Source organism: Ipomoea nil, unplaced genomic scaffold (genome assembly GCF_001879475.1).
Source record: "Ipomoea nil cultivar Tokyo-kokei standard unplaced genomic scaffold, Asagao_1.1 scaffold2975, whole genome shotgun sequence".
NCBI classification, from domain to species: Eukaryota; Viridiplantae; Streptophyta; class Magnoliopsida; order Solanales; family Convolvulaceae; genus Ipomoea; species Ipomoea nil.
Window position 1 is genome coordinate 1,982,885 of NW_017619403.1, and position 144,179 is coordinate 2,127,063.

The 144,179-nt window shown below is 34.7% G+C and overlaps 9 protein-coding genes and 2 long non-coding RNA genes across 23 annotated transcripts in view; 6 read left to right on the plus strand and 5 right to left on the minus strand.

Annotated features, from left to right (window-relative positions):
* Nucleotides 1-5,540: 5,540 nt before the first annotated feature.
* Nucleotides 5,541-17,227, plus strand: LOC109163111 (stromal processing peptidase, chloroplastic). 2 transcript variants are annotated; one of them, XM_019311836.1, is made up of 25 exons: nt 5,541-5,946; nt 6,534-6,725; nt 7,159-7,400; nt 8,065-8,263; nt 8,358-8,408; nt 8,605-8,712; nt 8,830-9,018; nt 9,132-9,443; nt 9,575-9,676; nt 10,075-10,209; nt 10,414-10,638; nt 10,986-11,189; nt 11,487-11,657; nt 12,047-12,196; nt 12,406-12,543; nt 12,915-13,142; nt 13,255-13,404; nt 13,564-13,690; nt 13,872-14,004; nt 14,243-14,363; nt 14,446-14,526; nt 14,813-14,914; nt 15,098-15,248; nt 15,735-15,864; nt 16,747-17,227. In XM_019311836.1, the coding sequence occupies exons 1-24, from the start codon at nt 5,740-5,742 to the stop codon at nt 15,824-15,826; spliced, it is 3,810 nt and encodes a 1,269-aa protein (XP_019167381.1). In that variant the 5' UTR covers nt 5,541-5,739; the 3' UTR covers nt 15,827-15,864; nt 16,747-17,227. The 2 variants fall into 2 exon arrangements, with proteins under 2 accessions (XP_019167381.1, XP_019167382.1); XM_019311837.1 differs by having other exon boundaries at nt 16,757-17,227.
* A 7,591-nt stretch (nt 17,228-24,818) lies between these two features.
* On the minus strand, nt 24,819-27,634 carry LOC109163112 (glutamine synthetase cytosolic isozyme). The gene is made up of 12 exons (XM_019311838.1): nt 27,484-27,634; nt 27,291-27,330; nt 26,922-27,025; nt 26,769-26,817; nt 26,552-26,658; nt 26,358-26,445; nt 26,081-26,209; nt 25,920-25,994; nt 25,775-25,828; nt 25,641-25,678; nt 25,335-25,494; nt 24,819-25,170 (listed from the first exon to the last, which is right to left on the minus strand). The coding sequence occupies exons 1-12, from the start codon at nt 27,555-27,557 to the stop codon at nt 25,018-25,020; spliced, it is 1,071 nt and encodes a 356-aa protein (XP_019167383.1). The 5' UTR covers nt 27,558-27,634; the 3' UTR covers nt 24,819-25,017.
* A 14,379-nt stretch (nt 27,635-42,013) lies between these two features.
* LOC109163149 (auxin response factor 2-like) lies at nt 42,014-47,024 on the minus strand. Of its 2 annotated transcripts, none has more exons than XM_019311893.1 (15): nt 46,708-47,024; nt 46,456-46,571; nt 46,151-46,246; nt 45,961-46,017; nt 45,716-45,871; nt 45,538-45,622; nt 45,098-45,188; nt 44,840-45,004; nt 44,616-44,735; nt 44,438-44,513; nt 44,184-44,352; nt 43,149-44,101; nt 42,851-43,041; nt 42,490-42,697; nt 42,014-42,296 (listed from the first exon to the last, which is right to left on the minus strand). In XM_019311893.1, the coding sequence occupies exons 1-14, from the start codon at nt 46,808-46,810 to the stop codon at nt 42,520-42,522; spliced, it is 2,556 nt and encodes an 851-aa protein (XP_019167438.1). In that variant the 5' UTR covers nt 46,811-47,024; the 3' UTR covers nt 42,014-42,296; nt 42,490-42,519. The 2 variants fall into 2 exon arrangements, with proteins under 2 accessions (XP_019167438.1, XP_019167437.1); XM_019311892.1 differs by having other exon boundaries at nt 46,702-47,024.
* A 21,473-nt stretch (nt 47,025-68,497) lies between these two features.
* On the plus strand, nt 68,498-72,688 carry LOC109163124 (putative pentatricopeptide repeat-containing protein At2g02150). 2 transcript variants are annotated; one of them, XM_019311862.1, is made up of 5 exons: nt 68,498-70,944; nt 70,997-71,148; nt 71,259-71,520; nt 72,279-72,382; nt 72,456-72,688. In XM_019311862.1, exons 1-2 carry the CDS (start codon nt 68,751-68,753, stop codon nt 71,047-71,049), a joined length of 2,247 nt encoding a protein of 748 aa, XP_019167407.1. In that variant the 5' UTR covers nt 68,498-68,750; the 3' UTR covers nt 71,050-71,148; nt 71,259-71,520; nt 72,279-72,382; nt 72,456-72,688. The 2 variants fall into 2 exon arrangements, with proteins under 2 accessions (XP_019167407.1, XP_019167406.1); XM_019311861.1 differs by having other exon boundaries at nt 68,498-71,148.
* A 368-nt stretch (nt 72,689-73,056) lies between these two features.
* LOC109163123 lies at nt 73,057-78,357 on the minus strand. 5 transcript variants are annotated; one of them, XM_019311860.1, is made up of 17 exons: nt 78,044-78,357; nt 77,876-77,926; nt 77,504-77,740; nt 77,236-77,334; nt 77,070-77,128; nt 76,679-76,790; nt 76,379-76,537; nt 75,868-76,128; nt 75,568-75,774; nt 75,271-75,474; nt 75,061-75,186; nt 74,626-74,934; nt 74,424-74,522; nt 74,001-74,348; nt 73,903-73,955; nt 73,760-73,792; nt 73,057-73,361 (listed from the first exon to the last, which is right to left on the minus strand). In XM_019311860.1, coding segments are annotated over exons 1-17 (2,460 nt in total). In that variant the 5' UTR covers nt 78,146-78,357; the 3' UTR covers nt 73,057-73,360. The 5 variants fall into 5 exon arrangements, with proteins under 5 accessions (XP_019167405.1, XP_019167404.1, XP_019167403.1 ...); XM_019311859.1 differs by having other exon boundaries at nt 73,903-74,348; nt 77,070-77,125; nt 77,504-77,734; XM_019311858.1 differs by having other exon boundaries at nt 73,903-74,348; nt 77,504-77,734.
* Nucleotides 78,358-87,811: 9,454 nt separating this feature from the next.
* On the plus strand, nt 87,812-90,672 carry LOC109163198 (magnesium protoporphyrin IX methyltransferase, chloroplastic-like). Its single transcript, XM_019311956.1, has 2 exons — nt 87,812-88,514; nt 89,891-90,672. Exons 1-2 carry the CDS (start codon nt 87,954-87,956, stop codon nt 90,296-90,298), a joined length of 969 nt encoding a protein of 322 aa, XP_019167501.1. The 5' UTR covers nt 87,812-87,953; the 3' UTR covers nt 90,299-90,672.
* Nucleotides 90,673-94,160: 3,488 nt separating this feature from the next.
* Nucleotides 94,161-97,641, plus strand: LOC109163183 (centromere protein S). Of its 2 annotated transcripts, XM_019311942.1 has the most exons (5): nt 94,161-94,375; nt 94,522-94,593; nt 95,892-95,972; nt 96,491-96,683; nt 97,474-97,641. In XM_019311942.1, the coding sequence occupies exons 1-4, from the start codon at nt 94,249-94,251 to the stop codon at nt 96,637-96,639; spliced, it is 429 nt and encodes a 142-aa protein (XP_019167487.1). In that variant the 5' UTR covers nt 94,161-94,248; the 3' UTR covers nt 96,640-96,683; nt 97,474-97,641. The 2 variants fall into 2 exon arrangements, with proteins under 2 accessions (XP_019167487.1, XP_019167486.1); XM_019311941.1 differs by lacking the exon at nt 97,474-97,641 and having other exon boundaries at nt 96,491-97,056.
* A 1,815-nt stretch (nt 97,642-99,456) lies between these two features.
* Nucleotides 99,457-105,701, plus strand: LOC109163182 (protein BONZAI 1-like). Its single transcript, XM_019311940.1, has 16 exons — nt 99,457-99,895; nt 101,140-101,187; nt 101,648-101,796; nt 101,872-101,920; nt 102,169-102,225; nt 102,714-102,902; nt 102,998-103,132; nt 103,501-103,562; nt 103,648-103,750; nt 103,834-103,948; nt 104,119-104,195; nt 104,276-104,413; nt 104,525-104,689; nt 104,865-104,978; nt 105,089-105,185; nt 105,403-105,701. Exons 1-16 carry the CDS (start codon nt 99,746-99,748, stop codon nt 105,486-105,488), a joined length of 1,734 nt encoding a protein of 577 aa, XP_019167485.1. The 5' UTR covers nt 99,457-99,745; the 3' UTR covers nt 105,489-105,701.
* Nucleotides 105,702-108,159: 2,458 nt separating this feature from the next.
* LOC109163203 (E3 ubiquitin-protein ligase ORTHRUS 2-like) lies at nt 108,160-113,125 on the minus strand. 5 transcript variants are annotated; one of them, XM_019311962.1, is made up of 10 exons: nt 112,533-113,125; nt 111,041-111,573; nt 110,484-110,609; nt 110,270-110,369; nt 110,135-110,196; nt 109,949-110,051; nt 109,534-109,681; nt 109,142-109,359; nt 108,681-109,056; nt 108,160-108,587 (listed from the first exon to the last, which is right to left on the minus strand). In XM_019311962.1, the coding sequence occupies exons 1-10, from the start codon at nt 112,965-112,967 to the stop codon at nt 108,394-108,396; spliced, it is 2,295 nt and encodes a 764-aa protein (XP_019167507.1). In that variant the 5' UTR covers nt 112,968-113,125; the 3' UTR covers nt 108,160-108,393. The 5 variants fall into 5 exon arrangements, with proteins under 5 accessions (XP_019167507.1, XP_019167506.1, XP_019167505.1 ...); XM_019311961.1 differs by having other exon boundaries at nt 108,160-108,831; nt 108,868-109,056; nt 112,533-113,124; XM_019311960.1 differs by having other exon boundaries at nt 108,160-109,056; nt 112,533-113,123.
* Nucleotides 113,126-125,793: 12,668 nt separating this feature from the next.
* On the minus strand, nt 125,794-131,153 carry LOC109162980. Its single transcript, XR_002051181.1, has 2 exons — nt 130,905-131,153; nt 125,794-125,923 (listed from the first exon to the last, which is right to left on the minus strand). It is a non-coding gene; the product is annotated as an uncharacterized LOC109162980 (long non-coding RNA).
* Nucleotides 131,154-140,698: 9,545 nt separating this feature from the next.
* LOC109162979 overlaps nt 140,699-144,179 on the plus strand; it is a 9,746-nt gene continuing 6,265 nt past the window's right edge. The window contains exons 1-2 of the long non-coding RNA XR_002051180.1: nt 140,699-140,710; nt 142,902-142,909. This is a non-coding gene — a long non-coding RNA (uncharacterized LOC109162979). The remainder of the gene's footprint in view (nt 140,711-142,901; nt 142,910-144,179) is intronic.

Here is a 144,179-nt window from a genome sequence, read left to right on the forward strand (position 1 = left end):
AATTACACAACTCATATATAAGTAAAAAAAAGAAACACAAAAGGCTCAGGAATCCGGAAAAAAAAAAAGAAAAAAAGAAGGGAGAAAACCGACCTGGAGTAGCGGTCGACCGCCGTGGGCGCTTAGGGTTCCGACCTTCGGTGCCGGCCATCTCAGAGGAAGCTTCGATCACAGGGACGACGTTGGGGACTTCGATCGGGCAAGATGACGTTGGGTAAGTTTTTTGAAAACAACCTACGAGCCTACGAAGCAATTGAAGGAGTAGGCGGAGAGCTTTAGCGTTCGGAGCGAAAATTCAGCACAAATATAGGCAATTACCTACACGCTGCACCTGCACTGACCATACTACCCCTAGCTGCCCAAATCACACCCAATCTACTGTAAAAAATAAACTTTAATAATAAAAAAAACATACACCTTAGATTGGTTTAAATGAACAACTTAGATTAGTTCTCATGTTCCTATCTAACAATGAGTTCCTATACGATTGTTAATATATATATATATATATATATATATATATATATATATATATATATATGTGTGTTTCTAATCAGGTGTGAACAAAGTGTTAGATGTGGTTGTGTGGTCTTATTTACACCGTTAGATCATTAGCACTGCACGGCTGGGGTTGTATCTGTGCAATCCATTTTTTACGGGATTTTCACGCTTGCTTAGGAAAGAAATTTTTTGTTCCGGGTTAATTGTGTAATATTATTCAATCAACGTTAATTGCAAAGATCCCTCCATGGGCGTTTTTATTTCAGACCATTGTCTACTGTACATAAACCCTTGAATCCTCGATGCCCGCGCTTTGCCCTCCGGTGGCTCCGACGGCTGGTCTGCGAAAGCCAGTGTCGGGAAATCAATTCCGTCGGTTGTGTGGTATGAGCGGCATCTCCTGCGATTCGAAGAATCCCCAGCGAAGCCAACCCCAACTGTGTGTGCCCCGGGTCTACCAGACGCAATGTCGGCCATCAGCCGTAAGCAGACTCCGAGCACCCGAACCGCCGGCAGTTCCACCGTCCCAGGTATGTTGTTTCCCAAAATTTTTTGACGCGTGTGTGCGACTCGGATTGGAGCAATCTGACTGTGAATGTCTTGCATGTGAAAGAGGAATTAATTTGCATAAGAATGTAGTGAGATATCAGTTTCTTAATTTCGGCACCACTTTATACTAAGTAAATTGGGATCGGATTACAAGGGGGTGTTTCTCTTGGAGGGTTCATGTGATCATGCTCTCATATATAAAGTGTTGATGACTAATCTATCTACCTACCTAGATAGATCAGTTATTGAGGGTTATTGAAAAACAATTAAAAAAAAGAGTTTTTTTTTTTTTTTTTTGGTAATAAATATTTAAAACTTTTTGCTTTTGACATACTGCTACACACAGTTTTTTTAAACCTCACACACATAGCATACTGTTCCTATCCCCTGCTGTTTTTACTATTACTGGTTATAAACTCTCACATTTTCCCCTTTGGTTATTTTGTTATAGGGTCTAAACGGCTGCGCGACGGCGTTGCGGGTGATGAGTGGCGTTGCGGGTGATGAGTGCATTACTACACGCTCCGGACGTAGTGTACACAATATAACAAGGACTACAGATGTTAATCCAGAGCGTCAGGCCAAGGGTAGGAGGGATAACGCTCCCGAACCTGAACTATCCCCGTTAGAGGAGTTTAAGTTCCCTTCATTCAACACCCGATGCACGCCCAAGGACCTAATTCATGCTTTTAACGAATTCAACGCTCAGCAAAGACATGCAGTAAACGACATGGGAATGGGAGCTATTTTGCGTTTAGAAGTTAATGAGATTCCATTGCAACTGGGCTGTTGGCTGGTCAGTGTGCTCAACCCCACCAACCTCACACTTAATGTCCAGCGCGAGACTGCTCTCCAGATCACAAGAGAAGATGTTAGTGCTGTTCTTGGGCTCCCACTCGGGTCAACAGAGATGGTATGCCGGCTAAGTCAAAAAGTGGAGCAGGAATTACGGGATTAGCAGTCTCAAATAGGAAAGCGATACAACACAATTACATTGAAGAAGGTATGTTAGGTGATGTTGTCCTGCAAGGACGGTGGAGTTTGGTTCAAGCGTCACTTCTGTGTGGCTGTTTTAATCGAAAGCACACAGAATGGTTACATCAACAAGCGGTTCCTACACCATCTTGATGATGTGAACAAGATAAACGACTTGGATTGGTGTGGTTATCTGCTTAAACGGCTGGTCAAAATGCACCATGACTGGGCCGAGGACAAGATGCAACGTTTTACGGGGCCACTCCAATTTCTAATGGTGGGAGACTCTTTGTTCAGTTTGAGTTGTTAAACGGCGTACCAATATCGAGTAGTTGTATATAGGTGCCTTATTATTTTCAATTTTTCCCTGATTTGTTTTTGCAGTTGTTCTATGTGGACAGAGTGGCGTTTGGCCCCCGGGTAATTCCTAAGAGTCTTCCTGGTGGTGATAATGAACCAAAATCGATTTAATATCGTAAAATAATATTTATATATACACACACAAGTATATAAAATATTATTTGATATTTATCCAAAATATATATATACACACAAATATATATAAAACGGATCCAACGGTTATATATATATATATATATATATATATATATATATATGTATGTATGTATGTATATCTACGAAAAAGATATACCAATATATATCAACCAAAAATTGGAACAAATAATCCTCAGATTATGAGTCCAATCCAACGGCAAAACAAATATGGAGAACGGATTTTGCTTAGAAGCATAATCCAAAACCGAAAGAAGGAAAAAATGGCTCGAGTTTGGGTAAGGGTTTTTAGCGTGAGTCAAGAGACCACTCTTTCCTTAAAACCTTATTTGCCACCTCCCAAAAGTGCTAGGAGCGTCGGGTCCTAGGTTTCCCAAGATAAAGCGCGCTACGGTTCGACGTTTGAGCACCCAAACGAACGGATCTGGCAAACGGAGCAAAGCCTTGAACACAGTTAGGCTTAAGAAAGGAGTAGAAGCAGAGTTTTTGAGGAGAGAAAACACTTCCTGTGTTGTGTGTTCTTGTCACTATGTGCTTAGAAAATCTGCTGCACTCTACCCCTTCTTATATAGGGATGTAGGTGCTTAATAGCATTAAACAAGGCCATTTAAACTTGGCTTTGTAACATCTGAAACAACATGCCATTACCCAGGATTTAAATTCAGAATTGAAATTGGAGTTAATTGAAAAATTAAATCCGTAACTGAATAATTTAATCCCACATTTATCTATTGGTATTCAGCCACCCCAGACTGGCTAAGTTTCGGCCCCAGGCCGAAACCATACTGCTTCAGTTTCGGCCTGGCCGAGGCCGAAACTACAAGCCAAGTCTCGGCCTCTCTGGCCGAAACTAACCAAGTTTCGGCCTGGCCGAAACTTCTACTTCAGCCAGTTCGGCCGAACCCAAGTGGCTACTCCCAACGCCCTATAATCGGACAAATCGGTTTGAGGACCTTTGAAACAGGCACCTTACTTCCAACGCCCTATAACCGGGCAAATCGGTCCGAGGACCTTTGAAACAGGCACCTTACTCCTGAAATGGGCACCTTACTTCCAATGCCGGTTTTTAACCGATCAAAATTGCCTACTTCATAGGACTTATGTTGAGATGTGATCCCGAACTTAGAGTGGCGGTGGTGGCAATACTAATCTAACCGGGCTTAGTACATTTAATTTTGCTATTACAATTTTCTAAGTATAATGCTATAACCTATACAATTACAATTTAAAATTAAATTACAAATTTTACAAATTCAACTTCACACAATATATTTGTGCAAGGAAGTCCAAGCTTATGCGGCCACCCCTTCACTTTTTCGTTTTTCTTCCTCTACAATATGAAGGAATTAAAGATTTAAGAAGTTGGACTCCAATAACAGGTTATGATCCAATGTCATGGCGTCAAGCTCCAAGTTTGTTATGTGGCTCTGTCATTCAAACTAAGTTGTAGCAAAAAACACCATATGGTGATACCACGGGTAGCATTGATAGACTTCACTTGAATGAAAGACCTATTGTGTATTTTTTTGAAAACAAAAGAAAAGAGGAAAACTTTGGAAGCTTACTAAACAGAACCCTTAAGAGTTGCGTATCAGGAAGACTTGAAAATGAGCATCCTTGATTTAGTTGATCTGAATAATCTAACTATTTTTTAAGTGGTACTCAGCAAACAAGCTTATCAAAGAATGATTTTTCTGCTCCAACCTTTCGTGTATGCTTTTTAGTGTACGGTGATCGGGTCAGGGTTAAATGTTCGAGTCAAAGTCAAAGAGCAATGTTTGGACCTATATAACGGCCATTCACTCACAAGCTAAGGGGGGACAGTTTCTCTTCCTTTCCTCTCCACTACTCCCTCTCTAGAAGGAGCAAATACCAATTTTGATCCCACGAGTATTAGCAAAATGACGGTTTTGGTCTACATGTTTAATTTCTACCAATTTTCATCCACGACTATTGTTTTAATACCAATTTTAATCCACGACTATTATTTTAGTACCAAAATTCATCACGTCGGTCACCCATCTATTTAAGACATCCCTAAATCTAAAAATTTTAAGGACATTTTCATCTTTTTCAACTTATGATTTCAATTTGAGCATAAATAAATGAATTTAAGCCCTAAGATCGATCTCAATTCGTAGTTCTCCTCCCCATCCTACATGAATTTGAAGAAGAAAACTGCGAATTGGGATAGATTTTAGGGCTTAAATCCCTTTATTCATGCTCAAATAGGGATCCTAATTTGAAAATCACGAAACTACCCTTAATAATTTCATATTTCGGCATGTCTTAAACGAAGGGGTGACCGACGTGATGAATTTTGGCACTAAAACAATAGTTGTGGATGAAAATTGGTACTAAAATAATAGTGGTGGACAAAAATTGGTAGGAATTAAACATGTGGACCAAAAATATCATTTCGTTAATACTCGTGGAACCAAAATTGGTATTTGCTCTCTCTAGAAGTGTCTCTCTACTCTCTTTTTGGACAATATATTCAATATTAGAGGCTCTTTGAAGCCAATTTCTAATATTTCCTCTTATTTTCCTATATCTTCATACAATTTCTATACACATAAAACAAACCAACTACAATTTGTTCCATCATCAACTATTAACTAACTAGCCCCTAAAGTTGACTAAACCCGTTAATAATATTAACTAAATAATGAATTTATTGAATATAATAAATGAATTAAGCTTGCTACAACTACTAAACACAATATTACAATACATCAACTTAGTGAAATTCAAACACGTAATTTTGAGTTAACTACTATATGATGACAATCCTATTACATGGTTCACGTAATTTTAAATTTTATTAATTATTTATTGGTTGCCGGGCAAATTAAACTCAAAAATAAAAAGGTTAGCAACACAAATACGGAAACCGTTGTCAAATTACATCAAATGAAATGATGGATATTTTCCTTTTGGTTTTTCTGCTCAGAAAGAAAACGAAAAATAAAAATAAAAATCTGAGCTAAGTGCCAAGTTGGCCAAACCGTCACCACTTACACGGGTCACGACGCCCCCCTAACACAAGAAGAAGAAGAAACAGACTTGAAACGAGTCGACAGGCCAATCCTTCTCTTCCCTCTTTTTCAGCAGCCGACGAAACACTCCCCTCCACTTTCGTCGCTCCCGCGGCCGTCCTCCGCCGTCTCATAAACCCTAGCGGCTCCCTGAAATTAGGATATGCAGGCCTCGTCAGTTATATTCAACACCAAGCCTGTTTTGGCTCCTGTCCAAGTCAAGTCTCTACACAGCGATCCATCTTTACCGTCATGCTGCTCTTCTTCTAGGCTGCTTTCACCTCCTCCTAATTGGACTCAGCTGAGGAGGAGTGTAGCTCTTCGCTCGAATCGGCATCTGCACCATCGAGCTTATCTTCTTAAAAATAAGGTAGGATTTCGTCATTTTTTATTATGTTCACATATTAATGGAATTTTTTTAATTTTTAAATTAGTATCGTTTTTGCAGTAAGTTTGGTACTGCTGTGAATTCTGAACTATAGTCTGCTGCAGTTTTCTGCTTACTTGGGGAGAAATGATTTCTCAGCACTTTGCGGATTTAACACGCTGATTGTGTTGTCTAAGTTATGATATTGTGCTTCTTTTAAAATTATCTGTATTTGAAATGAGTTTTACTGAACTGTAATGGTGTGGCTAAGAGTTTGACTAGCTGGTAATTTATGCGGAGTTATGATGGGTAGGGGATTAATGGATTAGAGGGGATAGAAGCATGTATTTATCTTGTATATATTATATAATATAGCCTCAACAGTTGTACTAGAAAGAAGTTATTTCAGTTATTTGAACATTTCTCTTCCAATATTACATAATCCTGCCGCTGCAGATAGCTTACAAATTTGTGTCATTATGGCTTTATATGAGTCCAGATGTCTACTACTTGCTTTCATTTGGTTATATTTTTTTAGCTCTCTTCTCTCTCTTTCCTCACTACTTATTGTTCTTTTTGCCCAATTGCAGAATTCAGTGAGAAGATATCTATCTCAGTCTGAGGAACTGTCACCACAAGCAAATTCGCAAAATAGATGTCCACACGTGTCATGTTTCCGTCACCTGCAAAGAAAGCATACTGGCATCAACAGATTGGCAACTAGAGCCTTTCTTGATAAATCGACGTGTCATTTGTCAAAGCTGAAGCCTAATAATGTATCTGTAAGTAAACTGCTTGCAATTTTAATTGGAGGTCAAATTCTAATTGTAGCTACTATCTTAGGTCTACTTAGGAAGTCTAACACACACACACACGGATATTGATTTTTTTTTTCTTTTCCAAATACATCTGTTTCATCACCGAAAGACATATTTGTATGTGATATTTTTCGCTTTAGAACTGAATGGACTAAACTATACATGTTGCAAAGAATAACTGAAAATTTCATATAGATGTGTTTACATTTATTTTAATTATTTATCATTCTTCATCTCAACCTCTGTACCTCATAGTATAAACAGTTCACTCATTTAGCCTTTATTTGCATTTTTTGTTGATTATAAATAAAAGAACTTAAAGGCAAGTTTGAAAGAACAACTGTGTTATTCCCCAAGAGTGGAACTATCTGGTAAACTAATCTATGTATACTTACAGGTGAAACAACCTCATGTTCCACGTGCATCTGTTGGCCCAGATGAGCCACATGCTGCAAGTACTGCCTGGCCGGATGGTGTACTAGAAAAACAGTCTTTGGAATTGTTGGATCCTGAGGCAGAAAGAGCTGAGTTTGAGCGCTTTTTATGTTCTGAACTTCCTTCTCACCCGAAATTATATCGAGGACAATTGAAAAATGGACTTCGATACCTCATTCTACCTAATAAGGTTCCTCCAAATAGGTATCATCTTATTCATAATGTTGATATGAACACAGGGATTCCATTATCACTAATTTTAGTGTGTAATTGCTTATGCTAATTGGATATGGGGTAGGGAAAACCTTTAGACATTTGAAAAAGAGACCATCACATGGGGATAGTGACAAGGAGTTGTAATATTAATCTTTTTAAAATTCAAAATACTAAAGTGAAAGTTAATATATCACTCTTAGGATGCATTTTTTTTTCCCCTAGTGTCTACCCATGTATCAAAGTGCCCAACTGCCACTTCTTGTCATTAGGATACTAGCATTAGTCCTGGAAATGTAACATCTGAAAGCAGAGGTAAGGTTGCATACACTTGTTTTTTCTAGAGCTTGCAAGATCTGGGTCTTGTGCATTTGATCCATCCTTTTATCCATTTTTGCATCATACATAACTCATTATATGAAGATGACAGTTTTCTGCTCGAATAGTTATTAGATGAGCTGTCTCAACCTAGCTGTTGGCTTTTGGATGCATCATGCAGAATATAATAAACCATGTTTTGTAATGACTAAATTGATGTGCCATATTATCATGGCAATTGTGTCTCAGTTCTCTTTACTTCTAACGTTCCTGATAACCTCACTGCCAAAGGTGATAAATATTTTCTGAGTCTTTCCTTTGAATCTAATTCTCATAGATTTGAAGCACACATGGAAGTTCATGTTGGATCCATTGATGAGGAAGATGATGAGCAAGGAATTGCTCATATGATTGAACATGTTGCATTTCTTGGAAGCAAGAAACGAGAGAAACTTCTTGGAACAGGGGCACGCTCAAATGCCTATACAGATTTTCATCATACAGTGTTCCATATCCATTCACCTACAAGTACAAAGGTATGTCTTCTCATGACAATGGGGAAAGTTTGTTTAAAATATTGCAATTGTTCCCTCCCTATATGGTTGTAATGAATTGGAATTCTTTCTCTAGGATTCTTCTGAAGGTGATTTACTACCAGTTGTCCTAGATGCTCTGAATGAGGTAGAATACTATTTCTTTGTAGTTATTGGTGGATGCATTGATTCTCTGAATTTGGTTAAGCATCTTGCTTCCATTAATTAACTGCACAACTATTGTGTTTTCCACTTTTTATGATTTGTGAGTAAATCATACAATGAGAGCTGATAAGGTTTGTTTGTTCTTTTTGTTTTTAATTAATTAATTCATTAACTTGTAGATAGCTTTCCACCCTAAATTTCTTGCTTCGCGAGTTGAGAAAGAAAGACGAGCAATATTATCAGAGCTGCAAATGATGAATACAATTGAGTATCGTGTTGATTGCCAGGTATTTTATCAGAGGATATTTTCACAACCTACTTTCTGCTCCTTTGTCAAATCATTGAATAATTTAAATCTATTTCTTATTATTATTATTATTGTTTTTTTTTTTTTTAAACTGCAGTTGTTACAACACTTGCATTCGGAGAACAAGCTGAGTGAAAGGTTCCCAATTGGATTGGAAGAGCAGATTAAGAAATGGGATGCTGATAAAATCAGAAAATTCCATGAGCGTTGGTATTTTCCTGCAAATGCCACATTGTACATTGTGGGAGATATAGATAACATTCCCAAGACAGTTGACCATATTGAAGTACGTATTGTTCTTCACAGATGCATGCAGATTAGGAATTTGTTCACCTCATACATCTCATGCTTTTACCATATAACTGTTTACTTAGTAGTTACACCGCAAGTATTCTGCAGGCTGTTTTTGGGCATAGTGGTGGGCAGAGTAACATGGAAAATGGGGCAGGTGCTGCACCTACACCAAGTGCATTTGGTGCAATGGCAAGTTTCCTTGTCCCGAAATTGTCAGTAGGTTTGGCTGGAAATACATCTCATGAAAGGTCCTCTGTCTCCATTGAGCAATCTAAAACTTTTAGGAAGGAGAGACATGCTGTTCGGCCTCCTGTACAACATAATTGGTGCCTTCCCGGTAGCAATGAATATGTAAAGCCTCCACAGATATTTCAGCATGAATTGCTTCAGAATTTCTCTATCAATATGTTCTGTAAGGTACAAAACAGGCAGGGTAATTTGCTTATTTGTTTAGTCTTTTAAATTAAAGAATCTATATATATACAAATATTTATTTATGCACAAAAGAAGCATGAGTTGTCTAAACTGTTGCACTGTCTTCCTTCCAGATTCCAGTGAACAAGGTCCGAACATATGCTGATCTGCGGAATGTGTTGATGAAGAGAATATTTCTTTCTGCTTTGCATTTTCGCATTAACACAAGATACAAGGTGCAGTGGGTTTATTTGAACACTTTTGCTCTTGATCTGCTGTTGTTATTAAGATCTAATATTGCAATTATTGCACCGAAGCAAACTTGTTTCCATGGGTCATCATTGAATAATGTTGAAATTACTATCTTGTTAAATATCATGACTTCTAACAAGTTTAAGTGACCTAATTTGATAAAAAGAAAGACAATCCACTATTTGTTGTGTTACTTGTTGAAGGGCGTCCTTTTGTCTTTTCCCTTAAATCATAATTTTTGTTTTACAAAATTGTAAAGGAAGTATTATTTTAAAGAGTTAATATATCTTTGGTTTAGAGAGTATCTGGTTCTGGTTTGTACTTTTAATCTTACTGGATATGTGCTTGTCTTTGTCTTCTGCTAATTGGAGGAACTTTTCAGAGTTCAAATCCCCCATTCACATCAGTAGAACTGGATCATAGTGATTCTGGAAGGGAAGGATGCACTGTGACCACTCTTACAGTGACTTCTGAACCCAAAAATTGGCGGAGTGCAATTAAAGTTGCTGTTCAGGAGGTTTGTGCTGTTCTTTTAGTTTGGTACTAGCATTTTCTTGAAAATCAGACCAATGCACCTGTTTGGTCAACAGTATTTTTTCCATTTTATTTTAAGTATTTTAAAACGAAGACGTATCTTTCTGTATAATGCTTAAATTGTTTGTCAGTATTGTAAAACTTGCCTCCATTTGTTCTGCTATTCACATCATTTTTCTGCAACAAGGTCCGGAGGCTCAAAGAATTTGGTGTCACAAAAGGTGAATTAGCTCGCTATTTGGAAGCACTAATTAAAGATAGTGAACAGTTAGCGGCTATGATTGATAATGTTTCATCTGTGGATAATCTGGATTTCATTATGGAGAGTGATGCACTTGGCCATACTGTGATGGATCAAAGGCAAGGCCATGAGAGTCTACTTGAGATTGCTGGAACAGTTACTCTTGAGGAGGTAATTTTAATTTGTAGGACAATCAACTATACAATTGCTGTAATTTTATTTTATCTAAATTAAATTAATGTTTAGTATTTAATTGTATGATTTTTTAAGTAAAAAGCCACTGACATACATATAGTAGTTAATATTTTTCTCAATAAAAAGTTAGAGGCAGAAACTGTTTTTGTTACTTTGGGCACAAGGGTCGTTTTTTTTTGTTACTTTAGTACTTTAGTGGCCTCATAATGAATAGGGACCATTTTCACCACTTTGTGTGTGTGTGTTGTAGGCTGGTTTTACTTTGTGAAGATATTGTTATTGATGTTTTCGAAGAAATCTTAATCCTTGAACATTTGTCTCAGGTTAATTCTGCTGGTGCAAAGGTATTGGAATTCATATCTGATTTTGGAAAACCATCTGCACCCCCTCCTGCTGCAATTGTTGCTTGTGTCCCAAAGAAGGTGCACATTGATGGAGCAGGAGAAATGGAATTCGAGATAACAGCAGATGAGATAATAGCTGCAATTGAAGACGGTCTGAAGGAACACATAGACCCAGAACCAGAGGTGCCTATTCTTAAGAGCTTTTTTCTTGTAATATACATGCAATAGTGCTACTTATAAATATATATATATATATATATATATATATATATATATATATATATATATGTGTGTGTGTGTGTGTGTGTGTGTGTGTGTGTGTGCGTGCACGCGCGCATATATACACATGCACTTGTGCCCTACTGCAAGAGTGGTAGAGACTAGGGAAGGGGGGAGGATTTGGAAATAAACCCCAAACAAATGGATTCTTTTATTTGCACTTGCTTTATTGACTTCAGTTTTATTTCTTGACTTGTGCAGCTTGAGGTACCAAAGGAATTGATTGCCTCAACACAGCTGCAAGAACTAAGGTTGAATTCAAAACCATCATTTGTAACCATCAGTCCAGATGTAGATGATACAAAACTGTATGACAAGGAAACAGGTATCGTTCAGCGGCGCCTTTCAAATGGAATTCCTGTAAATTACAAGGTATGTTTTCTTTGAATTTATTTTTGTTTCCTGCTCAATACTGCTATGTAACTTTTTCTGTTCTGGTATCAATGAGAACTTATATTTGGTTTCACTATTTCATTGTTATCATAGGGGATTGTTTCCAGAGCGCATCTAAAGTAATTTCAAACAATGTGCAGTTTATGGAATATTAGTTGAATGCCATTCAATTATGTGGATGTGGATGCATTGCTAGGCACTAGTTAAAAAAGTTTGCACATTGCATCTTAACATTTGTACATGGTTGTCTTGGCTGTTAGCTGCAATTTCTTATGGAAGCTCTCAATTATCTACTTTTTGAATATCACTGCACTACTGCAGTATGGACTGTATCATTTTTTAATAAAAAATTGCATTTTGATTGATAGATATCCAAAAATGAAGCCAATTGCGGAGTTATGCGGCTCATCGTTGGTGGCGGCCGTGCAGCTGAAACTCCTGATGCAAAGGGAGCTGTTATTGTGGGTGTGCGGACTCTAAGTGAGGGTGGTCGTGTTGGAAACTTCTCAAGGGAACAGGTGATGGTGAAATTATTCCTTTTTCCTTGCCTTTGTATTTATGCCCTGCTATTTTCTGTTTGATGGGAGTGTCTTTCTGTGGGGTTGGGGAATTATGAGTAGAGCAATTGTGTTATTATCATTGCATTCCTGTGTTATTTATGCCCTTGTGAACTGCACTTGAATTTCCTCAATGCATTATTTTCCTGATGTTTAATATATGTCTCCAGGTGGAACTTTTCTGTGTAAATCACCTGATAAATTGTTCACTGGAGTCAACAGAAGAATTTATCTGCATGGAGTTCCGATTCACTTTGAGAGATGATGGGATGCGTGCTGCCTTCCAGTTACTTCATATGGTACTTGAGGTAATTGCACTGGAGTCTTTTCTAGAACTCTGAGGCACCAGTATAACACATCATTAATATGCATAGGTGATTATGTTGTTTGATCATCCTCCCTTTCTATCATACATCACATCCTGCCCCTTGAGTCAATTTTGGGTTTAATAGGAGTTGCAAAAGGCTATTCAGTTAACCTTATACAGTTATACCAATCCTTCATGTTGTGAATCTGTTCCATCTTATGCTTGTACAGATAAAAAATGTCATTATTTCACTTCCCATAGTTGGATTTTTGTGGGCTATAATTGCTATTGCTGGTGTTTTTATCTGCCATGAGGCCACATTTTTATATTATAGTCACATCCTAATCGTTTTCAAACATTAATTATTTGCAGCATAGCGTTTGGCTAGATGATGCATTTGATAGAGCACGACAGTTATATTTGTCATATTATCGGTCTATTCCAAAAAGTCTAGAACGTGCAACTGCGCATAAGCTCATGCTAGCTATGTTGAATGGAGATGAGCGCTTTGTTGAGCCAACACCACATTCATTACAAAACTTGACTTTGGAAAGTGTAAAAGATGCTGTGATGAATCAGTTTGTCTGCGACAATATGGAGGTTTGTTGTTTTTGTATGTTCTTGAAGAAAAGTGAAAGCTATTGGTTGCTTTATTGTGAAGATCCATATGCCAGTGATTTCTCGTCTTGATGTTACTAAATTTATTCATTAGGTGTCTATTGTTGGGGACTTCTCAGAGGAGGATATTGAGTCATGTATCCTTGACTATCTGGGAACAGTTAGAGCGACAAGAGGTTTTGAGAGAGCACAGAAATACAACCCAATCATATTTAGACCATCTCCTGATTTGCAGCATCAACAAGTGAGAAAACATTTCTTTGGATGGGATGGCGTTGCTCCTGTTCTTTTAGCTTTCTAAGTGTCCCTTGGTTGTATAATTTGATGTATTGCGCATTAACTGATTCCTTTCCGCACTAAATATTACGTAGTACTTCAGACATATTGACTTATTGCTTTTCAGGTATTCTTGAAGGACACAGATGAGAGAGCCTGTGCTTATATTGCAGGTCCTGCCCCAAACCGTTGGGGATTTACTTTTGAGGGGAAGGATCTTTTTGAGTCTGTTAGTAATGCTTCCACTTATAATGGTGAGTTTTATAGTTTTTAACACTTCTTCTAAGTGGCATCTAGGCTACCAAATTAGCTCTCAGAGAAGGAGTACCTGTTGTGTCTTTATTCGTTTAGGTTTTTTGACCAAGTGTTAGAGCCTTAGAGCCTGTAGATGAGAGGATTGTGAGGTTTTACAGATGGTAATAAATTGTTTTTCAGGTGAGCAACTAAAATCTGGGGAACAATCCAACAAACTGGAGAATGTGGAAAATGGCCTCCAAGGAAGATTTCACACTCATCCATTGTTCTTTGCCATCACTATGGGTTTATTGGCTGAAGTAATAAACTCCAGGTAATCTTCTTTCCATGGTTGGAATAATTAGATCAATTTGGGCTTGCTTATTTCGTGTTTATGTTTGTGTGTGGGTGTTGTGTTATGCACTGATTAGCTTGCCAGTAAGCATAACATATTGTACCATGGCTATTCAGAAGATGCCTGCAGTAAAAAGCTCAATTTACATTCCCAAACATTTTCTTGTATTCCTCTGCATTGGAAGCAACTACCTGCATTTTCCATGCTCTTCATGCAGACTTTTTACAACAGTCAGGGATTCTCTTGGATTAACATATGATGTTTCATTTGAACTAAACCTGTTTGATCGCCTGAAGCTTGGGTGGTATGTGATTTCAGTGACATCAACCCCCAGTAAGGTATGAACTTAGCATTTATTTTATCATATATTGTTTTGCCCATTTATTTTCTAACTTGTTTAGGATGGTGATGTACATACAGGTCCATAAAGCTGTTGACGCTTGCAAAAATGTCCTAAGAGGTTTGCATAGCAACAGGATTACACCGAGGGAGCTGGATCGGGTTAGTTTCCTCACAAAATTTCTCTAGAATTTAGGGTGTGCTTCTTAGCCAAGGTTGCTTCTTCTTTTGGTATTTTTGGTGATAAATTTGTGAAGCTGTTTGAATTTTCATCACATTTTAAGCAGTCAAATGCAGAGAATAATCGTATTCAATTTGCTTCTTGTAGTAGGATATACTTTTTGCTCTTTAACTAGCTCAATGCTTCTTAATATATGATTTTATATTTAAAAAGAAAAAATTATTGTGACTGGCATTCCTTAAAGTTATGATTCTTTTTTCCCTGTAGGCAAGGCGAACATTGCTCATGAGACATGAAGCTGAGATAAAATCAAATGCTTATTGGCTTGGGTTGTTAGCTCATTTGCAAGCTGCATCAGTACTCAGGAAGGTGAAGTAACACATCTTTGTTTCTACTTCTTCTTCTTCTTTTTTTTTTTTTTTTTTTTTTTTTTTTTTTTTTTTTTTTTTTTTTGGTGTAATGGGAGAAATTAGGTAATTACATGTTATCACCTGAATAGTGAACTTGTTGTCTGTACTTCAGGTTTTTAATACTTTTTCTTTCTCTTCTCAGGACATCTCATGTATTAAAGAGCTGACTTCACTATATGAAGCTGCCACTATTGAAGACATATATGTTGCCTATGAACAGTTGAAGATAGATGAAAATTCCCTGTTCTCTTGCATTGGAATTGCTGGGGTAAATGCTGGAGAAGACATATCAGGTAAACTGGTTCGATGATGTACTCCACCATAACTAAAAGTCTACCCTACTATATAGGGAAGACATTTATTACTCCATACAGTCATACAGTACACACTATCCTTGACAGCGTTCTATAATATGTATTTAAATTGCTTAAAGTCTCCCTCATTCTGTCTGCCATTGTGGGATAGTAAATCTAATTAGTTTGGGAAATATGTTGATAGTTTCTAATTTTAATCCTAAAAAGAGGGAAATAAAAGAAAAAGGAAAACTTGTTTTTGAGAAGCATAATGGCATAGGAATTAGGGGTGATTTTCTCATTTTTACTTTTATTTTGTAAACTTGGTCTGAGTAATTTATTTGGGTCCGTGGTAACTATTTCTTACTCATCAGGATTGCAATACACTTTTACTCATTTTAATCATCTAAAACTTGAATGATTTTAATATCTGCTATTAATCTTCTCCATTGTGTTGACTTCTATTTTGACTTTTGGATTTTATAGTACCTATAGAAGAGGAAGATTCAATCGATGGCCTTCCTAATGTTATTCCCATGGGACGTGGTTCATCTACAATGACACGGCCAACAACTTGAGGGGTGGTAGAAATTCTTTGAAAGACAGATTGTATGAGGTATGTTTCTTTTGGTCATATATCTTATACCAGTGTAATTATATTCCTTGGTACTAAAATAAATGGAGGATGCTAATAGGATAAAGGTCTTGATGTATATAGGCAAAATGATAAAAACACTAATCCATTTGGTTCGTGGAAAAGAATTGAGGGGGAGTTGAATTTAAATTCCATGGTAAAGAAATTACTCGGAATATTGATTTCATTGTTTGGTTGGTGGGAATAAGTTGTTGGAATAATTAGTATAAAGACTCAAATGCCCCCACATAATATAGATATGTGGGTAATATAGGAATTTCAAGTTGCATCTTTTATCCCAAAAAGTATGGAAAATAAAATACCGAAGGAGACTAAGGAATTCATTTTCCCCAAATTTGAGGATTTCATTTTCCATGGAATAAATCCTCCCATCAACCAAACAAGGTAAAATATGTTTTTCAAATTTGAGGAATAAATTCTCCCAAGAACTTATTTTCATGTAAACAGTTAAACACTAAATACTTTCTAATGCAAGCCACCTATTCTTAAACACCATTCCCTACTGGCTGGTTAACTTCGCCTTTTTGTGCAATAAACTAACTTCAATTGTCTTGTTTTTGAAATCTCTATGCACTCTGTTGCAATTAAAATTACATGTCAAGCCTTTAGTTACAACTAACAAAAGGTTGTAATGTTTAAAAGTTGAGATTGAGGTGTTCTATTTAATAACACTCTAGGCATTAATATTGACTAGCACGGATTATACTATAATTGATGTCTCGATTAGGCAGTGTGGTAACATATCATTATCTCTCTAGATTACTACTGGCACTGATATATATATGATCTCAAATTGTGAAATATGTAATGAGACTTAATTAGAGGTTTTATATATTAATCCAGTGACCTATAGGACACTTGTCAGTGCTTTTGCTGGGTAGAAGCCGTATGTCCACTGGCAGAATGTGTTATATATGCCCTTGACAGGGTTGTGCAGTCATTTCCAACCATAGAGAAGGTGCAGGACAGCAAGCTGCCACTCGCTACGGTATACAGATTAAGTCTTGGTGCTGACTCGACGCTAGGGCTTCATGAGATTACTAGGTCCCCATTGGTTATGGCATTGAATGGACAGAAGTATAGTCTAACTTTAGTGAAACTACAATTTCATATGTACCCAAGTAATGTTCTTTACTCACTTCAATAGGATTTATATACGGAGTACTAATTTTTTCATCATGAAGCCAATATTAAATTCAGTAGTACAGCAGCCAAATTGTATGTATGGATTCATAATTCTTTCCTGGCTTTTTCTTGTGCTAAAGTTGTATTATGCACACAACTTTCACTGCTTACAAAACATATATAAATATATTTTCCTCCACTCTTCTGTTGGTGAATTGCTGTGTGTATACCTAAGGTTGAAAGAATCTTTGATATGTCACATCTTTAATTCCTTTTTTATGCATCAGCCAGGGAAGATGATGGTTGAACACTTGGAACTCTTCTTAATGTAGGTGATCAGATTTTGTACGATAGCTTTGCATCATGAAAACATTTTTTTTTATATACTTTGGTTGTGTGGATTCTTCAATATTGCTTGGTGACGCATATTTTTGTTTGATTATTCAAAAGCCCCTTTTAATTTGTTTGACCAGATGGGAGAGATTTAGCATTCACGGGAGCAGAAAGGATAGCATGGCTTCAAAAGTTGGCAATAACTTTGGCGGTGGTTATCGTGACTTGTCATATATAAAGCAATTGCCAATTGGAGTGTCATTTGTGGGTGCTTTTAGTAATTAGTGCTCCTTGTCATGCTTGCATTTGTATGCATTATCGGATGCGTGGGTGTACAGCAACCAATCTCTTGTGCTTCCCAATCCATCAAAAGCCCGAATACCGAATTTGATAATTGATTAATATGGGACCTTTTTAACCAATCATCTCTTCACGCGTCACAAGATTCGCACCTATTATTTTCCTGCTTTTATCCTTTTCTAGGTCTAGTCATGCACTGCTAGAGCCACCAATGTTTGCACGCCAAACATGCCATATTTCAGTGTTAGAGCAAAGTTCAATAGTTGTAGAATTTTTTTTTTTAGGTTTTTGAAGGAAAAAAAAAAAAAGAAAAAGAAGTAAGGTGGTTGCTAGTTAGGGCATCCTCAATAGTGAGGATGTTGATATAGTTTTTGAGTATTTTTTGGAAGTGTGATTAGGAAAGAGAAATGAGTGAAAATGAAAAAAAAGAAAAGGAAAAATAAAAAATAAAATAAAAAATTGATTTTTTTTTAAATGTAATTACGTGCCCAGGCGGGCGCGTGGACTGCACGTGCCCGCCTGGGCGCGAGAGTTCGTGAGGCGCAACTCTCCTTCCTCAGTGAGTCCCACCAACCCTTGCAAAACCCCCAAATTTGCACGACCAACCCACCTCTCTCTCCTCTCTCCTCCACATACCCATTTTTTCTTAATTCTTGTGCAAAATCTCCTTGTTGGGGTTGCTCTTATTATGCCCCGATGTGCTTGTGGCTGGTTTTTTATTTTTATTTTTATTTTTAAAATCGTGCCATGTATGATTGTAATAGAAAAATTGGTTCCATATTTCTCTCGTTTCTCCTCTATCTAAGCTAAAATTCTTCAAACAATGGAGAGAAACTCTCATTGGAGTTGTTCTTACAAGAAATTTTTCATTACACGCCTTGAGTCTTTGTTCATAGGTCCAAACTAAAACTAATTTTATAAGGTTATGCTATAATTTCTTGTAAGGTTATTTATCCTTAATTGTTTGAAATGTTAAAAAATGAACATAACTTATTATGGAGAATGTATACATTATGTATTTTAATTGAAAAATTATTAGAGAATTAACTCTTAATCACTAGTTTACATTTAAATAATACAAATTCACAACATTTCATTTTGGATTGTCCTAAAATTAAACCAGTATACAAGGACATAACAAGCGAGGGAAATGGACATTTTCCCAAAAAAAAAAAAAAAAAACAATATTGTGGAGTAGGTACTATTTGTGTGACTTCATAAAGTAATGTAAAACTTAATTGATGATATTAAAATTTTTACAGTATTTTAATGATTGTTGACAAAAGACTATTTAATTAATTACTCTAAATTTTACACTTTTGCAAGAATTCTTTATACAACTATACTTTTTAAGTGATTGATTTTTTTTAAATATACAATATCCAGTATCCTCACCACTATAAAATTAATCTAAATTTGGTACAAGTTGCACCCGAAAAATTTATTTCTTACTTGGAGGAAAGTCTAGTCTAAAACTTTTTAATATGACCTAACTTTTACAAGAATCAAACTCTCAACATTTCAGTTGTATTAAAAATGTGCTTAACAATTGTTCCAAACTACGGAGGGCATAAAAAAATTACACATTTCCTCAATTTTCATAAATATTCTTAGAAGACCTTGATTCCTATAGTGCTAGTTGGGCAAGCTCATGACCCCCATCAATCATATACTTGGTAAAATATAAAGCTTAACAAGTTGTTAATAACAACATTTTAGTTTTTTACTAAAATCTTGTTTACTCTCTAACATAAAATTATCTATAAATTTAGAAAAGAAAAAAGGAACAATTTGTTCTAACATCATTGTTGTTTTTCATAAGGAAGGTCTCATATTCAAGTCTCATCACAATCAATGGTCTACACAATTTGCTGAGCAGATACTATAATTAGGTTAGAGTGTACTAAAAAAAAGACTCCATTATAAATTGAAAAATAATAATGTACGTAATAATTAAGCACAAAAAATAATGCTAAATAGTGGAATCCAATGCTGACTGCCCTCCACAAAGGGTTCAAAGTTGAAATAATGGCAATAAGAGCATCCACAACGGTAGAATTATTTTGTGATTTTTGAAGAGTTTTTGTAAGTGTGATTAGAAAAGAGAATATGAGAGGGGAGAGAAAAAAAAAACAAAACAAAACTAATTTAAAAAAAAAAAAAAAACACATTGTTAGATGCCCCCGTGTGGACACTTGTTGTGCGCGAAACGTGCACAACCTCAACCTTTCCTCTCCCTTCGTTACTGTTCCAAAAACCTTTCCTAACAGATGAATCCAATCTCTCTCTCCAATTTATCAGAAATAACTACCGATATTGATGCTATAGCACTATAATTGTGCACGTGATTTATTACAAAGGTATCTTTTTTGGTTTCTTTAGTTGTTGCCAAAAGATTGGAAGTTCCCAGCTCTGAAATACACTCATTAATTAATACTACAAAATTATATTAGTGCTCCTTCTCATGCTCCCACTGTAGCCTTTTTATTTTTTAAAATTTCTTTTTTTTTTCTTGAACTTTTATTTATTTAGTAAATAGAGAAAGTGCAAACCTTAATTTAATAGAAGAATAAAACACTAGTGACATGGCAAGTGCAACCCTTAATTTCATTCGAAAGTGAGTTTTCATCTCCATAATTTCATCGCTTGTAAAATGACATGGCTAGATGTTATGTCATTTAAAAAATAATAATTATGTGACTTGCAAACATTGCAATACTGACAAAGGCAGTCAAAGTCACGATAGTGGGTCTACTATTTCCCTTTTTATTTGTTATTATTAATATTAATATTATTATTATTGTTGTTGTTGTTGAATTGAAATTGCATGGATGTAAATAAAATAGTGAGTAAATTGAAAATATGATGATATGGTGTAGTGTCTATTTTTGAAAGTAAGATCTATTTCTTAAAGTGAGAGACTACTGCAAGACGCTATGATGTTCAATCCAGTATGATTCTAATTAAATTGTTGGGACAAAAAAAAAAAAGTAATATGATTGTAGTTTGTTTGAGTATGAGTTTTGATTCATATGGTTGAGTACAAACCAACCAAACCTACCATTCATACCTCATTCTTCTCGTTTTCTTTCTCTTATTGGGTGTAATAATTGACATTTCCTACATGCCATGACTTTATATATACTCCATATTGATGGCACATGGAATAATACTTATCCATCCAATAGTGTGTGTGTGTATTTTATATATATATATATATATATATATATATATATATATATATATATATATACTGGTTCAATTGCCAGTGCAGATTGCACCATTAAGTATGCATAAATGCAATGTATGGTGTTCGAAAAAAAAAACACTAGAATGAAATACACAAATGCACCACACACAAAAAAATCACCACACCTGATGGTGCATTTTTGAACACTTTGTGATGCATTTATACGTAGCTAATGGTGCGTGACCGTATGACCGCACGGGAACGTGATATATATATATATATATATATATATATATATATATATATATATATATATATGTGTGTGTGTGTGTGTGTGTGTGTGTGTGTGTGTTTCTTTACAAAGAAATTGCATTGAACTTGAAAGGAAAACAAATTTAATAGGATTTGCAACAACATAATAAACTAAATATTTGTTGTTGATAAAATGAAGATAAATCCTAATAGTAAAGTACTAAAGTGTGATACTCAACCCTCTAAATTTTTTTAATAAAATATTACTTTTACGTGAAATAATTTTTTTAATGCAGGACAACCATAATTTATCTAATGAATAATAGAAGAAATGGTATTCAAACTTAGTTCATATCTACTATTTGAACAACTCTAAACCTAATAGGGAGTTAGTATACTAAGAAAAATAGAAAATGAACCAAAATACAGTTACAATTGAATCTTTCGACCCCACTGACTAATGTTATTATTATAGGTGGCAAGATATTTTACAAGACAATCATTAATCGTATGACTAATGGAGAAAATTGTTCCTATAGACAACTCAGTTGGTCACAAAATGAAATTTGAAAATAATGATCTGAGATCGAGTCTCACCAGCAGCAGCATGAAGCAATCTCGCACCATTGTGCTAATTTACATTTTCCAGATGCTTTGTCGGATCGGGGCCTGGAGAGCCATTGGAATTGGAAATTTAACATTTTGGAAATAAAGTAATGGAGGAAATAAGACTTAACTCTAATGAGGACAATCATAATGAGTTTGGTAATCACAAGATTTCAATTTTACTTTCCGGAGCATTTGTCTATTGACCTTCTTGATTTGAACCTGTTATGGACAACTTATATTAATTTATCTTATTGTATTTTACTTATTATACATATTTAAATAGTGATTGTGAATTTTCTCATAAATCAAAATTAAGTAGGTTACACTGGAATCATTTGACCCCACTTGGCCATTTTTTTAAAATCATAGGTCGCAAGGTATTTTGCATACTTCTTTGTTTTAAATTTTGACCAACCTATTGCCCTATCCACTTTCTGTTTTAAATTTGTAGTACCAGTGTACCACCCACCATGCATCCAATTTTTAAAATGATATTTTTTATACATTCATATATTCATTACGGTAAAATTAATTTGGATTTGATCAGGGTGCTTGAAAAAAAGTATGAGTCAATTGTATTAGTAATTTGCTTACCAATTATCTCTCTAAAAAAAAGTTATATTTGTCTAGAAAGGGGTAGGTAGCATAATTCTCGTACTTGGATGTCATAAGTTCGATTCTTGCCAACTTCCTCTTGACCAAACTCGTCTCACAGGGTATTCTAAGTGTTGTTTATCTTTCATGTGTGGTTTGCGCACTATTACACAATAATAATGTTTATCTAGTGCACACTCTTGAGTAATGATCTTCCTAGCCAGATTTACATTTCCTGTGTGGTTTATGACTATTACACAAGAATGTAGTTTATCAAGTAGTGCACACTTTCATATAATGGTTGCGAATTTCTCTCACCGCTAAAATGGATGTCACAAGTTCGATTCTTGCCAACTCCCTCTTGGCCAAACCCGTCTGGCAGGATCTTCTAAGGGTGTGTTTGGTTCGCACATAGGAATCGGAATCGGAATCGAAATGGGTATCAAATACTTGGTAATGGTAATGGTAATGGTTTTGGTGAAAGTATTTAACATGTTTGGTAGTAGGGTGGAATGAGAATGGTTACTATTGTATTTGGGTATAGGTTTTTCAATTGATGGGGTATTCGAAACTCATAGTAGTGTTCTAAAAATCCATCAACCAAACAACAACAATCACTTTCATACCCATTCGGTCATTCCTGTGTGCAAAACCCACCAACCAAACACACCCTAAGTGTGTTTACCTCTCATGTGTGATTTGCCACTTTTACACAATAACAATGTTTATCTAGTGCATACTCTCGAGTAATAATCTTCTAGTCAGATTTACATTTCCTGTGTGGTTTATGACTATCACACAAGAATGTAGTTTATGAAATGCACACTTCCATATAATGGTTGCTAGTTTCTCCCATCACTAAATAATGTCATATTTCAACTAAAAGTTTATTGAATATGTGCTAGTTTTTTTTTTTTTTTTCCCCCTAATGTACCATGCCCACAGTTAGTACACAAAAAAATTTCTTTTAAAATCCCACAAACTTTAAAATATCTCAATGTACTTGTACATCGATATATACGTCGAGAATTTTAACTCATAAAAAACACAGATATTTGTTTGCTTTTTTTTTTTTTAACTGACATGCGACACTTTATATTATTCTACTTATTTATGTTTTCACTGTAACATTAGGTTATATCATTTTATTTGTTTTTTTCGGATATAACATTAAAAAACAATTTTAAATATTAATAACACTTCAGAAATTTGTTAAAAATTTATCCGAATCATAGTATGTCCTTGATGGATTAAATTACCCAGGTAACTCGAGTAGTCCGAATCAATTAACTCAATAATTGAAAGGAATAAATGAATATGATAAAATAACGAATGTAAAGACAAGAATATTGATCGTGGAGAGCGTTGGGCTCGACCTTAGTGACCTGAGGCTGAGGCCGAGGCTGAGCATTGGGCTTGGCCTTGGGGCTCAAAGGCCACTCGGACCCACCTTGTTCTGCTCCATAGGGTCAGTTCATTCCAGATCCAACTCTAATATATCCATCAGTCCAAAAAGTTTTTTGTTTGTTTTATTTTGGGAAAATGGCACTTTTTCCCCCTAAGTTATATACTTATAGTACTTTTTCCCCTCAATTATTTATGTAAGCACATTAGTCCCCTCAATTATTTTAAAAGTGGTGGTTTTCCCCCCTGATATATTAAATTGACATTTCTACCCTTAAAGTAAACATTTTATTTATTTTACTTCTCCAACAAATTATTGTGTATATGTAGCAATGACCACGGTTCGGTTCGAACTGGACCGGACACTATAGCAATCGAATTAAAAGTTTTCGGTTATGATTCAGATCTAGAATCCAATATTTAGATTTCAATTTATTAAATTTATGAACCAAAAAAAACTGGATCATGAACCGTGAACCGGCGGTTCCGGATCCGGTTCGCGATTTTGAACTGTCTTTATTTTAAATTTTATTTTATTTTTTATTTTAAAATAGTCTAAATTCAACAATAAATGTATTTTATTTTTTCAGTTCGGAACATGAACCGGCCATTTCGATTTGCGATTTTAATAAACTCTAAATATCGCGTTTTGATTCTAAATTGTAATTGAAATATTTTGGTTTGGTTGCTATAGTATTTGTTTGGTTTGAACCAAATTACAGTAATAATTTGTTGGAGAAGAAAAATAAATAAAATATTTATTTTAAGGGTAAATATGTCCATTTAACATTTTAGGGGGGAAACGAGCCACTTAAATAATTCATGGGAAAAAAATGCTATAAGTATATAACTCAAGAGGGGTAAAAGTGCCATTTTCCCTTTTATTTTTTATTTTTTGTTGTTATTGTTGAGTCTGCCATTTACTAGTACTTTAATTGAATGGTCCAAACTCCCCTTCATGGAAGACACCAAGGATGAGTACAAAGTCAATGGTTAAAGGGAATTAGGCTAACCTTGTTTTTGTTTTTTGTTTTTTTGTTTTTATAACTCAGGATTCTCCACTTTTAATAGACTTCATGAACCTACCTCAATTTCATAAGTAGATAAATAGAGTCAATCTAGTTTCAAGACCTAATATTGTTGTTTATAAACAAAAGATACAATGAACAACAATTCTTGAACCCTTACAAACCATAATTCCATTTAAGAAAAATAACATGCCAAATCAATGTGAAACAATAGCATTTTAGAATAGAAATGCAAGGTAGGGTATGTAGTAGTAAAATACAACTTCAAGTTCAATCCTTTCATGGCTTCCAGATAATAGTTGTTTCTGCGACCATAGAAGTAACCACGTAAGGATCCATATTCGACGCAGGTCTCCTATCCTCAAAATAGCCCTTGCCCTCTTTCTCCGTGTCTCTGCCAACCCTAACCGAGGCTCCACGATTTGCCACACCCTACAACATCAACCACAACCAATGTTTAACACACACACCACATGAATCTGATATGTTCGGCATATCTAGCTTATAAGCTAGTTAAAAGCTGAAAAACTTTAAAGTAATCAGGTACTTATTTTGAAACGCTACTAACAAAGTAATTAAAGAGAAAGAAATATTACCCATGAGAATTTATGGATATTAGCAGTTTCATGCCTTCCGGTGAGGCGACGTTCATTGCCTTCGCCATAAGCAGCAATGTGTTCCTTGTGCTTCAGCTCCAGTTTTGAGATTGCCTTCTTTATCACTTCAAAACCTCCATCATTCCTCATCGACTTTGTGCTGTTAATAGTTAATTAACACAATTTCAACCCCGTTAATTCTACGTTTTACGCCATTTTTCTTCAAATCAAATATATCTAAAAGTCATCTTAAAACTAGAACCAATTAACTAAGAGTATCATTTCAGATCATTTAGTGTATAATACCTGTAATTTGTATGTGCACCAGCTCCATTCCAATCGCCCTATCACAAACCGATTCATAAATAAATTTCAACTAAATTATAAAACATACCGTCCAAGACAGCGAAATAGCTAATAATTATATACAAAAGACTAACCGGAATGGGTTTGGGATCAAAGGAGAGAACCACTCCAGCTATCTCAGTAATCCTCTGTTAAACCAGATAATGCCGTGTTTATTAGATGATCAATCAGCAATATCATTCACAATTATATGTTATATATATTGCGATCTAATAATACCTCTAGAATGTAACGTGCCACCCAGACTTCATCACCAGCACTGATTCCGACAGATGGACCGACTTGAAACTCCCACTGAACAAAGAAACATCGAAGAGTTGAAGAAATTGACAGTCATAAAAAAGAATCATCATATCATTATTCTTTTCCCCGCTAATTACCTGTCCGGGCATAACTTCACCATTGATGCCACTGATGTTAATACCAGCATACAAACAGGCCTTATAGTGAGAGTCCACAATGTCCCTCCCAAAAGCCTTGTCTGCACCAATTCCACAATAGTACGGTCCCTATCCTCACACAATTAGGTATAACGGGGTTATATACAGATACTACATTGTAACAGAGTTAATAGTAACCAATTTGTTCATGAAATGGCGGGGAATTAGTGAAATAAAATAATGGAAATACTTACTAATGAAGAAATAAAATAATTACCTGAGGCCCTGGAAATCCTCCCACAGGCCAACCAAGTGGCCATTTCACATCTTTCTGCAACAGAGTATACTCTTGCTCTATTCCATACCTTTTATAATGTTTATTTAAAAGAAAAAAATCAACATTTATTTAAGGAAACAATAATTATTTTAGGCTGCTAAAATTAAATTAAAAATGATGTAAATATAATATACCATGGCTCTTCAGCAACAACATCTGGATGGTTAAATATTTTTGCTGCATTATATCTCTTGTTTGTTGGGAGAGGCTCACCTGCTGGAGTATAAGCATCACACATCACCTGTAATGATTTTTTTTTAAAAAAAGGGAATTTTTTTTAATTCATATAACAATAAGCAAACTTAGATAAATTTAAATTTTTTTAAATAGAAATCCCAAACTCCAACTTACAAGAATATTGTTGCCTCTTCTAAAAGGGTCCCTGAATATTGCCTGAGGACTATAACCAAAAGAATAGAATTTGTAATTTAAAAAAAAATCCAAAAACAAGTTTTAAAACAATCATAAATAAAAAAAATGGATTATAAAGTATAAGGATCATACTATAGGATGACTTCACTGTCCTCTCCCGGAGCTTGGCCAGTGCTAGAACCATCATAGTTCCACTTTGGAAGCTCAGAAGGGTCTTTTACAGCCTTAGGAATGGTCTATAATTCAATAAACAAACAAATCATTAATTCCCAAAATTCCTTTAAAAATACCAAAAAATTCCTTTTTTTTATGATATAAAAGAAACCCGCAACCAGAGTTCGTTCATGTGATCAATCAGCCTAAATTGGTCATAGCTGATCCGCTCAAATTAAAAATATCAATAGAACATTGAGAATCGAACCAGTAACCTTGTGGATACTAAGTTAACAGTCAGATCTAAATCTCTCTCACACACAGAGAATTATGTGTATAGCAAATTACCCTGGCTTTGCTCCTCAGGCCCAAACCAGTTCCATCAATCCTGTTCAATCATCAGAAAAAATATTACGAATTCACACACATCAAGCAAAACAAGCAGTGCATGCATGTATATACAATAAAGCACAGGAAAACAAGTATGAAAATGAAAAGAAAAAAAAAAAAAAAAAAAAAAAAAAAAAAACACCAAACGAACCATATGTATTCAACAATGATTTTGTCGGTGGTTTCGGAGAGATCAAGGTTGATCAAATCAGAAAGCAAAGCCATGATCTTTCTCTACTCTACTCGATCAATAAGAACACGGCACAGAGGTTGAAACAAGTCTAGGATTTATGGACTCCTGCTGGCCTTCATCATATAAATAGAGACAGACGGATTAAGGTTGGAAATTACTTTTTTTTTTCCTTTTTAAAAAAAAATTATTATAAGGTAATTAAGAAATGGTTATTTATTTAAATTTAAAAATTAGTCTTTTTAATTCTTTAATTTTTATTCTATCAATGGAATGTAATTTGGAGATTAATAAGATTAATTATATCAATGCTATGAATTTACAGTATTTTTAGTATATATTATTATTGCAATGAAAATAAAATAAATTCTGAGAAAAAGATAATGATGACATAATTAAGAGTTTAAACTCAAATGGAATCTTTTTTTGAAATAACCTCAAATGGAATCTATTTAATGCGGAATCCTTTTTGACCGTTTACAATTGGTATATCCCGTTTTGGTAGGAATATGGGATCTGAATCTTGGAGTATAGCACGTGTTTCACCAACCCCTTATGCGGTCTGTCATCAGGTTTATCATTTAACCATGGTTAATTTTATTTATCTACAGGTGCATTTGGTGAAGGGAGTGTTTGGCAATTTGAGGGTATTAGCTTATTTTTATTTGTGGGTAATATAAAAAACTATAAAGTAAAATACTGGATAAATTATTTATTTAAGGCTCTGTTTGGCCTTATTTAAGAGCATATAATATAATTTCTTTTAAACTATTAATAAGATATATAAGTTTTGTTTGGTAATGTTTCAAAAATAATGAATAGATTATCTTGAAACGTTATTCTAGGTAACATATCAAAAATAAATTAGTAGTTTCTAAATTCTTCTCTTCCAATTAAAAAGACTCCTTCGCCGTCAAGCATTCTCCATCATCTTCATTTAAACGACTCGGACCACTTTGGAAATACTTATTCCACCCCTTAACAGACGGTGGAGATGTACTCTAAAATACTCACTAAAATTCTATACAATCATATAAGTTAAATAATATTTGATAAGATTCTATAAATCTCTACACTTCTGCCAAAAATTAATGTAGACAATTTTGGCATCATATTTCAGTAAAAAAGCTCACATTATTTAAATAAATAAAAAAAAACGGCAACAACGTTGCAACGAGAGGAATCTGCCATCAACAATGTTTTCACATAGGTTTTTATGCATTTAGTACATTCTAATAAAAAAAAAATTTCATTGGTTCTAGAAGGAGAAAATTACGAAAAATGACAACAATAAAGATGGAATAATCCATGGAGATAACTTAGCTGCCCATCAACTATTCGATAGAATTTAGGAAAATATACCAAAACACTCACCTCATTATTAACTAAATATTTTTTTAAAAGGTTATTTGCATTGATATTTAACAAAATGTTGTACTAATTGCAAGGTTGCAATGTGTGTATATATATATATATATATATATATATATATATATATATATATATAATTGCAGAATTCATATTAATATTAATGAAATAAGGATTATAGAAATAATATATTACTAAATATAACTATGGTAACATTTCATTAAGATCTAAATAAAATCAAACTTACCAATTGAAGAATATAAGAAAAAGATATTGTGTATGCAAGTGCATGATAATAATAATGTGAAAGATAAGAAGTTATAATGACAGAGATATTTTTGTCCGAATAATTATGTAGTACAACATTTATAGTATAAGGTACAAAAAAAATTTAACAAAAAAACGGACATTGTAGTATCTGTTCATATGCTTTTTCAACCTACTGAAACATAAAGAACCAATAACGCCTCCATTGAGGCTCAAACTCATAATCTTCCAAATGAAAGTCCAACCCGGGTGCCATTAGACCACATAGTCCTGATAAGTAATTTATTTCTTATTTTGTTTAATTTATAACAATTTTTATGTCAGCAATGACAAGTGTGAAGTATCTTATTTAAAATCTTGTTTGACATTATTTAAAAAAATCACATCTATATCTACATCTACATCTACATCTACATCTACATCTACATCTACATCTACAATGCTAATAAGAGCCAATAATGTTAGGCCCTTAAGTGGAACAAAAAAATGTCGGTCCTATTGTTTCTTAAAATGAATGATTCATATTATACTATTGTTTCTTAAAATGAATGATTCATATTATTTTTATTTGGCACAAGTGTCAGATGGGCCTATTTGACATTTGTGCCTTTTTATTTTAGTATTTTTTTATTGATTTCCTTATTTACCCTCTATTATATTATTTTCTTCCCTTAAATAACCTAAATTCCGTTAGCATACACTTTAGTAACGGAATATTCCGTTAAGTATTTATTATTTTAACTTACACATTAATTTGTATAAGAAAAGTCTTAGTTTCGAACCACATCCCAATTAGAGTTGGCATAATTGTTAAACATATACTACGAATATGTTAAAATATATTTAAAATATATATAATATAAAATTTAACATAAACTTTGTTCAAATAATTAGTCTGACTAAATACATAACATTCAAAGTTAAGTATCAAAGATTATAAATCAAGAACTTTAAAAATCATTTGATCAGAAAAAAACTTAATATTCTTTTGATTATTTAGATCAGAAAAAAAACTTAATATTTCAATTATACTTTTACATTAATATTTTTTGTATGTATTTTTTTTAAAAAAAATCAATGATTGCATTATTGTTGATGAAAAGTATATACGCCACTTTATTACTCTTATTAAACTAAATAAAGTAGTAGCTACAACAAAAAATAATACATATGCATTTAATTAATTTAGAATTAGATGTCTATAATGTCTTTATTTAAAAAAAAAATATTCATTATAAAAAATTTAAAAATAGATATAATTTCATTAGTTATATTATCTTTATTTTCTACAATTCAAAGATTCATTACCTTCAAATTTATCAATTTATTATATTCACTGCATTGTCCATTGTATTCTTTTTACATTATCTTGTAATTAAATATCAAAGTTATAATACAAAATACATTATATATATTTATTTACCAAGTATTTTATACAAATATAATAAATATTAATATTTTGTTAAATACTTTCACATGATAACCTACGACACACATCTCACAATGCATGAAACATGTAGGGGAAAACTACCACTACCAAATATCGATTAGAAAATTCAATAAATATTATATTGCATCTATATATTTTGAATTACCGATTTAAATAAACAAATTCAATATTTATTTACATATGCATGAACATCTCCGATACGCACGTCCACCTTGCAAGGTGGACACGGTTCCATAGCATAATTTGCCCACTTTATTGCTCTTAAACTAAATAAAGTAGTAGCTACAACAAAAAACAATACATATGCATTTAATTAATTTAGAATTAAATGTCTATAATGCCTTTATTTAAAATAAAATAAAATTATTCATTATAAAAAATTTAAAAATAGATATAATTTCATTAGTTATATTATCTTTATTTTCTACAATTCAAAGATTCACTACCTTCAAATTTATTAATTTATTATATTCACTGCATTGTCCATTGTCTTCTTTTTACACTATCTTGTAATTAAATATCAAAATTATAATACAAAATACATTATATATATTTATTTACCAAGTATTTTATACAAATATAATAAATATTAATATTTTGCTCAATATTTTCACATGATAACCTACGACACACATCTCACAATGCATGAAACATGTAGGGGAAAACTACCACTACTAAATGTTGATTAGAAAATTCAATAAATATTATCTTGCATTTATATATTTTGAATTACCGATTTAAATAAACAAATTCAATATTTATTTACATATGCATGAACATCTCCGATATAATATTGCGTTGATATACTTTAAAATACTTATTTAAAAATAATCATTGGGCATTATCTCATTCGCGCAAAGCGTGTAAAAAAACTAGTTGTATAATGTGTGTCAATATATGGAGAATATATGTCAATAGATAGGTGAAAGATATATTTATAATATGTTTTATATTTAAATCATTTTGATTTATAAAATTGTCTTTTACTTTTTTATTTCATTGAATAAATTTCTTAATTCGATTCTATCATGAAAATTAGAAGTTATATTTTTATAATAGAATGTAGCATAATTCTAAGATTATACACGGTACAATACTACAATGTTTACTTCAATTCACAATAATCATATATAAATTATTATTATTATTATTATTATTATTATTATTATTATTATTATTATTTTCACTAAAAATATTGTCTGGGGGGTCTTCTTGTTGGTGAGAACTTAACATTGCTTTTTCATTTATTTAAAAATAATATTCCTCGGAAGTTTAAAGCACTACAATGCTTCATTGATTTTATCACCATATTTGTTTTACATATGTCACCCCCTGCCAAAAAGAAAATAATACTCCGTAATAAATAAAATAAAAAGTAGAAATGTTTGTTTTATACAAAGACAAGGAATCCTTTGAATTTCTCCCGAAAAGTCAAATTCTTAATTCTAAATATTCCCCACACTTTGATTCCACAGAACATGTGAGAGGCTGTAAATCATCACGGTAATTCATCAGTAATTAAGTAGACAGATTCATGAGTCTTGACCAGTTTGCACTACAAAATACCCACAAAAAATGGTGATGATATGAAATTATGAATAAGAAGAATTTGAATAGACATGAAATATAAATATATAATGGAAGTAAAATAGAATGCATGTATCATTGTACATTGATCAACATGAAGTACAACATTTGATTGCTTTGTTATTATTATTATTTTGAGTACTACTGACTCTATTACATTGTAATATCTATTTATCTATATTTTCTCAACCTTTTTTGAAGCACAAAGAGTCAATACCGTCTTCACTGAAGCTCGATCTCATGACCTCCCATATGAAAGAGTCAGTACATGTTATCTGAGCATAAGTTGATTGACTCGCTTTGTTAAATAATACTACTTGGAGTAGACTATTTTAAGATATACATATTTTGTGAGTTGGTATATATCATTACTTCCCAACGCAAAGCAGCATGCAGCAGGTAGTTTTCGCTGCCAAAAGCATACCATCTTGCCTTCAAATAAAGAATATATTTCATACAGACATACAGTAAAGTATCATAAAAAATAATTATGCTAGACTCTCCACCATTTCTTATCATTTGTAACTATTCAATCTTTTTAATTTAATAAACCCTTTTAACTTAGTAATACCAATGTTCTGTTTGGCACGCTTAGCTGAAAAGCTAGTAGCTAATAAGAGTATCCACACTAGTGAATTTTTATTGATTTTTTATGGAGCGGCAATGAGGGCTCGGCTGCGCAAAGAACTAAACTTCCATATATATAATACACTAACACGACATCGTATTATATAGGGTAAAAAAAAACCCTAGGCTCACTTCGAATATCCAGACGGGTTTGGATGGCATTTATGGCCCCCAACCCGAACCCTCTTATCCGCCAACTTTGCCAACCACGGGTCGGATAACAAGAGTTCGGATACGGTCCACGCGTAGTCTTCATCTGTCAGGTATCGGATCGTGCGGGTGGGTCGGATATTTCGGATTCTGCCCCTAGTGGAGCCCATGGTGAGTTGGATGTGAGAGAAGGAGAGAAAAACAAATGTTAACTCCTGCAAGAGATGATTTTTTGTGGGCCCCAAAGAAAGAGAAGAAAGTGAGGAATGGCTAGGTTTCTTTCGCGTTCCGCGCACAGAGCACGCCATCTGGGCGCGTAAATTCCAGTAATAAAGCTGTCTACAATGTTGTTTCCTTCTTCTTCTTCTTTTTTTCCCCCCTTTTTCTTCTATTTTGTCTTTTCCTCCTCTCTCTTATTCGGCTTCTAAAAAATTGTGTAAAAAACCAAATTGATGTGGATGTTCTAAGCTAACTAATTAAAGTTAAAGAGGGTGTTTGGTAAATAGTCGTTAGCTGATTGGGTTAGTAGATTTGACTAATTGATAACATTAACTGATTATAGAAAGATGTTTGGTAAATTAGTTGTTAGTTGATTACATACAAAATGATTTTCTCATGTTTTACCAAATCAAATTTATAGTTTATTTGTAGATTAAAATAAATTATAAGCTCTATCAAACAGAGCTCAAACAGTGATGTTAGATGGTGAAAATAAATGTGGGGAAATAATTATTTAACAAAATAAAATATAAAAATCCACATAAAGATAGCCTTAAGCCTAGCATATTACTACTTTGTATTGAGTCCTTAATTTGTGTTGTGCTTAACTTCCTACGGCCAAACTCGTGTGTCCCAAATCAAAATATTTTCTTATTATGATTGGGTTGGGCAGCATAAATATTGGGCTTCTACGGCAAACCCTATTGGGTTTTTTTGCTCAATAGTTATGCTGTGCAAATGGTGCACACGGTTGCAAAACGACGTCGTTTTGATTAAAAATACGTGTCTCATTTTTTAAAAAAATTCAGTTTCGATTCCCTTTAACAGCATTATTGTGGATATATAGTTATGAATTATTGTGAATATATAGTTATGAATTATTGTGAATATATAATTATGAATTTGTGGATATATAGTTATGCATTTATTGATATTTAGTTTATTCATTGTGGATATTTAGTTCATTCATTGTGGATGTTTAGTTCATTCATTGTGAATATTTAGTTCATCCATTCTGGATTGTGTTATTCATTCACTGTGGATATATAGTTATGAACTTGTGGATATATAATTCAAATTATGCAAAAAAAAATAAATAAATAAAAATGCTATTGCCGGGAATTGAACCTGAATTTTTTTTAAGTGGAACGCGCGTTTTTAGTCAAAACGACGTCGTTTTTGCAACCGTGTGCACCATACATGGTGCACACGGTTGCACAATATAATTTGCGGTTTTTCTCTCAGTATTTTACAGGTTCAGGAAAAGAAAGAAAAAAAGTTAACGGTCGCCCTTCTTCTCCCAAAAGGTTAAATTCCTAACCCTAAGGATCAATCACACATCGATTTGACAGAACATTTAAAAAGATGTAAATTACGATAACTCAACAGCTTAACAAAAAATGCCAAATGTCGGTGCAAAGGTTAGCGGTCAATCTAACACACCCACTAGGCGTTGATGATGCGCATTTCAACTTTGGTGGTTTTTTATATTTTTAATAATGGCATGGTCAACAAAAACTCATTTCTTCTCTCTTCTCCGCTCTTGGCATTTATACTGTACACCATGGTGCACATAGCAATGTGCACCCAAGCACAAAACGACGTGTTTCATGCTGACATCATTTCGTCCGTCCGAACAGACCAAATCCCATTATGTGTATTCAATTAAAAATTTATGTATATTGTGTTATGAGTTTATGTATTTTCTGTTAAGAATTTATGTGTATTATGTTAACCAAATCTCATTACGTGTATTCAGTTAAAAGTTTATGTGATTATGTATTATATTAAATTATGTATATTCTGTTATGAGTTTATGTGCATTCGAAAGAGATGATTTTTTTTTTAACAACTTAACAAAACGACGTCGTTTTGGGATGCGCGAGGCGCATAGTGCTATGTGCGCCGTGGCGCCTCCATCTCTCTAAAAAAAACCCACAAATATAGCTATTGGGGTTTCTCTAATTAAAATTAATTATTAATATTTGAATTGTTTTAAACCGGCCTATCTAAATTTTGACCCTGGTTTTCAATGCGACACTTCTCAATTTTTTTGAATGCTACTGGCTCTATGAAACACAAAGAACCAATAACACCTCTACTGAGGCTCGAACTCATAATCTTCCAAATGAAAGTCCAACCTGGGTACCATTAGACCACATAGCCCTAGTCAACACTTCTCAATTTAATTTATAGTAACATAACAAAACAAAACTTATGAGTTTGGTTCATGAAAACATTGGACTCTAATTCTGCCTTCACCAAATTAAGGGGGTAAATGAGCCGATCGGCTCGGTCAAAGCTCAAATCGAGCTCGGCCAAAATCGAGCTCGAGCCGAACTCGAGTGGCTCGTTTAATAATCGAGTTCGAGCCGAACCTAATTATTCTAGGCTCGTGGCTCGTCAAGCCGCTCGCGAGCCTTATATATAATTATATATAATACAATAATAATTAAATTTCTACCCTTCTAATCTTCTATCGCTTCCCCAACTCCCCACGCCCTAGCTCAGGCACTCAGCCGACAGAAGACGAGACACGAAGACAGTCGAGTAGTATCCGGTCTCTGTCAATTTACTTAGCCGACAACTACCAATTATGTATGGATAAAACAAAGTAGTTTATTTTTAATTGGGACATGAATTTAAAATCAAACAGGTAAAATTTGATGTCAAAATCAAGCCGGAACTTGAACCCAAAATCGAGCTAGAACTCGAGCTCAAGATCGAGCTCGAACAATCGAGTTGCTCAAGCCGAGCTCGAGCTCGAGCATCAGTTGTTGAGCTCGATCGAGCTCGAGCCGAGCCTTCCTTAATGAGCTCAAGCTCAAGCCAACCCAAGCTCGAGCTCGGCTCGACTCGTTTACACCCCTACACCAAATTGACCGTCGGAGCCGCTATTCAATTTGATAAAAATTATTTTTAATTTAATTTGTTATAATATTAAGTTTAGTGGACAAAGTATTGAGTGTCAGAACCAAGGACCTTGTGATCTAGTGGCACCAAGTTGCCTCCCAAGAGGTTGTGGATTCCAGCCTCTGTGGACAAAATATTTAACTCTTTGTACTTTAGTAATTATGAACAGATACTGCATTGTAACAGAGTGAACAATACTCAACAAAAAAAAAAAAAAAAAAAAAGTTTAGTATTAGTATATCTAAAATTTATATATTTTTAAAATTATATTAAAAATAATATTAAATGTAAAAAATTTAAATTTAAAAATACTAAAGAAAATAAAGGAAAAAAAAAATTGGTTTACCAGTAAATAGTAAAATGTGGCAAATGGAGTAGTGGTTAATATTTGAAAAATGTAATGGTTCAAAATTAATGTTTTCAACCATGGCTTTTCTATATATATATATAGAGAGAGAGAGAGAGAGGGTACATATGATAGTGGGAAGGAGTATAGAATTGCCAGCCTTTGAGGAGGGGTAGCCATGTAAGTTGTAACCTGCAGGTCATAACAGGCCAAAATGGAATGGACATTTTGGTTAAGGTTAATTCGTCAGACTAATTCGAACCACCATCAAATCATTACCTGAGAACATGCCCAAATGCATTTGCATATTCCCAAATCTAAAAATTCTTGACATCTATGTTAACTTGTTATTTCCTAGTAGTAAAAGTTGGATGAACATTCCTTGTACATGCTCGCCTTTTGTTAATTTTACACTTCATTTATGCCATTTTTTGCTGATTTATTTTTGGGTTCAACTACTACTTAAAATTTTTTCAACTATGAGGCCTTTTGATATTTATCATATTATACTTTTTTTTATCGTCCCTGTTGAAACCCTAGGCCTATTAGGAGTGGGCCCATTAGGTTATAATTTATTCATGTATAAATAGTTGGTACCTGTACAGCTCTTCGAAAACAATATAATGAATCTTTTCATTTTTCAACATTATTCAACATGGTATCAGAGCCTAAACCTTAAAATTTTGTGCCACCGCCGCCACCGGAGTGCCGTACTGCCGCGACTGTTTCTTCCGTTCCGACGTTTGCCTAGTGGTTCTTCTCCTAAACCAACAGCACAGCCCTAACCGGAACCTCGTCGCGAGCCTGAGGCTGAAGTCCGGTCGCTATCCGTCACCGCCGTCGCCGAAAGTCTCCACTGTTTTCTGGCCAGAGCTCCCTCCTCAGATCTCCGATCAAGACGTTGCTACCACCATTGGATTCCTCAGTACGAGACGCTTCTGACTGTGTTTTCAGTTTCTCCTTCGCCGGATACCGGCCACCGCCATCGCCGACCAGTCAGTTTGATTTCTTTTGTTGTTTATCGTTATGGCATCATCTTCCACAAATTTTACCTCTTTTCTAGCTATTACCATGGAAAAATTAGTTAGGAGTGAAAATTATGCATCTTGGGCTGCTTCTGTGAAACTTTCGTTCAAAGGCCAAGATATGTCTGACCTTCTAGACACAAATGTTGAGGACGTTCATGGTACAAAGAAAGAAGAATGGAAGAAGGTAGATGCATTATTATGCAATATGTTGTGGCAGTCAATAATTGATCCTAAACTCCACAACATCTACAAGGCGTATGATACGTGTTATGATGTTTGGAATAAAGCCAAGTCCCTTTATAATAATGATGTCCAAAGGCTTTATTCTCTAATCTCTAATATTAACTTCCGTGAGACTATTGATATGGGTATACCAGAGTTCTTGGGCCGAATCGAAGCTTTACAACAGGAGTATAATAACCTGATGTCGTATGAGAAGACTGCAGAAGGTCATGTGAAGCAATGTGATAAGTTTTTTTATGGTGTTCACCTTGGATACCCTTCGTCCTGATCTCGTTCATGTTCGAGATCATATTCTAGCTAGTCCTGATGTGCCCACCTTAACTGAAGCTGCTGCCAAAATGTTTCGGATTACCTCTGCTCCCTCAATTGAACTTATTGGGGATTCATCAGTACTAGCTTCTTGGGCTACAGATAGAGAACCTTCTAGACCATCCGGTGTTGGTGGCACTCGTCGTGGCAATCGTCCTTGTTGTGACTACTGCCACAAGGTAGGCCATACCAAAGAGCGTTGTTTCAAGTTGCATGGGAGACCTCCACGCTCTGTTAATGTGGTACAAGCTACTGGATCTGAGATTCAAACTCATGGTTCGAGTTCTAGTCCAGTTGAGATGACCCCTATGGAGTATGAAGAGTACCTCCAGTTTAAAGCATCCCGTCTGGACTCTTCCATACCTTCTCCAAATGATGGTGCCTCTTCTTTGGTTTCTCTCCCAAACCAATACTCCAAGTACTTTGATATTGGACTCAGGTGCCTCATATTATATTTCTGGTAATCTATCCATTATGCATAATGTATCTAAGTCTAAGACTTTACCCATAGTTACTTTAGCTAATGGTCATTAAACACTAGCAGTTGGTATTGGTCAGGCTTCTCCTATGTCATCATTTACCTTAGAATTTGTTTTATATGTCCCTAATAGTCCTTTCAACCTTATCTCTATGAGTAAAATTACCCGTATCTTCAATTGTTCCATAACCTTTTGTGCTGATTCAGTTGTTATGTAAGATCGCAATACGGGGAAGGTGATTGGAACCGGGCTTGAGTCACAAGGCCTCTATTACCTGCGTGGTGGTGATCTTGCTGCTTGTGCATCTACAGATTCTCCTATGCTTATTCATAGTCGTTTGGGCCATCCTAGTCTCTCCAAACTTCGACGGATGGTCCCAGGTCTTTCTATTGAGTCGTTTGAGTGAGTGTCATGCCACCTTAGAAAGCAATCACGTAAGTCTTTTCCAAGAAGAGACAATAATCGGGCTATGTCCCTCTTTGATTTAGTTCATACAGATATCTGGGGTCCATGTCATGTCAATTCTACTTTGGGTTTTCGTTATTTTGTAACTTTTATTGATGATTATTCAAGATGCACTTGGGTTTTCCTTATGAAAGATCGTTCTGAATTATTCCAGATTTCCAAAATTTTTGTGCTGAAATACAAACCCAATTTGGTAAACCCATTTGTGTTTTGCGTAGTGACAATGCTAAGGAATATCTATATAATCTTTTTCAGTCTTATATGACATCTCCTGGTATGTTACATCAAAGGTCTTGTGTTTACACACCTAAACAAAATGGGGTGGCTGAGCGTAAAAACAAGCATTTAGTAGAGATCGCTGGCACTATGTTGTTACACTCTCATGTTCATTCACATTTTGGGCTGCTACTATTCTTACTGCTTGTTACCTGATCAATTGCACGTCATCTTCTGTACTTAACAATGACACCCCATTTTCCATTGTGTATCCTTCCATTGATATTTTCCCTATTCCTCCTTGGGTTTTTGGGTGTGTTTGTTTTGTCCATGAATCATGACATGACTCTTGGGCGTTCGAAATTGGACCCTAAAGCAGTCAAATATGTTTTCTTGGGTTATTCCCGTCTTCAAAAGGGGTATCAGTGTTACTCTCCAGAGCTCAAGCGTCATTTTGTGTCTGCAGATGTCACCTTTATTGAATCTACTCCATTTTCCAGCCTTCCCCAGGTGACATAGTCTCTATTTCGGATGTTCTCCACATTCCTTATCTTGGTCCACTTCCTATTGCCCAAAAACCTAACCCTCCAGCTGCCCCGGCTCCTCCAACTACTCCTAACTGGCCTATTCAAGTCTATCATCGCCCTGCGTCTACTAAGGCTCCTGTTGACTCACATGTGTTACCCGATCCTCCGGTTGCGGTTCCACCACTTCTACTGCATTCTCTCATTGAACTCACTAAGGCACCTATTGCTATCCGGAAAGATACACGTTCTACTCATAACCTCATCGTATTTATACTTTTTTGAGTTTTCATCGTGTATATTCTCCTTACTTCTCCTTTCTCTCTTACCTTTCTTCTGTGTCTATACCTAAATCCACTCGTGAGGCTCTCTCGGATCCTGGTTGGCGCCAAGCCATGTTAACAGAAATGGAGGTGCTTCAATCTACTGGCACATGTGAGTTGGTCACCCTCCCTCTTGGAAAAATTGTTGTTGGTTGTAAGTGGGTTTATACTATGAAGGTGGGCCTTGATGGCAAGATTGATCGCCTTAAGGCACGACTGGTGGCAAAAGGCTACAGTCAAATCTTTGGTTTGGATTATACTGATAAATCATTGGGACATACACCAGTTGGATATCAATAATGTTTTTCTACATAGTGATCTTCAAGAGGATGTTTATATGGAGCAACCACCTGGGTTTTGGGGGGGGGGGGTATCTAGTTTGGTATGTAGACTTCATCATTCCTTATATGGTTTGAAGTAGTCTCCACGGGCTTGGTTTGAGAGATTTAGCTCTGTGCTGTGTAAGTTTGGTGTGACTAGAAGTGAAGTTGATCATTCTGTTTTCTATCGTCATTCTAATGGGAAATGCATATACCTTGTAGTATATGTGGATGACATTGTTATTACAGGGAGTGATCAAGAGGGCATATCTAAGTTGAAAGAGTATATCTTCAGTCGATTTCAAACCAAGGATTTGGGCAAGCTAAAATATTTTCTTGGAATTGAAGTGGCCCAATCTAGCAGTGATATTGTCATTTCTCAAAGAAAGTATGCCTTGGATATTTTAAAAGAAACTGGCATGTTGGATGGTAGACCGGTGGATAATCCAATGGATCCAAATGTTAAACTCCTACCAGGACAGGGGGAGTCATTGCATAACCGAGAACGATATAGGAGATTAATTGAAAAATTGAATTATCTCACAATCACACGACAAGATATCTCTTTTGCAGTTAGTGTGTTGAGTCAGTTTCTTGAAAATCCTTGTGATACTCATTGGGATGCTGTTGTTCGGGTTCTAAGGTATATCAAGAGAGCACCAAGACAAGGTTTACTATATGAAGATAGAGGACATGCTCAGGTTGTTGGGTATTCTGATGCAGATTGGGTTGGTTGTCCATTTGACAGGCTCTCTACTTCAGGTTATTGTGTACTCATCGGTGGTAATCTTATATCTTGGAAAAGTAAGAAGCAGGATGTTGTTGCCAGGTCCAGTGCTGAAGCTGAATACCGGGCCATATGTGACAACCAATCAGCTCTACACATCGCCTCAAATCCAGTTTATCATGAGAGAACTAAGCACATCGAGGTTGATTGTCACTTCATCAAGGAGAAAATTGTGTCAGGGTGCATCAAAACCAACTTTGTCAATTCTGCATATCAATTAGCTTATATCTTGGCAAAATCTACTAGAGCTCCTAGAGTTGGATATATTTGTAATAAGCTTGGAGCATATGATTTATACTCTCCAACTTGGGAAGGAGTGTTGAAACCCTAGGCTTATTAAGAATGAACCCATTAAGTTATAACTTATTCTTGTATAAATAGTTGATACATGTACAGCTCTTCAAAAACAAAACAATACAATAAATCTTTTCATTCTTCTACATTATTCAACAGTCCCATTTACAAAGCAGGGCTAGGCCACAATTATTCAACAGTCCCATTTACAAAGCAGGGCTAGGCCACAATAAGGCACAGAGAAAATGGAAGTAGGTAAATTTAGCTTGTAGTGGGGTGTTTATAATAATATTCAACCTAATTGATTGATTTTAGATGTTTAGGTGTACCAGTTCTTACTCTTTTAATCTCTGTGACTTGAAGCTTTATCCTCACAGTCATTAAAAAAAATGTAACAGAGAGTAGAAAGTAACATTATATATATTATTACTCAAAATGATATTTGGAGACATGAAAGCCGTATAATTTGCTCCCCCTGAGATTGGCTCACCAGTCACCATACCAATTTTGCTTCGTCAGTAATTACAAAATCTCTAAGTTAGCTTGCAAACACGCCTACATTCATAGTTCTTGGACTTGGACATCAATTGTACATAAAATCAACAATAAGCAGAGTAGTCATCACATTACTTCTTACTTACATCCACAGCTGAAAACCTCAGTGGGATGGGCTGGCTGGCTATATACAACATCCAATATTTAAAGCAAGATCGTCGCCACAGATAATATATACGTACAGGGATCCCAAAATATCTATATATCTATATATAGAGAGAGAGTTGAAAAGAACCCATGCATCCCCAAAGACACCAGTTGGATCAGTAAACCTTTGCTCTTCTCCCTCTAATGCACTACGAACCTGCGAAATACCATTGACAAATATAGTCAGATTCAGTGGCAACCAATATGTGTGTGTATATATTTGGGTTCAGGCCATCTTCAAATTTGGGTTCCGATATATATTTCTTTAACCCCCAAATGTTCCAATAAGACCGACACATGCATAGTAAAGGTACAATAATTAGCCAAATATACTCTTGCAGGCACTTTACCTATAAGAAACCTAGGATTTAAGGAAATTTTTAACATTCCTCAGCGCTGGATGCTGAAGGCAACTCTGAACTCTTCACTTCGTTAGCGTCCAATCCTTCTGCAACAGATAACATATCATCGCCTTTTGAATTTAGAGCCCTTGGATTCATCTGCTGTACCTCATCTTTCGTGTAGATGCAGATTTTGCGAACCATACCACAAAATTCTCTGTTTCGGGGGAGAGGGAAGAGATTAGGAGTAGGTATTTGACACAAGATTCACCACTACAAATAAAATTGAAATGACAACAGACAAGGAGAAAAAGGAAATTATCATTCTTCATTTATGATTTATTTACACAAAAAATGAGAAAGTTCTTACTGCCATGGATCATCTCCCACCAGCATCATATCACCCTCGTCATCAGTATACACAACGATCCAATTCTTGTTCTGAGACTTAAGTTCACCATTAAAGTCAAACAGCTGGTCCAGTTTAGTAATCAATTCATCATAGTTCTTGAACTTGGAAAGATCCACAGACCTGCCAAGGGCCGTGCCCTGTTTTTGAACCTGAGCTCATAAAACATTACACAAGCAAAGTTGTAAGAAATCTTAGAAAACGGTCAATAAAATAAAAAATAAAAATAAAACAACACTCCAAAAAGATGTTTTGAAACCTTGGTGCAACTCCTTGTTGAACCACTGTAGATTTTCCCCTCCTTGTCTCTAACACCACTGCGGAGAGTTTGAAATTGTTTCTCCTGTTCATTGCCAGTAGGCCTACTATCTAGCCCTTTAGAAACCTTTGTTTGTTCAGACCTCTGATTTAATTCAATTGCAGTGGTTTGATGAGAGTTTGTACCAACATGCATGTGACCTGACTCAATCATTGCATTTATGGGTAACATAGCAGGCTGGGTTGTAGCAGAGTCGTTAGTTATGAGGGGTATGCCAAATAGTTTGCAGTTCCCATCCTTTGGCTTCATGACCTCATGTTGTTGCATTGGTGTGGATTTAAGCATTGGCTCTCTTGAATGAGTAGGCATTTGCACATAAGACATTGGTTGATGCTGCACCAACCAGTTCCCTTGATGATTTTCATGTTTGTTACCAGGTAGTGCAGAATACTCACAACCAGCATACCTAGAGTCTCCTAGTGGTTGATAGGTGGCATCAAAACCTTCTCTGTGGTTTTTCATGCTTGAATCCATCAAATTAAGCGAAAGACCAGAAGGCACAACAGACCATTGCTTCCCAAGTAAGCTAAATTCCCCTTCTTGGTGCTGTGTTTTCTGCTTTACCAAACTAGGAGCTACTGCTGATTGATCCCCAGACTGTAAACAGAAGCCACGTGGAGAATTTATTTGTGTGCCAATACCTGATAATAGATCTGTAAACGAAGATTCAAGCCTCCCTAACGGCAACCACTTATCTGAACCATGTCGGTGTGACATAGATAGGTTGTCAATCTTTTCATCATCCAAAGGTGGTTCCCATGCCATTGGCTTCTCAGATGAATCTGACTCATTACTTTCTGCAAAAGTACCTCTCAAGGTTGGTAATTCTTGTCCTTGCAAGACCCTCGGAAGCCCAGTGGAAGGTGAAGGGTCTGCAGATATTTTGGATGAACCTATAATACAAGCATACATGAGGTTCAGTAAGCTTGAAACCAACAGAATAAAGGTGAAAAGGAGGTAAAGGACGTGATCTACCTTCTCTTGTAAGGACAGATGAATCAGGAGAAGGAAAAATGTTGGATCGATGCCTTTTTGGTCTTGGTACTGGAAGTGGATTTAGTGCAGAAGGAGAAAGAGCTGGCTCTATTTTCCAAGGTGAAACCCGGTCAGGCCTTGGAATCGTTGAAGTTTCATCCCACCGCACCTAAAGATAGCAATACAGATCACTTTAGGCATCACAAATAAAAATGTATCACCAAACGCCTCCCCTTCAAACACAAGGGTATTACCTTTAGACATCTCCATTTTGATTCTGGCCACTTGTGGGGATCACGATCTTCAATGCCAACAATAGTTCCAGTAAACCTAAAAGGACACCACATAACACTCATAATATTAGTTACTGGTCTAGAATTGATACGAAGAAAAGACACATCACCTTCAACAATGCTAACACATGTGACATACCTCTGCTCAGGAGCTTCTTCCCCTTCAAACCTCATTTTAAATCTCATTCCTATGGAGTAATTGTTTTTTAGAGACTCCATATACTGGTCATATGGAATGATAAATTCAGTTGGGCTTGTCCTGTAATATATGTATTTACTAGTTAGTGAGTATGCTTTCAGTGAGAGAGCTAAAAGGCTTTTTTTTTCATGCAATTCTTCAGAGAGCTTGACTAGGTCACAGACCTTGGTTTGTAATATACAGTGAACATAGTTTTAGTCTGAATGGCATGCCATGCTGTAGCCAGCACTCCAAGGTGCATGCTGTGACTGGAAATAACAGATGACGGAGCATTCCCCTGCTGTCTCATGGCACGTCTAACACCAACACGGAGATCCCCATTATCACCTCTGAAATAACAAATAAATAACTTAGTACTCATTTTTGTCCTTAAAACATTAAAAAATCTGAAACATAAAATAAAAATAATAAAGGTCACCAACCTTAAAAAAATGAATGCATCCCCAGCAACAAGCCTTTTTGAACTAACAAAGACACTCCAACCACTTTGAAGGAGGTGCCTCTTTGGTTGCCCTGAACAAAGTTAGCACTATTAAACTAAGCAGCATAAAAATTAACTACATCAAAAGGGCAGGCGCACAACGTTTAATGAGAAAAGGGCAAAATTGCATAAATTGTCTACTACCTCATGAACAATGTAAAATTTCAATAAATTACAATTAAAACACATATAGGTGTAAGATGAAGTTGAAATTTATTCTGGAGAAAGAAGAGGTATATATGATATATGGGCATCTTTCAGACCAAATTGATTGTAATTACCCTTTCAATCCACACAAGCTGCATTATGATTACCCTTTTCTTGATTTAATTTAATTGTCACAAACATTATAGATCATTAAGAATAATTAAGCAAGTATACCCCGGAATATGTGCTTGAAACGCCATTCACTTCCAAGCAAATCCTTGGCCACCAACTCTTGAGTTGGAGGCTGCTGAGACATATCCTGTCATAGACCAAAAATTGACTATATTTAACAAATAATCTCTTATACACAGAGAGACGCATATTGAGACTGTAGAAAATAAATCTTTCTGACCAGTGGGGGCAGGCATTCATCCGCATGTCGTCTAAGCACAGAAAACCCACCATGTGTGCTGGTGTCTGAGGCTGTAAGTGTTTTACAAAAGGAATGTACATGAAACCGTGGCTGTGGAGGGAGCATGGATTCCCTCGTCACAGCATTCTCATCTTGCTGCCAACAAATCACATGAATTATCATAAATCCTAGCCCAACACTCAAATTCAAAACTGAAGTATCTGACTTCATATGAATAAACTTACATTTGACTCAGGCATCAAAGTCACTTGGGCATATACCTCATCTGTATCTGGTTCAGCCTGAAAATTCACAAATACATGACTTTAAAATATGAAGTTCAACAGACATATCCGCAATAAGTGGGCATTTTGATAAAGTTGAATAATAAAATCCTTAAGAACAAAGCATCAGATCGATATTAACAAACATTGCCTTCAAAAGGACGTTGAAAACGCGGCATAGTATCTTCGGAGGAAGACCATACACTGGCATTTGCTGGTCAGCCACTTGATTAGTCGATGCTTCAACCTACCAAACAAACTCATTAGAATTTCGGTATTCATAAATTCAACCCAAAACAGAACAATATCAAGCTCAAAATATGGAAACATAAAATAAATTTTAAAAAACAAACAACAAATACGGGTAGATGCAAAATTAGAACAAGTATTAAGAGAACTAAAGAGAAATTTAACGAATCTGACTGACATAAATGCTTTAAAGACATGAACACAAACCTGCTCTATATGGCCTTGAGGAAAATAAAACACCAGGTCCTGTTCACGTGGCACTGTCACCAGCGGCCCAGCACAAGCCCGCCATAACTCCATGTACAACGCTGCCTCAGCGTCACCTAAACCGCACAAATTTTCCCCGACAAGTCGTAAAACAAACAAACAAATTCAGCTCAGAAATTGCAAACAGTAAACGCCATTGTTTTCGTACACGTATGGAAATATTACAGACAACAAAAAAGGCCTTACAATTACCGTTTCCGGCGCCGGCGGCACTCCGAACTCCACTACAAGCGCCGGCACGCGGTCCATCACTCGTCTCCGCGTAACCTCTGATCGAAACCTCCGAACTCACCATTTCCGTACGCTCACGAAAACTACAGATCTCTCATCTCCCGAACGCCCTCCTCCGGCGACAGAATCACGTCAATCCACCGAGAATTATCCAGATTCAACAACTTTCTCGCTCTTATTTCTCTCTCTACACAAGCTGCTGCTGCTGTGTCTGTAATCTGTATGTATATCTTTCACAGGAGAGGATGGGCTCGCAGGGACAGGACAATAGAGCGAGAGAAGTGAGAAAAGCATTTCATTTCGTTATTTCAATACGCTGCGGGGTCAAAATGGGAATAGTGGAAATTTTCAACCCCAGTCAAATTCTAACCCGTGTTGGAACCGGGAGCAGCCGGTAGCCGGTGGCGAACTCGTGAAGACTGTGTCAGGGGGGACAGGAGATTTTGACGGCGTTGGCGGTTCGACGTTTGTAGGTGTCGAAATCGCGGCATTGGTTCTGCATATGACGGCGCTTGTACTTACCGTTAGTGAGAAAGCTGTTCGGATTATACGGGTAAGTGGCCCTGTCGTGCTATTGACCGGCAGTGTAGGTTGCAATTGGCCAAACTTTACCAAGTCTACCCCAAGTCAGAAAAAAATTCTAGCCATTTTATAAATTATTCTTCAATTTAGTATTAATAAATAAAATTTATACGTTTTAATTTTACATAAAAAATTCAATCTAATATAAAATTTTAAATTTAAACATTATTACTTGTATAAGATATTAAATATAATAAGCGGACAATATTTTTGATTTGACTATTGAATAATAAATAATATATATTGTTAAGTTCTGGACTCCATGAGTACTAATAATTAATACTCATGGTTTGGCAAACTAATTGATTATACTTTTCAAACTCAACAGATTAAAACAGTTGCCGAGTAAGGAATTTGTTGTATTAAAACTTAAAATTTTACAAGTGTGGAATGTGAATACAATTTTGCAAAATTTTGGAATGTTTGAATAAGATTGTTTTTCTATTGAGTTTAAAAATTTATTGTTTATACATTAACCAACAAATTGTTGTCATCTAACTTTGACCGATAGAAAAAAAAAAGCTAGTGGTAGTTGGGTACGACTAGTGCGGGCTATATTTCTATTCTACTTCCTCTCAGTTGAGCACTTAAGCTCCCGTGTTGGTCGTTTGATGATTCAACACGTGTCCCAAGAGGCATTATTTCATCTAACTCTTCACAAATCTATTTGCTAAAAAATTAGGTCGGTGTCATTTACTCAATGAATTAGTTAATAATATTTCGATCATTGGACTTTCTCAAATATTACAACACAAAAACATATAAAAATAAAATGATAAGTGTACTATTGTATTTTCAATGAGTAAAACTCTCTTACACATTTAAATTCTAACGAAATGTCAAAATGAAAGAACAATTGTGACCCATTTTTTATTCAATTAGAGCATATCATATATTAGCATAATATAAAAAATAGAGAAAAAGTGACAATAAAAGCAAATTACTTCATATAAAATACAATAAAAAAAGTAATCAATTTATTTAAGGTAAAATAATCAATTAACTCGACATAAGCATATTTATTGCGTTTTTTGTGCATACTTCATAATATGAGACTAATCCAAGCTCGGTTCAGATTATGCACATAGAATTTGACTCTTACTTGACAAAAGATTTGGCCAATATCTCTTTATTCGGAGACACATTTTTTTAAAAAAATTACAGAATTACATCCACCAAGGTGGACATAATAATTATATTTTATTTCTAAATGTATACTTATTTTTTATTTTTACATTATTTTAAAATAAAAATAATCCAGAATACAATTTTGGTCTACCTAAAAATAGTGGACGGAAATGTTTATTTGAAATGATTTTAGAAAAAAGAAAAATAGTCACTTTTTCATTGACTTTTAGAAAAAAGTGGTATATTTTAGATGTGCATTGTGCAGTTTTTGGTAGGCGAGAATGGGCAATGGGAAATTGTGTCTTTTTCATGTGGAATGCCATATGCTTTGAAACAAATGTGCATATCATTTGATCAATATGAAAAAAGATGAAAAGTGGGAGAGAAATGTTCCATAAATATCGATAATATTTTTTTTTAGAACGATAATATCAATAACATTATGCTTTTGTTATAATTTCTTTGTTCATTTTCTTCCTTAGATGTATAACAAATATTTAATTAAAAAAAGCATCACTTATGAGTTTGAACAAAGCTTATGATAGGGTGGAGTGGTTTTTCTTTGAAATGGTTATGCTTCGGAGGGAGTTTGGGGAAAGATGGGTGCGGGTGGGGATGGAGTGTGTTATAGCGATCAGTATCAAGTTTTATTTGAATGGGGGAAGCATGGTCTGGTTTATCCTGCTAGAGGACTTCGTCAAAGGGACCCCTTATCACCTCATTTGTTCCTGGTGGTGGAAGGTCTAAGTGCTCCTTTGAGGGATAATAATAATAATAATAATAGTAATTATATTTTGTATAGCAATATTGATGTCTTTTAAAAACATATTTCATTTATATTCTTTAAACTAACTAAACATTGTAATAGCATCCCTAAAATCTATTCTTTCAGCGAACCAAACAATAGAATGCAATTAATATTATATTCTTTACCTATTTCATTTCCTATGAAATAATATTACTATTCCCTTCAAATGCATTCCGTGCAGTGAACCAAACATGTTGTTAAATTTCTTAGATTATCCTAAAAATTAACTTGAATTTGATAAAATTTACTCCATATAATAAAAGATCAAATGTGATAATGTCAACAACATTATGAAATTAAATATGATTACATTTAAAATTAAAACTAAACGTAACAATATATAATAATAATAATAATAGCTTTCAAAAAAAATATAATAATAATAATAATAATAATAATTCGTTTTCATATATAATTAATGAAGTGCACGTTAATTCCACGGAAGGTAGTTATGTCTAACTAATTAATTAACTATGCACTATAGCCCTCGTGTCATGAAATAATTGGAATAATTATCTTTTCTATATCAATATGGAAATTCGTTATTGACACTTAATGCCAAATCGTGGAAACCGGTGAATAGATAATTTAAAAACTTATAGGCAAATGTAAAATAGACTCATGTACTAACATTGATTGTTCACCTAGCATTATGAATTAAAATATAGTATATTTAGACATTATACACTTAATTATTTTTTATCTAGCATTTTTAGCAAGTTTCTAACAAGTAACTCATCTAATTTGCTTACATGAAAAAGTAAAATAAAAACAAAATGCGAACATGTTATTTTTTCATCTAACTTGTTGTTTTTGTCACTTTTTTTTTATGTAAAAAAATTCTTTTTTTTTTTTTTTACGTATTTTTGGATTATGTTAATTTTTTATATGGCTTGAAAGATTCCAACTCCTCATATGTTGCGAGTGTTGAGTGTGAAAACACGTGGGTGTATTCTAACTTCTAAGCGGAATGCATCCATGCTGTTGTTACCATAAATTTGCCCTGCAAAATGTATATTTTTATCATGGAGGGGTACCCTATTGCCTTCAAAAACATGGCCGCTTCCCTCGGAGACATATAGCAGTCTCATTTCTTCGTTGTCTATCTCTTTCGCTTCCCTACAGTAAGTTAGATGAAAAAATAACATGTCAGTATTCTTTTTTTTTTTTCATGTAAGCAAATTAGATGGGTTACTTGTTAGAAACTTGCTAAAAATGCTAGATGAAAAATAATTGAGAGTATAATGGCCTGAATGAACCATATTTTAATTCAATGTGCTAGATGAACAATCAATGTTAGTACACGGGTCTATTTGATTCATCGGCCAAACTTATATTAACTCTATGTAGTTGACTATAGATTGCAAAATATGTCATTAATCACCATTAAAACATTTATTCTCTGTATGAAAAAGTTTGCAGTTGTTATTTGAAAGTGCGTTATAGGTGAAGTCCGCTTTATTATCTTAGCCGGCAAACAAGTAGGTAATAAATCAGATTATTCATAGCTACTGGCTCAAATAAAAAAAAATAATAAATAATTCTCATAAAGTTAATTTTGAAACATTGTGATTACTAAGTTAAATTGTTAAAACATTGCAAACTTTATTTACCAAAGATAAACAATTTCCATTGGTGATCAATGAAATTGATTGGATTCTTAAGACTCAAAGGACTTGGATTTTTAAACCCCAACGAGTCTCTAAAATACTTTGTTATATATTGTTCAGAATATTCCTTATTGACGAGACAAATTCGTAATTACTATTAAAAAAATACATATACGTTGTGTAAATCACACAAAACTTGTTTTATATGTCATTAAGTCATTTATTATCTAACACAGGCACAGCCACGCATCCAACGAAATTAAAATTTACTAATAATACGTGTATTTACATATTACTTCATTCGTTTCAAAAATATTACCCACATTTTCTTTGTATAATTGCTTAAAATGTTCTTTTACTTTATCTTTGAGAATTTTTAAATACATTTATTCGTGATTGTGTTTTTTTGCAAAAATAGAAAAGTAACAAGAGTGTATTTTTATCACACAACTCTATTCTTCTTCTCTTTTTTTTTTTTTTTTTTTTTTTTTTAATTCCATTATCAAGTGATATTACTAATCAATTCTTGTCATATATATAATCATTGAGATTTGGTGTCAAAATACAAAATGTGCACTTTTTCAATGTACTTGCATTTTATGCAAACCGTCCATAAGTTACTGATACACATAAAATAAAAAATAATAATAATTGGGTGCTTAATTAGTAAAAAGTTGGAAAGGAAATAATTAATTGGGGGTATGTAATTAGTGTATATTTTTATTGTTAATTAGTATGCAGGAGAATTAAGAATTGTTATATTTGATAAGTCTTTTAGAATATTATATATTATATATTAGCTTCATTGTATCATAAATATCGATCGACAAATATATTTTTGTTTATGTTACTTTTTGTTATTTTTATTATTATTTAAGCTCTCACACGTTTAAAATGTGATCATTTATCATTTATATGCAACTTGAATACAGATATATCGTCAACAACTTGCTGGAAAGGTTTCAAATATATTACTATCCTATTAGGACCATAACAACTATCCAAATGAAGTAGTTGGTTAAATAGTTTAGCCTTACACAGTGACAACTTCATAGGAGAGTGGTTGGTTGGCCCGCCAACTTGTGTTGGGGATTTGCTCTTTGATCCATTGATTGATAGTTTATTTGGTTAATTAAAAAAAAAACGAGTATTTTTTTAAAATTGTACTTTTAAAAATAAAAATCACTACATAAAGGTATGCTCTAGATAAATTCTGCTCATGTGTTACTTGTTGGGTGTCGACCGGGTTGGCCGAGTTCAGCCCCTGCTCGATTCAAGACGTGACGTTGTGGCTTATCATGGATAGATGTAGTTAAATGGTTAATGTCCACCTACTTATCACTAGTTGGTTTTATGTAGGATATGACAACCAGATAACCAAAAAACTTTGTGATTCAGCGTATTTGACGGGTGACCCACTGGGAAGTAAGCATAGTGCAGCGCTGAGATCCATCAATTGGTATCATAGTCGAGGTCACTGGTTCGGGTTCGAATCGATGGCGAAGAGAAAGCCGAGTCCAGTCTCGGATGGGATGTGGGCGTAGGTCGGACCAAGCCCAGTCCTAGGAGGGGATGATGGGTGCGTAGACTAAGGACCGAGTCAGACATGCTGCGCAACTGGACTTGGTTTTCAAAGGTTGCGGCATGTGCTGGGAGGGGGATTGTATGCGGCATGTGCTAGGAGGGGATTGTTAGGTGTTGGCCGAGTTCAGCCCATGCTTGATTCGAGACGTGGCGTTATGACTTACCATGGAGGGATGCGGTTAAATGGTTAATGTTCACCTACTTATCACCAATTGATTTTAAGTTGGATATGGCAACTAGAGCCCATGCTTGATTCAAGACGTGACGTTGTGGCTTATCATGGAGGGATGTGGTTAAATGATTAATGTCCACCTACTTATCACCAATTGGTTTTAAGTAGGATATGACAACCAAATAGTCAAAGAACTGTGTGGTTGGGAAGTAAGCATAGTGCAACGCTGAGATCCAACATTACTGTGTAACAATTTACAAATTACATAGGAGAGACAAACTGCATTAGGAAGACCCTATGTGGCGAGTTCAACTGAAAAGTATACAAAAATTAAATTCGTGACATTTACAGGACGTTTGGTTGGAAGGAAGGAATTATGGGGGGAAATGAATTGTAATTCGGTGGGAAAAGAATAAGATGTGAATAAAGTAAAAAATTCAAATTACATTGTTTGGTAGGGATGAATATAATTATTGGGAATGAGAAGGGAAGAAGTGGTATGAAGACTAAAATGTCTTTGTGTAATAATAATCAAAGATTAAAAAAAAAAAATCATTTTCCCCTCTTTTCCCTTTCCTTTCCCCATTGAATTGCAATTCATATGGGGAAGGGTATGAATTGTAATTCAACAAAATGAAGAATTACAATTCGGTGGAATTGTAATTCTCTCCAACCAAAGACTGTAATTCGAGTAGTCAAAGAATTAGACTGTAATTGAATTGCAACTACATTCAACCAAACAACCCATTAAGTACAATAATCATATTTCATTCCTCCACTATTGATTTTCGAAGCACGAAAAAATTTTTTCACGCCGATTAATTGCACTAAAAACTAATTGACAAATGGATGGTATCCGGCCATTGTACTAGAAAGTACTATAACGTTGTGGTCAAAATTTACCAGCCATTAGAATAGCATAGCAGTACTTGATTAATTCACTATAGTTCTAGCTAACTTTTTTCTATGTTCATAAAATTTAGGTAACAAATACAGTTTAATTTCTCATTGATAATTATATAGTACGCTTGTCCTTCGTTAATTAATCTTTACATTTATTTTGCCCCAAATTCGAAAAGCTTAGGCTTATAGCAGATATTGTCCCTCCCTCAATCAGCCTCCATTATAGGAATTAGCGAGTTACAAATGGGGCATTTTAATAAAGTGTACTCTTTGGCCTTACTAATAGAGTAATAGTCCTTTGACATTTAGATGATTAAAGTCTTAAACATATATATATTTTAAAAATAATCCTGACTCTATTACATTGTAATATCTGTTCAAACATACTTTCTCAACCTAATTAAGGTACAAAGAGTCAACAATGCCTCCACTGAGGTTTGATCACATAATTTCCCACATAAAAGAAGTCACTACATGTCATCTGAGCACAAGGTGCTTGGCAGTCTAAACATATATTTAATTATATTTAAGTTTTAATATTCGCGATAATTATACAATGATCATTCATATTGTCACGGAGTATTAACAACTTTGTTATAAACTATTTGTAGTATGTTTGATTCATGGAATACATTAGGAATAAAATAGTATTCAAGCTAGGATAGACTTATCCCTGTTTGTTTTTGCTTTCTATTCCCATGAATAATATTTTTGAGAATGAGTTATTCCACTTGCAAATAGGGTTAATAGTTGTCAGTTTGATTTGACTAATTGATAACATTAGCTGATTGTATAAAGATATTTGGTAAATTAGTTATTAGTTGATTACATATAAAATGACTTTCTCAAAAATCTGATCGAAAAAACTAATTTGAGCATCTTTTTGAATTTTAGCGTTTTAGAACAATAAACTGTTACAAAAAGCTAATTAAACAAACACTTTTATTGATTATTTAACTAAGTTAAACAACTAATAGTGGTCAAACAAGTTAAAATTGACTGATAAACTAACTATGTTACCAAACATGGTCAATATGATATTCCAAAGTTTTTAGGAATAGCTTTTTAATTGTAATAGCATAACCTTTTAATTGATAGACAAGCTTATATATATATATACACACGTACACATACACACAACATTCAATGTATATGATAGTTTTTTGTCTTTTAAATATGTATTCCATCTCCAACCCTAAAACTAATCAACAACCAAATACAATTTTTGAAATCTATTTATTTAACAAACCAAACAGTGAAATATAATTCATATTATATTCTCTGTCTATTTCATTTATTTATGAAATTATTTTTTTAACCTCTTAAAATTCATACGGTTAACTAAATATGTTACTCAACTTTCCATGCTCTGGTGGCGCTATTCTCCTATGCAGTCGTGCGGACATATCAAAATCGTAGGATGAACTAATCAAATATCCTGCACCATGTATATTTTAGTGATGCACTACGTGCTACTGTGTGGTGCACTTTGATGGATCTCAGCGATGCGTTACATTTACTTCCCAGGGGTTACCCATCTTGTAAGTCAAACACACTTCATCACAGAGTTCTTTGGTTATCTAGTTGCTATATATATATATATATATATATATATATAGGATCATATGAGATCACATGTTTCGGTGAGATTGTGAGATCAAATTTTGTGCATCAATTTAATTAATTTTAATGATCTAGATTAAGTGTGTGTGAATGCGATTAAATGTGTGCAAACTCGATTAAGTATGTGTAAATGCGATTGATCTAAATTGGTCTAGGTGACATTGTGATATCAAATCTTGTGAATCAATCTAATAAATTTAATGGTCTATATTGATCTAGATTAAGTGTGTGCGAATGGGGTTAAATGTGTGGGAACGTGTTTGATCTAGATCATTAAAATTTATTAGATTGATGCACAAGATTTGATCTCACAATCTCACCTAAATAGGTGTTCTCATATGAACCCTCTTCTCTCTCTCTCTCTTTCTCTCTCTCTCTCTCTCTCTCTCTATATATATATATATATATATATATATATATATATATATATAATTTGTGGTGCTGTGCATAATGGTCCAAAAGCAACAAATGGTGGAATCTTTCATCTTTGTCCAGAAATGATTTGTATATTAGCCGAGAAAGTAAAACTTGACGGAAAATGCTTTTTATTTTTATTTTTTATTTCTTTTGGTATTTTTCCTTCCGTTTTGAGAAAAATCATTTCTTTTGGGTCAAAATATTGTAAAACTTGCCAAAATATAAATGGTACCCTAGAAATCGTATAATAATATCGTTGCCGTCGTTTGTCATAGATCATTATCGTACCCTAGACCTCCCGAAAGTAACCGGATACCAATGAACCACAAGCCACTTGGTTAAATTGTGGCATGAATAATTTTTAAATATCTATTTTGTTCCTAGTATTATTGTGGCATGATCATTTTTTGTCTTTTATCAATAAAATTGTTTAATTGCACTTAAATACAAGGGCATTTCGATTTTCAAATCGGAATTTTTTCAAAAAATAAAAAATATATCGGATCAACCCATTTTGTAAAAAAAAAATATCAAAATATCCTTGTATTTAACGTCATTTCAACGATTTTGTTGACATAGGACCGTACCATAAATGAGTTGACTCGCTACGCTATTAGTCATTACAACAATTTTGTAAGTATTACTCGCTTCACATGAATCAATCTAATGTAAGACTAGTTGTTGTTGTTATTATTTCGCACCACAACCATAGATTTATTATTTATTTATTTCCCCAATTAATTTGATACAAGACATGGTGGATTAGTGGTTGGAGGTTTGGTGGTAGGGCATACCCTAATTTAAGAACTAAATAATGCACGCAGTTGTGCTAATTTTTGAAGGTTTTGTTGCAATTCTTCTTTATAGTAGTAACAACTAGTATTGTCTTAAATGATTTATTTAGTAGTTGTTATTAGTTGTTTGAATGGGTATAGTATATTTATTGATTGTATTGAAAATTATAATTATTCATTAATAAATTGATATTTTATTATTTCTTACTTACAAAATGTGAAATGTGAAATCTCTCTGACATGATGATAGACGGATAAATTACGATGATTCAACAATTTATTAGGTGTTAGGACTAATGATTAGTTGGCCAGAGCATATGCTATGTTGAACTTATACTATGAATATGTTAGAGTGTGTTAAAAAAGTACAATATAAAATTTAACATTAACTTTGTTCAATTAATCAAGAATTCAGTTCTGGCAGAAGTGGTAACATGAGGAAGCATGGATCACGCCAAACTGGAAAAATTAATAGGGTTTTGTGTTAGTAAAAATTATGATTGGTTACTATGCATTAAGGGTGCTTCATATTTCTACCACATGTCATATTTATGGATTCTTGAAATAGCAGTTTTGGATACTTCCTCTAAAATTGCTATTGCACCAGTTAATCCAACATTTCTGCCATATAAGTCATATGTATGAATTTTTGAAATATTTACTTTTATAAAAAAAAAATTGATAATCTTGCATTGATATACATTAGGATACCGAATTATACTTTAATAAATTCTAAAACACTAATTTAAAATTACACATTAGTTATGAGACTATTCACGCAATGCACGTGTGATAACTAGTTTTCTAATGTAAATCAAAATGTACACAAATTATTAATTATACCAAAGTTAATGTCACTAAAATTATCAACTGTACTTTAATATAAAATTTGCAATTTTTCTTAAAATTTGTATACTATTTTTAAAATATATATATTTAGAAAATGTCAAGCAATATCAGTTATTCCCACAATCCCACATCATTAAGAAAATTATTTTCCTTTTCTTTTTAAGTTGTGTTTGAATCCCGGAAAATGATTTTTGTCGGGTTTCAAGTATTTGGCAAGGGGAGGAAAATGAGAGTAACGGAAATTGATTTCCGGTGAAAAGGAAAACAAAGTCAATTTTTCGAAAAATAAATTTCCCTTTTTTAGGGAAAGTAATTTTCCAGGATTCCTATTTCATCTCTTGCGTTGCGTCTTCATTTTCTTCCTACCAAAGAGAAACTGCAACTTCTTCACCTTCTTGCCCACTGCCGGAAATTGATTTTCAGTGACCAATGCTAGAGCCGAAGTTGAAAACTAGAGTCGGAATTCCAGTTTCTGACGAAAATAAAAACTTTGGTTTCAAACCGAAAACTAGAGCCAGAGCTCTAGTTTCTGACGGAAACCAAGCTCTAATTTTCGAAACGTAGCTATGGTTTCGAACAAAAATCATATGAAATTTGGATTTCGTCATAAACGAGAGACTAGAGATATGCATATTCTTTTTTTTTTTTAATAACACTCATTTTATGGATGACACTCACTTTTTTTTTTTAATAAATAACATTCATTTATATATATATATATATATATATATAAATACACACATAAATTATACAATTTTACTCATTTTTCTGAGAATGAACCAAACACACAAAGACTATTTTCTGAAATGCAACCAAACATTAGAAATGAAAATATTTTTTGAAAAATGATTCATTTTCTAGAAATTATTTTTCTTGTTTCTAAACACATCCTTAAATAAATAAATAAAAATAAAAAAACAAAACAAAAAAAACAAAAAAAAAAAAACAAAAAAAAAAATAAAGAAAGAAACATGTTAACATTACATGTGACAAAAAAGAATATTATTATTGTCATTTGTTCATACACTTGAGTGCCAATATATATCTTACATGGCAAACTATCGATTGAAGGGTAATCTCATATAAATTAATTACATTGTTAGCTTTATAACAATAAAGTTATAAATTTTGACTCGATCTTAATAACTTTTTAAAAGTATTATTCAATAATTAAGGGTAAATCACGGACTCATGAAAAAGAATCAAATTTATAATCCTTTTATATGAAAAACTCCACTTACTCAATCACATATTTCGAAATATCCTCTAATCTTCCTAATTATTCATAATATAGTCATGATTTGTTTTTAGAAGGAAATTTTTTTAAAAAATATATTATGATTATATTATGAAACTAAAAATAAAAATAGATAGTCACGTTTTTAAAATAAAATAATAGTTTTATGCTTGAAAGTTGAAACCTTCAGATTTGGTTTTGACCGTAGGATGAAGAAGTACGATCCGACGGCGATATCACATGGCTTGTCCCCTGCGGAGCCAACATGAGACGAAATTATGCGGGGGCCACCTTTAGCCTGCTTCCATATCCTAAATCACTCCGACACCTCCTTAACCTTCCCTTATTGACCCCTAACCTGCAGACCAAATGCTTTTTTATTGGCTTTTATAATTTAATTAATAATTAATAATATTAATATAATAATGTTTATTATCTTATATATATATATATATATATATATATATATATATATATATATATATATATATATATATAGAGTAAATACCCAAAATGGTCCCTTGACTATAGCTAAATTCACAAATTGTTCATCGACTTCTAATTTCAACCAATTAAGTCCTTAACTTTGCAATTTTAACACAATTTGGTCCTTTGTCTATTTGACCGTTTGTTGACTGCGCTTTTTTAGGATATATATGTAATTTCATGGTCCATCGTCGGTTTTTAAGGTTCCGGTTGCATTTCTAGACAGCACTGTTACATTTGAATCCACTGTCGGCGCTGCACCTCATGCCGGAGAGATTATAGCTTTTGATAGATAGATCGCCGAAATCCCTGGAGTGGCTCTTCGAGAAAGTCGTGACTCCAAGCAATGTAGGCAAGCTGAACCGGCTCGGGATCCCCAAGCAGCAAGCGAAGAAGCACTTCCCCCCCTCCGAAATGGCGCTGTCACCTCCAAGAACGTTCTCTAAGTTGAACCGGCTCGTGATCCCCAAGCAGCAAGCGAAGAAGCACTTCCCCCTCCGAAACAATGATGTCACCTCCAAGAGCGTTCTCTTGAACTTTGCATGTGAAACTACATATAGACAGAGGACCAAATCGTGTCAAAATTACAAAGTTAAGGACTTAATTGGTTGAAATTGAAAGTCGAGGACCAATTTGTGAATTTAGCTATAGTCGAGGGACCATTTTGGGTATTTACTCATATATATATATATATATATATATATATATATATATATATATATATATATATATATATATATATATATGCTAATGATTTTGTGGTCTAGCGATACAAAGTGACTCTCAAATGGAATGTCATGAGTTTGATCCATAGTGGGGCGGTATTGACAAACATAGATGAAGGGCCAAAGAGCAAAGCATAGGCGAGGGACGATGGACTCTTGGGGTTGGCAGCAACTAGCGATCCCCGCAAGTCAACTTCGGGCCCTGACCAGTGTGCCTTGACTTGATCTCAAGGCCAATACCACCTCTTTTTTAGAAGTTTGTTATTAAGCGCAAATTATGCTCGGAAAACATGTTCACCATGAATGATGAACACGGGCCAAACGGCATCGTTTTTACGGAAAAAATAAATAAATTTAGTTAATGTGTTGTTAACGGTGTTTTGCATTTTATGTTCAGATTATGAATTTACATTTATTAAATTATAAATTTTCTGTTATGAGACTATGAATTTACAGTATGTAATTATGAATTTTCTGTAAATTCATAATCTCATAACAAAAAATTCATAATCTCATAACAGAGATTATGAATTTTCTGTTATGAGATTATGAATTTACATTTATTAAATTATGAATTTTCTGTTATGAGATTATGAATTTACAGTTATGTAATTATGAATTTTCTGTAAATTCATAATCTCATAACACAAAATTCATAATATCATAAAAGAATATTCATAATTTCATAAATGCACATTCATAAATCTATGCCTGCACATTCATAATTTATGAGTGTTGAAGAAGCTTGCACGAAGAGGAAGTGAAACCGCGAAATGTGAAAATGAAGAAGAAAAATCATGCTGTTAATTTAAAAAAAAAAAAAAAGAAAAAAAAAAGAAGATAACGGTGTCGTTACCGTTGGAACTGTGTTCACCATGATTCCATGGCATAACAATTGGTTATTAAGGGCTTTGGCCTTGTATATTTAATAATTATCATTGTCATAATCTAGACATAATCATGTTCTCTCCATTACACAACCCGTATTACACAAACATCATGTCCTTTTACCACACAATCTTGTAATACTCCAACATTAATCCAAATAATATTCTTACAAGTTGTCTTTATTATTTCACCACCTTATATTCACTACATGTTTTTATATATCAAATTATTATAAATCATTTTTGAATTAGATAATAATAATTGAAAATGTTGTATATACACATTTTGTAAAATTTTTGATATAATTTTTAATCAATCAAACTTTGTGATATATATATATATATATATATATATATATATATATATATATATATATATATAGGGAAGGGTTCATGTGCGGGTATAGCTTCTCGTGCGGTTGTGCGGTTAGATTTGAGTCGTTGATCAAATCTAGATCAGTGACTCAAATCAATGAAAATTAAAAAAAAAAAAAAAAAAAAAAAAAACGCGTGTCCGGAAGAAAGCAACGCACCTTTAAGTGTTAGATCTTCCCAAACTCATGTACATTAAGTACAAAACTCATGCACATTAAGTACAAAACTCACGCACATTAAGCACAAAATCCACGCATTTAAGTATTAACTCACAGACCTTAAGTTTCGACAACTACTGACATTAAGCACAAACTCACGCATATTAAGTAAACTCACGCACATTAAGCACAATCTCACGCACATTAAGCACAAAACCCACGCACTTTAAGTATTAACTCACAGACTTTAAGTTTCAACAATTACTGACATTAATCCCTAACCTCACACACATTAAGCACAAACCCTACGCAAATTAAGCACAAACTCCACTCACATTAAGAACAAATCTCACGCACGTTAAACACAAAAGCCCACACTTTAAGTTTTACCAACTACTCACATTAAGCACAATTTCACGCACATTAAGCACAAAACTCACGCACCTTATGCACAAGACTCACGCATCTTATATACAAAACTCACGCACATTAATCACAAAACCGCTCACATTAATTTTGACCTAGATTCAAAAATTACAAAATTGCCACCGCGCTTTTTTTAAAAATTTTGGTAATCCTGGACGTTGATTTAAGCGAGATGAATGACCCAGATTAAACCACACAACCGCACCTGAGCACTCTAACCGCACCAGAACCTAATTATATATATATATATATATATATATATATATATATATATGAACAAATATTAGTGTAAAAGAATTCAGAGTTGAAAGTATAAATATAGATGAATTAAATAGATATTTTATGTAGAGTCAGTAGCATTCAAAAAAATAGATATTTTATGCGGGATGCACCAACGTTCAAAAGTTCATGTAGCATGTTAATTACTTTAACGCGCATTCCTCACAATAAAATTAATTAATTAATTAATATTCACGGGCTTAGTTTAATAATTTAATAGGCGATATTTGGTAGAAGAGACCAAAGAACCTCGTCGGCAATCTGTGATTAGTCTTTAAAACTCTATGAAAGTCATGATTGAATACACCCCCCTTAGTTGGATGACTGATTTTAAAATTTAAAGCATTTTCTTTCAAAAAAAATAAAATTAAAGCATTTTAGTTATAGTAGTTAAGTTACGTGAAAATTGACTAAGGGTGTGTTCGGTTCGCACATGGGAATCAGAATCGGAATCGGAATGAGATTCAAATACTTGGTAATGATAATGAGTTTTGGTGTAAGTATTTTGTATGTTTGGTAGTAGGGTGGAATTGTAATCATTACCAATATTGTTGTTTGGTTATGTATGATCCTATAATGGGAATAAATGTTTTAAAAATACAAGAACAAAAAATCAAAACAATTTATTCCAATACAAAGACATCCAAAGCACCAATATGGAAAAAAAATAAAAAACAAAAATCTAAAAGCATTAATCCAAACTTAAAAATCAAATTACCAATTAGGAGGGGAATAATGGCATGAAACCTTATTTTAGTAGAAAATGGGGGTGTGTTTGGTTGACCGGTTTATGATTCAGGAATGGGTATGAAAGTCATTGTTATTGTTTGGTTGACAGGTTTTTAGAACACTACTATGGGTTTGGAATACTCCATTAATGAAAAAAACAATTCCCTTATTTTATAAGGGTTTCATTCCAGGTTGTTAGATCATACATAATCAAACAACAATATTGAAAATCATTCTCATTCCACCATATTACCAAACATGCAAAATATTTTCACCAAAACTCATTACCATTACCAAGTATTTGATACTAATTTCAATTCGGATTCCCATATTCGAACCAAACACACCTTGGGTTTTCTAATTAAGGGGATAATCAATCCCAGAGTAATGCTCTAGAAACCTGTCAACCAAACAATAACAACGACTTTGATTCAAATTCCTTATATCTAAAACTATGAGCCAAACACACCCTAAAATATAAATGTTACTAGTGTAATGTTATATGAATAAGTCATTATATTTTGTACAAATTCATTATTTAACCTAATATACTTACTTTATTCACTTACTTTTTTTTTTTTTTGTGAGAATTTCAATTAATTCAACTAATTAACTAAATTAATGAAAAATGACTTACTCAATCTGAAACTCGAAAGTAAGTATTTCGATTTATTAGTGATTGATTTTACTTAATTAAAAAATTAGCTAAAATAATTTAAAATAAATTGAATGAACATTATACAGGTTATTTTACATCATCATCATAATAATAATAATAATAATAATAATAATAATAATAATAATAATAATAATAATAATAATAACAACAACAACAACAACAACAACAACAACAACAACAACAACAACAACAACAACAACAACAACTTATTACACTATTGGATGTTGTTCAGTGCTCTTTTTGTCGATTTTGGCTTCTCTAATAACTGGACCATTGGATGTTGTTTGGAGGGCGTTTCAATCTTTTGGGAGTTGGAGTGTTATTTCCTGATTTTGTTGGTGGGTTCAATGCTACACTGGGTTCCTTCTAGTGTTCATGATGATGGAGTTAGGACGATGTTGGATTTGGTCATGGTGTGTTAGTGTGTTTGTTTGTTGGCCTTTTTTTACCATATAATCGTACTTGTCACTTTGTTTGATTGAACTTTGTTCTACTTTCAGATTATATTATCATTCTTGTTGTTAGTTTGTACGTATTTTAAGTTGCATGTTTTGCCATGCTCATTGTAGTTGCAGCTTTGACTGCTCGCTTGTATTAGATGCATGCTTTCCTTTTGTTCGTTTTGTCTTTGAGAGAGTTGGATTTTTAAACTTTCTGGACCTTGTTCTTTCTTTTTTATTTTTAATAAAGCTCGTCTACTTAAAAAAATATATATAAAACAAAACACAGCACAATACACTTGTAAATCGCCAAACAATCAAACATCTATCTCAATTTACAAAACAAATAAATTCTAAACACGTAATTCTATGAAATAAAGATCTCTCTTAATTAAATGTTCTCTAACACTTATAAACGGTTTTGATTCTATCGAGCAACAACAACTTCATATTTGTACACATTTTTCTAACAAAAGGTGTAGAAAGGAATAATTGATGAATGCCAAAATCATATCTCACTTTTTCCTTCACCATCCTCTTTCTTCCTCAAAATAATGTGAGGTATTGAAATGGATATATAATTGTCCTTTTGGGCGTGGGTGGTGGTTGTTGGAGTGTTGACTGAGGAAGTGGAAATGAAAAGCATATGGTATAATAATAATAATAATTGATTATTTGAGAGTTGATAATTGACCCTTCACTAACTGGAATTGACATTTATATAATTATAATTAGGATTAGTTTGATTGGTGCCACGTGTCGTAGCACAAAACATCCTATTTGACACCTCTTTTGCATACAAGTATGTCGACAGGAATAACTGTAGTCTTTAACTACGCAATTGAATTCTCCATGTTCTAGAAATGTGCATAAAAAGTTGGTCACGCTTTGGTTTAAAAGAAGACCTAACTCCTACTATTGGAGATGGCAATTTACATCGTGCACAAGGACGCGCATTGTATTGTGCGCCCTCATGCAAAACGACGTCGTTTCATATAATTGTATAAATAAATACACATAATTGTATAAACAAACACACATAACTATATAAATAAATACATATAATTGTATAAATAAATACACATAATCACGTCAACTTCCTACCGCGCCTTCCAAAACGACGTCGCTTTGGGAGGCGCGAGGCGCACAGTGCTATGTGCGCCGTGATGCAGGGTATAACGATTGATTTGAGATAGAATCAAAGTCAATCTCCAGAGAACTGCACTTTAATACTAGAGTAACACTTGTGTGAAACCGTCTTACGAGTCTCAATCTTTGAAATGAGTCGATCTTTGATTAATAGGTTAAATCTTTAATTAATATATCAATTTTTGACCTTATTAATCAAAGACCCGGTCGGTCTTACAGACTGAAACCCGTGAGACAGTCTCATAATATTAAGGGTTTTTTCCCCTTTTTTCGTCAATTCTTTATTTCCATTTTCCAAAAAGAAAAAGTGAATTCCACTTGGAAAAGTAAACAAAAGAATAAATAAATAAATAAATAAAGAGAGAGAAATTATAATTTTGATGGCAAATTAAAGTCTTTTATATATATATATATATATATATATATATATATATATATATATATATATTGGGTAGATCGTAGATAGGTATGTCAAAATGAACCATTATTTTTAAAAAATCACAGTTGGCTACAATTATTAATGTTAGGGGTGAGCAAAAATGGGTTAAATATTTCATCCACATCTACTTAAAGCGGATAAGATAAACATCTATTTAATGAATCTGTTACTAGTGGATTGGATGTGGATGTGACTTTTTAAAATTCAACAACTCTACTAATGTAGTCCACTGTTGAGTGTTTTACGACGGATGTATATAGCCCAAATCTGAAATTATAATTCAATCATAAATTTTAAATTTTCTACACTTGGCATAGGGTTTTAGATCTATTTCTCAATTATCATTTCTAACTTTTTGCCAAACTATCTTTTCTTCAAGTTAGATTTGTTTTTCTTTATGGTGTTACAATCACAAACTCAACACTACTGAAGATGAATGAAGATTTGTAATTTGAATTTTAAATTAATTATTTATATTTTAAAATTGAATATTTGTTTTTTTTAAAAAAAAAAAATTAGTGAGATGCTTGAAAATTTGTGGTTTTAATTGTTGAATGCTTGAAATCTTATAGTTATAATTTATTTTATTTTAAACTTAAAGTACACATTCTATCTGCATCCAATCCGTCACATCCGCTATTAACAAATCAAATTGAATTGGATCGGATCTATAACCCTAGAGGATGATTTTTTTCAAATTCACTTTTAGCGGATTAGATGCGAATTCACTCCAATTATACTACAATCTACTCCTCTCTCACCCCTAACTAATGTTATTCCACCTCATACTCCTCTTTTCTTAATAAAAAAAAATCCCTACAAGTCACAAATTCTTTATTTTTATCGACTCGTGACTTATTCTAAATAATTGAGGCTCATGTTTGAAAGAATGATTAGAGTGATTGGGTGATATACTTACTCCATCCACTCTAGTGATGTCAAGCGGGTTGTGTCATGTCGGCTCGACTCATACCTACATGGGGTTGGTATGGCATTAATGTGGCATTGTGTTGTGCGCATGCGCTAGCCCACATTAGAACACGAGTCATGCTTGCCCATCCCACATGTTTAGAAGGAAAATGATACTTAATTGAATTCTCTAATTCTATTATCAACTTCTACTCTTTTACTTAAATTTTTGATGTAGACATTCTTTTTGGGATTCACAATTTGTAACATATATATAGGTACTCTATCTGTCTCATTTTATCTTCATATTTACTATTCATTAGTCAAACCAACTCTTTATTCTTTATTTATTTTCTTTAGTATTTTTTTTACTTATTTTTAAATTTGATTTTGTGTGTTTAATAGTACCTTTAATGTAGTTTATAAATATATAAATTTTGTATACTAATACTAAACTTAATATTATGAAAAATTGGATTAAAAATAACTCCAGTCAATGCTCGTTAATCGAACCAGACACATAAAATGGGACGAAGGAAGTAATTGATTATCTTATACATTGTAATAGAGCCAGTAGCATTCAAAAAAAAAATTGATTATCTTATTTTGTATTCACAGGTTCCTTTCAGATACTGCAGTCACACAATATTAACATATTAGGATTTGATGACCAATTGTATTATGTGTTTTGACTTAGAAACACAATTTATATTTTAGAAGTTTACAATTCCAATACTAAAAATACACAATTTATACGTCGTTTTGGACCATGTTATTAAAAATAACAAAGGTTCTATTTGGTTGGTTATGTAACATTCTTACGTTTGGTTGTAGTTATGTAAATTTCTCATGATATCAAATATACTTTCCATACTAGGATCTGCTCAGGACACCTCATGGTCTGACAATATCAATATATATATATATATATATATATATATATATATATATATTCCATGTTAGATTTTTTCATGTTTTGAAAGAAAATGTGATTTCCTCAACATCTTTATGTATTGTGAGATTTTCTTGTCTTTTACCTACTTTGCCATTTGATTTTTATCTTTTTCACACAACATTATTTCTAATGATATTAATGATAATAAATTACATTATTTATTTTTAAAAGAATAAATTATATTATTATAATTATATATTTTATTATAATAATATACTCCGTAATAAATATTATTATAAATATTTGATCTTTCAGTAAGATGTTAATTGGAAACACCTTACGACTTACGAGAAGTGCTTAAAAGTAGCATCATAAGGTGCTTAACCTTTCGATAATCACCGAAAGATTAAGCAATATAGGTGCTACAATTAAGTATGTAAGAGGTGGTTAAAATCAACACATCTCGTAAGGTGCTTTCAATGCACACTCCTAACATCAACCATGAGGTTCACTCTTAAGCATACACTATTGTAAAATCTCATATATGTAGTTAGAGCATCTCCTATAATTGTGATTTTTGAGGAGTTTTTAGGAAATAGAAGATGAAGGGGAGGAAAAAAGAAAACAAATCTGGAAAACCAAAAAAAAAAAAAAAAAATCATATTAACGCGTCCGATTAGGCATTATAGTTGCTCCGCACGCGACCAAATACAAGGCATATTTAGTATTTACACATAGTGGGACTTAGGAGAATTTTTATTTTTCACTCTCCACCCCTTCTTTCCTCCACCTAAGCTTGCTACCCTCAAACATCGAACAAAAACCATTCTAAATATACTCATGGAGATGCTCTTAAACAACTTTTCTAAACCAAGGTTTTTACCTTTAATTTACCTAGGTAAAGGTAAAAACATTTTTTTTATGGCAAATTATGCTGTGCATCCGTATGCATCATGCATGGTGCATACGGATGCAAAAACGACGTCGTTGTTTTATTAAAAACGCGCGTCTTACTTAAAAAAAAAATCAGTTTCAATTTCCAGCAACAACATTATATTGTACATAATTTGAACTAAAATTCCAGAATCGATGAACTAAAATTTCAGAATCGATTAACTAAAATTCCAGAACCTATGAACTAAAATTCCAGAATGAATGAACTAAATATCCATAATGAATGAACTAAATATCCAGCATGAATGAAAAAAAAATCAGTTTCGATTCACATCTAAATATCCATAATCAATGAACTAAAATTCCAGAATTTATAAACTAAAATTTCATAATCAATGAACTAAAATTCCAAAATCTATGAACAACATAGTGTTGTTGAGGGGAATCTAAATTGAAATTTTTTTTTTAAAAAAATGGGATGAGCGTTTTTAATAAAACGACATCGTTTTGCATGGTGCATACGGATGCAGTGCATAACGATCCTATTTTTATGCTCAAAATTTTCCTCCTTAACGGGTGCCCTAAGAGGAACGTGCTTAGCAGAGGAGTCCAATACCCGTTTTATAAACGGGTCAAACCCACGGAAAACCACCAAAACCTCCATTACCAGCACCTCAAAGTCTGAAACTGAGCCTAAAGCCCTAAACCCTAAGCCTCCATTAGCAACACTCGAAACGGCACCGTTTCGCAGGATGAATGCTTATAGCTGGAGCGGTAATGGAGCCAATGAATAGAGCCAATATTGTTGCTTCAGCGCTGCTCGAACAATGTTCCTTCTTTTCCAAAGGTTATTGCGTATCAGACACAGAAGCAACTCTCACCGCGTAAGCCCATTTTCACACAATTTTTTGATATTTTTTAGTGATCTCCTTTGCTTTTTCCAATGCCCATTTGCCAGAAACGCCAAATTCACTACTTTTGACGGAATTTTCTTCGATGACGAAACGATGAAGAAAATTGTGCGTGAAGGTAAGTGGGATGATTCTAGAATATTGCGACTTTTCGACTCTGCTTTAGCTCCCATTTGGGTCTCCAGAATCCTGGTGGAGTTGAAACGAGAGCCTAGGTTAGCTCTTAACTTGTTTAATTGGGCAAAAACGCGGAGTTCATTTCGTCATACGACAGAGAGTTATTGTCTGATTGCTCACATTTTGTTTTGTTCAAGAATGTACAATGATGCGAGCAGTGTTCTAAAAGAATTGATTAGTTTGAATAATGGGAACAAGGCCACAATTCCTTGTTCTGATATACTTGATATCCTGTGGTCAACTAGGAATGTCTGTGTTCCAGGTTATGGGATCTTTGATGCTTTTTTCAGTGTTATGGTTGAATTGGGGTTTCTAGAGGATGCTTATGGGTGCTTTTTAAGGATGAGAAGTTTTAGAGTATTTCCGAAAACCCGATCCTGCAATCATCTTTTGGATAGACTTGTAAAGGCAGGAGATCAAGATTTCTCTTGGCGGTTTTTTGAGGATATGATTGCTGCTGGGCCTTCTCCTAACGTTTATACATATAATATAATGATTGGTTATTTGTGTAAAGAAGGGGACTTGGATGCTGCAAGAAGATTATTTGTACAGATGAAAGAGAACGGGGTTAATCCTGATGTTGTTACGTATAATTCTCTTATTGATGGGACTGGAAAGCTAGGGGAGCTTCAGGAAATGGTTTCTATGTATGAGGAAATGAAGGAAGCTGGATGCCCTCCATGTGTAGTAACATATAATACTTTGATTAATTGCTTTTGTAAATATGACAAAATGGACTTGGCATTTAACTATATGAATGAGATGAAGAAAAGTAGTCTAAAACCCAATGTTGTGACTTATAGCATATTTGTCGATGGTTTCTGCAAAAAAGGGATGCTGCAAGAAGCAATGAAATTTTTTATTGACATGAGGCGAGTCGGTCTCATTCCCAATGAGTTCACTTACACTTCTTTAATTGATGCAAACTGCAAAGCAGGGAAAATGGGCGAAGTTTTGAACCTAGTCAAAGAGATGTTAGAAGTGGGGATTGAGTTGAACATAGTTAGCTACACGGCATTGCTTGATGGCCTTTGTGAAGAAGGGAAGCTTAGAGATGCCGAAGAAGTTTTTAGAATAATACTAAAAGATGGGATCATCCCTAATGAAAAATTATATACTGCTCTTGCACATGGGTATATGAAATCGAAAAGGTTAGAAGATGCTATGAACATTTTGGAACAAATGAAGGAAAAGAGTATCAAGCCAGATGTATTACTCTATGGAACTATTGTATGGGGTCTTTGCAACCAAGGAAAGTTTGAGGATGCAAAGATTTTTTTTGATGAAATGGAGGGGCAAGGTATAGAAGCAACTTCTGTCGTATATACTACACTCATTGATGCTTGGTTTAAGGCTGGAAAATCCACAGAAGCACGCAACCTGCTAAGTGAGATGCAGAAAAGAAATATTGCCCCAACTGTAGTGACATATTGTGCAGTAGTTGATGGTTTGTGTAGTTCAGGGTTTGTTCAGGAAGCAATTGATCATTTTAATAATATGCCAAACATTGGTTTGCAACCTAATCTGATGGTTTACACAGCACTTATTGATGGTCTCTGTAAAAATAAATTTCTAGAGGCTGCTAAAAACCTTTTTGATGAAATGCTTGACAAAGGTATGCTTCCTGATAAAGCGGCTTATACATCTCTGATTGATGGAAACATGAAGCAGGGAAATGTTCAAGATGCCTTGCTTTTGAAGAAAAGAATGATTGAAAACGGTATTCAGCTTGATCTTCTTGCCTATAGCTGTTTGATTTGTGGTCTTTCAAGAAATGGTCAAGTGGAGCAAGCAAGATGTTTGCTTGATGAGATGATTGAGAAGGGCGTTTCTCCCGATGGTATTATTTATCAGTGTCTCATAAGAAAATATTATGAACTTGGTAATACAGATGAAGCTCTTTTCTTGCAGAGTGACATGGTGAAAAGGGGCTGTACGGCCATAAAAAGTGAAAATGATGTTCAAAATACATCTAAACTTGGTAGTTACAAATGTCACAAGTGAATATGATGTTCAAAATACAAACCTAAGAGTGTAATTATTTGCCATGTAGCATTTTCATATGAAGGGAAAGAGTGAAACCTAAAGAAACTGCTGTCTGTTTCTATGCCAACACTTCTTGATCTTCCAAACTATGGTGAGTAGTGCCTCTTTCATCTTTAATTGCTGACTTTTTAGGTCCAACTTTGTGAAGTTATATTTCTTCACGTTTTAGGTCTCATAACTGCTTGTTCTGTCATTGCATAGGTGATACTGCCTTATATACATGCATGGGACCTGGTTAAAGTGATAACTGTCATATGTGAATGATTCTATGGTGAAAGGCTGGATTTGCTCTTCCAGCTATGTTATCATCATTGACAGTTAGGCCATGATTCAAGCCTTGAAAACCTGTTTGGAAATTAGAGTTTAGGTTACCTGCATATTTATCCTCCAAATCCTGCATATTGTGGCAGCCTTGCGCACGGGGTCTGACCTTAATGATATTGCTTTTGATGCAGAAACAACGGTAACTCCTCAGTGTTTTAGGTAGAAATTTTATTATATGTAGGAGTTGAATAATCAGTGGAATGCTTTGTTTTTTTCGAGTATTGTTTAGCTAACAGGATCATACTGAAAAGAAGTTGAATATGTACTTATCAATGAAAAAGAAATCCTTTTTTGAAAAAAAAAAAAAAAAAAAAAAAAAAGAGCAAAGGGGTGGTTTTAATGGTTGGTATGTACCTACCAGTTATATCTAGAGAATGTATGACTGCAACTAAAGTAGCTGCGCTTGTGTAATAGAACACTTCCTAGCAATCAGAAAGTCAAACTATAAAGTGCCCTGTAGTTTCAGTAATGAGATGAGTAAAAAAAGCCTTTAGTTAACGGCTCCACCTAGGAAAGTGAAGCTGCATAATAGCTTATCAAAATGCCTTTATAGAGTATATGTTGTGATAAATGAAAAGTGTGATCTGTTTGTCTTCGGGGCACATGAACTAGAGTAGATGACTTGTATAGCTGGAGCAAGCCGGTTATCCATTCATTAAGTTTTTGTACATTCTTATTTTCATCTGCTCATTGCTACACTTGCACACACAGATATCGTTATTTGTTCTAGCCTTATTGAAGTGCTCTTACAATTTCCTAGAGTCTAATAATGGTTGATGCTTGTATTGAATATTGATCAGCAAAGAGAGCGTAAAAGTGTAAAAGATTCCAGGAATTTGATCCACACCTGCGTGTTTTGTGTATTTTGTTGACTAAGTTTTCTTGTTTTGCATACAGAGTGCATTAGCGGCTTGGAACACGAATGATGCTGTCGCAGGATCTCCATGCCAAAAGAAACTTGTGTAGTGGACAGGCATGCTTATAGATCTGTGATTATTTTGGTAAGTCCTTCAAAGTTGACGAGACTGGAATTTTTTACCCCTTGCCTCTTACTCAACTGTTATAAACTTGCAGAGATACATGTAAAGTACCTCGGAAGGGCATTAGAAGCAAAGTTCGCAAGTGAAGACCCTCATCACCCACCCTGCATTCTTATGTATTTAAATCAAACGATGTATTGTGGATTGCTCATGAAACATTGAGATTTTGTAAGGACTTGATGATGATACTTTTGAAGTTGAGCATTCAGGTTGAGAAACCCATAGGATAGGAATACAGCAAATTATTCTGTGGACCAAGATAAGCCTAGGTCGAAATGTTTGCAATTTGTATATTATGAATATACAATGTTAATATATACAAAGTATATAATTTGTCATTTTGTTTTTTCAAGTTCTTTTCATATACTACAATTATACAATATTAATAAATTAAGATTTGACAATCATGTATGGTAATTCACAAATTTCTCGTATTTTGATTTAGAAATACAATTTATATTTTAATGTTCACAATTTTAATATTAAAAATACACAATTTATACGTACATCGTTTAGGAGGTGGGGCCTAGTCCATGGTATAACAACTCATAGAGTATCATGTAATAATAAAGAAAACCACTGCCCTGCCAAATAATGGGGTTGCGGATTTGTTTACATAAATAGAAAGCAGGATAAATGCATTGAGAAATTGAACATTAGGCAGCAAGCTAGCTAAGCTCTCTTTCCAAAAACATTCTATTCGCATCAATGTCACCACCTTTGAGCAATTGAATACACATCCCTTCTATACCCAAAAAAATACAGTACACCCACCATAAAATAATAAGTAGGGTATGATCCCCAACAAAATGGGAAATAATCATACTCATCAGACAATGTTTCCATTCTGTAATATAAAACCAACCATCCAATCTCATCTCGTCAACCCGTGATTTCAATCCCATGTACAATCTTCCAAGTGGCTACCACAAACCATGTCCTGCCATATCACCATACATTTCATCACTCATATGGACAAACAAAATTGCAGTGAAACGACTATAAAAGCAGGTGGCCATCACGATAAACGAACCCTCTTAACAAATTTCATGGTTTTCTTTCTTTCTTTTCTTTTTTTTTTGGAAAATGTTGTGTACTCCCATTTTCTACTCCCAATTTTCTCTCACCCCCGACACATCAGGGAGTAAAATTGAGAAAGTAAGATTTGGGAGTACATGTAGTAAAAAGCTTTTTTTTTTTTTTTTTTTTTTTTGGGGCGGGGGGGGGGTGGGGGGTGGGGGGTGTAGAATTATGCTGATAGTTTGAGTGAATAAACCAGAAGAAATCTGGCTGTGAGCAATGGAATGAACATATGTCAACAATAGAGAGAGAACTTACTATCTTCGTGAGTTGGATGAGACCGCAGTGATCCTGACAGAAATGCAATTCATCTTAAGATGTTAGTCAATTGTTCTACATACTCCAGCACGTCATAAAACTATACATATAGTGTGTGTGTGTGTGTAGCAACTGTCAAATACCTGCCCTGCTGTAAGCCATGTGCATTCAGACTAGTTCTCCCATGAGATGATCCCTTGCTGTGAGAAGTGGACAAATCATTTTTGTCATAGTTAATTCCATTACCCACTGCATGTGGTACAGAAGATGCATCCCTAGTTTCAGAGGCATTCAGCTCCATTGGACCTCTGGGTTTTGCCAAAATTTTCACATTTGAAATGCCCCCTCCAGCACTGTAGGCACCATTGGAATGCTGACTTTGCATTGCCATCAACTGAGAAATGTCATCAGCAGTCTTCTTCAACCTGTGAGACTGAGCCATGGGAGTAACAGCAACAGAATGTATACGTGATGGATATACTGATGGTGCTGCAGTGGCTGCAGCAACTTTAGCCACAGCCGCTGTGGCTGCTATGATCTCTTGAGCTCCTTCTCGAAGCTGAATGTAGTCCCCATCAATCACAAATAACTGAAAGTAAAAAATCAAGATTAGTACTAGGAATACCATCAGAAATCAGCACAATTACAAAAAGCATGCACATACTTCAGGGTGACTCGAAACAAAGTCATCAAGTTTCCCATACTTCTTCTTGTAATCATGCCAGTGCAGGGGTGCAAGCAGTTTTCCAAGCCTATTTGGGAGCTGAGCATCACAAAGAACAAATGTTAATCATGAAATCATTTTGGCAGCAAAAATATAATGCTTTATGAAACCTAAAGAAAAGAATTCACTCATTGTAACTAACCGTTGAACTAATCCTAATTCGACCACTAGAGCCAGGTGGAATAGTGCGAACTATGCAAGCTAGTAATGATTGTTCATCAAGTAGAGTAGGCTCCACAGCTTTAGCAGCAGCATACGCATTTTTCTGGCCCATAGCAACCAAAGTTTCAGGTATAGCAGCGTTAGAGTTGGAATTCGTTACTTTCTCATTTAAGTTACTTGCTGGCTCTGGAACATTAGATGGCAATTTATCAGCAGCAGAGCTAACTTCTCCTGTCATCAATCCTTGGGACTCCAGCACAGGAATAGGTGAAGAGTTCACATTCTTCCCCTGCAAAGCAGTTATGAAGGACATAAAATAAACCTGTCTATTTAAAAAAAGCATTAAGACAATCTAACAATGCTACAAATATCCCTAATTAAAAACAATGTAGGAATTTCAATTCAAAGAAAATACCTGAAATTCATTATTTTGTTCGAGAGGATCCAGCCTTAGACCATCATGAAACTGGGAAGAGATGTGTTGCACAGAAGACTGAGTTTGAGGATCAGGAAGGTAGTTCTCATCAACAGATTGAGGAACCTGTACAAAAATTTAAGATGAATCAAGAAAACTACATGATAAGATATACACTACACCTATAAACCGCCATGCTGATCTGCTTACCTGCTGCCCCCCTTCACTGGAATGAGCTACAGAATCCTTTGGTTCAATCTCTTGGCTAATATTGGCATCCATATAATCTGAATGAATTGCATTCCCATTGACAGATGCTTCGTACTGGTAACTAGAATTAGATCTCAACAAGGTTGAGTCAGTTTGGAGAGGAGATTGGTTGTGAGAGGACAACTGTGAACCTTCCGACATAACCTTGAACAAAAAAAGAAAAAGAAAAGCAAGCTAACCAACAGCCACGCAACTATACTCATAGATTGGATACTATAAATATTCATCTGAAACTACCTGTTGGTTGGGCCATTGTTGGAGAGACGGCATTGCAGATGCTGGCACAGAGTGAAAATGAACAACATGAGATTGAGGTACAGAAGGGGGAATACCCTGTTGATGCACGACAAAAGGATGCAATGCAGTAATCTGGCCTGGAGGGATGTAGGTTGGCATCCCAAGTAAGGATGAAGGAGCAAGTGGAAGACCATGGATATGATCATTCTGGTATTTAAAACAAACATAAATTATTATAACTGCACTTTCAAAGAAATCCAGAATGAATGGAATACTAATGATTAAAAGGGGAAGTTCTACCTGAGTTGAAACATTCACTGCAGCAAATGAAGAAGAATTTTCATCATTTCCATTGGGTAGGTTGCCAGAGTTTCCACCAGGGGCATCATTTCCACTCTCATAAAGTTGGTTGTTAGCACTCTTCCCAATCTGAGTAGCATCTTTTAAATTTGCTTTAGAGACTTGAGAACCATCAGAGAAGGTGCCATTCCTTTCTCTAACCTCTGTCAATTCTATCTGGAGCTGTTGTATATGCAGATGTAGGCGCTCCATCTCAGCAGCCTATAATGGGAAATGTTTAATACCTAATACCAAATTACACCCCTATTTCTATTAAAAAATTACACTGCATAATATTTTACCAAATTAAACAAAAGACCATTCAAAAAGCAACATCATGGAGAAAAGAACTTGCGGACAAGAGCCATATAGGCCAATAACACTCTTCAAACACAATCCTTGCAGAGAATACGCAAACAAAAAAAAACAAAAAAAATCAGTGTAAGCCCAAAAAAAAGTGAAGCTAAAATACCTGTCTCTGGCAACCAAGCCAAAGCTGATTGCACTGCTCTGTTCGTTCACGTATTTCAGCTTGCTGCAAAGCATCAATTTCCTGAACTCGACCCATCCAAGCCTGGGCCTCCCTCATTTGCTCATCTTTGTAAACAATGGTCTCCTGAGCAATTCTATTCTGAAGGATGAAAAATAAAACTGGTCAGACTAGGCATATAACATCTATACCATTCTAGATATAATGATATATAGCTCCTAAACAAGTGTTACCATACTAATACTGATGAAATTCCATCTAAAACTGTGGAGAGAAACCAACCTGTTCTTGTAATTCCATGAACTGCCGCTCTTTCTCTTGAATATGTTCCTGAAGCTCATGGATTTGTTTAATGTACTGGTTTCTTTCAGCTTCAGAATTGTCTCTCTCTCTCCTACAAATCCATTAGCCTAAATTAGATTATATCACTACAAATCACAGTAGACAATCTTGAAACTCAGATGATTTTGGATTTTAAACTTAATTACTAACTACAGGTTACTAACAAGTTGGAATATCACTCAAAAACTCACATCAAATCCATCAAAACCTGAAATTTGTCACTAAATAAAGTACATATGATGAAATACAAACCCATCACCCCATATAGTTGTATCAGTTAAAAAGACATTATCATGGCTACATGACATCCAATTAAAAACACATGTGATACCTGTAAGTTTGCAGTTCTTTGCTTTGTTCTCTAAGTAGATCCTCTTTTGCCCAAGCCTGCTAAGGTAAATGAAAAAACATGAGATTTAATAAAAGATTCATGAAAAAAAACCAAAATTTCAAACCCAGCCCCAGCGAATAACATATAATCATATTTTCAAACCAACCGCCTCATTGTCCAATCTTATTGCATGCAACTCCCTTTCCTTCTCTTCCATTCTTCTTTCCAACTCATATATCTTCTGCTCTCTTTCACGCAGTTGCTCCTTCATAACCATGAAATCCAATTAAAAGAAAACACACATCCCATTAGCAAACAAAAAAAAAAAAAAACAAAAAAAAACCAAACACAAGTATCCATTTATACCCATACAGTCTTAGTAAGAAAACAGTGTTAAAATACCCATATGAATACTTGTACACTACTGTACGAACCTGAAGCTTAGCATTGGCATTTGAGTGTTCTTTGACTTGAGCATCAAAGGTATTCCTCATTTCCAAAATCTCAGACTTAGCAATAAGCTGAGCCCGAAGCTCAGTCTCCATTCTCTGCAACTCCTCTCTTTGTTTCGCCACAGTACTAAGTCTCTGCTGCAGAGGGTCATTGTCCAGGCTTCCATCAACAGTAATAGAGCAAAAGTCCACATCAGCCGGACCTCTCCCCTGCTGCACCTTTGATAAACATACCAAATTATCTTCATTTCCACTCACATTCAAATACTTTCCTAACAAATGAATCTCAGAAAGAGAACCCCAACAGAAAAAAACGGTGTTTTTAAGGTTAAAGAAAAAGGGTTCCCTCCTTACCTCGTATATCAATCTCTCATCCGTCTGCCCAAACTTCGAACGTTCCGTCTCCTGCAAAAACACGTACAAAACTCATTGATGGAACAATATCTGAGAAATGTAAATCAAACCTGGGCTATAGATCAGGAAAAAAGGCAATGCAGTAGATAATTCGGGTTGAATCCTCACCGATGGGTCGGACACGACCCGCCACTCCTTGCGAGAAACCTGAGGGGAGGACACGGGGAGAGAAACACCGCGTGCGGCAGCAACACCAGCCGCGGCCTCCATTGGCGATTGAATCGGTGGCAGGACCGGGACTCCGATTCCTCAGAAACCCTAGCTTTAAAACCCTCAAAAGTTAATAATTGAAAATTGAACCCCAAAAAAAAGAAGGGAAATCTAGAGAGAGAAAGAACAGTTCAATGAAGTCAATGAGTGTTTGAATCAGTTAATAATGTGTGAGAGCTTAGGTTTGAAAAAAAATGATCGAAGGCGAGAAAAATCGAGAAGAGGGTGACGCTCCCGCCATTTATAGGGCAATTGGCTGATGGGTACACGGACCCTCGCGTCACTTGGTATATCTTTCCTTTTCGATATTTTTTTATCGAAAATGAAAGAAAATTTACAATGTCTTAAGGCTAAAATGTCATCTGGCACCATAAATCATTCTTAAATATTTATGTCACACTGACGGTAATAATGTTGCCGGTAATAATAATACTGTAATAACATTATAAGAGAGTAACAATAGCTGTATTGCCTTTGTCTCAGTATAGAAAATACAGTGTGTTTGTCCAGAGTCTTGAACGTCCCCCACCAAGCTGAGGGGAGCTCCTACTTATACAAAAGCTGCTAACAATAACAACATGAAGCATGAATGCGGAGTTAAGCCTTTAATTCTCTCTCATCAATGGTGACATCAATGGTGGCTTCAATGGCAGTAAAGGTGACAGCCGTTGGAATTCTGCCCGTTGGGTTTCCATGTGGTGTCGGGTCAGATTCTGCTTATGATCCGGGTCGGGTGCCAGCACCATTCCATGTGGTGTCGGGTCAGATGCTGCTTATGATCCGGGTCGGGTGCCAGCACCATTATCCTGTCACCAGTCCCCCCTACTCCTGAGTCTACGAATGTGTTTGAGTTGACTAGGGAGTAAGACTAAATTTGCTTGATATCATGCTAAATCCCAGTTGATCCCGAGCATGTGATTTTATTTTCCAAATCACACATGATTTTTTTTTTTTATGCTGGCCGAGACGGGCTGCGGCTTAGGCTGGCCGGGGTGCGTGCCTCCGCCGATCACGGCCGAGGCGTCGCCTCGACCGATCGTGGCCGAGGCGTGCACCCCGGCCGATCATTCGTGGCCGAGGCGTCGCCTCGACCGCTCGTGGCCGAGGCGTGCGCCTCGGTCGATCGTGGCCGAGGCGTCGCCTTGGCCGATCGTGGTTGAGGCGTCGCCTCGACCAACCGTGGCCGAGGCGTGTGTCCCGATCGTAGCCGAGGCGTGCGCCTTGGCCGATCGTGGTCTAGGCGTCGCCTCGACCGATCGTGGTTGAGGCGTGCGCCTCGGCCGATCGTGGCCGAGGCGAGCTCCGGCCGTTTTTTTATTTTTTATTTATTTATTTTTACGGAAAGGCTGAGGCGCCGCCTCGGCCAGTGGCCGAGACGCGGGCCTCGGCCTAGCCTATGCGTGCGCCTCAGGCCCCCGGCCGAGGCGTGCGCCTGACGGCCTTTTTTTTTTTTTTTTTCAGCTGAGGGGTCGCCTTAGCTGGGTTTTGCCGAGGTGTCGCCTCAGCCGTGGGCGCTGGCCGAGACGCGTGCCTCGGCCAGTGACCGAGGCGCGCGCCTCAGGCCTTTTTGCGGCTCGGCTTGAGGCGCCGCCTTAGTCGTGCCTTGGGCCGAGGCGTCGCCTCAGCCCGCGCTGGGCCGAGGAGTGCGCCTCGGCCTTGGTTTTTTTTTTTTTTTTACAATGCGGCGTCGGCCGGCTTTTGGTTGATCGAAGGTGGTGCTGAGAATCTTTTATTTGAGCAAAGTAACCTGGGCAGACCATGATTACAAAATATTGTTTACAGGTCTGGGCGGACCACGACTACAAAATATTACTTATAATATCTAATTAAATGTTCTGAGTTCCATACCCGATCGATCATCCTTGCAGATGGTATGGACTCGTAGGTCCTTTCCGCCAATCTTTTTGCATGCTTTTACGTAACAACTGTGTGCTGCTCGCTGGTCTCCTCTGCCGACTCATATCCCACTCGGAGTAGGGAACTTCATACACAAGTGTTCCACCGACACTATGGCCTTGAGGTCCTCCAGTGCCGGTCTCACCAGTATGATGTTGTGCGCACAAGTGAGTCTTACCACGATGAACTCCATGTCCAGCTTGCGAATGTTGGGGCTCGTGCCTATCTCCACGGGCAGGGTCACCGACCCTTCTGTTTCCACCGAGTCCCCAGTAAACCCAGAGAGTGGAGTTCGTACCTCTTTGAGCTGGCCTCTAGGTAGCCCTAACTTGGTGAAGGCGTCGTAGTACATCACATTGACCGAGCTCCCTGTGTCGACCAAAATACGATGTACGATCATATCATCGATGTCCATCTTAATCACTAGTGCGTCGCGATGGGGTAAGGGACCCTCGGGGAGGTCCTCGTCAGAGAAAGTGATGGCCTCCCGCCTCTGCTTCTTTCCTTTGGAAGACTCACCACTTCTCCCACGTACAGCTGTCTGCTCCACTTCTTCCTTTCTGTGAGTGTGTCGCCCCCCGCAGGTCCACCATAGATAAAGTGTATGGTGTGCTTCCTTTGTCGTCTGGGCGCCACCTCGGTTTCCTTCTCGCTATCATCCTACTCAGATATCTGGTCATGTTCTCTTTTCTTGGCGTTCGAGGTGGACGGCTCGGCGCCATCCTCCTTCCTCCAGACATTTTTTGGTGGATTTTTTTATGGATCGTGTTGCGACTGTTGCTGCTGCTTGGATCGCTTGACAAAATGCCGGAAGTAGCCCTGCTGGATGAGTTCTTCTATTTGCCTCTTCAGCACGTTACATTCATCCGTGTCGTGCCCGGGTTGCCTATGGAACCTGTAGTACTTTGCTTGGTCTCCTTTTGTGGAGACATTCATGCACTCTGGTGGGAACTCGACTATTCCCATCTCCTCAACCTGTTTCAGGATGACACTGACGGGATGGGTAAGAGGAGTTAGGTTACGTAGGGGAACCAGGCGAGGCCATTCATAGTCCTGGCCTTTCCCTGCGGCCGGGTGGTTCGGTCGTGGTGCCTGGCTGGACAGACCAGTTTTCCCAGGTTTCCCGTTTTTCCTGCCGTCCTCCTCATCTTTCTTTTTCCTGTCGACGTCCTCCGCTTCGGCATAGTGGCTAGCCGTCCTCATCAGATCTTCGTAAAAACGGGGGTGGTGGGCATTCAGTTGCTTGTGAAAAATATCCCGATCTCAAGGCATGGATGAATATAGGGATCGCCGCCTTGGAGTCGAAGTCATAGACATTATTGACTTCCTTTTTCCATTTGATGAGGAAGTCTTTGAGGCTTTCGCCTTTATCTTGCTTTACTGCACAGAGGTGAGAAAACAGTTTCTTACGCTGTATGCTACCAGAGAAGTATGTCAGGAAGCTTTTGGACAACTCTCCAAAGTTTTGGATCGACCCATCCGGGATGGTGTTGAACCAATTTTGGGCCGTTCCATCCAGGGTGGACAAGAACGCTCGGTACATGATGGCGTCCCCTGCCCCAATCATTACCATAGCAGCCTTGTACCTAGTCATGTGGACACGTGGGTTAGTGGCTCCCTTGTACGCCTTGATGGCGGGTAACCTGAAGTCCCTCGGTAGAGGTACGTCCATGATGCTTGAGGAGAACAGTGCTGCCATTCATACCTCGGGTTCCGGCGACTGCTCCCGTGCCTCCATCCTTCTTGCTAACTCCTTGATTCTTTTCTGCAGCCTTTCGACCAGTGCCGACTCGTCAGGGTGCCGGCGCGGGGCCGACTGCCGCTCCTCCATGTGTGGGGCTAGTTCATCAACGTGCCGTCCATCTGAGTGTCGACGCGGAGCTGGTTCCTCGACGTTTCGTCCATCCAAGTGTCGGTGTGGAACCCGCTCACCAATGCGTCGTTCGCCCGCTGAGTGCCGACACGGAGCCGGCTCATCGACGCGTCGCTCCTCCGAGTGCCGACGCGGGGCCGGTTCATCGAAGCGTCGCTCATCCGAGTGTCAACGCAGGGCCGACTCGTCACCGTGTCGGCGCGGGACCGGCCCACGAGACTCGCCCATCCTTTCTGTGGGCGATCTCTCCCCTTCTCTTTCCTCGTGTCGGCGATGGCCTCTAGCGGAGGATCCCTCGGCACGCGACTCTAGCCTTTGCCGAGCGGGCACCCCGTGTCCCAACTGTTCTAAGGCAGAGCGGGAAGGCCTAGGTTGCCGGCCGGCCGGCCCGCTTCTCTGGGTGCCCTCTCCCGGACCCCCGGTCCTAGTGCGTCGCCCTGCGACCCTCGCGGCACGAGTTGCGTCCTGGGCATCCACCCTTCGTGGGGATTCTACTTCTATTTCCTGAGGCCGCGGCGGGGGCACTTGGCCTTGTAGTCCCACCGCCACTTGGTTCAGTGCCGTCGTCACTGCTTGCTGGATGGTCGCCTGGAGGTTCACGATTTGGTTCGCCCCTCCATTGTGGAGTTGGTCTCGGAGGTCCCCTCCATTGTTGAGTTGGTCTCGAAGGTCCCCTCCATTGTTGAGTTGTTGTCGGAGGTCCCCGGGCCTCCCGTTGTTGAGCTGTTCTCGGAGGTCCCCCCGCGATTGTTGGTGAGCTGGTCCTGTAGATCACCTGAGGCATTGCCATTGTTCACGTTGCGGGAACCATGGGAGCTGCGGGACACCATTCTTTCAAGCTTGCTGTTGAAAGAGGAATGAGTTGTGTGTGTCGTAGCCTGCTTGAGTATTGGACTCAGGCTTTCAATGAAAGCACCAATGACGGTAATAATGTTACCGGTAATAATAATACTATAATAACGTTATAAGAGAGTAACAATAGTTGTATTGCCTTTGTCTCAGTATAGAAAATACAGTGTGTTTGTCCAGAGTCTTGAACGTCCCCCACCAAGATGGGGGGGAGCTCCTACTTATACAAAAGCTGCTAACGGTAACAACATGAAGCATAAATGGGGAGCTAAGTCTTTAATTCTCTCTCATCAATGGTGACATCAATGGTGGCTTCAATGGCAGTAAAGGTGACAGCTGTTGGAATTCTGCCCGTTGGAGTTTTGCCCGTTGGTTTTCCATGTGGTGTCGGGTCAGATGCTGCTTATGATCCGGGTCGGGTGCCAGCACCATTCCATGTGGTGTCGGGTCAGATGCTGCTTATGATCCGGGTCGGGTGCCAACACCATTATCCTGTCACGCACCATTATCTTTAATAAGTGATATGTAGAGCTATAAATCATAAAAAAAAAAAATTTGTCTAGAACTTTTTACAGGTTTCCTACCGGTTATCGGTAATGTTGCAAAAAACGTTAGGCGCCGATTTATTTTTAATTTTTTTTTAATTTTTTAATTAAAAATAAAATTAAAAATTAAAAATTTTCAAAATTTAGTAATAAAATATAAAGTTTTCATAGTTATTTCTTACGAACTATTTACGTAAATGGTTGTAAAAGTGTTCAAAAGATTGTTTAAACCATCTAAATACATAAAAAAAACTAAAATTAAGAGCAAAATAAGCATTTTTCCTTTTTCCCTAAACGTATAGACCTGCTCTGCGTTTTTCGCTTCTCGTTTCTCCGATCTCTACGGAGTTTGGTATCGGAGACTAACATAGCATGACATAGCAAATAATTAAACATCTAGAGGTTTAAAGGAAAAAAAAAAAACATCTAGAGGGATTATAGAGCTTCAAGATTTTTCAAAGTACTATATTAAAAAAAAAAATTAATCTCAAGTAACAATTTATTGTTATTCTTTATTGGTTTGACATTCCTTATATGTGGTACACAATATATAAGAAATCTCTCTTGTGTGTTCTAAGTTATTGTATAATGATACTAGGTTGGGGTTACAATTGGTAGATGAGTTTCTACAAATGTGTAAACATCTAAGTTATACCAAACTCCGCAGAGCAGGCCTGATCGGAGAAACGAGAAGCGAAAAATGCAGAGCAGGCCTATACGCTTAGGAAAAAAGAAAAATACGAAAAAATAATAATACAAAGGCGAAAGAAGAAAAATACAAAAAAAAAAAAAAAAAAACTAATAAAAAAATTTCATGTCAACAATATTATATTATTACTAGTAACTTGTAGGAAACCTGTAAAAAATTCTAGATGAATTTTTTTTTTTATGATTTATGTCTCTAAATATCACTTGTTAGTAAACATGTAGTGACTAATTAAAAAGACTAATTTACACATTTGTAGAAATCCATCTGCCAATTGTAACCCCAACCTAGTATCACTATACAATAACTTATAACACACGAGAGAGATTTCTTATATCTTGTGTACCGCCTATAAGGAGTGTCTAACCAATAAAGAATAACAATAAATTGTTGTTTGAGATTATTTTTTATTATTATTTTTTAATATAGTACTTTGAAAAATCTTGAAGCTCTATAATCCCACTAGATGTTTAATTTTTTTATTTTTTATTTTTGAAAACCTCTAGATGTTTAATTATTTGCTATGTCATGCTATGTTAGTCTTTTATATTTAAATAGACCACTTGTTTATTCACAATCTTTGTTGAATTGAGATCTTGAATTCTTATTAATAAATGAAACTTGAGATCTTGAATTCTTCTCGATAAATGAAACTTGTCAATCACTCTGCCTTTTGTATCTCCACCAACACAACTCCACAAAACAATTTGGTGTGGTTTTAATGTGTTAATGGTGTATGCGACATTGGTGTGGAAACGGTGGAGCATACTCTGCGGAGATGCAATAGAGTTGAGGCTATATGGATGAAGCTGGTACAAGAAAGAGCCTAGAAATGGTAGAAGTGTAGAACATTTGAAACTCTGAGGACTAGTATGGTTCAGGACTAATATGAACAACTAACACAGTTAAGGTATCCTCAATGGTAGGGATTTTGACGTAGATTTTGAGGAGTTTTTGTAAGTTTGATTATGAAAGAGAAAATGGTAGAAAAGTGAAAAAAAAAAAAAAAAACAAATGCTGATTTTCAAAAATTTTAAAAAAAAAAAATTAAAGACTGTCATTAACACGTGCTTGTGGCCTTCACGCAAATAGAGACGGAAGCCACTAAAATGAGTGGATCCCACTTTTTTTTTTTTTTTTTTTTTTTTTTTTTTTTGCAAAATCTCCAAATTTACAAAAAGCACTCTAGCATTCCCTCTCCTTGTTATTATCCTTTCATGTTGGCAACTTTTTATTAAAACCTGTGCATAGTCCCCTTATTGGGGATGTCCTTATAGACTCACTTGGAGAAAATATTATTGGCCTAATATGTTCAAGTCCACGCTATATATGGTGAATTTGGTGGTGAAGGAACGAAACAATGTTCAATTCATAGGTACATAAAAGATTACAAACATTAATCAATAAACTTACAATAACCTTAATAAATAATGAAAAAAATGGACAAATAAGCTACTAAATAAAATGTGAAAATGCAATTAGATATCTGAACTCAAAAATAAAATGCAATTAACTCACCACACATATTAAAAATCGCACAATTATGACCAATAGAGCTCTCTCTCCTGTGATTATCAGTCAAATTGCTTAAGTGGACATTATGTGTTCTTAATACATTTTATGCTAATTTGAAAAATCAGTTGAGCCAAATCCAACCCAAGAAACACAATCGCCTTTTTCTTCATATATATCTTTTAACAATGGGCAGCTCAACTGGTCATAGAGGTGAAAGTTTGGAAGAATGACCGGGGATCGAGTATCACTAGCGACAATGTGAGAGCAATCTCTGCCTCTGTAGTTCATGTTCAGTTGAGTTCCCATGATTCCATAATTTACATTCTCCCAAATGCTCTGTCGAGTTCGGGTTCAACCTTACGAACATATAATTGAAAACCAATGATTATATGGTTTGAATTTGGATATGATAGAAATATTGCATTCAAGGTCGTCAAACTACACAAAAAAAAAATGTAATTAACTTATCAAACAAGTTAAAACTATGAAATACATTTAACAATCCATATAAGCAATTTTACCAATAATTAAAGGATATATAAGTGACTAATTGATGAAATTGTATGGTTTTGATATGTTTGATGGGTAAGTACACTTAAAAAATAATGTTTAGTGGACCATTTTATTTTGTTATGTTAAGTTCAATGATTTATTTAATTCATTTGTATATAAATAAAATGGAAATAATCTAAATTAAATCTTTAAAAAAATCTAAATTAAATTATTTTAATTATTCAAATGAAGAAGGTGGGGATGGTGTGGAAATCATGAAAGAAAAGAAAAGCAGAAAGAAAGAACATATAAAACAAAGAGGATAAAATGATTACAAACATTTATTAATTTTAAAAATCTCGTCAATTATATTTTTCATTTCTGTAAGGACATTCACATTTGTGATTTTTGTTGGGTATTTTCAGAGAAAAAAACTAACTTTACAAAATGGAAAGCCTTATTTTTGAAAAAAAAAAAACTTTTTTTCCTACAAATACATAGATTTTGTAGGGGAATAAAAAAAAAAAAAAGAGGTGCATCTCGCGCGTTTGGGGCACGTCAGAGCTGGCCGGCTACTCTAACTCTAACCATTGCTTTTGAGATTTTTTCTTTTTTAACATTGTAGAATATTTTTCTTTTATTTTCTTTTTCTCTTCCTTTGTTGTCTCTCTCCTACATGGCCTCCTAAAATATTGTGCAAAAACTCAACAAATGGAGATGCTTAACATAAAGTTTGATTTATCGAATAAAAATGAAAGAATAGTGTTGAATTTTAACGAGTCATACTCAGTATTAAACCAGTTTAATATAAAAGCAATATTAAGAGAAATGAACACCAAATTAAAATGAGTAAAAACCCTAGAAATATTGCAAATGGGCTACAAATAAAATAAATAAAACAATAGAATTACAAATACCCAATGGAGAATGGATTCGCTCAACTGGCCAGTTGGAAGCTAGTTGAAAGTTGTCAACAAGCAACAAACTAGCCAACGACTAATGACAAACGAAAGGAGTCAGGTGAAAGTCTTGATGTTGAATTGAGGATGATGTTTAAAAGGGAGAAGTCCACTCCCTCTTTTTATAATGTTATTGGGAGCGAAGACCACAACGAGACTAATGGACCAGGGTGTTTAACAAACCATAGTCGCACATACACCCCCAATATACCGTCTCTTTTGTCACTAACATGCCACATAGCCTAGGAAGTTAGAACACCTTGGACCAACTTCACTGCAATTCAAAGTGTTCGATCCACCACCAACAACCAAAAACGCACTCCACATTAGTCCATAGGCCCAAACTGGCTCCTCGCCCAACCTTCGACACCCTCGACTTTACTGCTAATCAGGTTGAAAACACCGATCGAAGTCCTAATGGGGGAGGGGGAATTGGCTCTCTCCCCCCATAGGTACTTTTCCATCATTATTCCATGTCTACATTACCAAGTGCGTCCTTAGTGCTCATTTTCATGTCTTTATATGACGTTCTACACTTTATGCCTTAACATACTTTGTTCTTCAAACTTTCTCCAATTCTTCACTTTACAGCCCCACCTCTTCAATCTTCGCACTTTGACCCATTCAAACTATATTTTTCAATTAAACATCTCGTATTATTGCGACTCACAAAGACAAAATGTTAAGTATAATTTTTTTTAAAAAAAAAATATTAAAGCTTACGTAGCATAATAATTCTTAATATAAAAACTCCAGCCCCTCTTTCTCCCGTTTCTTCCATGTTACTCAAAAGTAAAAATTCCACAATCGTGAAGATTACCAAATACTGGTTACAAACATTTGTGGGACCCACGAGAAGGATGGGCAGAGAATCCTATCCTTATCCTGGATTACATTATCATCTACACAACCAAACATTTCTCTCCATCTCCCGCCGGCGGGGAAAAACTAAACTCTCACCGAGAGTGAAACCATGGCTTACTCTTCCGCTCTATTTTCTCCCGTCAATTTCAACCAATTGACAAATTGCTCTCGCACAAAGCTCACCAAGCCTCACCGGAGAACTGTCGTCTCCGCCATTCCGCCGCTGTCCACCGCCACCGACGTCTCAGCACTGACCGGGCTCGACGGCACCACTCTCGCCGTCATCGGCGGCAGCTCCGTGGCGGCGCTGGCGGCGGTGCTCTCGCTGTCGGACCCCGAGCGGCGGCGCCAGTTGCAGGCGGAGGAGGTCGGCGGCGGCGACAAGGAGGTGGTGAGGGAGTATTTCAACAAGGACGGGTTCCAGAGGTGGAAGAGGATATACGGAGTCGGCGACGACGTGAACAAGGTCCAGCTGGATATCCGGTTGGGGCACTCGAAAACCGTCGAGAATGTGATGAAGATGTTGACCGATGAGGGTTCTCTGAAGGGAGTGACCGTCTGCGACGCCGGGTGTGGGACCGGGTGTTTGTCGATTCCGTTAGCGAAAGAAGGCGCCTTAGTAACGGCCAGCGATATTTCAGCTGCCATGGTTGCTGAAGCCGAGAAACAGGTAATTATCACTCGATTTCAGCTCTTAAACCCTTCTTACAACTAATTCTCCATATATGATTGTCTTCTGCTGAAATGCTATGTGCCTTCCTAGTTTAATTTCCCCTTGCTAAAAGACTGATTTATATGGAAAAGTTGATTTTGTTTTGGGTTATGAATGCAATGGCGAAATATAATTTGTATAGCTAACCCAACTAGATTGGAAATTGGAATTGAATTAGTTGAGTTCTTTATACACACATACTGTATGCTGTAAATATGTGCAAATTGTAAGCTCAACCAAATATATCAATGGTGAAATAGAATTTGTATAGCTTATCCTAATGATATTGAGATTAAGGTGTAGCTGAGTTGATTTATCAAGATTAGATGCAAATTCTAAGCTAACAAAATATTGGCAGTGGATTAGTTAAGGAGTTGTGCAATAAAGTGCATTTACTATTACTGAGAGTTTGAGATCAAATTGGCAACGTAACCTGAAAGTGTAATCAAGCCACAGAATGAAAAAAAGAAGAAGAAGAAGGTGCAATTGGACCTCCGAACACCTCAGATATATGCAATTTCACATGATAGCAAGTTAACACCCATTTCTTCCGGTTGCCTGCTTATGTGGATGGTGAGTTGACATTTTTAAATAATTTTTAATAAAAAACTTATAAAAAGAAAAAAAGAAAAAACTGCCGAGGCCACCCCCTTCCCCCACCTTCGTCTCCGGTGGGAGAAGAAGAGAGACCCAACCAGAGACGAAGAGCTTCTCTTCCAACTGGAGACAAAGGAGGTGCTGACCACCACGGCCTTTTTTTTTTTATAAGTTTTTTTTTTATTATTAAAAATTATTTAAAAAATGCCAACTCACCATCCGCGTAAGGCAACCGGAAGAAATGGGTGATAACCTGCTATCAGGTGAAATTACATATATTTGAGGTGTTTAGTGGCCTAATTGCACTTTCAAGTTAAGTTCAGTGGTCAATTTGTACCTTATTCCTTGTTTTATTGTCTTAGAGAGCAACCCAAGAAATGTTCTTGAGTTTTTACATAAGAAGTGGGGTAACTTTGATATTTCAAAGAGTAATACTACGTGCACTAGTTGTTAATGTGACATGTTGTGATCAATTCAGAAAAAGAGCGGGGCCATGGTTTTTACATAAGAACTGGGGGGAACTTTGGAATTTTGAACTTTGATATTTCAAAGAGTAATACTACATGCACTCGTTGTTAATGTGGCATGTTGTGGTCAATTCAGAAAAAGAGCGGGGCCAGGGTTTTTATTTTATTTTTTTCTTCATCCAATAAAATTTGAACATATGGTAAGGGTTTTATTCTCTGGAAGTACACTAATGATCATTTTCCTATTTCTTGTTGCTAAACATATTTCAGGCACAAGAAGAGCTTTTAAAAGGGAGGGATGAGAAGCTCCCTACACCAGTGATGCCCAAGTTTGTAGTGAAGGATTTGGAAAGTTTAGATGGGAAGTATGACACTGTTGTGTGCCTGGATGTTTTGATTCATTACCCACAGAACAAGGCAGATGCAATGATTGCTCATCTTGCATCCTTGGCCGAGAATCGCCTAATTCTGAGCTTTGCCCCGAAGACATTTTATTACAATCTCTTGAAGAGAATCGGGGAGTTGTTCCCTGGACCTTCGAAGGCCACGAGGGCATATTTGCACGCGGAAGCTGATGTAGAGCAGGCATTGGCAAAGGTGGGGTGGAAGATAAGGAAGAGAGGTTTGGTAACCACACAGTTTTACTTTTCAAGGCTCGTTGAGGCCGTCCCTGCTTAGGATGCGGGCAAAGACGACAGGTTATATCACATTTTTGCTCTTTCTTTCATTGATTTCTTGATGATTAGGAACGAACAATAACCTCATCATCAATTATTGTCTTGTGAGTTAGTCAGAGTTGGGTGGGTTGGGTTGGTGTCAATGATTTCCTTGAGGCGATGCTATAAAAGTACAACTATAGATGACAGGATGTGTGTCCAGGAATAGATTAGAGGATTAAGTTTTGTAAAAAGTGTATTCTATATATTGTATTCATGCTTTTTGCATTCTCCCTCAGTCCTCATCTCTCACTTATCAGTAAATCAAAAGGTAAGTAAACATGCTCCCCTCTCAGATCAGTGTGAAATGTACATCTTTTTCCTGGCATGGTTGCATATAATATGTTTCCTAAACTTTCCATTTATTCTAAATCCTCTTAGTTAAGTATCATCAGATGTCCACAGTGTTGGGGCGGAGATTGGTAAGGACTAAGTCCAATATCATGTGGCTGGGGAGATTGTTAAGCGAAAGTCGGTAAAGGATTAAACCTAACACCCTGGCCCACATTTAAAGTTGTGCATTCACTACTAGCTATAGTTTTTGGTGTAATGGTAAGGATTTGATCCTAACAAGTAATATTAGAGCTCGATGGAGATTGTCGGGCGGAGGTGGGTCAAGTCCAATCCATCACCCTGGTTCTTAAAAATGTGTAATGATATAAAAATAAATAAAAATTTTAGCGTATTGGTAACTGGTAAGCGTTTAATTCTAACAGAGAAGGAATTTGTCATTGTTCACAACATTTTTTTTTGTGTTTTCTATTAGGTCAAAAAGGAAATTAGGTAGCCTAGTGGGGTTCTTTACCAAAAGAGAAGAAAAGTGTATTTCCTTGATGCAAACTTTAGAGATTTGCATGTTTTTCTCGGCACTAGAGCCACTTATAGGGTCAAGTTAATTTCTGTTTCCATTCTTTGGCTATTATCTTTGTAAATTGATTAAATTTGGTCATTATTAAGAGCATGGCACTTCCAATATGAAAATATACCACTTTTAGTCATAAAGTGGCACATGTTTAATAATTAAGAATTATATATTTGAAAAAAAACCTCTATACACTGCAAAAAAAAACCTCTATACACTGCAAAAAAAAACCTCTCTGCCCTCCCAAACCTTGCTTCTCACCGTTCCTTTGTAGTGTGGCTGCCGACCTTGGCCGGCGGTCTCATACTTCCGTAGTTCCTTTGTATTTTGTTTTTTAGTTTCACAACTTCCACCATCACATCTAATCAAGAAGCCTCTCACCATTGTCAAACACTTATTTTTCAACAAAAAGGGGAAAAGAAGGCTTTATGTCAATGTTCTTTTCTTGAATCTAGGTAAGGAAGTCTTTAAGTTCTGAAAAAGGACAAGAAGTTCTGTACTTTGATCAAGGACAAAAAGGCGTGGTGTTTTCTTGATGGAAGAAGGTGTGGAGTTCTGTTTTTTCATTTTTTTCATTAGTTATTTTGACAAGTTATTTCCTCTCGCTTCTTTGGCGAGTTATTCCCTCTTGTTTCTTTGGCAAGTTCTTTTTTCATTAAGGTGAAACGATTTCATTGATCATGGCGTATGTTTATCTCATCCTGAGCAACGAAGAAGATTTGAACCATGATATGCAGTTCAGATTAATGAAGATATTGTCTACGGACAGAAGAGCTGCAATAGTTACTCAGGTGGTATGCAAGACTTCTCAAATAGAGGCAGTCTTGGATAGCCAGATCATTAACAACATCAAAGAAGCTTCAGGTTCCTCCAATGAATTCAGCTTCAATCTTGTAACACAGTTTGCGATTCAAGTTTCTTTTAGCATTGCTAGGAAAGTTGTTTCTATGTCTGACTGTAAATAATGTTTTATCATTCTATTGATCTTTATTGTAACTGTTTCAACTTATGATTAATGAATTAGTTTTTTATTTTTTTTTTAAAAAGAATTATATATTTGAGTTCCAAAATTTTTAAAGAATGCAATCGTTAAAAAAAACAAAAAAAACAAAAAAAAAAAACAAAATTGGAAGAGTAAATTATTGAAAATTCAACACTTTGGCCCTCAACCTCTAATTTTGTTCAATAATATTGTTATCAAGTATATTTTTGTTTTAGTCGCTTGAAGAATTAAAATAGACACAAATTTAAATGAATTAGCATTTTTAAGAAAATAATTTGATAGTTAACGATATTTTCAAAAAAAAAAAAAAGATAGTTAACGATATTATTGAATGAAATTTAACCAATAACTAAACTACTCAAGTAGTTAATTTACTATTTCTAAAAAACTGTAGTTAATTTACTACTAATTAATTAGTTATAAAAACAACCACATTAGTGGTTTTTGATGCTCAAGTTTTTGCTGGCCAAAAAATCAAACAATGATTTTTACATAAATGGAGAATTTGATTTTTTCAATGTTTTTTTCTTATGCAAGACCCTAGGTTTTTTGTGGGTTTCACAGGAGAGAGAAATGGCAGAAAGATAGTGCATTTGTGCGCTTTGGCATTCATTAAGTTAGGAGCATCCATATCAGAAGTTAATTGGGAGATCTTGGAACAGTAAAGGGTGATGCAGAGGGAAGAGAAATAGGTGAGAGAAGGGCTTTGGTTTTCCTGCGGTTATTGCTACAGTGCAAAGCATACTGTAATCATCACACGCGCACAGCATGTGGGCACGTGCCTGTTGGCGCGTCAAATTATTATTTTTTCTTTTGTTTCTCTTCCCTCTAATATTTTATTTCATAATCACACTTATAAAAACTTCTCAAAAACAACAAAATATCTCCACCATTATTGATGCTCTAAGAGAACCCTGATCCACAATATAATTTGTCTGTGTGATTGGTATTAGGATTTAGGGCAAATTATGTTATGGAACTAAGGTGGACACGGTTCCAAAACTGTTCATAATTATGAATATATATTATATAGTTAAAAAATTATCAACATATCGTTCTATAATTATGAACATATAATTGTGAACATAATTATGAAAATATAGTTTTGTAATTATGAATATAGAAATTCAATAATTGTGAATATGAAGTTCAAAAATTATGAATATATAGTTCAATAATTATAAACATAGAATTTTGTAATTGTGAATATAGAGTTTAATAATTATGAATATGAAGTTCAAAAAGTATTAATATATAGCTTTATAATTATGAACATAGAACCACGACATAACGATTGAGGATTTAGGAACATCAGTCGTTATACCCTACACCACGGCGCGCATAGCACTGTGCGCCGCGCGCCTCCCAAAACAACGTCGTTTTGGGAGGCGCGGTAGGAAGTTGCTGGGATTATGTGTATTTATTCACACAATTATGTGTATTTGTTCATACAGTTATGTATATTTTTTTATACAATTATGTGTATTTGTTCATACAATTATGTGTATTTGTTTATACAGTTATGTTCATTTTTTATACAATTATGTACATCCGAATCAGAAAATTTGTGTGTATTATGTTAAGAGTTGATGTATATTATGTTAAAAGTTTATGTTTATTATGTATTATGTTAGATTATGTGTATTATCTTTTAAAAAGAGTATGTATATTTTGTTATATAATTATGTGTATTCTAGTATAACATTATGTACATTTTTGAACAGCGGGTTTTTTTTTAAGAAAAAATTACTGCCATTCACTGGGACGGAAAATTTCAAAAAAAAATAATAATAAATTAAAACGACGTCGTTTTGTATCTGGGCGCACAGTGCAACGCGCGCCGTGGTGTAGGATATAAACATCATAATGATCGGGCTGAACCATAGACTACGAAGGCCCAATGTTCCCGCGTTTTGTCCGACCCAAGTGATGTGGAACTCAAAATCGCGCGCATATGCATTCATCATTGCCGCATTTTTTTTTCCCGCGCATCCTTCGGGACATTGCTGTGATTCGATGAACTGAATTCTCACAATTGACGACGAAAATGGGAGGAGCGGAAGACGTAGCTACGGCAAGCGAAGTAGAGCGAGAGGACGACGAAACCTCCGCCGCCAAAGAGCTCTTGCGCGACCGATTTCGCCTCTGCACCATCTCCATCGCTGAAGCCGAAGGTAGGTTTTCGATTCAAATCCCATACTTCTTCATACATAGGGAGAGTAGTAGGTTCGGATATAGGATTATAGGTGTATATCTCGCTTTCTTTGTTGTTTATTAAATTAACGTCACTTACGGAAGTATAATTGCGATATTTGAGCAGCGAAGCAAAATGATATGGAAATTTCTCAGCCAATTATGGCTTGTATCTCCGATTTAGCCTTCAAATACGCCGGTAACTCTCCATAACATATGCTTTTCCAGTCTTGATATCATGCTCACAAAGCTCCCTTTTATTTGTTTGCATATTGGGTGGACCCCAGTATAGATTTATGAGGATTGTGTTTGATTATGAAGGGGGAAATCATTTGAACTCCATAATACATATTATCATATTTTTGTAATGACCTGTTGGAGTTTGAAGAACTTGCAAAAAGTTGAAGACACAAGAGAAGGAAAAATTATTAGTCTCTGCCACAGTGATATTCATCTTTCTGGGGATAGGGATTGTGACACATCATTTATATTTTAGTGAACATTATGTGGCAGAGATCATCCTGAAATTATAGAGGTTGCTTTAACTTGTGATGAGTAAATATCAAATACTGCATTTGTTAAAGATTTAAACATTTGATACTGTTAATTGTATGGAAGGTCCTGATACACTCTTCATGTTTGCTTTATGTGGTTGCCTTTGATTGCTTCTTATGGTGTCAATGTCTTAAAAATGACTGTCTTTTCAGTCTTGTGTAAAATGGCTAAATGGCTGATAAATCTAATGTTTGATTAGCTATTTCGTGTTTGGTAAATGGGCATACTTCTTTGGTTCTCTAAAGTATTAGGTAACTTTGAAAATTGTGATATTTATACTGGTTGTGTGATTTATGGCTGTAACTACTACATTTTTGGTGTGACTTAGTAGATGTTTCAAAGTAATCTAATGTGGAGAAAGAAATCAATACTTAATTACTTATAAAACCTAGCATGATTGAAGAAACAATAATAGTCACAAGTGGGTTGGTCTATTCCCAGGAATGTTATTTCATTCCTGACCTATTCCATGAACCAATCATGCCATTTGTGTTTTCGCTCTTAGGTTGCATGACTTAAAAATCAACTTAACCAGCTCCTTTTCTGTGTCATTTTAGTGACTAAAGCAACTTCTTATAATAAATTGGTGGTGAATGTTTAATTGGCAGCTAGTGTCAACTTTTTCTAGAATAACAGTAAATAAAAGGAAAAAAAAAAAGAGGCAAATTAAGTAGGTGGGCAGCTACATTACCTATCTGGCTATCCTTTTACAAATTGCATTCTTTTATTCTAAGTTCTATCTGCTAAGTGCATTAAAATGTCTGATGTCCTAAGACATAAAAGTGTGCTAAAATATCAAGCTTGTGCTTCTTTTCATCTTTGAATTCCTTGTCTTGAGTGGGGGTGTATGCTATCTTATGGTTCTTAACATTATATCTTCTAAACGTAGTAAAAAGGTTTACTTTTCGAATCCACAAACTAACTTACATTTTTGGAGAGCAGAGCAGCTGGCAAAGGATCTAGAGTTATTTTCACAGCATGCTGGCCGCAAGTCTGTGAATATGGATGATGTCATACTTTCAAGTGAGTTTCTACTTGCTTGAAGTTTACAGTAGTAATGCTTTCCCCTTAAGTTTAGAAGTTCATGAAAATGACAGCTCTTTAATATGAAATTTGCTCCTCTTTTTTTTTTTTTTTTTTTTTTTTTTTTGTTTTTTTTTTTTGTTTTTTTGTTTTTGTTTTTGTTTTTGTTTTTTTTTTTTTGTTTTTTTGTTTTTTTTTGGGTTTATGACTTTTCTACTAATAAGACTATCAGCTGCAATTTTTTTTTGTTCCACATAGTGACTGCTAATTTTAGTTTGAACGCTACATCACTACAATTGTTCTTCTACATTTCTATATAATATGTAAATCACATGCAAATAAATTTGGTAGCATAATCCTTGAGTATATTAAGCAGGCATTTTAAATTTTTAATGCCAACGATCTCAGAGTTATGTGTTGTCATGGTGTCACCTATCCACGTGCTGAAATTTTTGGCCATTATTTTTCTGACCGAAAAGTTTTGGTGTGTAATCTGTCTTTTCTGTTTTCCTTCTCAGCACACCGGAATGAGCATCTAGCTGCTTCATTGAGATCCTTCCGCGATAATCTGAAAGCAAAAGAACCCCAATCTGATAGGAAGAGGAAGAAAAGACCAACAAAAGAAGACAGAGCTGCTGCAGATGAACTCTTGGTACTGGATCCATAATGCAGCATCTGATCTCTGCTTGACTAGGTAACTAAATGTAGCTGCAGCCATGCTCTGATGCCCCATAAAGCCATTTCATTTATTGCTATATTCAACAATGGACGCTGAGAAATATAATTGCCTAACAAGTGTATTATTGCTTCTTGCCCAAGGTTGGCAATCGGAAATTTTGTCCAAACAAGAATCCTAGTAAATAGCACAGGTAAGTCCCCTCCATGGGGTTGCATAGAATTTCTTGTACACAATACTAATGTATTTCTACCTGTTTTGGTCATTTAGTAGTTAACGTAAGGTAGTTTAAACTGTGCATATCTCAATTTCAATGTCTTGCACAGTTGCACAATAGTCACAAGTTTGAACTTTATTGAGGATAATTAGTATGTGGGATATCTAGATTATGAGGTGTTTGAAAAATAATTTATTAGTCAAAAATTAGTTGTTTAATTTTGTCAAACGGTTGAAGTGAGCGTTTGATAATAAGTTGATTGGCATCAATCAATTGAATCTGAAAACGTTACTTCAAACATCATTTTGAGATTGATTGTTGCATTTCATTTTAAAAAGTCTGTTCTAAGAAAATTTCAAATCTAGATCTTTTATATTTTCTTTCACAACAAAAATTTGTGTGAGACCGTCACACGGATCTCAATACATAAGACAGGTCAGATTTTTGATTAATGAGTTTCAATTTTCGTCATTAATGGATTTAAGCATTTTTTTTTATTGATTGATTGTTTGTTTTTAATTAACAAAGCCAACAATTATCTCATTATTGTTGGAATTGTAATCTCCAACCACGTCATCAGAATACCAGATGTTGCCAAATGCCAATGCATGCCTCGCTGTAAGAACTAAGAAACCACACATCGTAGCTGCTGATTTTCGTCGTCGAAGATGCAGGGAAAAAAATCGAACCTCATGTAAAGTTTAAAAGGATTTTCCAAGTTGCTTCAATTTATCAAGCTAACAATAATGCGCCAAATTATATTATGAATTAGGATCTACTTTGCATTGTGAATCCTTGTTCAACAATAACTTTGATGTTCTGTATATTTAGTTGACATATTTTATATATACAGATAGCTGTTTTTGTATTTGTAATTAAATTGAAGGCACATCACATAGTCACATAATAATTATTGACAGATAACATGATAACTACATACATATAAATTGTTAACTACGGGTATAAAATATGTTAACTGCAAACACATCACACATTGCAGTTAACATATTTTGTAAATGCAGTTAACAATTTATGTGCGTAGTTATCATGTTATGTGTCAATAATTACCATATTATGTACCTTCAATTTTTATATTATGTGCGTTCAATTTATTTACAAATACATTAAGTATTAATTATATGTATAAAATATGTTAACAGATACATAATTTTTGAACTAAGATTCACAATGTAATATGAACCATGTTGTATGATATAATAGTTGCAATAATGCTTACAATGGACGAAAAATGGGTCAACACAGTGCCCATCATTTTATTAAAATGCTTATTTTCCAATAATAGTAATATATATATATATATATATATATATATATATATATATATACTTTCAAAAAAAAATGAAAAATTGGTTTTCAAAAAATAAAACTCATTTCCCTATAAATTACTTTACTTTGTAGTCGACTAACGTTAAATAATTACTTTATTAAATGCTTTTTACAAACGATTAATACTACCCGCTTGTTAAAAAGTCAACATAATTCACTATCAATAATAATCAAGCTAATTGCCAAACACTTATATGTTTCTATTAGAATCATAAGGTGGATTGCAATTTTATTGTAAGAATTTGCTTACTTTTATTACCAATTAATTATTGACCAAATTACTACGAATTTTCTTTTTGTTTACTTTTTATATTCTTTAAATAGAAAACAAAAATGTAGCTTAATTGGAGAATTGAAAAAGCACTCTTAATAAAGTGCAAACACTGTTCATCCATGTGCTTTCATATGCAAAACAACTAAAGATGGGAAACGAAAGTTTTTTTTTAAAAATTTTTTTTTGAAAGCGATGGGAAACGAAAATTGCTTCCCAATATTCAATAGAAAACAACTAAAGATGATGGAAGAAAAAAAAAAGTTGTTTCCAAAATTCAATAGAAAGTGGGAAAATTAAAAAAAAAAGATTTATTTTTTTAAAATTAGAAAACAGAATTCATTTGAATACGCAATTCCTTTTTTTCTATATCTACAAATAACAAATATAATAAAAATCAATAAAGTATATAACTAAAAAAATGTTGGTGCAATTGTTTAATAGGAGACTAGATTAAATCAAGAATTTATTTTTATACTATTTAATAGAATTTTGTGTTATAAAAATTATGTTTGAGTATGGTCTAGTATGCTTTAATAAAATTAGAAAAAAATTCTCAAATTTTAACATGACGTTTGGTTGGAGATGATGAATTACGTGGGAAAAGAATTACAATCTTCATGGGAGATAAATTATTGGAAATAAAGTGAGAATTTAAATTCTAGTGTTTGGTTTACATGAATAGAATTACTGAGAATTTCAATTCCAATGTTTGGTATACATAGGAATTGAAAAGAAATAAGTAGTATAAAGTTTAAAATGTCCATTATTATTGTCGGACATTAATTTTAGGTTAAAGAAGGAATGTATAATTTTGACTCATCACTATCTTTTTTTTCTTTCTAAAATTGCAGGGGACAAGAAATCATATGAGAATTAAATGAAAAGATAATTTAAATTCTCTTCAACCAAAGGCACAGTAACGTGTTTATTTAAACCTAAAAGAAAACAGAAAAGTGGAAGGATGAAGAAACAAATTCTTCGCGGCGTCAACAACATAACGGGATAGAAGTATAGGAAAGGGCAGGGGTGGCCCTTTTTCCTACATGGCATCATGATCCATGACTCCTGTTGTCCATTCGCCGTGAAAATTTTTCTTTACGTTATCGATTCGATGCAGTCACGCTCACGCTTATAGATATGTTTAGTGTAGTAATTATTGATAATAAATAAAGTTAGACAATCCAATATTCAGTATCAGTAGTTGGAGTAGTATACCCAATTTGAAGTTGTAAGCAGGCCAGCAGGCGGAACCGGAAGGAATGGGGAATTGCTGCTCCGACGTCGCCGCCGGTCAGTCGGCGCTAGGCGCCAATAGGAGTTTCCGAGCCAATCCAGGAGATGCTGCACACGACGCCGTCGATGCCTTCCTCAAGTCTCGCGGTTACCAAGGCCTCTTCTCTCAGATCGAGGTTCTCTCTACTATGCTCTAACTTCACACTTACACTAGGAAAAACTGTTTAATTGCAAAATTTATACGGAAATCTTACTGAAATTATGGTAAAACTATTCGTTGACTCGAGAGACTTGAAGTGGAATTCGTGCTAAACGCGATGAAATAACTGACTGAACTGCGTGATCGGTCTTGATTAATTGGTGCGGAGTAATTTCGATTTTCCAGATGTAACTGTAGATATTTAGCTATTGCCTTCTGTTTTGGTATATTTCTAGAATTCCAGATTTACGTTTCACTTCTATCTTCGACATTTGGAAAAGGTTTTGGTTGGTTAAGAGAAGCATTTAGTCCATCCAACAGGCTAATGTGTCTGCATAGGGTATAGGCTCAAAGAGAGTAGACACTGTAGACATATATGATTAACTAGCATGCTGTAGTCTGTAGAAGCATGTTGTTAGTGAAAAAACATATGCGGAGCTACATTATGCAAAACACCTGACCTTGTAGTTGTGATGAAACTCATTATTGCTATCCTGGAATGGATTTTTCTTTTCAATTATGTAAATAGAGTGTTTTTCTTCCAGTTTGGCAACTGAATTTGTGTTTGCACTGTATGAAATATTCCTCTTTGGAATTTTTTGATTTTTTTTTTTTTTTTTTTTTTTTGTTTAAGAAAGGTTAATAGCTTGGATTTCCAACCGATGTGAGTGCACAAGTTTGATTGAATATGCAGTCCGGTGAGAATGTGAGATAGTTAATTGAAAAATATGCAACTGTGTCCTCTAAATTGAAGCAAAGTGTAAGAAAGTTTTGATTGTGAATTTGTGACCTTGAGTTTTGCAGTTTCAATTTTAAGCATGATGTACTTGTCACAACCAGAATTCTGTGGCACTTCTACCATGACTTTAACTTCCAATTTATATGATGTGAGCATTATCATAATGTTTTTCTTGTGACCATTTAGCACATATAAAGTGAATATTTGCTACATATGATTTGGACATATGTATCATATCAACATTACTTTGTACTTTGTTATGTGAACATTGTTAATTATATTATCAAGTTTTTTTTTTTTTTTTTTCATCTGAATATTTAGTACATACATGTAAACACTGATTTATGCAATGTTGCCATGGTGTGTGGTAGAATTTGCAACAACTCTGACATTATTTTATCAATGCTTTGGCTTCATTAAGTGTGATACCTTTTATTGATATATGTACTTTAAACTGATATATTTTTGTTACTTTGTTGCAGTTATCTTTATCTGCTTCAAATTTGAGTGACCGTGATGTGCTTTCCAAGGTCTGTTGTGAATTACATTTATTTAGGATTTTATTTTAATTCATTCTATGTTGCTAATAGGATCTTTTGTTTCCAATCTAGATACCTTAATGTGGTATTATAGTCACTTCAGATCTGTATGCATACAAAATTGTTGTTTGGAAGAGGAAATACTTTTCTTAATTCATTTTCATATGTGGAAATTTAGGTTGCATTTACTTTAATTCTCTGTTTTTCTTTCTCTAGTTTTCCTTCATTTTTTCCCCCAATTTAGAAAATATGTTTACCAGCACCAATTTTCCCTTTTCCTTGCTCCTTTAAGAACAATGGAAATTTTCTCCAGTTAGTAAACACACACATTGAAATTGTTCTTTTATCTTAACAACATGATAGCTGTTGCTTGAATGTAGACTATGAATTTTTTGCCTGTGAAATATGTCATGCTATGTGATTGATTGTAATCATCTCTTATTTTTTACAGAGTGATCCTATGGCAGTTGTTTATACAAAAGGGAAAGATGGCTCACTTCAAGAGCTGGGCCGTACAGAAGTAGTTTTAAATTCATTGAATCCCAAATGGATTACAAAGTTTACTATGACATATCAATTTGAGATGGTTCAAAATTTGGTGTGAGTCTTGACACTTTAGGATATGATTCTAATTGATCAAACATGCCTTTTATTTCCATTCTCCTTTTATTCCAGGTTTCATGTGTATGATGTTGACACACATGTTCATAATCAAGATGTTAAGGTATAGTTTCTTCACATGCTATCATTTACAGAATTACAGTTCCTATTACAGGTCAACAGCAATTCAGTGTTTTTCAAATTTCAATGAATGTAAAGTTAGTGTTTTCAATCTTTTAGCTGTTTTTTCTCCCAATTCACCTTTCAAGTTAATTTCTTAAGAACTTAACACAAACCTTGCCAAACCCTGCTGCACTGGAATCACAACTGGTAAACCTGAGTCTTGACAAAAATATTATTTTTCTAATGTAGATGCTTAAACTGGAGGAGCAAGATTTTCTTGGCGAGGCCAGTTGCACATTATCTGCGGTATGGATTGCCGGGTACTCTTTAATTATATCATTGGGGCTATTATGAGCTAATGAGTTGAAAGGTCTGGTAGGTGGCAAGGAGTCACTACCTGCCAGTAAGGTGGGAGCTATATACTAGAGTAGACAGAGATAAGATGGATTGATATTAACCTAGTTAGATAGATTTCAAGAGCCTATTACAGTATATGATAGCTATATAGTTGAGCCTAGATTCCTAGTTCTTCTTTCTAAAACATGTGATAATTGTGAAACTATGAGTCTTTACTCTTTAGTTTACTGCATGAATAAATAAGAGAATCTAATAATTGTCAGTTTTTCTAACAAGGACTCTACATTCAAATATATGTTGGAGAGGAGGATATGTTTCTCTAGCAAAAATTAGAGAGGAGGATATGCGTTACTAGCAAGATCCTATGTGTGTATATATGGCACCTTGAAGTGAAACTCTCTTTGCAATTCATGGAGTTTTCATTAATTTTTCTGCAGATTGTCACAAAACCAAGCAGATCTATGACCTTAGATCTTTTGGACAGAGAAAAATCTTCCGGTACAACACATGCTCAAAGATTTGGCAAGCTCACTATTTGTGCAGAGGAAAGTGTCACCTCAAAGACTACAGTAGAGTTGATATTTAGGTGTTCAGATTTGGAATCCAAGGATTTGTTCTCAAAAAGTGTAAATGCACAAATGCTTGTTTTTCCTTGCCCCCTCTTCCTCCCTTAAAATGGATAATATGTTTATACATCATGTGCCATTGATTTTTGTATCAGGATCCTTTTCTAGTGGTACTCAAAACCACAGAGGGTGGACAAGCCGTGCCTATTTGCAAAACTGAAGTTTTGAAAAATAACCACAGTCCCAAATGGAAACCAGTTTACTTGAGTATTCAACAAGTTGGAAGTAAGGTATAAGAATCCCTATGCTTGGTATGATAGGATGCATTTAGAGTGTATGCCGTGATTTTAATGTTATTTTGTGCATCTCGACCTATAACCCACTAGATTTGGTGGAGTTGGTTGCTTATGTCCTCTGAATGGGATGATGTTATCTGCTGCCTTTTTGGGGCTGACCCTGGAAGCATTGATGCATCTCTGTGAAAATTGAAGTTTTCTCTCAGTTTTAGGAGCTGTCTGTCTTGTTCATGTTTTAATCATACTTTTGCTTGATAAGTTACATTTGCCATTTACAAGAACAGTACTACTTTTTTTCCAAAGATCCTTCTCCCCTATAACTTAAATTGCACTGTCGTTTAATGCCTCTTGGATTCATGCAGGACAGCCCATTGACTATTGAATGTTACGACTTCAATAGCAACGGAAGACATGGCTTACTTGGGTAAATTACTCCTGTTTATTCTGTTGCAGTATCCTTTCTACACCTTTACAGACGAGTTCTGATTTTGCTCCTATTGCATGTTCAGAAAGGTTCAAAAATCACTTTCAGAGTTGGAAAAGTTACATGCTTCCAGGGCAGGGGCAAATTTCTTTATACCCACTGCTGTTGGGACAGCACATCAGAACAAGGTAAGTAACTGAATAGTCAATAAAATTTGTTATCTATTTCAAGTTTTGGCTTGCACTGAACGTGCTCTATGATTTGAGTTCAGGTTATAAAGAGTCAGCTGTTTGTTGAAAAGTTTTCTGAAAAAATCCAGCATACCTTCCTTGATTACTTGGCATCAGGCTATGAACTTAACTTCATGGTGGCCATTGACTTTACTGGTATATAATGTGAATTCTTGTGGGGATATATTTACAGTTGTGCACACTCTCCAAGGCTATGAAAGAATCATTCTTTATGAATAATCCTTCAAAAAATTCCAAGATTATTTTGCACTAACATCCTTTGGCATGTAGAATGTATTCCTCTGACTTCTGTTCCTGTTTGTTAGCTTCAAATGGAAATCCACGCCTATCTGATTCACTGCATTATATTGATCCTTCAGGACGTCCAAATGCATATCAAAGAGTGAGAAACTGATCTCCCATGTTACAATTTAGAAGGTTTTTTCTTATATGAATCATGCAACAATGATTTTCTGATTTCAGGCAATCACAGAGGTTGGGGGAGTATTGCAGTTTTATGATTCAGACAAACGCTTTCCTGCATGGGGATTTGGAGCACGACCAATTGATGGTCCAGTCTCCCATTGCTTCAACTTGAATGGAAGCACTAGTTACTGTGAGGTAACTTCACATGAATACCATTTTTTAAGATACTTGTTCACTGTTGGCTTCTTGAATTTTGTGCTTCCATCAACTGCCAACATCTTTTATCATGGGCTTTTATTATCTCAGGTTGAAGGAATCCAGGGAATTATGATGGCCTATACAAATGCCCTTTACAATGTATCACTTGCTGGACCAACTTTGTTTGGACCAGTGATAAATGCAGCAGCACAGATAGCTGGTGAATCTGCAACTAGAAAAGAACAAAAGTATTACATCTTATTAATAATCACGGTATGCCATTTACTACCGGATGACTCGTCTCAATTTTGTTAGCTTTCAGTTGAAACAAAAATGTGACATTGAAGCGATCGATTTCTCGCTTTATAATTGCTTGAATACCTCTCACATTACATGCATACCTTTGCAAATTAAACTAAGTTCCTTGTTTTTGTGAAAAAAATTGTAGGATGGAGTCATAACTGATCTGGAAGAGACAAAGGATGCCATTATTAGGGCATCAGATCTGCCATTGTCAATTCTTATTGTTGGAGTGGGAGGAGCTGACTTCAAGGAAATGGAGGTATTCTTGTTTGTCTTCCTTACACAAGAAGGGTGCCTAATGGCTCATCATATCATATTTTCCCTAACATTGGTTTTCACTTTTCAACATTTATAACTTTATTATTTCAGATATTAGATGCCGATAAAGGTGATAGACTTGAAAACTCATTTGGAAAGGTTGCATCCCGCGATATTGTTCAATTTGTCCCATTACGAGATATGCAAAGTAAGTCAACCCTGTAAACCACTAAGCTGAAATCTCTGAAAGCGGAAACTGAACCAAGTTTCATACTCATACAAAGCCTAGAGTTTATACAAAATTGTGATGAACAAGCTTGTTTAATAATTTCACACTGAAAATATTAAATTCTGATTCGGTTTGCCAAACAAAAAGTTGCAAGTCGACTGTATAATCTGATTCCTTAATTTGCATGGTCTTGTAGGTGGAGATATGTCTGTTGTTCATTCACTTTTAGCAGAGCTTCCTTCTCAGTTTCTGGCATATGTGCGAGCTCATCCAACTGTATAAACGTATGTGCATTTTCTGTACAAAAATAGTCATGTTTGATTTCTGATTTCAATGTGTTAAAGCGAGGGCCTTTTTCTATTTCGTTCGTAGGGTTTCAGCTCCTTGTTTCTTATTATGTGAATTTTGTTCATTAAATAGATAACCTTATTTTTACCAATGAAGGGTATGGTATGTTGGATAATTTTGCGTTAACCACATTTGAATTCAAACTTTTCTGGTAGTGTCAAATTTAGTTCTCGTGCTAGATTTAAGGGGTATGTATATTCCTAAAAAAAATATTATCAATCAAATTTTAATCAAGCTGTTTTCCAAAACATGTGAGTACTCTAAATCACTCAAAATGTACACCAGTGACTGCAACGCACACTTACAGAAGCCACAATACATTACAAACTTGAAAGTTTATAATAATTATAAAATTGATCATGTATTTTTTTTTACTAAAATTATTAATCACTGATGAATTTTAATTTATGGCTATATGATCAATCATATTTTTTACAAGAGGACCTTGTTTCTCCTCTTAGTCACACAAATGCACATCACCGACTTTGAAAATGCACACTTAAAGAAGCCAAAATACACACCACCAACTGTGCAAATTCATTTTTGTTACAATTTACCTTTTTTTTGAATAGTGTTACAATTTACCTTGTTTTTCCTCTAAATCAGCCAAAAATGAACATATCTAACAATGTAAATGCACAACTACTGAAGCCATAGTGCACACCAGTAGTGCCTACAAAAATTACACATATGTCAACAACACAAATATATAATTTATACTCAAATAATATGTAATTAAAAAATACAAAAATCAACTTGAATTCATGATTACAAAAAAAAAAAAAAAAAAAAAAAAAAAATCATAAGAAAAACTTAAAGCAAGATGGAGAACCCATGTGAAGGAGAGTATGGAATTCAAAAAAAAAAAAAAAAAAAAAAACTACTACGTATTTATTAAACCCTAAAATCATAAGAATCATGTACTGTCTTTCTTGCACCATTGTCATATATTTCTAAATACTCAATCGTAATAACATAGGAGAGGAAAGTGCTGAAAATTAGGTAGTACCTTCCATTTTCAATCATTTTCAGCCTTTTATCATGTTTAGATGAAATGACCAAATTTGTCCGCATGTCCACAGTTGAGATGTTGTCTAGATGAGAATTCCGCCCCCCCCCCCCCCCCTACATATAAATTAATTGCCCCACTTTTCTACTCATATACCTTCATGTAAAAATGCAAAATAATCTCATCAATCAATCTAGATATATCCACTTGATTCGAACCTACTATATAATTCACATATTTAATTAAAAATTTTGAATTTAAAAGAGTCAATTATATTTTCCACAAATAAATAACACATGGGTGGGAATAGTTATGCTGTGCATCTGTATGCACCATGCATGGTGCATACAGATGCAAAAATGACGTCGTTTTATTAAAAACGCGCGTCTCCCCTTTAAAAAAAAAATTCAAGTTCGATTCCTAGTAACAACATTTTTTTGTTCATTCATTATGGAATTTTAGTTCATGGATTATGGAATTATAGTTCATCGATTATGGAATTATAGTTCATCGATTATGGAATTATAGTTCATCGATTCTGAAATTTTAGTTCATAGATTCTGGAATTTTAGTTCATTCATTCTGAAAATTTTAGTTCATAGATTAGATTATGGAATTATAGTTCATCAATTATGGAATTATAGTTCATCGATTATGGAATTAGAGTTTCGAACCTAATTTTTTTTTTTAAGGGGAGGCGCGCGTTTTATAAAAACGACGTCGTTTTTGCATCCGTATGCACCAGTCGTTTTTGCATCCGTATGCACCATGCTTGGTGCATACGGATGCACAGCATAATTTGCCCATGGGTGGGGATTGAACCCCCAACCTCATGCTTAAGGGACAGAGTGCTGAACCATCACATCAACCATGTTGATCTATCTAAAATTATTTATAAAAAAATTGAGTTAATACCCAAAATTGTCCTCGACTATAGTGGTTTTTCTCAATTTCGTCCTAAACGACTTTGGTGACCTAATATCGTCCCAGACTTTTGTGTTTCGCGCAATTTAGTCCCAGACTTTTGTGCTTTTGCTCAATTTAGTCCATTTGTTATTCTGTCATTTTGGTGTTAAATAAATAGACAATTAAGTAATTTTAATATTGGCATCTCTTTACTCATAGACATGTGAACTGTGAAATCCCTTTTTTTTTTTTTTTTACGAATTACTCCCAGAATTACTCCTAAAATTGCGAATATAAAATTTGATTTGCAGGTCCGGGAGTAATTCTGGGTATAATTCGTACAAGAAAGAGGAATTTCGCACTTCACAAGTTGAAAATAAAGAAATATCAATATTGACATTACTGAATTGTCCCTTTATTTAACACCAATTTGATGGAATAACAAATGGAGGACGAAATTGAGCGAAACACAAAAGTCTGGGACGATATTAGGTCACCAAAATCGTTTAGGACAAAATTGAGAAAAACCACTATAGTCAAGGACGATTTTGGGTATTAACTCTAAAAAAATTTAACGTAAAAAATAGAGGCTCCCATGAAATCTTAGTACTCCATAATATTTTTCACAAAAATTCAGACAGACAAAGGCACTGGAGCACAGTTAGGTAGGTAATCCACCCATTTCTTTTTAAAATCACCCATTCCTTAAATCTTCAAATTTGCATCCAAAATAGATCAAAATTGGACGCAGAAGCAACCGGTCCGTAGCCTCAAGTTTCAGTAATTAAAAAACAAAAAAAAAAAAAACCCCATGCTTAGTATGGGGGCTAGCCGGCTAGTAAATGTAATAAGAGAGCCAAAACAAAAGGCTAAACAAGAACATTAGCACCAATTAGGCAATGGCCTACGCTCTATTTCATTTCATTAGTGGGACTTGTTATTAGTACTACCTTTTGGTCGTCCTCTCCGACCAGCTTTTGGCTTTTCATTTCCTTCACTGGCAGTGGCGGCTTGCAAATTATCACCATTTCCATGCCCATTTTCTTCTTCAACTTGCAGCTTGTTGCCATTACAAGGCGGCTTTCCGCTTCCTTCACTGGTGGCTTGCAACTTATCACCATTCCCATGCCCGTTTTCTTCTGCAACTTGCAAGTTGTTGCCATTACAAGGAAGCTTTCCGCTTCCTTCACTGGTGGCTTGCAACTTATCACCATTCCCATGCCCGTTTTCTTCTGCAACTTGCAGGTTGTTGCCATTACAAGGCTCCTCATTGGGATTTACCTTATCTGTAACATCATTATCAACATTGTTTGAGCTTTCCCCAGCCTCGGTGGTTTTTCTCCTCTTGTTTGTTTTCTCTGCCTTCTCCTCAGTTGTTGCATTCTTGCTGTTCTCTTCTGAAGCATTTGCATGCATGTCTTCAGCGCCAGCAGTTGGCATTTCTATGCCTGAACTCTCAGGCGAAGTTTTGGTGGGGCTCTTCTCAGTCGCATTAGCTTCCTCATCAGAAGAACACTCTGTGTCACTGTCATCCTCATTAGCAGTACTTTGAAGTTTCTCAATGGCATCCATTAATTCTCTATTCACCTGCACACAAGAAAGTAACATGAGCACTCTAGTAGACTTACGGACGACATAGAGAAACTATTCCTGTAACATAGCGTCTTAAAACCTGAGGATTCTGTAGAAACTCAGATATGTCCACTGTGCATACAGGACATTTCATGATATTCTTCTGGGAGCGAAGTTTCCTTCCATTCTGGCATCCCCTCTCTTTTGTGAATGTTTGGCCTTCAAATGCCTTCTCTAGGCAAGCCTTGCAGAAGTTATGAGCGCAAGGTGTTGTGAGGGGTACATTCAAGACATTGCCACAAAGAAGGCAGCTGAATCCTGCACCACACAGATTTTAAGATCGGAAGATGCTTTAAGGCATTAATTCACACTCAGCAAAAGTACACATTTATTCTTAAATAGTTAAAAGGTAAACCACAGATGAGGAAAATACCAAAGTGAGCATGTTTTGGGACAATATAACCACAATAAACGGTGATAGAATGCTCTGACCTTTCAAAAGTCTCTCTTTGAGAGATATATGCTGAGCTCTCTTTATTGCCTTCCTTGCCCTTTTTCTGTCCTCAGGATTTCCTTCAACTACTTGTTTCTGTTTGCTAGGAGGTGGTGGCTTCTTCCATCTCCAGCGTTCTTCCGCCTCCTGTCCAAACACATACCATCCAGGTAAGGAAACAATCTCTGTATTAGCTCTATAAAACTAAAAACAATTACTGTAAAGCTCCAAAGGGAAGACACTAAAAAAATATAACCATATTCGTAAACAGTAGAATATATAATGTACTTGGGAATTCCATTGTTGCTTAGCAACAGTCTCATCACTCTCATGTCAAATTAAACTTACTCCATACCAGCTACAATCCAATAATATTGTCGATAGCATTAAAAGAAAGAAAAAATTACATCTTACATCATAGTCCCATGATGGACTTTCTGTCCTCTCAAAAACATCAAGTGCCTTTTTAAGCTCAGGAATGTCTGGTAGAGGCCTTGGGCGGTCTCCATGTTCATCACTGTATTACAGGATTGGAGAAATCACAAAAGAACTAGTTGTAGAGGAATAAGAAGAAGCAACTTATATAACATTATAACTGACCTTGTCCATGGTGCCGGTTCATTATCACATCTGACAAACAAGTACCGGCACATCTTAAACCCCTGGCAAATGAAAGCAATGTGTCAAGGACACTTCTTGAAACTACAAGCATCTAAAATTCAAGGCAACAGTTACCTGCTTTCCAATTTTTCTCCAGCACTTCTCAATCCTGTAGACCCCATCATAGCGCAAATGTTTCTCTGGGGCATAGGAAGATCGCTTCTCTTTCTCAGATCTGTTAAACAAAATATTAAATGGTTGGGAGAGAATGTTAAAACAAAGACAATTTTTTTTTTCAAAATTACACATTTTACACTGCATATAAGCTCAAAGATAGAGGGAAAAACACCTCACAACTCGGACTGGATAGCCTTTCTCACAGCTCACTAGCAAAGCTTGATTAAGGTTATCAAATGTCTGATCAAATGATTGATTCTTGTTGGTTCGCTTATTGCCACTTAGATCTCTCCCTCCACTGCATTATTTGTAAGGAAAGCAGATCAACAATCAACAAAAAGGTACAGATTTCAAGTCGTTTCAGTTAGAGGATATGGAAGAAGCAAGTATTCTTACATGAAATGCAAGAATACGAAACATAGATCACCATTTTCCTAGATACACTAACCAATTCAATTTCAGACAAGATATAATACGTGTAACAAATGAATGAATGATATTAAAATAGAATGAAAACAACCAATAAATGATCCCGCATGTAAAATCAAAGAGGGTAAAAAACAGTTTGAATGTTTGTTCCCTTACTTTCTACAACAATTTGCAATATTATACCAATTAAATAAAATAATGTTGACATCTTAAGCTGAATGGTAATTACTGAAGGGCAAGTCCTATGCCTTAAATCTAAGAAAACATACAAGTGAAGTGTAGTAGTCACATAAAACTGACCTTCCCGTGTACAAGAACCATTCTCCATGGTCTTCATCGTCCTCATAGCCTCCAGATAGCACAACTGATTGAGCACCATACTTTGATTGCCCAGCAATTCCAGCAACAGGGGGACGATGAATACCCCACTGGCAGCATTCCACACGGAACTTCCAAGTCTCTCCAACTAAGACACCTTGATTTCTTTCTGGGTCATTCTCTGCTGGAATAGGCCCAAAATGATCCTTAGGAACAGTAACAAGTGTCCTCCCACTGCTAGCATTTGCCATCCCATTTTTCTTTGCTCTATCTGTGGTAAATGGATTATCTGGGCGATCTTGATTACATATATAATGGTAGACTGACTGAGGCACTCCAGTGGCAATAGTTCGTGATACCTTGGCCATCCTAATGGCAGCTACAAGGGTTGAGTTGATGCGTGGCTGATTCACCATCTCCGGAGGAAATTTGCGGCGGCATTTTGCACAAGTTCTCTTGCCTTGGCCAATCCATTTCTGGAAGCACTTCAGACAGAAATTGTGCCCACAAGGTGTCTGAAACATTCTAACAGAAACATCACCATCGAGATCAATAGCAACTTGAAGCAATGAACTTTTAAATGTTCCCAATAAATCAAAGAAAGAGCAATGATTTCTTAGTAATTCCATATTGTCCGTAAAAAGAACTGATTCTGGGAGTCCACAAAAAGACTACCTACCTTCTGTTGTTGACCAACTCCATGAAAACTTATTTTACTGGCAGATAAACCAAACAAAATGGCATGGCAAATACAGCAGTATAAGGCTATTCGCTATCATCTGTTTGGATCACTCCCCAGGCCCATTACAGATAAGAATGGGTTTATAGTTGGTGCAATTTGTATGGTATAACTTTGAATGCAGGAAAGGGGCTGCCATTGGTGCTGAAAATCACTGGTAACACATGGACGCATGGTTAGGGTATGGATGCTTTCAAGAAGTCATCCATGAAGACTAATCCAAAACACCAGACATAGGACTACAAGGATATTTGTTGACATCTGTTACGATCACTCAAACCCATTACATATATTAGAACGATCCAGACAGAAATCAAAGGTTTTTACTTGGTACATCTTGCAATGTAAAACTTTGAATGCCGTCAAGGAGATTGACCATTGATGCCGAAAATGAGTGATTAAACATGGATGCATGGATGCTTTCAGGAATTTATGCGGATCATGAAGACTATCCAGAAAGATACCCTCACAAGAAAAAAATACATAATTATAACTAACGAAATAAACTCCAAGCATTTTCCAGTCAAGTCAAATCACTGTATCATGCATATACTTTTCTCAAACAGGTTCAAGGTCGTACACACATTTATGTTGGATCTTGGAATGCAAATGAAACATAATGCTCTATAATCACTGATGTTATCAACAGATGATTTTATCAACAGATTAGCAAATAACAGTATAATATGTCTACATGCGATAAGAGAAGAAACCCGAGGGGAAGAACATCCATACCGTAACCGGCCTATCCGGAAGCTGCATACAGAACGAGCATTTGATACTCTCTCCAAGCACGGATAACACATCGAATCCCCCTTCCTCTTCCTTCCCCTTCTCCTGATCAGCTTTCCCGCTAAGCAGCTCTTGTCTTCTCCTCGCCTTCTCCTTCTCCGTCAACGACTCATCGGCCTCGATTGACCGAATCTTCGCCACGAGGTCACCACTCTCGGCAGAAACCGGGGCCGGAGCTCCGGTGATCCCGGTCCCGGCGCAGTCGGGGCACTCGAAGCCATCACAGGAGGCCAGACTCTCCGGCACCACAGCGAGGCAAGCCACGTGCCAGGGAGTGACGCAGGTGGCGCACGTGAGCGTCTCCTCCTCCGCCGGCTTCCCCTTGCAAAGCATGCAGACGCCGTCGCCGTCGACCGGCAGCTGGCTAACGTGCGCCATCGCAGCAGTTCTAGAAAGTTCCGATAGTGCGCCCAACAAACAGTACAAACCGAAAAGCAACAATAAATAATGGAGCCGAAGAGAAATGAAGGCGGAGCTGTGGATTGGCCGGTGATAATCCTAGTGAGAGAAACCCAAGGCGAATGTAGAGAGAGGAAGAGGCGGGTTTTGAAAGGAGTTGGAGGGTTTGAAATGGAGGGCCAATCCCCTGAGACGGAGCGCACGGGAGCCTCTGCGCGCATTTTCAAAATGTACGGACGAGATTTGGTTTGACCGTTTTGGTTGGAGGGTACAGATTTGCGGCTATACGCAGAGTTTAATGCAGTTGACTGTTGGGGATAAGCGCTACAAATATATATATTTGGGCAGGGTTGATGTGACCAATGGAGATTTCAAACAAATAGCCGTTTTACTGACAGAAATATCCCTAATTTTTTTGTTTTATTACTGTTCTTTAGGCGTGGCATTGTTGAGAAAAGCTCTGATACTGTGGGGTTATATTCGACATTTCGGCCCAAGTCGATGGATACAAACAAGGATATTGCGGCATATACTGTAATAAATTAGCTTACGGTATATTATAATAATTTATTATTATTGTGTGAACCATACTATCAAATAGTGTATATTTAATATATAAATAATGTATTTTTAATATATTAAAAATTATATTATATTTAATAAAAATATATTATTTGAGTACGAAAATATATTATTTTGTATAATATACATTCATTATACAAATAATGTACTTTTAGTAAATTAAAAATGTATTTTTTTATTATGGTTCGCACAACTGTTTGAACCAGTGAATCATGGTCCAAAAAATAATTTGCCATATAATAATTGACATAATTGCACTTGGTCCGCATAAAGTTTAAGTCCGTATACCTTTTTGTTTAAAAAATTTTTATGCTGTTGTACTAAATGATGTCTCAAATGTAGTTTATATATGATAAGTTTATTTTCTTTGTCACATTTTATTTGTTTTGTTTGTTTTTTATTAATAAATTTAATTCTTTTTTATTTACTTTTTATAAACACTTGTAATTATTTTTAAATTTAAATTGTTGTGTTTAACTATACTTTTAATATAATTTTTAAATATATTTTATATTTTATTTTATTATATACTAATACTAGATTTAATATTATGAAAAATTAAATTAAAAATAATTTTAGTTAAATCTTATTAACCGAATCAAACACATAAAATTAGATGAAGAGGTACTTTTCATTATACTAATAATAAAGTCCTTCATAAGGGTAATACGACACTATTACATATGATGCCGTGAAAATGCTCTTAAAATTTTTATACCATGATTTATTAACGTTCGTCCTCTATTTTATAGTACACATCCATTTTCATTTTAGTCTTAATATTTTTACTATTAGTTCTTGAGATCATTTTCAATTTATGATTTTATTGGTGAACTTAATAGTAGATGTTGTTCCTATAGTTACATAAGTTAGATAATGTATAAATAGCCTGCACGAGTTTAATTCACTAGTTTAGTGTATAGTATTTGGAAGAAAATATCAAAGTTTGAAAGTTGGTAGCGGTAGTGTGAGAATATGCTCAAAGTGGACAGATTTTTATTGAATTATCGAGAATTGTGGGGTCTTTGGAATTGGGTATTCAACTTGTTGGAAAGATAATGGAGGAAATTTCAATTTTGGTCATATAAGAGTCTTGTTAATTTCAGTCCTTGACTTTTAAAAGTGTCAATTTAGTACCTTAACTGTGTAATTTTTGTCAATTTTGGTCACTCCGGCCAAATTTCGCCGGAAAATTTTAATTGTTAAAATAATGAGGGTATTTTGGTCATTTCACGTCTCTTTTCTTCTTCCCAGGCGAGTCCATCCCTTCCGTTCCCGTTTCCAGTGAATGCAATGAACTAAGATTATGGGGAAAGGAGGCTTGATGATATTAAAGATAGGGTTTAGGGGGAGAAAGAATGCCGAAAACGGGAGAGAAAGAGATGGACTCGCCGGAGAAAGAGGAAAAGAGGCGTGAAACGACCAAAATATCATCATTATTTTAACTATTAAAATTTTCCGGCGGAATTTGGCCGGCAATTTGGCCTGAGTGACTAAAATTGATAAAAATTGCATGGTTAAGGTACTAAATTGACACTTTTGAAAGTCAAGGACTGAAATTGACAAGACCCATATAGTCATATGACCAAAATTGAAATTTTCTCGAAGATAATGTATGCATATGTATAATGTAATTTGGAACAAATACCAATTTTGGTCCACGAGTATTATGAAAATAACAGTTTTGGTCCACATGTTTAATTCATACCAATTTTCATCCATGCCTATTGTTTTAGTATTAATTTTCATCCGTGACAATTATTTTAGTACCAAAATTCATTACGATAGTCACCTCTCTGTTTAAACCATGTTGAAATCTAAAAATTTTAAGTGTATTTTTGTCCTTTTCAACTTAATTAAGATTCCAAGTTGAGCATGAATAAAAGGATTTAAGCCCTAAAATTGATCTCAATTCACAATTATCATCCTCATCATATCTTAATTTGAGGAGGAGAACTGCAAATTGAGGTTGATCTTAGGGTTTAAATCCCTTTATTCAAGATTAAATTAGGATCTTAATTTGAAAGAACGAAAATACTCTTAATAATTTCATATTTCGGCATGTGTTAAACGAAAAGGGGACGAGTGTGATGAATTTGGCATTAAAATAATAGTTATTGATAAAAGTTTGTACTAAAACAATAGTCGTGACTGAAATTTGGTAAGAATGGTATTTGCTCATATAATTTGTGTATAAATAACCAATAGTTATGCTGTACAACCGAATGCACCATGCGCATGGTGCATACGATGCAAAACGACGTCGTTTTGACTAAAAACGCGCGTCCCACTTAAAAAAAAAAAAATTCAGGTTCGATTCTCGGCAATAGCATTATTATGGATATATAGTTATGAATTTCTGGATATATAGTTATGAATTTATGGATATTTAGTTCATTCATTGTGGATATTTAGTTCATTCATTGTAGATATTTACTTCATTCATTCACTGTGGATATATAGTTATGAATTTATGGATATTTAGTTCATTCATTGTGGATATTTAGTTCATTCATTCAATGTGGATATATAGTTATGAATTTGTGGATATATAGGTATGAATTTATGGATATATAGTTATGAATTTATGGATATATAAAATTGCTATTGTCGAGAATCGAACCTGATTTCTTTTTTAAGTGGGACGCGCGTTTTTTTTAATCAAAACGACGTTATTTTACATCGTATGCACCATGCGCATAGTGGATTCAGTTGTACAGCATAATTTGCTATAAATAACTCTTAGAAATGATTTGAATTGGGCCCTAGCTAGTTTGTGTTAATATCACATGTAGGGGATTAGGGGCAACATGGGCTCCTCAACCTCTTTTTAAAAATGAGTAATATATATGGTTGGTGATATAACACACTTTCTCTCTCTAATTTGAGTACTTTGAATTTTTTATTGACTTATTTTATTCAATGTTCAAAGTTTTTGTTTACCGCATTTGAAAGAGTAGGTAGATGAACTTACAGCTCGTTTGGTTCGTTGGAAAATATTTGAAGGGAAATGGAATTGAAATTCCATAGAAAATAAATTCCAAGAAAATAGATTCCATTGTTTGGTTGGTGGAAAAGAAATTACTGGGAATATGAATTCCATTGTTTGGTTGAGTTTGGAATGGTAAGGAATAATGTGTATAATGACAAATATGACCCTACACAACAATAATACTTAATAATAACAAGAGTAATTAATAAATAATGGTGAAGGTAAAATTGTCATATTAGTTTTCCATGGAAAACAAAATACCTAGGATGAACTAGGAATTTGTTTTCCCCATTCTCAAGGAAAACTTTTTCCAATAGAAAATGTTTTCCATCCAACCAAACAACATAAAACATCATTTTCCTTCACTTTTAGGAAAATATTTTCCATGAAAAATGTTTTCCATCCAACCAAACACCCCCTTAATGTTTCTATCATTTTGCGAAAGGCCATTTGAATACTATCTTTATCTTTTTTTTTTATTCCTAAATTAAAATGTCTCACAAAATTTGACACTTTCTATAAATAAAATATTATTTATTACTTCATTACTCAAAACCCTCTATAAAAATCTTCGGCATTTATACGTAATACTTATTATTCTTTACAATGTAATATTTGTTTTATATTTTCTCAAATATTTTTAGCCTAAAATATCTATGACAATTAATTTGAAATGGTAACCAGAATATCACCGCATGACATGGTAGTTGGCTCACAATGCATTTATTATGGATAAAAAATATAAATATATTACTTAGTCAATTTTTTTTTTTAATGTTATTACTTAATCAATAGTAACTATAAATATCTTAAATCTGTGTGTTGATCAAACAATACAATATATGTGAGATTTTTTGTTTCTTGCTTAGGTTTTCCTTATTTATGCATATCTCTCTTCTTCTTTTTTTTTTTTTTTTTTTTTTTAAATGGGTCCCAATTTCACTTCATCAAATTTTAAATTCTTCACTATTTCTGTTTTACATCCCTTCAAATATTTTTCACATTTAAAAATGGGTCTCACTTTCATATTATATTATAAATATAATACTAAAGAATTTTTTTTTTTTTTTTTAAAGTAAGCTGCTAAGCAAATTTGTTAGTAAAGTATATTTGTTAGCCACATCATCAATCTAATCCAATAAACAATGCTTTTTTTGGAATAATACATCATCTTGCAAATGGAGATTTTGCTGGGGTAATCTCAGCCTTATAATAATTTACTAGTTTTCACGTGCATTGCCTGGATGAGATAATACCCAATGGTTATTTTTAAATAAGTAATTCAAAGTATATTAATGCAAGATTATATAGGAGATGTTCATGCATAGGTAATTGAATGTTGAATTTGTTTATTTAAATCAGTAATTCAAAGTATATAAATGCAAGATAATATATGAGAGATTAATTATAATTGTCACTAAAATAAAATTTTGCAATTTTACAATTTTGCAATAACGCTAGTCTAAATATCTAAATACCGAGTATATATAAAAACGATAGTTTAAATTTAAATAAATACTATTTTTGGTTTAAATTTCTCTAAGTCTTCTTAATTATTTTTTAGGTAGCATTGTCATTGTCCTCATATTAGTGTTTATCCTTTTTTTTTTATTGATAATGTGTCGTATGCAAACGTTGTTGATATATGATTGAGATCTTAGTTGTACTATGAACTCTATATTTTGCAAGCGTATGTTGATATTCGACATTGATAATTTTTTCCCTTACACGTTTCATGTGTTATGAAATGTGTATCGTAGATTATCAATTGAAAGTATTGAACAAGATATTAATATTTATTATATTTGTATAAAATACTTGGTAAATAAATATATAACATATTTTGTATTGTAACTTTAATTTGATATTTAATTACAAGATAGTGTAAAAAAAAAAACAATGAACAATGTAGTAAATATAATTAATTAATGAATTTGAAGGTAATGAATCATTGAATTGTAGAAAATAAAGACAATATAACTAATGAAATTATATATATATATATATATATATATATATATATTTTATAATGAATACATTTTTTTGAATAAAGGAATTATAGGCATCTAATTCTAAATTAATTAAATGCATATCTATTATTTTTAATTGTAGCTACTAATTTATTTAATTTAATAAGAATAATAAAGGGGTACTTTTACTTTTCATCAACAACAATAGAGTTATTGATTTTTTAATTTTCATTTGTTGTTGAGACAAATTGTTTTGGGAGATTGTCAATGACAATTGCTACAATAATTGTCAATAGAGGATGATAATAAATAATTTGAAACATATGGTTACAATAGATATTCTTATATAAAAATTAACTTACAAATTCTTAAGAAGTTTTATACATTGACAAAATTCAGAGAATGATGTGTAAACTTGTTCAATTGGAGCTAGTGAGATGTCAACATTGTCAATTCTTTGGAAAATGGTCCTACCATTTTAGAGTCCAGGTATAGTTGTATTTCTAATGAACACTTTTGTAGTTAGGACGTGCATGATGTAAGAACAATTTTGTCCAATAAAATAAAATAAATAATAGTACAATATTTGTAAAGTAATGTACAATTGTAGCATTATATAAATACATACAAAAATATTAATACTATAATGACCTAAATCATTCCAATATGTAAAAGCATAATTGAAATATTGAGTCTTGTTCAAAATAATCAAAAGAAGATAAATTAAACGAAAATAATAAGAAAATTAAAACTTAACCTAAATTTTTTTATTTCTTTTAAAAAAATGCAAGGAAATGATTTTTAAGGTTCATGATTTATAATCTTTGATGTTGTGTATTTAGTTGGGCTAATTATTTAACCAAAGTTTATATTAAATTTTATATTGCATTTTTAACATATTTATAGTATATGTTTAACAATTATGCCGACTCTGATTGGGATGAAGTTCGAACCTAAAACATTTCTTATAGAAATTAATGAATAAGTTAAAAAATAATAAATAGTTAACGGAATATTCCGTTAGTATAGTTTATTCTAACGGAATACATGATTATTTAAGGGAAGAAAATAATATAATAGAGTGTAAATAAAAAATCATAAAAAAAATACTAAAATAAAAATAATATGAATCATTTATTTCAACAAAAAATTACACCAACATTTTTTTTCGTTAAGGGCCTAATTTTATTGACTCTTATTAGATTTGTAAATATTTCCCAATTCCAAAGAAATTTGGTTAACTAAAAGTATTTTACTTGCTCATAATTGTGTCACCAACTCTTCATTTTTAAAAAAACAAGATGTGATGAAATCAATCATGTTTGTATTTTTATTTTTCTCTTTGACCAAAATAAATAAATGAAACTTTTGCATTCATCATATACGAGTTTTTTATTTTTTGTTTTTTGTTTTTTGTTTTTTTTTTTAACACAAATGATTGAAAAAGGAGACTTGATTTACAAGAGGAAATGACAAAGTTGGTATTTCAATTATATTGTTATTTTGCCTTCATTAATAAGCTCCCATCATTTGAACTTGGCAAATTATTTTGTGGATACGGGTTTAAAATATACAATTTACACATTGCATGTTCACAATTTATATATTGAACGCTCACAATTTTATAAAAAATAAATTGTGAATATTAGTATTTAAATTATAAACATTAAGTATGTAAATTATCAACCTTCAATATTTAAATTGTGTATTTTAAATTTGTGTCTATTATATAACTATTGTTTGACCTTGGGGCCAACGCTTTGTAACAATGGCCCTGTAAAATTCAAATCTCACATCCCCAGGCCACCCCCATCCACTCTCTTCCTCCCTCCTTTTCCTTTTTTAGGAAATGATGATGGTTGGTATAATAATCCATCAGCAAATTATTGTGTGGTTCGCATAGTGTTGCATGGACCATAAAAAAGGTAAAATTTATGTACTGAATGTATATTATATAAAATAATATATTTTTAATATTTAAATAATGTACTTTCTATATTTTTAATATACTAAAAGTACATTATTTTAAACTAAATATACATCATTTTATAATATAAAAAATATAGTCAACACAATAATGATTTGATAATCCAACTTACCGAGCCAATCCAATAAAATTAATTATTGATTGATTATATTATATATATGGAGGAAAGAAGAATAAATATACAATAATAAAATAATAAGACCGGTTTGTCAATTAATTATACAATCCACCTATCGACCCAACATTTCATTACTTAGGCTTGCCTAACGTGACCTACCAATGAATTGATGATTATGCCGTGGACCATGGCTAAAATGGCCCCCATTATTTTAATGAAAAGAAATGATTTACGTTCATTATATTTTGAGGTGCGCTCATTTTTTATTTTTATTTTTTGTAATAACACAATGTCTATGAAATGATACTGAATAACAAATATTATAAATTAATTTTATGAATGGTCCATTGACTATTGACATTTATCAATTTTTATCATTTAACTTTTAATTGGACTATAAATGGTCCCTTGACTATTGATCTTTATCAATTTTTACCGACTTTGAATATGATCATAAATGGTCCTTGGCTATTTATTTTGTTTCAAATTTTTGGCCCTTCAATTAAATATATTCATTTAATAAATATTAAATTTAAGAATAATAATGTAACAATTAGCTTGTTGTTGAGATGGACAAATTGAGTTCATAAATTTAATACGAAGTACGTTGAGTTCATCATTGTGAAGAACTAAACTTTTTATATTATTACCCTTACATTTAATGCTTATTAAAATGATATTTAACTATAAGACTAAATTTGAAAAAAAAAACAACCAATAATCAAGGGATTACTTATGGTTAAATTGAAAGTCAATGACGAAAATTTGTAAAGATCAATAGCCAAGGGACCATTTATGGTCCAATTAAAAGTCGAAGAATAAAAATGGATAAATGACAATAGTCAATGAATCATTCATGGAATTAACTCCAGATATTACATATTGAATATATATTATTGTCAAGTTAAATTGTAGTTGAATTAGAATGTTACTTTAGTAGTGTTGTAATTTTTTAAACTCCGTGCGTATAAAATGAAACTGAATAACATGTATCACATATAGAAGGTAAATAATCAAATGAAAATGTAGTTGAATAAGAATGATAATTTAGTTATGTCGTAATATAATTACATTGTGCATAAGATGAAATGAATAACACGTCTCACATATTAAATGTATATTATTAAATGAAACTGTAGTTTAATTAGAATAATACTTTGGAGATGTTGTAATGAAACTACAATGTCTATAAAATGAAACTAAATAGTAAGTCTCACATATTGAGTGTATATATTGTCAAATGAAATTGTAGTTGAATAATAATAATAATAATAATAATAATAATAATAATAATAATAATAATAATAATAATAATTATTATTATTATTATTATTATTATTATTATTATTATTATTATTATTATTATTATTTTAGTGTTACTAGTTTTTCAAGCTCATTGCACGAATGAGATAATACTAAATATTTATTTTTAAATAAGTACTTCTAAGTATATCAATGCAAGATTATATAGGAGATGTTCATGCATAGGTAATTAAAGGTTGAATTTGTTTATTTAAATCAGTAATTCAAAGTATATGAATGCAAGATAATACATGAGAGATTATAATTGTCACTTAAATAAATGTTTGTAACTTTGTAAAAGCGTTAGTTTAATTACTTAGTCTAAAAACGATAGTCTAAATAAATGCTATTTTTTGTTTAAATTTTTTAAGTCTTCTTAATTCTCTTTTGGGTAGCATTGTCATTGTTTTCATATTCAGTACTTGTCATATTTTTTTATTGGTAGTGTGTCATGTGCAATTGGGTTACTGGTGGTATATAGCATAAATGACAACGTCATGCAATGAAACTATGGTGTAGGAAGTTTAAGATTTGCATGCTTTGTTGCGTATATGATTGGGATCTTAGTGGTACTATGGACTCTTTATCTTGCAAGTGCATGTTGATATTTAGCATTGATAGTTTTTTCCCCTACATGTTTCACATGTTGTGAGATATGTGTCGTAGATTATCATATGAAAGTATTGAACAAAATATTATTACTTATTATATTTGTATAAAATACTTAGTAAATAAATATATAATATATTTTTTCTTATAACTTTGATATTTAATTACAAGATAATGTAAAAAGAAGACAATAAACAATGTAGTGAACATAATTAATATTAATGAATTTGAAGGCAAAGAATCTTTGAATTGTAGAAAATAAAGATAATATAACTAATGAAATTATATCTCTTTTTAATTTTTTTTTATAATGAATAAATTTTTTTAATAAATGCATTATAGACATCTAATTCTAATATAATTAAATGCGTATGTATTATTTTTTGTTGTAACTACTAATTTATTTAATATAATAAGAGTAATAAAGGGGTACTTACTTTTCATACACAACAATGAAGTCATTGATTTTTTTTAATTTCCATTCATTGTTGAGACAAATTGTTTTGGAAATTTGTCAATGACAATTGATACATTTGATGTCAATAGAGGATGATAATAAATAATTTGAAATATATGGTTACAATAGATATTGTTATAATGATATAGTAAAAATTAACTTAAAACGTTTTTCAGAAGTTTTCATGCATTGATAAAATTCTGAGAATGCTGTGTAAACTTGTTCAATTGGAGCTAGTGAGATGTCACCAATATCAATTCTTTGAAAAATGATCCTACCGTTTTAGAGTTCAGGTGTAGTTGTATTTCGAATCAACAACTTTGTAGTTAGGTCTCGTATGTCTAGAATAATGTAAGAACAATTTTGTCCAATAAAAAAAATAATAGTACAATATTTGCAAAGTAATGTATAATTGTACCATCACATACAAAAAATACTAATACTATAATGACCTAAATCATTCCTAATAATGCAAAAACATAATTAAAATATTGAGTTTTGTTCTAAATAATCAAAAGAAGATTAATTAAACGAAAAAAAAAAAGAAAAAAGAAATTAACATAATTTTTTTTAAATGAAAGAAAATAATTTTCAAGGTTCATGATTTATAATCTTTGATGCTCAACTTTGAATGATATGTATTTAGTCCGGCTAATTATTTGATCAAAGTTTTTGTTAAATTTTATATTTTATTTTATTTTTAACATATTCATAGTATATGTTTAACAATTATGCCAACTATGATTGGGATGATGTTCGAACCTAAGACCTTTCTTATAGAAATTAATGAGTAAGTTAAAATAAAAAATAGTAAACGGAATATTCTGTTACTAAACTTTATTCTAACTAAATGCATGGTTATTTAAGGAAATAAAATAATATAATAGAGGGTAAATAAGGAAAATCATAAAAAAAAAAACTAAAATCTAAATAATATGAAAAAAAACCAAAATCTAAATAATATGAACCATTCATCTCAATAAACAATTATACTAACATTTTTTTTTTTTTTTGTTTTCGTTAAGGACTTAACTTTATTGACTCTTATTATATTTGTAGATATACCCATTCTCTGTAGCAGAAAAAAGGATAGAGACACAAATGTCAGGGCAAAAAATATTGTTTAAGTTTATTTAGAGAAATCTCATTAGGAGTTTTTGTTCAGTTTTGAGGAAGAAAAAATAAAGTGCATTGTTTTTGCATAAATACGAAGTGGAGTTTTTTAGTGATTTTTCTTCCTGCAAATTCAAAATTTTTGTGGGCCCATTAAAATTGATGAAAAGCTTAAACGAAGTCGCAAGTGCGCTTTATGCGCGCCCAACAAAAATGACTATTATTATTTTTTTTTCATGTCAGATTTTTTTTTTCATCTATTTTTCCTTTTCCCTCTCTATTTTCTCTTATATTTGGCATAGCAAAAACATCAAAAAATCAACATTATTGAGGATGCTATTATTGAGTAACAACCCATGATGTCAATCTTTTCCAAAAACTAAACTTCTTCAAGATTAGTTCCTTATAAAACCAAACAAATTTTCTCAAAAAATATTTAAAAGAAGTCTTAGAATAGAAGAAAAATTATGAACTCAAGAAATGAAAAATAAAATAAGACATTTCCAATAAAAATTAGAAGAAGAATTGTGTTTATATATGCTCAATGCCGTTTGGTGATAGGAAAAAACATGTAGTCAAATTACCATATGAATATAAATTTAATGAAAGTAAATTACTAACTAATAAAGCTAGGGCAATCCAAATGAACCAAGAAATTATTAGAATATTGTAATAATAATTTAAAGATTTAAAGATTTATTACAAAAAAAAAAAAAGAGGATTGATAAGAAAAAAAGTATATAATCATGCTGGTAACCAACTTCTTAGGTACAAAGATGTTCTGTCGGGTCGAGATGTGAGGGGTCATTCCATAAGGATTAGAATAGGCATGGCCCCTTTTAGTGGCTAATGTCATGGCCTAATTAAGGCCTAGTTAGGCCTAACTTGTTTAGTAAAAAGGTCAAGCTTGGACCAATTTTAAAGCTTGTTAAGCTAAACAGACCAGCCTATATATACCAGGCTCGGCTTCCAGGCCTACAGGCCTGGCCTATATATATAATAGGTATGTAAAAACGTACCAATCATGTTAAACTGGCTCTTGTTATTCAAGGAGTCGAAACGACTCTACAGTAAACATTTCTTCTAATACAGGGGTGTTTTGGGGAAACCATTCTCCAAAACGCTTGGAACAAATTGTTGCTCCAAACTGTTGAATAACCAAACACCATCTTTAGCATTTTGATCTTTGGATTACATCATATTTACCAACTGTCCAATATCTATGGGTTACATTATATTTAAAATTTTTAAATTTTTACTATTTCATCTAAATATTTAAATTAGAAATTTCTTTATCCATAATAATTCATTCAACAATAATGGTTGAACTAAATGAACAGCAAAACACCTAAATGATTGATACGGTTAATTCATTCATTGATCTTGTATGTGCAGTCATTAAATATATTAGAACCCTTTGCAACAAAAATACTTGGTTACTATTTTAAAAAAAATTTAGTGACAATTATAATGAATCTCCTATATTATCTTGTATTCATATACTATGAGTTACATATTTAAATAAACAAATTCAACATTAAATTATTTATGTATGAACTTCTCATATATAATCTTGTATTGATATACTTTCAAATATTTATTTAATTATAAACATTGGACATTAACTCATTCGCGCAAAGCGTGTGTAAAACTAGGATTGAATTTCGTTGAGAAAAAAAAAATATTTGACAAACAACCTCCACATCCAGAGGTTTGAATGTTGTGTTCAAGTGCAAAATCAATTCTGAAGACATATATCAAAAAATCTATACTTCAAGTAGTGCGCATCACACAAAACCTTCCACCTCCCATATCAGCTAATTGTTTTCAATAAGATATTGAGTAATGCATATAAATATCAACATCAGTTTTACATTCAGCTAGAACCCTACAAGATATAGGGTCAATATCATCACGATCACGAAGGCGAACATGATACGCAGTGAGCTGCACATCATCAATGGCGACTAGAATCCGATTGTTATCATTAAATTCATCAGAAATCTCCATATCGCCACAATGAGTGAAGGGAAACGAATATTTTTCTCTTTAAATCTGTCCATCAAGGACTTGCAATCCTCCTATTTTGATGCCATGGTGTCGAACTTCAATGTATGAAAATAAAGAAGACGTTCTCCAATATCCACATATATATAACCTCTAAGAAAAAAAATAATCGAACTTGGTTGGATTAAACATATAAACAAAATTGCTAGAGTAAAAGACATTTTTGGTCCTACACTTATAGTGGCACGGACAATTTTAGTCCTCTTTAAAAAAATCAGACAATTTGTGGACACTCTTATTGTGACGAGGACAATTTTGGTCCTCCGTCAATATTTCCGTTAGATGCCCCATTTGGGAGGGGGTAATTGAGTCTTTTCAACAATAGACCTCTTTCTTTGGGTTGCTACTCCCCTTGGCGATGGCGATTAGCCAGATGAACCGTCAATGAAGGACTCTCTGGCAGCTGTTCGTAATGCAACCCAAGCTACTGCTCGCACTCATTTGGATTGCCCGATGAGGGTGCTCTTTCACTTCGTGCTGTGAAGAACAGGGGCAGGACACTATGATGAACCAACTCACGTTGTTGCAATACGGATACAAAACAAATACCACAGTTATAAGGGACGAAAAGAATTTCTTCAAATTCAGCAACAAATCATTAAAATTCATGTGCGATTTAGTGGGTACAGAAGCTTCTCTCTCAAGCTTTTACATTTTTTCACACTTCTATTTTTATTTTTATTATTTCATATATATATATATATATATATATATATATATATATATATATATATATATATATATATATATAGTATCATTCCTTGTTGTTTCTTGCCTTTAGCCTTCCCTATTGAAAAAAAAAGGCGCACGTAAGGGACATCAAGTCATGAAGAACTATGGAACGATAATTTGGTCTGTTGGGATACTGAAGAAGGTAATTTTGCGATGGAGACGAAAAGGCAGTGGTCTGCATGGGTTTAAACTAGAAACAATCACCGACCTCTAGCATTCAAGCCCAACCCGTGCAAGAAGATGAGTTTGATTTTCTAAAAGAAGGCAGAAAACAAACCGAGAAAAAATTGCAGAAGGCTCTTGCCATGGTGAGATCCATGGTTCAATATCCCGAGGCTAGAGCTCAATCCAGGGTGAGATCCATAGTTCAATTCCTAGGTACAGAGTTCAGGGAACTGGGCAATCCCAAAGAAGGAGGTCTGTTGTTGAAAAGACGCAATTACCCCCTCTCAAACGGAGCATCTAACGGGAATATTGACGGAGGACCAAAATTGTCCTCGTCACAATAAGAGTGTCCACAAATTGTCTGATTTTTTTAAAATGGACTAAAATTGTCCGTGTCACTATAAGTCTAGGACCAAAATTGTCTTTTACTCAAATTGCTATATTTAAATAGATAATTAAATCCATTGTGGCCCCCAACCATATATAAAATTTGATTGTGGCTAAAGAGTCCCATATTTGTTTGAAGAGTTTTAGATGGATTAGAGAACACAACTTTGGCTTCGGGTTCAAAAGATCTATTAAGTGTCATAGAGATTTTAACCCGAATCATTAATTCTTTGCAATTGAAATAAGCATAGAGGAATTCTGATAGTTGATAGTTTGTGCTTTGGAAGTTTGCTATGATAATTGATAGTTTGTGATTTTAAAGTTTAATTTGATAGTTGATAGTTTGTAATTTAGAAGTTTAATTTGATAGTTGATAGTTTGTGATTTGGAAGTTTGCTATGATAGTTGATAGTTTGTCATTTGGAAGTTTAATTTGATAGTTGATAGTTTGTGATTTAGAAGTTTGCTCTAGTAGTTGATAGTTCTTGATTTGGAAGTTTGCTATGATAGTTGATAGTTGTGATTTGGAAGTTTGCTCTGATAGTTGATAGTTTGTGATTTGGAAGTTTGCTTTGATAGTTAATAGTTTGTGATTTGGAAGTTTGCTCTCGTACTTGATAGTTTGTGATTTGGAAGTTTGCTATGATAGTTGATAGTTTGTGATTTGGAAGTTTAATTTGATAGTTGATAGTTTGTGATTTGGAAGTTTGCTATGATAGTTGATAGTTTGTGATTTGGAAGTTTAATTTGATAGTTGATAGTTTGTGATTTAAAAGTTTGCTCTAGTAGTTGATAGTTTTTGATTTGGAAGTTTGCTCTGATAGTTGATAGTTTGTGATTTGGAAGTTTGCTCTGATAGTTGATAGTTTGTGATTTGGAAGTTTGCTCTGATAGTTAATAGTTTGTGATTTGGAAGTTTGCTCTCGTACTTGATAGTTTGTGATTTTGAAGTTTGCTCTGATAGTTGATATTTTGTGATTTGGATGTTTGCTCTGGTAGTTGATAGTTTGTGATTTCAAAGTTTGCTCTGATTCTTGATAGTTTGTGATTTGGAAGTTTATTTTGATACTTTGTATTTTGTGAAGTGCAAAATCAATTCTGAAGACATATATCAAAAAATCTATACTTCAAGTAGTGCGCATTACACAAAACCTTTCACCTCCCATATGAGCTAATTGTTTCCGATCAGATAGTAATGCATATCAATATCAACATCAGTTTTACATTCCGCTAGAACCTTACAAGATATAAGCTCAATATCATCACGATCATGAAGGCGAACATGATACGCAATGGGCTGTGCACGATCAAGGGCGACTAGAATCCGAGTGTTATCATTAAATTCATCTGAAATCCCCATAGCGCCACAATGAGTGAAGGGAAGATGAATATTTTTCTCTTTAAATCTGTCCACCAAGGACATGCAATCCTCCAATTTTGATATCATTGAGTCGAACTTAAATGTATGAAAATAACGAAGACGTTCTCCAATACCCACATATATATAACCTCTAAGAAAAGAAAAACATAAGATACTCTACAACGGGAAGACCAATGTAAATTTCTCAATCAGTTGGGAGAAGTTGTGGTGGCAGGGTTCCAAACAATTTATATGTTGGATCAAAGTACTGAAAACGCCAGGACTGTTCACGTCAAAATGCCAGATCTCGTCAAGACAACCGCAGAAATCATCACTATGTGTTAGCAAGTAAAACCGATCCTCATCTCGAATGACAAGAGGAGTCACCATAGGTGCAAAATTTGAGTTGTAGAGTTGTTCAATATTGACAACCGGAAAATAATCAAACTTGGTTGGATTAAACATATGAACAAGATTGTCATATTTAAATGGATAATTAAATCCATTGTGGCCCCCAACCATATATCCAATGTTATTTTGGCTAAAGAGTCCCATATTTGTTTGAAGAGTTTTGGATGGATTAGAGAACACAACCTTGGCTTCGGGTTTGAAAAATCTATTAAATGTCATAGAGATTTTAATCCGAATCATTACTTCTTCGCAATTGAAATAAGCATATAAGAATTCTGATAGTTGATAGTTTTTGATTTGGAAATTTGCTCTGATAGTTGATAGTTTGTGATTTTAAAGTTTAATTTGATAGTTGATAGTTTGTGATTTGTAAGTTTGCTCTGATAATTGATAATTTGCGATTTGGAAGTTTAATTTGATAGTTGATAGTTTGTGATTTAGAAGTTTGTTCTAGTAGTTGATAGTTTTTTATTTGGAAATTTGCTCTGATAGTTGATAGTTTGTGATATGGAAGTTTGCTCTGATAGTTGATAGTTTGTGATTAGGTGACTAGAATCCGAGTGTTATCATAAAATTCATCTGAAATTCACATATCGCCACAATGAGTAAAGGGAAGTGGAATATTTTTCTCTTTAAATCTTTTTACCAAAGACTTACAATCCTCCCATTGTGATTCCATAGTGTCGAACTTAAATGTATGAAAATAAAGAAGACGTTATCCAATACCCACATATACATAACCTCTAAAAAAAAAACACTCTACAACGGGAAGACCAATGTAGATTTCACAATCAGTTGGGAGAAAAGGGGTGGCAGGGTTCCAAACAATTTAATGGTGGATCAAAGTATTGAAAAGGCTAGAACTGTTCACATCAAAGGGCCAAATCTCGTCAAGACAATCGCATAAATCATTACTTTGTGTTAGCAAGTAAAACCGATCCTCAGCTCGAATGACAAGTGGATTCACCATGGGTGCAAAATTTGAGTTGTAAAGTTGTTCAATATTTTCAACCAGAAAATAATCGAACTTGGTTGGATTAAACATATAAACATGATTGCCATATTTAAATGGATAATTAAATCCATTGTGGCCCCCAACCATATATAGAATGTGATTGTGGCTAAGGAGTTCGATATTTGTTTGAAGAGTTTTAGATGGATTATAAAAATTTAATTTGATAGTTGATAGTTTATGATTTGTAAATTTAATTTGATAGTTGATAGTTTTTTATTTAGAAGTTTGCTCTAGTAGTTGATAATTTTTGATTTGGACGTTTGCTCTGATAGTTGATAGTTTGTGATTTGAAAGTTTGCTCTGATAGTTGATAGTTTGTGATTTGGAAGTTTGCTCTGGTATTGATCGTTTGTGGTTTGGAAGTTTGCTCTGATAGTTAATAGTTTTTTATTTGGAAGTTGCTCTCGTAGTTGATAGTTTGTGATTTGGAAATTTGCTCTGATAGTTGATATTTTGTGATTTGGATGTTTGCTCTGGTAGTTGATAGTTTGTGATTTCAAAGTTTGCTCTAATACTTTATAGTTTGTGATTTGGAAATTTAATTTGATAGTTTGTATTTTGTGAAGTGCAAAATCAATTCTGAAGACATATATATATATAAAAAAAAAATCTATACTTCAAGTAGTGCGCATAACACAAAACCTCCCACCTCCCATATCAGCTAATTGTTTCCGATCAGATACTGAGTAATGCATATCAATATCAAAATCAATTTTACATTCCGCTAGAACCCTGCAAGATATGAGCTTAATATCACCACGGCCACGAAGGCGAACATGATATGCAGTGGGTTGAGCACCATCAAAGGCGACTAAAATCCGAGTGTTATCATCAAATTCATCTGAAATCCCCATATCGCCACAATGAGTGAAAGGAAGTGGTATATTTTTCTCTTTAAATCTGTGTTAACAAATAAAACCTATTCTCACCTCGAATGACAAGAGGAGTCACCATGGGTGCAAAATTTGAGTTGTAAAGTTGTTCAATATTTTCAATTGAAAAATAATCGATCTTGGTTGGATTAAACATATAAACATGATTGCCATATTTGAATGGATAATTAATCCATTGTGGCCCCCAACCATATATAGAATGTGATTGTGGCTAAGGAGTTCGATATTTGTTTGAAGAGTTCGATGGATTAAAGAAGTTTAATTTCATAGTTGATAGTTTGTGATTTGTAAGTTTAATTTGATAGTTGATAGTTTGTGATTTAGAAGTTTGCTCTAGTAGTTGATTGTTTTTTATTTGGACGTTTGCTCTGATAGTTGATAGTTTGTGATTTGAAATTTTGCTCTGATAGTTGATAGTTTGTGATTTGGAAGTTTGCTCTCGTAGTTGATAGTTTGTGATTTGGAAGTTTGCTTTGATAGTTAATAGTTTGTGATTTGGAAGTTTGCTCTCGTAGTTGATAGTTTGTGATTTGGAAATTTGCTCTGATAGTTGATATTTTGTGATTTGGATGTTTGCTCTGGTAGTTGATAGTGTGTGATTTCAAAGTTTGCTCTGATAATTGATAGTTTGTGATTTGAAAGTTTAGTTTGATAGTTTGTATTTTGTGAAGTGCAAAATCAATTATGAAGACATATATAAAAAAATCTATACTTCAAGTAGTGCGCATAACACAAAACCTTCCACCTCCCATATCAGCTAATTGTTTCCAATCAGATATTGAGAAATGCATATCAATATCAAAATCAGTTTTACATTCAGCTGTTCTTGCAAGATATAAGCTCAATATCACCACGGTCACGAAGGCGAACATGATGTGTAGTGGGCTGAGCACCACCAAAGGTGACTAGAATTCGAGTGTTATCATCAAATCCATCTGAAATACCCATTTCGCCACAATGAGTGAAGGGAAGTGAAATATTTTTCTCTTTAAATCTGTCCACGAAGGACTTGCAATCCTCCCATTTTGATGCTATGGTGTCAAAATTAAATGTATGAAAATAACGAAGACGTTCTCCAATACCCACTAAGAAGAAAAAAAAAAATACTCTACAACAGGAAGACGAAGGTGGATTTCACAATCAATTGGAAGAGGTGGGGGTGGCAGGGTTCCAAACAATTTATAGGTTGGATCAAAGTATTGAAAACGCAATGGCTTGTTTACGCCAAAGAGCCAGATCTTGTCAAGACAATCTCATAAATCATCACTATTTGTGATTTGAAAGTATGCTTTGTTACTTGATAGTTATTGATTTAGAAGCTTGCTCTGATAGTTGATAGTTTATGATTTGGAAGTTTAATTTGATAGTTGATAGTTTGTGATTTGAAAGTTTGCTCTAGTAGTTGATAGTTTCACTAGTACAGAATGGACAATACGCGTTTAAAGTTGCTTGGACGCGTATGTAGGAAACGCTGATTGTATGTTCAATCAGCGTCGAAGGCAATTTGGACGCGCAAAATTATAATACGTGTCCAAAGTTCACGAACTTTGGACGCGTCCAGAGGAGGAGGTACTATCGAGATCTAACGATTGTGTGTCCAGTGGAATGCAACTGAATACACTTTTCGAAAGGAACCAGTTCCTCTAAATTACTTGCATCTTCATGAAACTTCGGTTGAACTTCAACTGTCCACTGAGGAAAATATTAATTCAGCTTCTTCAAAGAAATGAACTTGCAAGTGAATTTGTGAATGCACTGATTTTTTTAACAGTAGATACAATATAAATATTACATTAATACACTAGATCAAAAAATTAAAACCACTACTATATCACCTCTGTTGATTGGTTACAAGAATTAATCTCCCTGAAGTAAATACCTCGTGATATAGGGGCTGCATTCAAAGTTAAAATTTGAGAGATTCAATAACTAGTTTGATCATTGTACAAAAATACTTAACCATAATGGGAAAGATCTAGACTACTAAAATGCGACAACGAATGTTTTACCCCAATCCAAACTTCATATTTAGTCAGAGTATCTAAATGTAGCTACTCAAATGTGCATTCATTGATAAAGAGGGGGAAAAAGGAGTGAGTGAGTGTTGGTTACTAGGTTTACTTGATTTTCCACTGTGATTGATCTTGACTTGATATCGTACACAAGGGAAGTGTTGTGACTTCTAAACATATTCATAAGTCATGCCATACCATGGGCCAAATGTGATTTTTCTTATGGAAACCTTCTCTAATAATTTTAAGATGCAGACTATTAAGAATAAAGTGGGCTACACTGGGCTATTTACGGTGGATAGCTTGGGCCGAAGTGGAGGTCTTGCTCTGTTGTGGAAGGAGGAATCTGAAGTTAGCATCTTGGGCTTTTCTAGGTACCATATCGATGCTATGATAACAACGGAAACAAGCCCTGAACCTTGAGATATACTGGCTTTTATGGGAACCCCAAGAGTAATCGCAGGCGTGAATCTTGGCAAAGGTTGCGGCATCTAGCTACCCTAAGTCCTCTTCCATGGGCGTTAATGGGTGATTTTAACGACATTCGGAGCTCATCCGAGAAGAAAGGAACGCATCCGCACCCTCAATGGTTAATCCGAGGCTTCAACGAAGCCATTGAAAGCAGCGGTCTTAGAGATTTGGATTTTGATGGATGTCAATTCACCTGGGAAAAGTCAAGGGGTACTCCAAACTGGATTCAGGAAAAGCTTGATAGGATATTGGTCAATGATGCTTGGTTAGAGCGGTTTGGCGATGCAAGGGCGAGGTCCATCTCCGTGCCTTCTAGTGACCATCTTCCAATGCTGCTATGTACGGTCCCTACTGCCTGTCGTCAAAGAAGAAACAAGTTCAAATTCGAAAATGTTTGGCTGAAGGAGAATCAATGCAGAGAGATTGTCACGGCTTGTTGGGGGCAGTCGAACGGTCTACACTTATTAATTCGGCTGGATACTTGCAGCAAAGCTATTTGGGAATGGGGAAGGAATATGAATAGGAATTTCCAACCTAAAATAGACTATTGGGCTAAGCAGATGGACTATCTAAGTAAAAGAGTTGATTCTCATGGTTTGGCAGAGTACTCTGAAGCTCAAAGAAATTATCTATCTTTACTAAACCAACAACATACCGTTTGGAGACAGAGGGCTAAAGTTCACTGGTTCAAAGGAGGGGATGTGAATTCGAGCTTCTTCCATAAGACTTGTCAGCGCTGGAAACAAAACAACTACATCCCTAAACTTAAGGATGGTAGTGGAGTATGGTGTGAGAAAGGTCCAGACTTAGACAACCTGATGGTATCTTACTTCAAGAGTCTGTTCACTTCCACTCAGGGTGACATGGATCCAGTTCTGGAGTGCATTAAGCCTAACATCTCGGAAGTCCAAAATGCAGCTCTGATTCGACATGCAAGCCCGGAGGAGGTTAGAAAGGCAATCTGCGGGATGCATCCAGACAAATCGCCGGGGCCCGATGGCTTCAACCCGGAGTTCTTCCAAGCATATTGGGACGTGTTGGGTCCTGACATCGTAAGATTATGTAATGACTTCATCTCTACTGGACATCTCCCAAAAGGCCTAAACCACACCCTGCTGGTTCTCATCCCAAAGAAAACAAAGCCAGAGACGATGGGAGACTTGAGGCCAATCTCGCTTTGTAATGTGGTGTACAAAATCTTTGCTAAGGTGCTAGCCAACAGGTTGAAGCCACTTCTTGACACACTCATATCGGAGAACCAGAGCGCTTTCATCCCTGGCCGGCTGATTTCCGATAATATCATGATTAGAGAAGGTTTCCTTCCCTGGCTACAATCCTGCAATCGTTATGCTGTGGAACCGTATCCGCCGTTCTATGTTCATAATTACTGAACTATATGTTCATAATTATAAAGCTATATATTAATAACTTTTTAACTTCACATTCATAATTATTGAACTCTATATTCACAATTACAGAACTCTATGTTCATAATTACTAAATTATATATTTATAATTATAAAGTTATATACTCATACAATTATTGAATCTCTATATTCATAATTACAGAGCTATATGTTCATAATTATGTTGACAACTCTATATTCATAATTTTTAAACTATATATTCATAATTATGAACAATGTTAAAACTGCGCCCACCTTGCAGGGTAAATACGGTTCCACATCATAATTTGGATGCTATGTACCCTTGGTTAAAAGCCATAAAGTACATGGTGGTGTGTGGGCTAGCAACGACCCATCTAGCTTGACCCTCTATAGCTTTCTGGATATTGTTGTTAACCACCAGTCCCTTATTTAAAAAGCCTTTCCTCCCTGCCGTCGCAAATTATGCCGTGGAATCGTGTTCACCGAGAATGGTGAACACAAGTCAAAACGATGTCGTTTTTAGGCAAAAAAAAAAAAAAATCGCGGATGTGGAGTTAACGGCGCGTTACTGATCAAATTATGAATTTTCTGTTATGAGATTATGAATTTTATGAAAATTCATAATCTCATAACAGAAAATTCATAATCGCATAACAGAAAATTCATAATCTCACAACTGAAAATTCATAATCTCATAACAGAAAATTCATAATCTTATAACAGAAAATTCATAATCTCATGGTTCCAAAGTGAATGTGTAGGCATGGTTCCAAAGTGAATGTGCAGGCATGGATTCATAATTTATGAATGTCCGTGATTTCGGACGGGAATATGTAGGCATGGTTCCAAAGTGAACGTGCATGCATGAATTCATAATTTATGAATGTCCGAAACTCCGAAATTATGAATGTAATGAAAATTCATAATCTCATAACAGAAAATTCATAATCGCATAACAGAAAATTCATAATCTCATAACAGAAAATTCATAATCTCATGGTTCCAAAGTGAATGTGTAGGCATGGTTCCAAAGTGAATGTGTAGGCAGTCACGTAATTAATTAAAAAAAAAAAAAAAAAAGATAACGGTGCACTAACACCGTTGGAATCGTGTTCACCGTGAATGGTGAACACGGTTCCGTGGCATAACGTGTGCCCTGCCGTTGAGCTCCTGCATCGGAAAAAGGCATTATTAATGTTTTCCTCTTCAGGACCTTTCTTGGGAGGTTCTGACAAGAGCCGTCGTTGACCCATCGTGGGTTGGGCACGCCGGCCGTTCGCCCGGAGCTCCAGTCCGTCTTCAATCCACAATAAATACGAAGGATAGTAAATGCACCTTACCACCTGGGATGGTATAACCACAGCATTAAATACTCATATGAAGGGAATAAAAATATAAGGGCTTGTTTGGTAAAATAGTTAGTTTATAGGTTAATTTTAATTTATTTAATCACTATTAGTTGTTTGATTTGGTTTAAAAATTAATATAAGTGTTTGGTTAATTAATTTTTTTCACCCAAAATACTAAAATTCAAAAAATTATTCAAAGTATAATAGGAATAAGGTTCAAATTGGCCACTGAACGTAACCTGAAAATGCAATTAGGCCACTGAACGTAACCTGAAAATGCAATTAGGCCACTGAACGAAAAAAAAGTGCAATTAGGCCATTGAACACTCAAAAAAATGTGCAATTAGGCCACTGAACTCTCCAAACGTATGCAATTTTACCGAATAGCAGGTTACCATCAATTTTAGCAGGTTACTTGCTTACGTGGCAGCTTAGTTGGCATTTTTAATAATTTTTAAATAATTTTTAATAATTAATTTTAATAATAAATTTTATAAAAAATTGGAAAAAATTAAATAAAAAATAAAATAAAGTCGTTTTTATTTTTTTAAAAAAAAATTTAATAAAAAGTTATTATTAAAAATTAATTAAAATTTATTAAAAATGCCAACTCAGCTGCCACGTAAGCAGATAACCTGCTAAAATTGAGGGTAACCTGCTATAAGGTGAAATTGCACATTTTTTGAGTGTTCAGTGGCCTAATTGCACTTTTTTTTCGTTCAGTGGCCTAATTGCACTTTCAGGTTACGTTCAGTGGCCAATTTGAACCTTATTCCAATTTTTTTTAATTAGCTTTTTGAGAAAAGAAATTATACCAAACAGCTATCAGCTAACAACTAATTTACCAAACACATTTCTACAATCAGTTAATGTTATTAACTAGTTATACCATCTAATTAACACAATTATCTAACAGCTAACAACCATTTACCAAACATGGCAAAAAAGAGGAACCAATCTTGTCACTAAGAGCAAGAAGAAGAAAACTTGGAATAAGCAAAAGCTTTAAATACTCAGCTCTTGTTATTTCCTTCCACTCGATCTACTGCTCTCAAACTTTCTAGTCTTTGAACTTATCCAATGTCACTAAAAATGGGTAAAATTTTACCTTATATCTTCTCCATTTCTACATTTTCTCCTCTGTTACGTGAGTTTTCCTTGTTTTTCTTCATTTTCATCTTTTTCTTTGGATATCTAAAATTTGCAATGGTTTGCATTTTGATTTTGGTTTTGTTTTCTTTGTTTGTATTTTAGCCAGCCAGGTAAATAAATTTATTTTCTTACCTTTTAATTTATTTTATTTTATTTTGTTTAATTATTGATGTTCTATGTTAAATACTTGGATTGTTCTAGTGTTAAAATTTTATTATGTATATATCTGGGTTTTTTGGTTGTATTTATAAAATTGTGTATACTGCCTCTTTGTCAGTGTTTGGTAAATTAGTTGTTTGGTCCCTCGATTATAGTGAAAGTACCAAATTAGTCATCGATCTTCTTTTTTTTTTTTTTTTTTTTTTTTTTTTTTTTTTTTTTATCAATTAAGTCATCAAGTATTAAATTTATGTCCAATTTGGTCCTCCGTCAATTTAGGTGTTAAGTGACCGTCTATTGTGAGGGCATAATAGTTCTTTCAGTCTCCACTTTGGAAGGCAATTTTAGTTGAGGCAACTTAATTTTTCCTATATCTGCAACACCCATGATATCTGGTTAGTCCATTCACCATGGTTTTATTCACACGTTCCTCATACCAAAACAATGCATTGCAATGTTTACATAAATGAATCGGGTCACCGAAGTCTGCATACTCAACTAAAAAAAATATTTTAGTTAAAGACAATCAAATAATCTTCAACTTTAGATTTTTAATAGATGAAGTACAATATATTATCACTTACCAATTGTTACATCATTTTTTTTTTTTATCCGAAGATATACAATTTCATCAAATTCTAAACTTGGATTACGGCATGTCGATGGAGGTTGAATTGTGTCTTGTATGTTATTGTGTAAAATGATACCATCTCCCTACGCCAAAGGAATATCACGATTACCTGTGTTCAAGATTGATGCAATTATGAATGAACCATCGTATCATAAAAAATAATTTTGTTACAATATAATTTTTTAAAAAATTATAAGTGAATTCTTTTAATTATCTCTAAAATGTCACCATGAACAACCAATCCATCAACAACTCCCAAAACGCTTTGCTTTGCTCATCCGGAGGGGAGGAGTGGGGTTGGATTTTTTTTTTTTTTTTTTTTTCAATTTGTAATAAATAAAATAATTTATTAAAGGTTAACTGCCACATCAACGGTTAACTTGGGGAACAAGTCATTTTTACTCAATTGCATTATTTTAGCTTGTCCAGTGATTCAATTACACATTTTTTTGAGTTGGATGTGTTGCTAGATGGTCCCACCAATGTGGGTAGGGTGGTGACCAAAAGCTTAACAATTAATCTTGGAAGATGAAGTGAAAGGTTTTTTGATTAATGGCTTCATTCATGTCCACTTAATGGGAGATTAAAGTGGGCAAATGAAAAGACAAAAGAGTTGGCTTTGTAAAGCCTATATAAAGGCCATGGATTTGGCTACCTTGGATATGAGAGAGTTCAAGAAGAAGAAAAAGAGAGGAGAGAAAATTTGTTGAGATATACAAGTGTGAGAAAATTAGCCGAGAAGAAGTTGGTGGATTTCGTAGAAATTCTTGTGCATCGGGGTATGTTATTTTCTCTTGTATTTTGTGTTGTCTCTAATCGTTGAATTAGAGAAGCCTCCTCTGTTGTACCCATTATCTATATAGTGGAAGGTTTACTGGCTTGTGCCCGTAGTTTTTTACTCCTTGCCTTGAGGAGGTTTTTCCACGTTAAAATTCTTGGTGTTCTTCTTGGTGCCGTTTATTTATTTTCATTGTGCTAATTATATATTCTTGCGAGCTTTCTTCCCAACAACTGGTATCAGAGCATTGTTCAAGTGCGAAGCTATGGAAGGAAAGTTCAATAGAATTACAAGTTTGAATGGCACAAATTATCACATATGGAGAAATAAGATAAAAGATCTACTATATGTGATGAAGTTGCATTTACCCGTGTTTGCTACCCAGAAACCTGAAAATAAATCAGATGAAAAGTGGGCCTTTGAGCATGAACAGGTATGTGGTTTTATTCGGCAATTTGTTGAAGATAATGTGTATAATCATATTTGTAGTGAAACCCACGCAAGGACACTGTGGAGTAAACTTGAAGATTTATATGCTTCAAAGACTGGCAACAACAAACTGTTTTATCTCACAAAATTGGTGCAGTTGAGATATAACGAGGGTAGTTCTGTTGCGGATCACTTGAATGATTTTCAAGGGATTGTTGATCAATTGTCAGTATGGGAGTTAATTTTGATGATGAGGTCCTTGCTCTTATGGTACTAGCATCATTGCCGGATTCTTGGGAAACTTTAAAAATTTCTTTGACTAATTCTGCTCCTAACGGTGTTGTAACGATGGAACTTGTTAAAAGTGGTGTCCTGAATGAAGAGATGAGACGAAGGTCACAAGGTACTTCCTCTCAACATTCAGAGGTCTTGGCTACAACAAATAGGGGGAGAAGTCAAAGTAAGGGTCCAAGGAGTAAAGATAAAAACAGAGATAACAGTAGAGGTAAATCTAATAAATTTGCTAATGTTGAATGTTATCATTGTCACAAAAAGGGGCATATTAAGAAATTTTGCCGACTACGGAAGAAAGAAAATCAGAAAAATAAAGACTCTGAAAAGAATAATGGTAGTGATGATGATAGTGTAGCTGCTACAGTTGAACATGATTTTCTTATCTTTTATGATGGTGACACAGATGCCATTAATTTGGCAAGTCATGATACAAACTGGGTAATTGATAGTGGTGCATCCATTCATGCTACAGCTCGAAAGGATTTTTTTGTTAGTTATGCAACAGGTGATTTTGGAGTTGTGAAAATGGGCAATGATGGTAATGCAAAGATTGTTGGTGTTGGCGATGTTCAGTTAGAAACCAACAATGGCACCAAGTTGCTTCTGAAAAATGTGAAGCATGTTCCAGATATCAGGTATAATTTAATTTCTGCTGGAAAATTAGATGATGAAGGGTATTGTAATACTTTCCAAAATGGCTAATGGAAACTCACAAGAGGTTCTCTAGTTGTGGCTCGAGGCACAAAGTGTTCTACACTTTATGTTTTACAGGCCAAGATCTCAGGAAATATTGTCAATACGGTTGAGAACGATGATACGAATGATATATGGCATAAGAGGCTTGCACATATATCTGAGGAGAGGATGTCTATGCTGGTCAGAAAAAAGAGCTTAGCTGGGTTGAACAATGTTCATTTGAAGAGGTGTGCTCATTGTCTAGCAGGGAAGCAGAACAGAGTATCCTTTAAAAGTTCTGCTGAGACTAAGAAGAAACCAAAGGTATTGGAATTGATACACTCTGATGTGTGTGGACCTTTCAAAACTAGGTCACTTGGTGGTGCTCGCTATTTTGTTACCTTCATTGATGACTGCTCAAGGAGATTATGGGTTTATTCTTTGAGGCATAAAAGTCAAGTTGTGGACATATTCAAGCAATTTCATGCCCTAGTTGAGAGACAGACTGGGAAGAAGCTAAAATGCATAAAGTCAGATAATGGAGGAGAGTATATTGGGCCACTCAATAGGTATTGCGTAGAGCAGGGTATTCGCCATAAGAAAACACCACCGAAGACTCAGTTAAATGGTGTTGCTGAGAGGATGAACAGGACTTTGATTGAGAGAGTTAGATGTTTGTTGTCACATGCAAAGTTACCAAAGACATTCTGGGCTGAGGCACTAAGTACTGTTGCGCATGTGTTGAATCTCTCACCATGTGCTCCTTTAAGGTTTGACATACCAAATCGGGTATGGACAGGAAATGATGTTTCCTATGATTATCTACGTGTCTTCGGGTCCAAAGCATTTGTGCACATTCCGAAAGATGAAAGATCGAAACTTGATGTTAAGACACGACAGTGTGTCTTTATTGGCTATGGTCTAGATGACTTTGGTTACAGATTTTATGATCCGGTTGAAAAGAAGCTTGTGAGAAGCCGAGATGCTGTGTTCGTGGAGAATCAAACCATAGAGGATATTGACCGGGTTAAAGAATTGGGATCTCATAACGGTGATTCAGTTGATACTGAGATAGTACCTCCAACAGTGGTTCCTGAAGAGGTTGGAGAGGATGACCAAATTGAGCAGCAAGATGTTACTGATGCTTCCATTAATGATGATGAACTCCCAGTTCCAGAAGCTTCAACTCCACCTCAGCTTCGAAGAAGTTCAAGAGTTAGACAGCCTTCCACAAGGTACTCTTCTGATATTTATGAAATTAATTTTGTTGATAATGGTGAACCAGAATGTTATGCAGAAGCTGTGGAGGATGAACACAAGGAAAAGTGGATTGAAGCCATGAAAGATGAGATGAAATCCTTGTATGAGAATAATACCTTTGAGTTAGTAAAGCTACCTAAAGGTAAGAGAGCTTTGACAAACAAGTGGGTGTACAGAGTGAAGCAGGAAGAACACTCCTCACGACCAAGGTACAAAGCTAGACTGGTTGTCAAGGGATTCAACCAGAGAAAAGGTATTGACTTTGATGAGATATTTTCTCCAGTTGTTAAAATGTCTTCCATCTGTGTTGTTCTTGGACTAGCAGCCAGCCTAGATTTAGAAATTGAGCAAATGGATGTAAAGACTGCTTTTCTTCATGGTGATTTGGATGAAGAAATATACATGGAGCAACCAGAAGGTTTTGAAGTCAAGGGAAAAGAGGACTATGTCTGTAAGCTAAAGAAGAGTCTATATGGCTTAAAACAGGCACCAAGGCAGTGGTACAAGAAGTTTGAGTCAGTTATGGCGAAGCAAGGTTACATGAAGACTATTTCTGACCATTGTGTGTTCTTTCAAAAACTCTCTGATGATGATTTTATTATTCTCCTGTTGTACGTTGATGATATGTTGATCTTCGGCAAGAGTGCTTCTAGAATTAATCAACTAAAGGAACAGTTGAGCAAGTCTTTTGCTATGAAAGACTTGGGGCCAGCAAAACAGATTCTTGGGATAAGAATTACACGAGACAGGAATGCCAAAAAGTTGTGGTTGTCTCAGGAGAAGTACATTGAGAAAATACTTTGCAGGTTTAACATGCACAATGCTAAAGCGGTTAGTTCTCCTCTTGCTAATCACTTTAAATTAAGTAGTAAGCAAAGTCCTTCTACAAAGGAAGAAAAGGCAAGTATGCAACAAGTCCCTTACAATTCGGCAGTTGGTAGTTTAATGTATGCCATGGTATGTACAAGGCCAGATATTGCTCATGCAGTTGGAGTTGTGAGTAGGTTCCTTTCTAATCCTGGCAAGGAACATTGGATGGCTGTTAAATGGATTTTCAGATATCTTAGAGGTACTTCTAAATTATGCTTATGTTTTGGTTCTAGTAAGTCTATGTTGGTTGGATACACTGATGCAGACATGGCAGGTGACATTGAGTCTAGAAAGTCGACTTCGGGGTATCTGATAACATTTGCAGAGGGAGCAGTATCATGGCAGTCTAAGTTACAAAAGTGTGTTGCACTTTCTACCACAGAGGCTGAGTTTATTGCAGCAACTGAAGCTTGTAAAGAGTTGCTATGGATGAAGAAATTTCTTCAAGAACTCGGGATCAAACAAGACAAATATGAGTTATTTTGTGATAGTCAGAGTGCTATACACCTTGGTAAGAATTCCTCTTTCCATTCAAGATCGAAACATATCGATGTAAGATATCACTGGATACGAGATGTTTTGGAGATGAACCAGATACAACTTGTAAAGATCCATACAGATGAAAATGGGTCTGACATGTTAACAAAGTCATTACCAAGGGAAAAGCTTGAGATATGTCGTTCAGCTGCAGGGATGCAAGTCCCTCCCACATTGGCGTGAGGGGGAGTTTGTTGCTAGATGGTCCCACCAATGTGGGTAGGGTGGTGACCAAAAGCTTAACAATTAATCTTGGAAGATGAAGTGAAAGGTTTTTTGATTAATGGCTTCATTCATGTCCACTTAATGGGAGATTAAAGTGGGCAAATGAAAAGACAAAAGAGTTGGCTTTGTAAAGCCTATATAAAGGCCATGGATTTGGCTACCTTGGATATGAGAGAGTTCAAGAAGAAGAAAAAGAGAGGAGAGAAAATTTGTTGAGATATACAAGTGTGAGAAAATTAGCCGAGAAGAAGTTGGTGGATTTCGTAGAAATTCTTGTGCCTCGGGGTATGTTATTTTCTCTTGTATTTTGTGTTGTCTTTAATCGTTGAATTAGAGAAGCCTCCTCTGTTGTACCCATTATCTATATAGTGGAAGGTTTACTGGCTTGTGCCCGTGGTTTTTTACTCCTTGCCTTGAGGAGGTTTTTCCACGTTAAAATTCTTGGTGCTCTTCTTGGTGCCGTTTATTTATTTTCATTGTGCTAATTATATATTCTTGCGAGCTTTCTTCCCAACAGGATGATCTAATTGTATTTTCGTGTGTAATTCAGTGATCAATTTGAACTTTTTTTCCTAATTTTTTTTTAATATAAATGTTTAAATAGACAACTTTATGACGTATTTTCAAAAAAAAAAAAAAAGACAACTTTATGACGTATTATTTAAATACATTGACATAAAATTAAAAACATAATAATACCCATTGGTGATGTATTGTTCAATACTTCAATCTACTACCGCATACTTGTCTAGTGGATGTTGAGAATCCTTGGCTATCATGAACCGTCCTTGCATAACTAAA

Bases quoted from the DNA above. Each gene is read 5' to 3' on its own strand.
- LOC109163111 (XM_019311836.1), top strand. From the start codon at position 5,740: ATGCAGGCCTCGTCAGTTATATTCAACACCAAGCCTGTTTTGGCTCCT. The intron at 8,713-8,829 runs GTATTTTATCAG...TTTAAACTGCAG, and splicing joins AGTATCGTGTTGATTGCCAG to TTGTTACAACACTTGCATTC. The intron at 10,210-10,413 runs GTTTGTGCTGTT...TTCTGCAACAAG, and splicing joins TTAAAGTTGCTGTTCAGGAG to GTCCGGAGGCTCAAAGAATT.
- LOC109163112 (XM_019311838.1), bottom strand. From the start codon at position 27,557: ATGGCTTTGCTTTCTGATTTGATCAACCTTGATCTCTCCGAAACCACC. The intron at 26,210-26,357 runs GTAATTATTTTA...GTGTGAGGATAG, and splicing joins GAGGATTTCCAGGGCCTCAG to GGACCGTACTATTGTGGAAT. The intron at 25,995-26,080 runs GTAATTAGCGGG...TTCTTTGTTCAG, and splicing joins GTGAAGTTATGCCCGGACAG to TGGGAGTTTCAAGTCGGTCC.
- LOC109163149 (XM_019311892.1), bottom strand. From the start codon at position 46,810: ATGGTGAGTTCGGAGGTTTCGATCAGAGGTTACGCGGAGACGAGTGAT. The intron at 44,736-44,839 runs GTCTGTGACCTA...CATATATTACAG, and splicing joins ACTGTATATTACAAACCAAG to GACAAGCCCAACTGAATTTA. The intron at 43,042-43,148 runs GTTTCAAAACAT...TTATGAGCTCAG, and splicing joins CAACAAGGAGTTGCACCAAG to GTTCAAAAACAGGGCACGGC.
- LOC109163124 (XM_019311861.1), top strand. From the start codon at position 68,751: ATGTTCCTTCTTTTCCAAAGGTTATTGCGTATCAGACACAGAAGCAAC.
- LOC109163123 (XM_019311856.1), bottom strand. From the start codon at position 78,145: ATGGAGGCCGCGGCTGGTGTTGCTGCCGCACGCGGTGTTTCTCTCCCC. The intron at 76,129-76,378 runs GTATTTTAGCTT...TTCCCATTATAG, and splicing joins GGCTTGGTTGCCAGAGACAG to GCTGCTGAGATGGAGCGCCT. The intron at 73,793-73,902 runs GTATTTGACAGT...CATTTCTGTCAG, and splicing joins CATGGCTTACAGCAGGGCAG to GATCACTGCGGTCTCATCCA.
- LOC109163198 (XM_019311956.1), top strand. From the start codon at position 87,954: ATGGCTTACTCTTCCGCTCTATTTTCTCCCGTCAATTTCAACCAATTG. The intron at 88,515-89,890 runs GTAATTATCACT...AACATATTTCAG, and splicing joins TTGCTGAAGCCGAGAAACAG to GCACAAGAAGAGCTTTTAAA.
- LOC109163183 (XM_019311942.1), top strand. From the start codon at position 94,249: ATGGGAGGAGCGGAAGACGTAGCTACGGCAAGCGAAGTAGAGCGAGAG. The intron at 94,376-94,521 runs GTAGGTTTTCGA...ATATTTGAGCAG, and splicing joins CTCCATCGCTGAAGCCGAAG to CGAAGCAAAATGATATGGAA. The intron at 95,973-96,490 runs GTGAGTTTCTAC...TTTCCTTCTCAG, and splicing joins GGATGATGTCATACTTTCAA to CACACCGGAATGAGCATCTA.
- LOC109163182 (XM_019311940.1), top strand. From the start codon at position 99,746: ATGGGGAATTGCTGCTCCGACGTCGCCGCCGGTCAGTCGGCGCTAGGC. The intron at 101,797-101,871 runs GTGAGTCTTGAC...CTTTTATTCCAG, and splicing joins GAGATGGTTCAAAATTTGGT to GTTTCATGTGTATGATGTTG. The intron at 104,414-104,524 runs GTAACTTCACAT...TTATTATCTCAG, and splicing joins GAAGCACTAGTTACTGTGAG to GTTGAAGGAATCCAGGGAAT.
- LOC109163203 (XM_019311960.1), bottom strand. From the start codon at position 112,967: ATGGCGCACGTTAGCCAGCTGCCGGTCGACGGCGACGGCGTCTGCATG. The intron at 110,370-110,483 runs GTGTTTTTCCCT...TTTGTTTAACAG, and splicing joins TATCCAGTCCGAGTTGTGAG to ATCTGAGAAAGAGAAGCGAT. The intron at 110,052-110,134 runs GTCAGTTATAAT...CCTGTAATACAG, and splicing joins GAACCGGCACCATGGACAAG to TGATGAACATGGAGACCGCC.